This window comes from Lactuca saligna, chromosome 7, assembly GCF_052625555.1.
Source record: "Lactuca saligna cultivar CGN05327 chromosome 7, ASM5262555v1, whole genome shotgun sequence".
In the NCBI taxonomy this organism is placed as follows: domain Eukaryota; kingdom Viridiplantae; phylum Streptophyta; class Magnoliopsida; order Asterales; family Asteraceae; genus Lactuca; species Lactuca saligna.
This window is the reverse complement of record NC_136423.1, coordinates 2,836,298-2,980,476: the sequence shown is the minus strand read 5'-3', so window position 1 is coordinate 2,980,476 and position 144,179 is coordinate 2,836,298. Positions and strand designations below refer to the sequence as shown.

At 38.2% G+C, this 144,179-nt stretch overlaps 1 non-coding gene across 1 annotated transcript; it reads right to left on the bottom strand.

Annotated features, from left to right (window-relative positions):
• Positions 1–122,308: 122,308 nt before the first annotated feature.
• On the bottom strand, positions 122,309–122,415 carry LOC145007816 (small nucleolar RNA R71). Its single transcript, XR_013663180.1, has one exon. It is a non-coding gene; the product is annotated as a small nucleolar RNA R71 (small nucleolar RNA).
• Positions 122,416–144,179: the final 21,764 nt, after the last annotated feature.

The window sequence follows — 144,179 nt, the reverse complement described above, 5'->3', positions numbered from 1 at the left end:
ATAAGGCACTCTACTACACTTACACCATGTGACCAGGGCTTCCCGAAAGGAAAGCAACACTATATGTATAGATCTATATGGAACTGAAACTATTACATCCCGACTGTTATGTACAGTCCGAGCCGACTAGGCCCAGGGGTGGCACTACACTACTTCACTACGCATGACCGGGAGGTTCATCGGTACTCTACTACTTCACAGTTGGTCACATGAGAAGTTAAACTTACATCCAAATAAATACACCAAGACTTAAAGTATGAACTAAAATCCCGAAGTAATTAATGATCTATTACTAACTAAAGTTACAACACTATTACTATTAGCAAGCATAACTTTTCTTCAGCCGTATTACGTACATGAGATTTATTACTACACTTTTACAATGGAAGGTTTCAACAACATTACTTTTTCACACTAGAAAGATTGACTTACAAATGTACTTTCTGGAAAATATAGGATTTTCTAGGGATTTATACTACTCATAAATACAAATTTCTGTTTTTATACTATAAATTTGCAAACACTTTTATCCTACAATGACACTAAATTCTTATGAACTCACCAGCTTTATGCTGATTTCGTTTTCAAAATAACTTGTATCCTCAGGTCAAAGATAGACAGGTACAGGGCAGCTTTTGGAAGAAGATGGAGCATATACAAGACTCATCTTTTGTTTTGTTATACTTTTGGTGTCTATTAACTTTACAGAACACAATTGTAATTATTATCACTATATATATGCAATGGTTGTTGTTTCTTGTTTTTACTATTATGCAATTGTAATGATACGGTACATGACGTCCTCCACCCCAGAACGTATTCCGCCGTTCTCGATTTTGGGGTGTGACAACAAAAATATCTGACCTGACTTGGTTAGACGCATATCAAACAAGGCCTTAGCCATCAATCATAATAATTTATTCACCCAATATCATAAAATTGACTAAACGAAGATTTTTTTTTGAAAATTTTGACTGTATTACTTTTTTAACGGCTTAGACTGTTTAGATTGCATAGGCCCACCCGTGACCGACTCCGCCTAACTCGGCCGACTAGCATTAATCGTAGATCGTAAGAGGCCGCCTAGGCCGATTTTTACAATACTAATATATATATATATATATATATATATATATATATATATATATATATATATATATATATATATATATATATATATATATATATATATATAATGCTAGGTTATTTTGTTTCTTACATTTATTGTGTGCTAAAATGCATCAATAGGAATTTATTAAATTAAATAATTATTTAATTAAATAAATATAGATATTAAATTATTTCTATAATTATATGTATATTAAATTATATCCATAATTATAATTCTCTTTTTATGGAAAGTAATTAAATTCATCATTAATGTCAACAATAACATTCTTTTTAAATGAATTCAAATCTAGGTTTTTATATTTAATTCGTATTTTGTTTTAGGATTCACTCGTTTAAAATACAATAGATTTGCATGGAATATGAAGAACGAAAGTGTATTCTCATTCTTCTAGATATGAATTCATTCCCAAAGAATATTATTGTTGACATTAATAACGAATTTAATTAGTTTCCATAAAAATAAGTTGTAAGTATGGATAGCATTTAACATACATATAATTAATACTAAATTTCTGTTGGTGCATTCTAATACACAATAGATGTGAGAAACATTTGAACCTACCTCTCTCTCTCTCTCTCTCTCTCTCTATATATATATATATATATATATATATATATATATGTGTGTGTGTGTGTGTGTGTGTGTGTGTGTGTGCAGTATTATACACATGGTAGGTTCTGATCCAACAATATATAGAGTAAGCTGTAAATAAAGTTCAAATTTTTTTAAATTTGCACCAATAATCTAATGTATAATATTTTTTATGGATTTGATCTCTAACAAACTTGAACTGATAATTATATCTTTTACTTTATTTATTTTTATTTATTTTAATGTTTTGTTTAATTAAAAAAATATCCATCCCCACAATACATTACCCTCTCTCTCTCTCTCTCAAAATACTCTCCCCTTACAAGATGATATCATGTATCCCCACCAAGCACCACCACCTAGTCCATCTTCTCGGATCATTAATAACCTACTCACATGCAAACAAAAGCATATCCATTGGTAGACACTAAGATTCTCACATACAGACAAAGAAATGTACACAAATTTAACAACCTACAACTCAAACACATATATAATGAGAAAAAAACCTAAAAAAATACATTCACACATAATGAAAATTTTAACCTCAAAAACACACATGCACATAAAACCAGGATCAAGATCAAAGTTTTAATGCATAAACAACCAAAATCAAACTCTGATTAAAATAAAAAAATTCCTTAAAACATGTTTCAAATCAAATGATAAATTGAAAAAATCTGTTTAAAATCAAGTAGAAATAATAAGGGGCATGAAATTTAATTTACCTTTAAAACTGATTTACAAAATACGTTTAAATTCTTCAACTCAAAATAGAAGGAATTACACTTTAACAATGTAACATCCAGATCCCGTTGTACTTTATATTTTGCAAATTTTGCATTTTATAGGATCGCCACGACGTGGTGGGGAGGAACCACGATGTGGAAAGTCAAGGTCATCTCACGTAGTTTATTTAAGTCGCCACAACATGGTAGCTGGCAAATGAGAAATCCTTTTTCCGGGTTTTACGCCTTATTTAAAGGAATGAGGAGGCTAGGATTTTCTTACCCTCAACCTCCATCAAAACTGTGAAACCCGAAATCCCCCCCCCCCCCCCCCTTTCTCATTTTGAGCCTTTGTTGGTGATCTTGAAGCCTTGGAAGGAAGAAAGAAAGAATCAAAAGAAGAAGAAGAAGAAGAAGAAGAAGAAGAGAGATAAGACCCAACAAGCTATTCCTCATCCTTTGTCATAGCAATCTTCTGGACCTTCGTAAGTGTCCAAGACTCAATTTTTATCAAAATAGAATGCTAGATGTTATGTTTTGTCCCTTAATCTTCATGTTTTTTGAGTTAGAATGACGGGATCTCATAAATCTTGCAACTTTATGAAACTATGGGACTTTTGGGTATGATTATTGGTTCGGATTTGGTTTCTTGATGGGTTTTGAGCCATGAATGGGATTTCAATGGAAAAACCCTCTTTTTGGCTCATTATGGCTTCAGGACATGCATGTCTATAAAGCACCAACGTTTATGTTGGATTAGGTATTAGAATTTGTTCTAGAGTAAATGAGCTATGGAATTGCTGGAATAAGTGCTTAATGAGGAAAGTCATGTCATATTTAGCTCCTTTGAATCTAGGGTTTGAGGTTTTGACCTTGTGGATGGTCTTATCGGGTAAAGTTGGAAACTTTATCCTTCTAGACCTTGTTTTAGACCAGATCTGAAATTTGGAGCCTTTGGGATCGAAGAAAACAACTTAATATATTAAGTAACTAAAAACCCAGTGCCCAGAACGTCGTGGTGGGGAAAATCGCGAATGGCTATTACTAGAGGGCCACGACGTGGCCATAGGTGGCCACGATGTGGCGGTTGACTAAAGTCAACATCGACCGTTGACCTTGACCATTGACCTTTGACTTGATTTGACTTTTGGTCAAACACCTATTTTGGAGGAAGAGCTCAAAGTTTATTTGGTTTGACTAACTAGGTGGTGCATAGCAGCAGTACTCTGTCGTTGAGAGCAGTAGCAGTAGAGCATTTTCTATGAGGCGAGTCTTCTCACCACACTAGTGGGTCGAAGGCACCAATACCGATCCACTGATTCATATGTGTAGGATGTATGTGACTATGTGACTAATACTGATATGATTGTATGATATATGCATGGAGCCAAATTAGGCTCATAGTCATTATGGACTACGGGTTGATACAAACCCGGGGGTTGATACGGATGCGACACAAATACTTGCTATTACATGGGGTTAATATGAACCCGAGGGTTGATAAGGACCCGACAGAGCCACGTGTTGTTATATTTGTATGTATGTTTTATGTGGTATTATAGGGAAGTTCACTAAGCTTTGTGCTTACAATTATATTTATGGTTTCAGGTACTTCCGGCACGAAATGAAAGGGCCCGACATGATGACACGACATTCTCCCCCTCATGTTTCCGTAATTATGATTTCTTTTACTCTCATGTTTTGGATAGTTTGTATCTTCGATGTTTACGAGACATATGATGTATGAGATTGATAAATTTGAAACTGAAATTTTTATCACTATTTTTGGGACGTTAGAAACACCATAATCTGATTACCCCAAACCAAAAAAAATGATTATTCTTCAACATTGATGAATCATATTAAATATCTCCAGCAAAAATTTGAAACCCAAATCTTCGATTTTTTCCATTATTCTTCAACATTGATGAATCATTTTCTTATGATTGTAAAAGATATATATATATATATATATATATATATATATATATATATATATATATATATATATATAACCCTCTCCTTTTCTTAAAAAAATTCAATCCCCTTACACGATGATATCATGTATCCCCAGCAAGCATCACAACCTAGTTCATCTTCCTGGATCATTAACAACCTTCTCACATCTTCTCACATGCAGACATAAAGCTCCCAAGTGAGGCATTATTCAAATGAGTTGACCGGGTGTAGAAGCTCGTACATGGAGGACAGGCCAACACTTACCTGCCAATACCTATAAAGAGTTTTTTAGATGGAGGCATACACATAGACCGATCAAGGATTTTATAGATGGATGCATATGCTTATCAAGGAGTTTCTGGAGGAAAACAACAGTCCACCCTATCGAAAGATGGTGAACCTTGCTGGAAACCAGGATGAGGATTGTCGGAGAAGTTGAAGAGAGGTGAATGGTCATGGGGATATATATATATATATATATATATATATATATATATATATATATATATATATATATATATATATAGGAAAAGTGAATATACGCTTAAGGGTATATAAGCTTAGGTACCCAAACTGATCATACTCTGTCGTTTTGTATCATATAATACATTCTAATTGTCAAATTCTCTTATAATTTAACTTTTAACTTGATTTACTTCCAAGATTTTTATAAACTACACGATTATCTTCCTCTTACGTAATTTTCATTTTCAACTACAATATATATAGCCTAGTAGGTGTTTGGAAAAAAGATGTGATGTAAGAGAAAAGTAATAGTGAAATTTCGAAAATCTTGAAAGTAAATCAAGTTAGTAGTTGAAGTTTAAGAACATTATGATGAATATATCAAAAACACGACGTATTATGGTGTGTTTGGGTACTTAAGCTTATATACCCTTAAGGGTATATTCACTTTTCCCTATATATATATATATATATATATATATATATATATATATATATATATATATATATATATATATATATATATATATATATATATATATATATATATATATATATAAATGAATGTTTTTTTTTCTCACTTGTCGCACTTTAATTCAAATTTGCCAAATGTCATTTTGATATTATTTTGAATTAATTTTAATTCCTCATTTCATTTTATGAGTTTTTTATTTTATTGATTTCACGTAGTATTTAAATGCAACAATAAATGCATATTAATTTCCTTAATTAACTTTTCTTGTAATTTCAAAATTAGTAAAATAAAACTTCATTAATTTTCTTTATTTTATTTATATAAATTATTTGTTTAAATTTAGAGAAAAAATACTTTAATTTTTATAATTCAATATTTTTCTTATTTTTCGTATAAATTCAAACTTGTCAAATATTTTGAAATTTTATATTTAACTTTTTTTATAAATAAACTTATATAATACATGAATTTCATACGTAATATATATATATATATATATATATATATATATATATATATATATATATATATATAAACTTATGTAATACATGAATTTCATACGTAATATATATATATATATATATATATATATATATATATATATATATATATATATATATATATATAGATAGAGAGAGAGAGAGAGAGAGAGGCTTTGGTGGACATAATTTTTTTTTTAATAATAATAAAAGAAGTACTTTAAACTAAAAATTTTAAAAATATATTTAAAAGGTATATTCATAATTTCAGGTTTTGTGGAACAAATCATAAAAATATTAAATCATGTTTGATAGGGGCCAAAACAACAAAAAATTTATGTTGTAGATCAATAATACGAATTGAAAAGTTTTTAGATTTTATTCATAATTTTTAACAGACACATGCACCAATTTACATTTTACTCTATTATATATGAACTCATTTTATTTGTATGTTCAACCGATAATGAATCTGCTCATAGTTAACAGCGTTAGGCTTCAAACTTGCTGTGTTACATTTTTCAAATGATTTCACTTTCTATTCAGTTTATTGATATTACTAAATTTATTTGTATTTCTACCTTAAAATATATTATTGTTTTTTCAAAAAATATAAAAAGATTAAAACATTATTAACTAGAGAGTAAATTTTTGAACAAATACTAGGAAGTTAATTGAGTTTTGTTATTTTTATTTACACAAACAATCCAAATAATCTTGGTTCTTATAAATATCAACACTTATATATATATATATATATATATATATATATATATATATATATATATATATATATATATATATATATATATATATATATATATATATACACACACACACACACACACACGTTCGGTTTTTGCAAAACTAAAACCGCACTGTCAGTTTTTATTTTCGGTTTTGGATTTTCGGTTTCAGTTTATTGGTTTTTTTCGATTTGCGGTTCGGTTTTTGCTCTTTGTAATACAAAGATATGCTTTTTTTTCGTTCCCTGATGTGATTATAATCACGCTTACAGTAGTTGCTTTAATGAAACAACTAACCGAATTTGGCCATGAGGGTTGCATAACAACTAATGCTAGTATTAAAACAAATTAACACTCAACTCATGCACATGGTATGCCTACCTTGAATCTTTTTTATTTCCTATTTTTAGTGAAGCTACTTCTTTTAGTATAGATATAAACTCAATTTTTAATGGTAAACAGGAAAACGACTTCATGAAAGCTGCACCTTGGCCTAAATGTCGGAAGCAAAATGTTGTGATAGTTAAAAAGGTAAAGAATAGTAGTAAAAATTGTGGATGTAGGAATATTATTAAACCGTGGGTTGTATATTCAAGCAAAAGTTTACTAACAATGCCTTTTTATGATATTTGAAATCCACAAACAACGTTTTATTTTATATGTTTGCTATCGTTATATGATTCTGATTTGTACAATTAATACAGGTGATAAAAAAGAAATTCTTTTTGAACCATCTTAACGGAAAATTTGTCCATTTGAGAAGATTAATGCCTTTTAAAATTATAGAAATTGACATTTTATAACAATTAAACCATTTTCCATCAAAAAGACAGTGAAAAGAACTCATGACAACTAAAATTATATGAATATAAATATCTATCTTATCAGAAGATGACTATATATTTTTAAATATACATTCAGTGATGATAATATCATTTTTATGAATACATTACTTGATATTATCCTTATTGCATTTACCTGTAAAACAAATATTATATTTAATTCATATTATATTTAACCATTAGGGAGTAGGGATGTCAACGGGGGCAAACGAGGCGAGGATTGCATCCCACGCCCCCACCCCCGAAATTTTTCTGTTCCCCGCCCCCACCCCCCGAATCCTAGGATTATCCCCGCCCCCGTTTCCCCACCCCCGTTTGTGTAGACTTTTTTTTTCGGCGAACGAAGGTGTTGTTTAGGTTAAAAGAAATTATTTTTTGAGCTAAAAGAAATCATTTTGGATAAAAACAGTTATTTATGGCATAAGTTTATATATTTAAAATAAAAGTATTATAACATCTTAAAAACGTTATACTATAAACTTAAAAAGATGATATTTAATTGAATTTGGGAAATTCAAAATCATTGTTAATATTTATTATATTTTTATAATTAATATATATTAATATAAATAATATATTAACGGGGTCCCCATTGGGGGTACGGGACAAGACTACCCACCCCCGCTCCCGTCCCCAAAACTAAAACAGGGGTTAACATTGTTCCCGCTCCCGCCCCCGCCCCTGTCCCCGATTTTTTAAACAAATATTCCCCATTCGGGATCGGGACCCCGCGAGTTCGAGGTCCCACGGGACATTTTGACATCCCTATTAGGGAGGAGGGAGTTATTCCCTCCTAACCCATTGAACCCACTGTCACATTATTTTTTTTCTTCATCTTTTTGAACCCATAACACATGGAAACTCTATCTTTTTGAACCCACTCACTTAAAAAAATACAAAACAAGCAAATGTAAAATCTTAATTTGCAATAGAGTTATCGGCATTACCATTCACGCTTAAAGAGTGGGTTGATTGGTTTCAATAAGTCACATCATCATCTCTCTCTACTTTCTTTTTCTTATTTTCTTTTGTAGTATGTGTTTTAAAACTTGTATCTTAGTTGTTTTGTATTTTTCTTAATTGAGTGGGTTCGAAAAGATAGGGTTTCCGTGTGCTGTAGGTTCGGAAAGATGAAGAAAAATAAAAGAGAAAAAGTGATGTGGCAGTGGGTTCAATGGGTTGGAAGGGAATGACTCCCTCCTCCCTTAGAAGCATGTTGGATGAGTGGTTATGTCATTTGATTTCAAACCAAGAGGTGGTGATATCCGTTCAACTCCAAGGTATCATTTGAACTTTAATTTTGTCAATCTTATAAGAGTATCTTACATCGCCTTTGAGATAAAACATTCATCATTATCACCTTTTATATAAGAGAGTTAAGTCTATGACTTTTAACCTACATTTTTTAGGAGTCTCACGTTGCTCGGGATGAAACATCTGACCCTATCTCTATATAAAGTTTCTCAATAAATGATTAGCACTCTTGATCTGAATCAAAGTAACTTGTTGATTTACCTGAGTTTTGGTAAAAAGGCAAAACAAAACAAATGGCAAAAACCCGCAAAAAAAAGAACCATAAAAACCGAACGGTGTCGTTTCTAAACTTCAAAAAACCGAAGTTGTGGTTTTCTGTTCGGTTTTGGCTAAAAACCGCACCAAACCGCACCATGCTCACCCCTTGGGTTTGTAATGTAACAATTTTGTTATATTCAAGATTGTTACTAAAGTTTTATTATATTGTGTGAATCTACGATGATATATTCATTAACAACTTTTTGTTAATGTAACAAAAAATGTTACGAGAAACAGAATAACCGAGTTGGAACAATAAAACGTGTGGCGAAGAAGTCCAACTTTAAACAACCATATATTTTATCCAAAAGTGTAAGAAATGTTGTACTGAAAAATAGTATGTAGTTTTATCTTCTTATAAAACTAGTGAAGTGTAAGTTAGCCCGTAAACCGAGTAGTTTTGTTAATCCCTATGTGAGTTAGGTGTGCGTGGTGCGGTTTAGAGTCAAAACCGCAAACCGCACCGCATATGCGGTCTGAATATTTTAGAAACCATAAAACGCACCATATATGTTCAAAACCGCGTTATGCGGTGCGGTTTGATGCAGGCGGTTTATGCGGTTTGGTTGCAGTTTGTACGGTTTGATGAATTGTTCAACTTTAAATCTATCATAAAGCCAAAAAACTGACCAGGTTAAAAAAATTGATTGCTTTCATTTTATAAACAATTACAATTTTCAAGTTAAATTGTTTTTAATAAATTATGATTAATGCTACTATAGTTTTGTAAATATCATTGTTATTGTTTTATATTGCCGTTATAGTTGTTATATTCTTGTAAACGGTGAGATCTTGATCTAATAGTGATTTAATGTTACGTTATAGATATTTGGTTATTGTAAGAAATATATTTATATACATCGTTTCTAAATCATGATTTGAAGTTATAACAAAGTAAGAAAAAAATGTATATATAACATGCAATGCGGTGTGGTTTGAACCACGGTTTTATAAATACAAACTGCAAACCACACCGCATAGTGCTGTTTGATAAAATGATGAACCGCAAACCGCACCATGAAATTCTAAACTGCATTATGCGGTGCAGTTTGGTGTGGGTGGTTTGTGTGGTTTTTTACACACCCCAAATTATAACCATGGTAATATGAATGATATGCCTGAACGACGTTCTTCAGGCATCGGAGCCGATAGACATTTGTCATCCTTGACTTGTCGGTCTAACTATAGCTAACAACTGAGGTGTGGGGTTGTCAATCCCGTATAGATTTATACACAACTATCCCAATCTCCGTAAAGGAGACTCTGGTTATAATCCAGGACTTAAGGTGTACGCTAGGTAGGTACAGTGAAGAGAATGTCTCACAAGAGCATCAACTAATTTACGTGAACTATGAGTCATTTTTCTTGTAAAATGAACTAATTATACCTTTGAATAATAATATGGTTCTTCTGAAAAGAAAGTGTGGTTTTATGACTCCCAAACTATACCAATTATAGTTTGTCTTATATGTTTGTTGAGACTATTTATATAATCTTTTATATAAATATAAAGTTGTAATCTTACCTAGTGTCAAAATACATACTCAAAATATAATGTCCTTGGGTTGTAACCCACCAAAATAGTAGATAACTATATTGTAACCATTATTGCTAGAAAAGCTATCTTTTAGTAAAAGTTGTCAAAACCTTGTAATTTTTCCAAATCATGCTTTTCCTTATGATATTTGTAGCATATAATGAGTTATGTTCTTGTTAACTTTGAATACCAAAACTAATATATCACAAATATTGTATAAAAGTAGGGATAATTATACCTTATGCAAATAATATCTTATTTTTAACATCAAGATGCGAACATGTAAGTATTTGTGTGATAACAAAGTTTTACTTGTATCCCCCCCCCCCTCGCACAAAAAAAAATAATAAATAAATAAATAAATAAAACATGAAAAGGCTTGAAAATATGGGGGTATGAACTCAACTTGAGTGGTTTCGTGGGTTGCTTGAGGTGATGATGAGAAGATTTCCAAGCCTAAACTCTTGGATGAAGTTGATGAACTTCCTTGCAGGTGATATTATCCTAAGGGTTTAACACATTTTAATGTGTGTAAATAGGATGATATGGACATGAAAATGTATTAAATCACTAGTAGATCACATAATACTTACCAAAGTTTAAGAACTCACTTGAAGGATTTTGTATTTGGAAGCTTTGGCTTTCTTTTTGTGTGGGTTTGAAGTTGCAACAAAGAGTGATGAAATGGATGGGGATTTTGGGTTAGTGATTTCGTTCATTATAAGGAGGATATTTAATATGACCTTTGACTAGTTACCTGTTGGGTAATATGTTTATATGTGGTGTGTTTTGCTTGGGATACTACCGAGTTTGCATGGGAAATGGGGTGAGATATCACATCTTAAAGTCAAACCTTATCCTTTGTATCCCATTGGAATCACTCTAGGATGGATCACCTTTGAGTTTTCGGCCATAAAGAAGGTGATTTTGGTCTAGGCATGACCGAATCCCTTGGTACACACTCCTATTTGGTGTTTTCTGTCCTAAAGTGTTACAAACAAATGATTTTGGTCTTATATTGAAGAGTTTTCGATCTTAATGGGCCATAAACTAGATATTTTGGTCTTTTAGTGATCCCATGGATGTGTTTTCGGTCTTGAGTAAGGTGATGGCCTTAAAAATCAAGAATTCTAGGTCATGGCATAAATATATGTTTTTATGTTAAAACCATTTGATTCCTGTTTGATTTGCATTGACCTTTCAAGGTTTATTTCAACATGAATTTCCATGTGTATATTATCTTTAATCATACAAATGGTGCCTTCTTGGCTTTCAATAAACATTATTGCATCAAAGTCACATAGATATACATTTTGGGTACACTAATACACAAGACCCCTTAAACTTGGTTTGACCCAAAAATTTCTATTTGTCATATCATCCCCCCGTTAGAGGGAATCTCGTCCCAAAATTGGCATCTTGGATAGGCTCTTGCCACTAGAGAAAAGTTGTGGGTTCTTCTGTTTCATTTGATCTTCGTGTTCCCAAGTGAATTCGGGTCCCCATTTGGCATTCCAACGGACCTTTACTATGGGTATTCGGCTCTGCTTTGTCCTCTTGACTTCCCTATCCATTATTTCTACAGGCTCCTCGACGAAGTGGAGATTCTCGTTTACTTTAATCTCCTCAAGAAGGATGACAAGAGTTTCGCCAGACATGCATTTCTTCAAATTGGACACGTGGAAAGTAGGATGTATGTTGCTGAGTTCTTGTGGTAACCGAATTTTATAGGCCACTGGACCAATCCTGGCGAGGATCTCGAATGGTCTAATGTACCTTAGATTTAATTTTCCATGCTCCCTAAAGCGTATCATCCCTTTCCAGGGAAATACCTTTAACAACACGTTGTATTCCACTTGGAATTCCAATGGATTCCGTTGTTTATCCACGTAGCTCTTTTGTCGGTCTCTGGATGCCTTTAGTCGTTCCCGAATTTGGACAATCTTGTCGGTGGCCTCTTTGATGATTTCGGGACCGGTGATAATGTTGTCTGATACTTTCCCTCTTGCTAACTGTGTGTCACCCACCTCGGTCCAGCACAGAGGTGATCTGCATTTACATCTGTATAGAGCTTCAAATGGTGCAACCTTGATGCTAGTGTGATAGCTATTGTTGTATGAGAACTCAACGAGTGGCAAATGGGTATCCTATTCCTTGACAATGTCTATCACACAATCTCTTAGCATGTCTTCTAGTGTCTGAATGGTGCTATCACTTTGCCCGTCGGTTTGAGGATGGTAAATCGTACTCATATCAAGGTTGGTTCCCAGGGACTTTTGCAGCAACTGCCAAAACCGTGAGGTAAATCTACTATCTCTGTCGGAGATAATAGATATTGGCATGCCATGTAATCATATGATTTCCTTTATGTACGTCCTGGTTAGCTTCTCCATCTTGTTTGTCTCCTTTATAGGTAGGAAGTGGGGGGATTTGGTTAACCTATCAACAATCACCCAAATGGTGTCAAGTCCACCCGCAGTCTTGGGCAACTTGGTTATGAAGTCCATGGTTATTCGCTCCTACTTCCACTCGGGTATGTCTAATTATTGTAGCAAACCCAAGGGCTTCTGATACTCTACCTTGACTTTGGCACAAGTTAGACACTTGCCCACGTAGGTAGCGATCTCGGATTTCATATTCAGCCACCAATAAAGTTTCTTGAGGTCCAGGTATATCTTGTCTGAACCTGGATGGACGAAGTACCTTGTCTTGTGGGCTTCGTTCATGACAACGTCTCTATACCCACCGAAAATTCGATGTCCAGATTCGATCCATGAGGTAGTAGGCTCTGTCGTCTTTAAATATAAGGTTATTATCCATCCCTCGCAAGGCTTCGTTTATGACATTCTCAGGTTTCAAGGATTCCAGCTGCGCCTCTCTGCTCTGCGAAGACAGGTGGGAATGGATAGTTAAGGTTAGTGACTTTACTCGGTGACCCGAGTATTCTTTGCAGCTCAGGGAATCTGTTACTACATTAGCCTTGCCTAGATGGCACTGAATCTCACATTTGTAGTCATTCAGTAGCTTAACACATCCCCGCTGTCTCATGTTGAGCTCCTCCTGATTGAGAATGTGCTTGAGGCTCTTGTGATCCATGGAAATGGTGCACTTTGTACCATAAAGGTAGTGCTTCCATATCTTTAGAGAAAACACTACTGATCCTAGCTCGACGTCGTGTGTGGTGTAGTTGACCTCATGATTCTTTAGTTGTCTTGACGCATAGGCTATGACCTTTCCTTGTTGCATGACCACGTAGCCTAATCTTTGTGTAGACGCGTCAAAATAGACTACAAAATCTTTCGTCCCTTCTGGGAGGGACAAGATCGGAGCGCTGCATAGAGCTTGTTTCAAGGTTTGGAAGGTGGCCCCTTGCTTCTCTTCCCAGTTGAAGGTTACACCCTTCTGGGTTAGGGAGGTGAATGGCTTAGCGATCTTGGAGAAATTCTTTATGAAACTCCTGTAGTAACCAACGAGCCTAAGAATTATCAGATCTCCGTTAGGGTTCTTGGGGTTGCCCAACCTTCAATTGCCTTGATTTTGGAAGGGTCCACGTGTATCCATTCCTTGTTGACCACGTGACCTAGGAATTCCACCTTTCGGATCCAGAATTCGCATTTAGAGAACTTTGCATAAAAATTCTCTGCCCTTAATGTCTCCAGAACCTGTTGCAGGTGTTGACTGTGTTCTTCCTTACTTCGTGAGTAGACGACTATGTCATCGATGAATATAGTCATGAATTTTTTCTAAGTAAGTTCAACACACACAGTTCATTAGGTCCATGAATGTCGCAGGCGCATTTATTAGACCGAAGGGTATTACTACGAATTCATAGTGACCGTAGCGAGTTCAGAAGGCAGTCTTGGGGATATCTTCCTCGCGGACCCGCAGCTGGTGGTACCCAGATATTAGATCTATCTTCGAGAAGTAACTCGATCCTTGTACCTGGTCGAATAGGTCGTCTATTTGAGGAAGAGGGTATCAGTTTTTGACGGTGAGATTGTTTAGTTCTCGGTAATCGATGCACATGCGGAACGATCCATCCTTCTTCTTTACGAATAAGAACGGAGCCCCCGAAGGCAAGAAGCTTGGCCTGATGAACCCCTTATTTAGTAGTTCACTCAGTTGACTGGAAAGTTCTTGCATCTCCGCATGAGCTAAGCGGTATGGCGACTTGGCGATTGGTGTGGCTCCGGGTATCAAGTCGATTATGAATTCAACTTATCGTTTGGGGGGCACTCCTGGGAGATCTTCGGGAAATACATCGGAGAAGTTGCAAACCTCCAAGATGTCCTTAATGTTCCTTTCTCAATTCTACTTATCGAAAACGTGAGCTAAAAAGGTGTGGTTCTTCTTGTGTAAGCACTTCTGGGCCTTGATACACAAGATGATTCGGAGGTTCGTACTGGTTTTGTCACCATATATGAACAAGGTTTTGTTACTTGGTAGGTGAAGGCGAATAGCCTTCTCGTAACATATAATCTCGGCACGGTGAGGACTTAGCCAGTACATGCCGATAATAACATCAAAACTCCTTATGGTAACCGGCATTAAGTCAATTTGGAAGAAAGTTAGCGTGCATCCTATGTATACACCATTAGTTGTTTCAATTTTTCCGTTGGCCATTTCTAAGGTGTATGTTTTGTTTAGTGTTTGAGGGTTTTGTTTGAGTAGATGTTTAAACTTATGACTCACAAAGCTTCTCTCTACACCATTATCAAATAGTATGCATGCATATATGTTATTAAGAAGGAATGTACTGGTGACCACTGCAGGGTCCTTCATCGCCTCCTTGTGTCCTATTGCTAGGACTTTTCCTGTTCCTCCAGTATTTCCGTTGTTGGCCTTCGGACAGTTCCTCTTGTAGTGCCCCATTTCCCCACAACCATAGCACGCTTGGCTCATAGCAACATTTTTGGGTTGGGTGGCCTGTTGTGTGGATGTTCTGCAGTATCGGGCAGTGTTTCCTTTCTTTTTGCATTTTGTACAGTGCATTTCTCGGTAGGTGCCGTTGGAGTGAAAGTTGCACTTGTCACACTTTGGGAGGGTACTGGCATATGGCTTGGTAGGTGCTGGTGCGGCAGGGGCGGTGGCAACATGAAGCACCATGATCTGTTGTTCCTTTGTGGGCTCCTGGGTTGGTTAACCCTTCATCTTGTTTCCAAACTTCCTCTTATTATCACTCCCATTTTTATGTTTGGGGATGGGAGTCATTATGCCTTGTTGTACTCCATGATCAATGAGTTTTTGAGCGAAGCACTTGGCACTATCGAAAGTCATTGGGTTGGCATCAATTACATTCCCTTGAATTTGGGGAGATAACCCCAGATGAAACACTCCACTTTCTTGCTCTCCGGAGTGATCATTTCAGGGCATAGGATTGCCAGGTCGCTGAATATGGCGGTGTATGCTTTGATGTCAGAGTCGTTCATAGTGAGTTTCCAAGGCTCCTGTTCTAGCTTTTGTACCTCACCCCTTGGGCAGTACTCTTCGAGCATCATGATTTTGAGATCCTACCAGCTCATCGAGTTTGCTACTGGGAGTGTTAGGGCTTTGATGTGGCCATTCCACCATGAATGGGCCTTATCAGAAAAAGTGCAGGCTGCAAACTTGACTTTGCTCTCCTTTGGGCAGGCACAAATTTGAAATACTGATTCCGTCTTCTCGAACCACCGTGTCAGAGAAATGATGCCACTGCTTCCATTGAAGGGCTTGGGCTTGCAGTTTGCAAAGTCTTTATAAGTGCATTCCCTTGTGTTCCCTTGGTTTTCACTTTGATTGGAACTGTTTGTTCCATTTCCGCCTCTGTTGCTGCTACTGCTGATTTGGGCCATGACACTAGCCACAATAGCTGTCACTGCAGCTTTGAACATTGCAGTGTCCATTTGTGGAGGAGGTGGCGGTGGTGGGGCTGTTGATGTGTTGTTCTTTCGCCTGTTGGACTTCCCTGGTGGCATGTTACTGCCATACACTTTAAAGGTAGAATGACGATAAGTTTCCGAGAAAAGTTATCGATCGGGCATTATCATAATGAAATGCCTTGTGTATGTATGTTTATCAATTCTAGTTGTTCTTGAAATTTGCAAGCAATTCACAAGGAATTTTACTATGACAAGTAGACAATTGCATAACAAATAGTGACATCCAATGAAATAAAAAAATGCATAACTATTTTATTGATAATAGGGTTCTAGTACATAGTTTTTAGTGAAAATTGACTTTTAAAAAGGTCTACATGAAAGAGTAGCACTAACGCTTACTTATAAATAAGACAAGATAATGAGTAGTACATGCCCTACTCACGATGGGTAGTCTCTCGTGGGCTCTGAGATGAAGTCGAGGCGCCATGTGACTCTGCTATCTGACGCTCAACTATAATCACTCTCTCCTCGAGAGCCGAGTGCCTCTCCTGATACTCCCCCACCTCTGCCCAATCGGTGGTAAGGTCCTCAATGATTCTATCAATGGGATAGTAGTCTCTCTCCAGGTCTCGATTCCGTGCGTCCGTGACTTCCACAGCAGCTCCCAACTCCAGAACTCGGTTCGTCGTCGCCCTAGTCTGATCTCGGAGGTCCTTGATTCGCCGAATCATGACTGGGAGGGACTTGTCGGCCGGTACCCCATGGCTGAGGTTATATAAACCTCTCTCTATGCCGAATAGAGGGCGCTGGTGCTAGTGTCGACTCCACCTCTCTAGATCTTCCGCCCAACGGGGTGTAGGTCCCTGATAAACAAGTCGGTTCGCAGGAACCCTAGCCACACAAGGAGGGTTGATAACCTTCGAATCTGCATCTGACCCTTCTTCTGGCTCTTCTTCATCTTCTTCTTCCTCCGGCTCCTCTTCAAACTATTCCTCTTCGGGTTCTTCCTTGATTTCCTCGGGATCCTCTTCTGTAACGCCCGTAGATCCGGGCTAGTCAATTTAGAGATAATAGGGGTCGAAAATGACGTTTTGAAAAAAGATTATTTAGAATAAATAATCTTAACCAATTTGTAGAATACGTCTCAAGGGTTCCGTACATATAAATAACGTTGAAATCCGAGTTATAACGAAGAAGTTATGGCCCGTCAAAGTTTTACGGCAAAACCGGCACGACATTGGGAGAGTAAATAGTGAATTTACGATGGAGGACATTTTAGCCTCATAAATCTAAGAAAAAGTTGTAGTATACATTAAACCGAGAACATACAAAAAAAGAACGTCCAAATCTTACTTCGTATGAGAAAGTTATGAATTTTCTAAGATTTGGCTTAGTAATGCACAACCCGAAACTCGAATTTTAGATCAAGCGGTTTTTGGCCTACGCGACATAAATGAGAATTGAAGATCTCATTAATAGGAACTCAATGATAAAAAGACGGACAAAAACAAAGTCCGTATGTAGAAGTTATGAATTTTACGCGGATATTTAACAGTATAATCTCCTCGTACTGTTAAATTTAAGATCGGTCGAGAATTAGCCAACAGAGTCAAAATGAAAGTTGTAGATATTATTTTTACCTACGTGTGGATATAAAGAACGTCAAAAACGGAGGTCGTATGTCAAAGTTACAGATTTTAGAAGTTGGAAGTGTGTTGTGCGAAAATGGGTGATGTGGCACAATCTTGGCCATTGCTTTCTCCCCAAGTCTTGCCACTAGATGGTGACATGTGGCACCAAGTTCAGCCATTTTCACCCTATAAATAGAACCTCTCTCACCCTCATTTTCTTCACACCTTTCCCATTTTTTCTTCTCTTTACTCTCTCTCTCTCTAGAACCTCTCTCTAGCCCCGAAACCCCCCGAAAAGCCTAGGGAACCTACCTAGCACGAGGCGGAAGCCTCGGAGTGATAGAAGGCTCCAAAAAGAAGAGATTTTCGGCTTGGGAACTCTGCTCCAAGCAAAGCCCAATTTTCTATAAAACCCGCTGTAAGTGAGCTACGCCTACGCTATTTTTAATATATCTTTTATTTAATTATAGTAACGTTATTAGGAACTTATAATAAGTACTTGGGCTATTATTATGGGTTATATAAGTATTGGTTAATGCTTATATAATAGTAATAATAGCTAGACTATTAATTAGTCTCGACCAATAATAGACTAAACTCTAGTCGTAATAATACTAGGTTTTGTCGAATGAAATTATTTTTAAGAAGCGAAGCGCTATCTGAGTTCAGAATCCCCACCTTTTCAGTGAGTGCATGGTCCCTTTCATCTTACACATAGATATGAAGTATTTTATATAAATTACGTGCTATGTGTGCATATTATCTGTATACTTGCTATCTATGCTGGATAAACGATTTTACACAAGTTTTATATGATTTAAACTGTATATGTATTTATATCTACATAGTATGTTGGGTAAAACATGGGTAGATGAAATATGAGTTGGATGATGAGTTGAGAGGTGATATAAACCATGATTTAAGGGTGAGAGGTGGATGATGTGAGAAGCCTTGTTCCAAAATGTTGGCCTCGTCATCTAGCAGAGTATGGATGACAACCACGAACTATTCTAGACAGTCCAGTGGAACACTAGCAGGCTCGCAACCTGTAGGTGTTGTGAACGATGTGTTCACCGGTGTACTCTAAAATCCCATTGACATGTATTGCAAGTGGACTCTCGAAAACGATACTGTCAATAAACGAGATAACCCTAGCAGCTATGCTCGAAGGATAATACTGGCAGCTGCGCCTCATATAAAAAGTCACAATTCTGACAGTTGCGCCTAAGTGATAGAACTAGCAGATGTGCTTGACAGCTATGTCATTGACAATGATGGATTTCGTACCTATTCCTTAGGATAATCCTTAGGAATGAATGAACGAGAAATAGCTGATTCTTAGTGTAGATCCTGAAGATTAAAGAAGATAATGGGGATGGGTGATTGGGCTAACTGTTTGATGATTAAACATAATAATTATATTATTGTGGGTTGAAAACCCTATATACTCACCAGGTTTCCCAACCTGACCCACTTAGTTTATTTATATCACAGGTGTTGATATGAAGTCACATTACACTGAGAGATTAAGGAGATATAAATCACTAGCGATAATGAATGTAAGTTCTGTTTATGCTTATATTTATGTATTGACGATGACATCCCAAATGTTTTAAAATGAATAAAAATATTTTTCTTCAGAAATGCTTTGATAACGTATTTATCGTGTTTTACTGGGAACAAATTCCATAACATTTTTATTAAAATAGGTACTCTGATTTTTATAAAGCATAAACAAAATCGGTCTTTTCTGGCCAAGAAAATGAGGATGTCACATCTTCTATCTAACCTGCATTTCCCTGGTTGGGGAAGTAGGGGTCTCCAGGTTGGTGAAATCCTGCCATGATATCTATGCGAGAATGCAGATGTGAGACATGCATGAAGAGTTTAATCGCATGTGACCTAAAATACTCCTATAGTATTTTAATTTTATATGTTTTGTTCTATAGTTCTTGATTTTTTTGGTAAGTGTTAGACTCGTTGTTCACCACGACCATTCCCTAACATATGTTAGTCACACCTCGGATAAATATAATTGATCTTGCTATATTTATTCAAGGTCTAATTACATATCCCAAGGCCTACCCGTAGCTTTCAACTCATCATACTACTTTTATTCTGCTTTCGTTATGACACTGCCCCAACTTCTATGTATTTATACTTTACTGAAAACATTATTATATTTTTGTAAGTATAGTTGTAGTCAGAGTGTTCTAGCCCTATGGTATTTATGGTTGTATATTTTTGTATGATTTGATATACTAGTTCACTATAAACAATGCTCTGATACCAATCTGTCACACCCCCGAACCGGAACAACGGAAACGTCTGAGGGTGGATGACGTCATTTCACAGTATTATAAAAATTGGATATAAATGAATCATAGCAACCCAAAACATCATACACTAAGATTACATGTTTACATTGTTTACAAACGTTGTTTGATCAAAAGTCAAATACAAGTAACTGAAAAGTAGAATTCATGATGTTGCAACGCCTGCCCTCAAAATGGTTTGAATACCTGTTTACTGGTTTCCTAAGAATACAAGTGATTTTGAAAAGTGTCAAAAATTAAGTTGTTGAGTTCATATACATTTTGTATGAGAAGGATTTGTAACGGTTTCATGTAAAATGATTTTTGTATACTTCTAGAAAACCTGATACTTTCTTTAAAGACGAGTTGTAAGTTTTTTACTCAAGACTAGAATGTTTGTATTTCCTTTGTATCTCTTTCTTGAAAAATGATAGTGTATGTTTTCAGAAAATCCAATATTTTCTTAAATGTGAACTGTAGTGTTAAACCCTAATAACAAAAGTGTAAGAAATGTTGTACTGAAAAATAGTATGTAACTTTATCTTCTTATAAAACTAGTGAAGTGTAAGTTAGCCCGTAAACCGAGTAGTTTTGTTAATCCCAATGTGAGTTATTATAACCATGCTAATATGATTGATATGCTTGAACGACGTTCTTCAGGCTTCGGAGCCGGTAGACATTTGTCTCGCTAGACTTGCCGGTCTAACTATAGCTAATAACTGAGCCGTGGGTTGTAAATACCGTATAGATCTATACACAACTATCTCGCACACTTCAAGGAGACTCTAGTTATATTTCATGACTTAAGGTGTAGCTAGGTAGGTACGGTGAAGAGAATGTCTCACAAGAGCATCAACTGATTTACGTGAACTATTACTCCTTTTTCTTATAAAATGAAATAATTATACCTGTAAATAGTTATATGGTTCTTTCGAAATGAAAGTATGGTTTTAGGACTCCCAAACTATACCAATTATAGTTTGTCTTATATGTTTGTTGATACTATTTATATAATCTTTTATATAAATATAAAGTTGTAATCTTTCCAAGTGTCAAAATATGTAGTTTGAGGTGATGATGAAAAGATTTCCAAGCCTAAACTCTTGGATGGAGTTGATGAACTTCCTTGGAGGTGATGATGAGAAGATTTCGAAGCCTAAACTCTTGGATGGAGTTGATGAACTTCCTTGTAGGTGATATTATCTTAAGGGTTTAAAACATTTTAATGTGTGTAAATATGAGGCCATGGACATGAAAATGTATTAAATCACTAGAAATACTTACCAAAGTTTAAGAACCCACTTGAAGGATTTTGTATTTGGAAGCATTGGCTTTCTTTTGAGAGGGTTTGAAGTTCTAACAAAGAGTGATGGTATGGGGATTTTGGGTTGGTGATTTTGATCGTTATAAGGAGGATATTTGATATGACCTTTGCCTAGTTACCTGTTGGGTAATATGTTTATTTGTTGTATGTTTTGCTTGGGATAATGCTGAGTTTGCATGGGAAATGGGGTGAGATATCACATCTTAAAGTCAAACCTTATCCTTTGTATCCCACTGGAATCACTCTAGGATGGATCTCCTTTGAGTTTTCGGCCATAAAGAAGGTGATTTCGGTCTAGGCATGACCGAAATCCCTTGGTACACACTCTTATTTGGGTTTTTCAGTCCTAAAGTGTTACAAACAAATAATTTCGGTTTTATATTGAAGAGTTTTCGGCCTTAATGGGCCATACACTAGAGATTTCGGTCTTGTAGTGATCCCATGGGTGTATTTTTGGTCTTGAGTAATAGAGATCACAAAGGTGGTGGCCATAAAAATCAAGAATTCAAGGTCATTGTATAAATACATGTTTTTGTGTTAAAACCATTTGATTCTTGTTTGATTTACATTAACCTTTCAAGGTTTATTTCAACATGAATTTCCACGTGTAAATTATCTTTAATCATACACGTGGTGCCTTCTTGGCTTTCAATAAACATTATTGCGTCAAATTAACATAGGTATACATTGTGGATACACTTATACACAAGACCCCCTAGACTTGGTTTGACCCAAAATTTTCTAGTTGTCACAACTAATACAATAATAAGCTGGTAGATGACATCTACTTATAACACTAATACTCAAGGGGCGTTATTTTATCAAAGATGAATAATTCAAGAAAAAAGAGAGTGAATATTTCATTAGTTATCTAATCTTTTATTGTTGACTTCTTAAATCAAATCCCATAACTTATAACTTGTATTTAATTATTAAATATAATAAGCAAATGATTCTAGTTTGAAGAATAAGTCAGCTGTTTACTATATAGAACTGCTTCAAACACTTCCAAATTCTTTGTCGAAGTGAATAAAAAAGCAAATAATGCAAACATCCAACTAATAATACTCGGTTCTATTCAAAATTACTATCAAATTAGATGACAGAAGCAAATAAGAAGCAATTTAGAAACAATGTTCAAGCTAGAGTGGTCCGAAAATGAATAGAATTAACTCGCGGATTAGAAACTGTTGTTAGAGAGATGAGGCATCCGACACCTGGTGCTCCAACATTATTACAAGGAGCATTTTTGGTTTAAATTTGACATAAAAATAAAAAAATTCCAATCACGTTTAACCCAAACTCCAAAAACTGAACACGTTTAAGCTGAATACAGAAAAAAATCATAGGACAAATTACACAAATGGTCCCTATCGTTTGGTGTTTGTTACGCGCCTAGTCCCTAACTCCATTTTTTTAACTCTGGTAATCCTTAATAGTTTGGTTTAGTGCACGCCTGGTCCCTCATCTAACCTTCTGTTTGATTTTGGAGTTAAAACCCCCACATGCCTTGCACGTTGAGGGTTATTTCCGTCATTTTACTTATTCATCCTACTACCAGTTTAAGAAATACATGCGTTCAATTAAACGATCATAATCTACATTGTACAACACAATCATATACCAAAAAAACACATAGCTATGTGTAAAATCCTTACGTGAAAAACCTAGGAGTGACGGCTGCAAGAATGAAGAACTGCAATGGTTTCTTGGTGCATTCGTAGTGAAATGGATGAAATCGACGTTGATCAAAGTTATGGTATGTTTGATTGACTTTCATTTGAATGATATTGACTATTAAAGGTTTAATTTTGTTAGCTAAAAACGATTTTCTCTCCTCTACAGTTGGACATCTGATAATGTTTTCAATAAGAATGCACCATGGAGGTGAGTTTACAAGCTTTCCTGGAAGGAAGTATATTCGTGGGAAGCAAACATTTGTTAATTTACTGGACACTGATACCTTTTTCGTTCATGACATTGATGAGATGATGGAATACCTAGGGTGTGCTTCAGTAGGTAAACCACTTTACTATCACTTTCAAAGGCCTTTTGGCGATTTAGATTTTAGGTTATTCGCTTTAGCTAGTGCTAAATATGTTCGTTATTTGGGGAGTTTTGTGGCTAAGCATAAGTTAATTGAAGTATATAGAGCATGAAGAAACTACTTTTCACACCTATTTAATGTCCCCAACCCACAGTAAAGTTCGTATAACAGAGATTACTGAACCTCCATCTTGTTCAAAGAGACTGTTCCTGGAGTGGCATGGCGCACCTGCTGTTGACTTGGAGGATGGCATGGATCACATGGAGAAAGAATTGGGTAATGATCCTACACGCACTGGTCATATGGAGAAGGATTTGGGTAATGATGCTACTCTCACTGATCATATGGATAATGATTTGGGTAATGATGCTACTCTCACTAATCATATGGAGAATGACTTGGTTAATGATGATAATGACTTTGGTAAGTTTGGTGAGTTAGAGAGTGAGAATGATGAAAGTGATGATAGTGATTTTTTTGTGGACATTGACAATATATTGGATGATATTAATGTGGATATGCAAGACTTTGAAATGAATATCGACAAAGATGTGGAATGGGTTGGAGGGTCGTCTAACACTGTGGTTGATGAAGGCACACATGATGAAGCTTTAGAGGAGATTAACACTGACTTTTTAGCATCTGATTCATCATCAAATGAGGGGATTAATGGTCAAATAAAGAAGTCAATAAGAGCAATTCAAAGGGCACATGAGAATGATGAAGCACTTATTAGTGAACCCTTCTATATTTTTCAATAATCTTGTTCAACAAAGGAGTTTAAGGATAAGGTAAAAATCCATGCCATAGAGACTAGAAGGGAGTTGGCCCTTGAAAAAAATGACAAGAATAGAGTGAGATAGGTTTGTAAAGGAACAATACCAAAGCTTGGGCCTACTGTAAAAGTCAACGATGAAGAAGAAATATGTACTTGGGTCTTATTAGCTAGTAAATGGAAAAAAGATGTCAACTGGATAGTTAAAACGTACAAAAAAGTCCATGAATGTCTTCAAACTAGAACAGTGAAAGCATGTACGTATAAATTCCTCTCTTCTAACATTGTTGAACAGGTTGAAAGTAACCCTACTATTCCAATTAGGGCTTTTCAAGAACAGCTACGACAGAGGTTTAAGGTAGATCTTTCTAGGATGAAAACATTTAGGGAAAAATTTGAGGCTCTAAACCTTGTGCGAGGAGATTTTGTTACTCAGTATAGTTTACTCAGAGATTACCTTGTTGAGCTACAAACTCGTAACCCAGATACGACTGTTAGGGTTGATGTTGAAAGCGAAGGAAATCCACACAGTGAAACTAGGACATTCAGACACATTTACATATGCTTAGGAGCTTTAAAGAAAGGGTTCGCAGCTGGAAAGAGGAATTTTCTTGGCTTTGATGGTGCTTTCATGAAGGGTCCATTTCTAGGACAAATTCTTTCAGCCTTGGTAAGTTTTAATTTTTGTTCTTTTACTTATTGTTATACATAAAAATAAGTAGAAATCTATGTATGATTGTTATTTATCATAAAAATGCAAGGACTGGATGGTAATAACGACACATATCCATTGGCATATACGGTGGTTGAAACAGAGAACATCTATTCATGGACTTGGTTTTTGAGTTGTCTTGGGGAGGATCTTGGCTTGAATACTAATTCTAATTTTAGTTTTATAATAGAGAGAAAAAAGGTACTAAAATTAAAAATTTTTTACTTTATTTCTAAATTGTTTACTAACAAAATCTATGTATGATTGTTAGGGTATTCTAAATGCAATTGCAACCTTGTTTCCTTGTGCTGAAAATCGTTACCGTGTTCGTCACATTCGGGATAACATGAGGAAGCAACGGAGGGGTAAACCTTTTGAAGACCTCTTATGGACATGTGCAACTGCAACAGATGTACAACAGTTTAACAAAGGCATAGAAGAGCTAAATAAATTGAACAAGGATTGTTATGAGTGGCTTAATAAGATGCCACCTCAGCACTGGTCTAGGTCCCATTTCACTGGTATAACATTTCATTCTGGTAACATTCTTTATGCTTTCCTGATTTATGTAGTTTTTTAGTATTGACTTTAAGTGATGTGATTGGATAGGGAGAACACATTCTAATGTGATTCTTAATAAATTGTGTGAAACTTTCAATGGAAAACTGAATGAGGGCCGTGATAAACCAATTATTACTTGCATAGAGTTCATTAGGGAATATCTAATGAAGAAGATTGTGAATGTAGAAAAGGCCATTGGGAAATGTATTGGTCCTTTGACACCTACAACTATACAGACTTTGGAAAATATAAAAAAAGGCAGAATATTATAGATCTGTTTTTTTTTTGGTAGAAATGGTAAGTATCAGGTAAGTAGCCCTTGGATGGACCAGTGTGCGGTGGATGTGGTTCAACAAACATGCTCCTGCAGGAAATAGGAACTCACTTGGATGCCATGAAAACATGTTGTTACTACTATATAGGAGATGAGAAAGAATAGTAAGGATGTCGGAATACTAGAAACTTAGGTGCATGAGGTATATTGGCTAAAAACGTGGAAACAGACGTACTCATTCAAAATTGATCCCATTAATGGGAGAAGCATGTGGGAAAAGTCTATGTGTCCAACAATTTTGGTTCCTCCTAAACATCGTATCACAATAGGTAGACCAAAGAAGAAATGCAGAAAATCAGCTTATGAAATTGATGACATGGTGAAGGGTAATAGTTCATCAAGAGTCCTTCAGTCAGTCACTTGTTCAAAGTGCAACAACATTGGTCATAATGCAAGGAGTTGTATGGGACAAAAATCTAGTGCTCCTAGTGGTCTTGGTGGTTTTGGTAAGGGAAAAGGAAAAACTGGTTGAGGGAAAGGGACTTGATCCATTAGTGAAAGTATGTTTTGTGGGTTAATCAGTTCTTTTGGTTAAACTGTGTCCTTTTGGTAAAACTGTGTCCTTATGGTTAATACTTTTGGGTAAATTGTGTTTCTTTTGGTTAATCATTTTGTTGATGTATGAAACTATGTTATGGAAAGTATGGAAACTAAATTACCCTTTATTAAATCCCACTTGTGTTATTGGTTGTTTATGTCAGTTGTTAGCATATGTTATTGGTTGTTTTTGTTAATTGTTAGTGTTTACTTTTCCATATAAGTTCCAGAAACACTTAATCAAAATACATGGATCATAGAAGTCAAAATAAGTTCCAGAAACACTTAACCAAAATATTATCAAATTCCCAAACACTTAATCAAAATACATTCCAGAAACACTTCAAATTCACATACAACAACCAACTACATGGATCATAGAAGTCAAAATAAGTTCAAAAAAGACAAACATCCTACATAGCATACTAGTTGGATCTTCTTAAGCACTACAACTTGTAAATAATGATTCCTATGAATACCCAACTTAAAATAATGATTATCTTCAGCAACTTATTCTCAGCTTCAACTTTGTTCTTAGCCTTCAACAGCCTTGGAATTATCCTAGTACATCGTCCAACCCATCCAATAAACTTACATTTAGGTCCCTGCCAAGTTCAAATCCAACAGATTTACGGTCATTGTCACACAAAAGCTTGAGTTAGAATCAAAACGACCTTACCTTCTTCGAGCAACCATAAAACGTTCTTCCGTGGTTGTCGTCAGTCCATGATGGCAGTATAACACTTGGTTGCCTGCAACTACATTTCACCATTATTGATTTTTTGTCCGTTTAAGAAACGAGAGATGAAATGAGAGAACAAACGTAGAGGAAGAAAAGGGGGATGCACCGATCTAGGGTTTTTAATGGATGAATAAGTAAAATAACGGAAATAACCCTCAACGTGCAAGGCACGTGGGGGTTTTAACTCTAAAAACAAATGGAAGGTTAAATGAGGGACCAGGTGTGCACTAAACCAAACTATTAAGGATTGGCAGGGTTAAAAAATGGATTTAGGGACTAGGCGCGTAACAAATACCAAACCATAGGGACCATTTGTGTAATTTGTCCAAAATCATATTATATAAAACGGGGTAAAAAAATTTATGCTACCCCTAAACTTTTGTTCTTGCTTAACCACTACATATGACTTGAGTGACATGGATAATGGATCCGTTTACCTAACTTGGGCACAGTGTGATACGGTATAATTTTGTTTAGATTACATCACCTGAGTATTTATATACTAATTAGTTATTTCTAACCTTTTTTGTAGCTTTACATCCCAATCAACATTTGACTTCTTGATTGTTTGACTATTTTAGTTTGACCTTCTAGAACATTATAGGAAACTCATCATATACATTTATAGGCGGTAAGGATATACGGTATCTTGAATGAATTCAAAGTTCGGGATCATGTATTAAATAGGATAGGGAGAGCTGACTAGCTACCAAAATAGTGACTACGATTGTGATATGGATGATAGGAAAAGTATATATGGATATGTCTTTATGATAAGTGATGATGTCATGCCATTGTTGTCCAACAAACAACACTTGTAACATTAAGTGATGGTGTCGTGTCATGGTTGTCCAAAAAACAACCACTTGTAACATTAAATCCAACTAAAATGTTTTTCTTACATGTTGTGTAATTGAAGAAAGTTGGTTGAAAATAATCATTAAGAAGCTAGGTTACATAATGAAGAAGGGATCACAATCCATTATATATATATATATATATATATATATATATATATATATATATATATATATATATATATATATATATATATATAAAAGGTTTGGTTATTGTGTTCTAACTATCTATTGTGTGCATATAGGATTGATTTTGGACCAATCATTTTAGTTATTTTAAGAAATAATTAATGCATATTACATGTTAAAGATATAATGAACATTAATTAAAACTTTAGCATTTAATATGCATTAATTAATTTCTTAAAATAACTAAAATGATTGGTACAGAATCAATCTTACAAGCACACAATAGATAGTAGAAACATTTGAGCCAAACTCTCTTTCTCTCTCTCTCTCTCTCTTTCTTTCTTTCTCTCTCTCTCTCTCTCTCTCTCTCTCTCTCTCTCTCTCTTTTTATATATATATATATAACTAATTATTGATTAATGTGCGGATATTGTATGCCACGAGAATTACTAAAATAATAAGTTGTTTATCAATGCGAATACGTTCAACCTTACAAAAATATCGTCATTTTCATGCATTATCGCTAATTATTATTTATTTTTGTTCTCACAAATATTTTTTCACTCATTTTCATTCTGACAGAATACGACCCAATAAACATTCTGACAAACATTCTGAAAGAAATGAGAATAATAATAATAATAATAATAATAATAATAATAATAATAATAATAATAATAATAATAATAATAATAAGTGCATAATAACCTTATGGACGATTTAATTAGAGAGAATGTGTGTTAATAACAATAGTTATGTAAGATTGAACGTATTTGTATTGCTAAACAACTTTTATATATATATATATATATATATATATATATATATATATATATATATATATATATATATATAATCTAAAAGAGTTTACGAATAGTAAAATAGTAACTTTTGTGGCTTTAGCTTTTTTTCACAAATCATTGGTGAATTGGACACTTTTCATCATTGAAGTGAAAAGTTTTACATTTTTGCGTTTTGATTAAGTTTTTGCACATTTAGGTTTTTGCCACAGATCTTTAGCAACTAATCTTTAGCAACTCACACTTTTCGTCCTTGTAGTAGAAACTTTTACATTTTGGCATTTTTCCATAATTTTTTAGTGACTTTGACACTTTTCGTCCTTGCACTCAAAACTTTAACATTTTGACATAAAAACACAAAAAACCTCATTTAGAGTTTTGTCACCATATTTTTCCAAATTTGGCAACTTTCACACTATTACCACAACGTTTTTGGATTTTGACCACCAGTGTCCCTTCTTTTGGTTGTTGTACACTTTTAACATTTAATTTTAGGGGTTGTTGACTTTCTCCCCTATTTTTGGCGATTTACACTTTCAGCACATATCTTTTAAAGTTTGTCGATTTTTCTCATATTACCCCGATATCGGTGTAGCCGCGGGTTCTTTACTAGTTTTGATAATAGCTCGACCATTTAACTCTCTAAGCATCAAGTCATGTATGGTTATCATAGGCACATTTATGTACTATTTCACTTTCTCCGTGATATGATGCATAATGGAACAACCTATTTGATTTATTGTCATTCTATAGATCAGTTAGATGATATAATGGCTAAACCTTTAAAAACATTAAGCGTTTGAGAGTCTTAGAGGTTTACTGGGAGTTAGAAAGTTTGAAGAGGTAGCTAACTTGTCTTTAACAACTAGCTTATAGGAGAGAACTATAATTGTTTACCAAGTGTTCATGTATGATATGCAATAAACACCTATTCTTAATGGTTAATATATTTTAGGTTTAGAATATGTCAACTATTTTTACTGTTTTTCAGTGCTATTTATAACTAACTTCTCTTCAAATTTGGTTTGTTGTGAATGTAAGGACGTGTTTAACATATAACTTTTAGCTTTTAGTTTTTTAAGAAAAAAACTTGTAAAGAAAAGCTTCTTTTGGTGGCAAGAGCTTTTAGTTTATTTTTAACAAAAAACTATGAATCTAAAAGCTACTTCAAGTAGCTTTTGGTAGCTTTTAGTTTTTAAATAATTTTACATGTTTTTTTATTCATATACTTTCATTTATAAAATAAAGAAGAAAATTTTACATAGACGTAGCGGGTAAACGAGCAACAAACTATGTTGCAACCCCTGTTTGGATGGCAAAACTAATTCTTTTAAAAACATCTATAGATCTTGTAGTCATAACATTACTATGCATTACCAGTTGGACTCTATTGAGTAGCTTCACAACTTCTTGTGCAAGGAACCAAAAGTATCAAATGCAAAGGGTATAAACGTGTGCTAATTTCCCGTGCACACTTTCTCATGTTTTTCCACTTTGCTTGATGCAGCTTTTAAAGCGGCTACCCTACAGTGAAAACCACACTCCCCAAGCCCACAAGAGGGGAAACCCCTGTTAGATCCACACACGCATTCTTTTCTCCAGCCCATCCAAATACTAAAACATCAGTTGGTCTAAGTGTTGATCTTCCTTCCAATGGGTCGGTCAGAAAGTTCACATGTGCCTCTTTCTTGGTAGAAACCCCAGCGTACCTAAATGTGTTGAAAAGAACACCCCTAACCAGATCGTGTTAGTAATTGAAACTTGGTAGCTCTTTACAATGAATTGCATGCTTCCCATTGGAGTCTAAGCATGCCTTGTGACAAACATGGCAAGTCTCATCAACCGGAAATAAAGGGATCATAAGGCGACACTTGAGGATGGCATGATGCTCCACTGGCGACATATGCTAGCCAAGACCGTCAATAGGAATAGTCATAAGAAAATCATGTGCATGTGGGGCCCTTAGACACTCAAAAATTTCTTTTTGCCTAATCGACATGTCGAAGTGAACTTCCATGTCTTGGGTAATTTTACTAAAAAGGGCACTCGCCAATGAATGTTGGGCTTTTGGAGGGGCGGTATCCTTATTAGTGAAATCGCTGAAGTCAAAGCCTGAAATCGTGTCACGAAGACAGGCAAAAGCACAAACATAATCTGAATCCATACCACATATGCCACTATTTTCTAATATGTGGTCTTGTAACACCCACGATTGAGCTCGTAAGGCGACAAAAGAATAGGAGGAAGCCTCAATTGCTGAGTACAACCCTAAACCATCGAACCTAATTGGTAATGAAGCCAGTCGCCAAAGAATGAACCCCTGCAAACCACAATGTCCTTAATCAACCCACGTAACCCTTTATAAATACACAAAGCAGCCTCTTCCATGTGAACGGATTGACACGTTCTCAGACCAAAGAAAAGTTTGGCGATGCCCATGCAAGATCAAAGCAAAGTGAGCTCACTCTGGGGATCACGTAACTGTGGTAGAAGACGCATCAAATCAACAACCTTGGCAACCCTCTTCATGGATAACCCATTAATAAAACTCGCATCTCTACTAGCAGCTCCCCCAAGAAGCTTCACCACCATGGATGGTCGCCCAATGTCAGCATGGAATAAACCTGTACGAAGCTTCCTACCATCGCATGAAGGCCAAAAGAGCTCAGTTTTCTTGATATTTAACTCAAGCCCCAATCCTGGGTCTGCCACCCTAATGATGTTCAATACTCTGGCCACCTCCTCTGAATCTCCAATGACGATCCCATCATCAAGGTACCAAGTATGAAGAAGAAGCTTTCAATTATCTCTAACTTAATGTATAAGTTGGTGCAATACAAGAGCAAAAAGAAGTGGTCCCAAAAGCTAACAACTATTTTTTTCAAACACTGTTAGATAAATAAAACTATAACTTCGAGTTTCCAACTAATTTTACCAAACTCATCCTAAATCATTTTATGCATATTTTCTTAACAATGTTTACCTCTATTATATATAAGAAGAATCTACATGATAGATGGATAAGCCGCCACAAAACTATATTGTAATCATTGTATTATTTGACCAAGGGTTTCGATCAATAATGTTATATTTGACTCATAAATAACAAAGTAATAAAAATATAATTAACATTACTAAAAGCATCCACGATATGAATTTTTTCAAAAGCTTTTTAAGTTTTTAGTTCAATAAACTTTTAGAAAGCTTAGCTCTTATGGTAAGAGCTTTTTCATAATAAGTTTATTGGCAATACTTACATGCCCTTAGAGGATTTTTTTTTTTTTTTTTTTAATTAAATGATTGGTCCCATAAACAACAAAAAAGACGATTCTTGTAAAGAGAACAAACTAATAGAAAATCAAAATTGATATGTGACATACATAAGCTCGTGAAAACCCCATCTTAGATGTATTGGTGTTTTTGGGATGTTAAGATATAAAGCTCAACAAAAAAATCTAATTATTGTAGATTATCTAAGATCTAGAAGATGCCCTTTATTCCCATATTAAATTTTTTTGATCGTGATATTTAATCATCTCATTGACCGGTTTGCGGTGCTACCACTAAACATTAACACAAACAAAAGACAACAACAAGAGCAATGCCAAAATCATGTGACAACTACTTTTTAACCATTACTGCTTTTATCTTCACATACCACTACCTAGCAAATTATTTAATGCTTTTGCCACTACCCCTCTTATGATTGATAAACAACTATAGTCTACCTTTTGGATATCATTATTTTGAATACTTTTTATTATATTACAAAATCTAAGATAAAAACTTTTCAAATGTAAAAAAGTATTTACAATGATATTCAAAGTCAAAAGTCAGGGTGTGAGAATAATACGGAGTCTAATTGATATTACAGATCATAAACTGGTTTATCAATCTGAGGTGAATAAGAACATGATTATAATAGTTAATAGATAAATTGGCTTATCAATCTAAGGTGTAATAAGAACATGATTATAACACTTAAGTAGATAAATAAGTTAAAAACAAAAAAATCTTTATTTCCAATTCACAAAATAGTTAATAAAAAATGCTACTATATATACATTCTCACTCACATAAATAGTTAGTCACATACATAATCAAATCTTGAAGTATATACATATTATTACACTAAAAAAGGACGAAACAATTTAAAGATATGTATAGAAATACCTCTTAAATAGTCACTCACATAAATAATCAAATCTTGGAGTGTATATATATATATATATATATATATATATATATATATATATATATATATATATATATATATATATACATATACATATATAAAATACTAAAAAGGATGAAACAATTTAAAGATATGTATAGAATTACCCCTTAATAAATTCTTAGGAAAGTTATAGACATCTGTAAATTGTTAAACCATATAAATAAAGTGTTAGATTATTTTATAGTTTTTTTTTTTTTTTTTTTTTTTTCTTGCAATTATTAGTTTATGTGCGTGTGCATATTATCGATAAGGCTACTCATTCCTACAAGTAAAAGTCGGAGTGATGGAAACAGTTTTTCTTTGTAAATAATTAAAAAAATAAGGGATCTGCTCTTTACTAATACAAACCAAGACGGGTTTAAGTGATTAAGATTTAAGAGCAATAATGGCATATCCACATAGAGATCCACCTTTGTTTTGCATGTTTATAAGTCAAGTACATTATGGATAGAAAAAGTCGAATGTTAATTATATTTAAAAATATTCGAATAGATAGACTTATTTAAAATGTTTTTAAGTGTGGAGTTCAACTTGTATTACCGGGTAAAAATAAAATTTGATTAAATTGTAAAATTGGTTCATATGATATTTTAAAAAAGAAATTAAATATCTTCCTACTTTTATTTTTAGAAATCATCCTATCCAATTAAATGATTACACATGTCATTTTAGTATGCTAAAATACCATTAAATAAACATTAAATGTGACACATGTCATTATTTAATTGGATAGGAAGATTTTTAAAAAGAAAAAATAGAAATATATTTAAATGATGACACATGTCATCATTTAATTGAGTCCCTGTAAAATTAGTTCAAAATTGAATTTCGATATCCCTGAAAATTTTGGGACTGAACTTGAATTGACATTTTTACCCTTAATAATTTTTTTTTGTCAATTCTTTAACTACTTTTCATTTATAAATATATATATAAAATAATAATAATAATAATAATAATAATAATAATAATAATAATAACAACCCAACCCACACCACTCTCTTTATAACACAGCCACTCCAGTTCTCTCTCACACTTTTGCAGGAAAATCATCGGCCATCGTTGTTGTAAACTTTTTCAGATGACCCTACTAGCCTTTCTTCACTGTCTCGTCGGGCATCACACCAACTTTATCCATCTATTTCTTCATTTAATTGTTGAAAACCAACATCATTCTCATCAAGAATCATTGTCACCCTCAGAAACCATCAAAGTTGTCACCTACTCAAACCACCTTCACTGAAACCATTAAGGAGGAGCATCATCGGATCCGGATCATTGAAAAATTATTGACACCGCTGAAGAATGTTGGTGGATTCACCGCTGGAACGTTGACGAATTGTCGCCTTATTTGGGATGTTGAAAACCCAAAGTTCTAGCGTTATAAGTTGACGAACACGAGGATGCTGAAACTGCCAACCATCGGGAACCTAACATTATCCGCAACCGACTTCGCTGGAGAAGAAACATAAACCAGAACCCAAACTCTCTTGTAATCCTAGTGTTAGCGTGTTCGTAAGATCTAAAACCCTAGCTCATGTTTTCATATCTGAGAGTGAGAGAGAGAGAGAAGGGCGGTGTTCCGACGAGGAATTTGACGTTTTATCGAGGGTTTTCAAATCAACAAGAAAAGTATGGGATAATGATTTGATTTCAATTGGTGGTGGTGGTGTTGAAATTCATATTTTTTCGGCATGTGATGGTGGTCATTCATATTTTTTCGGTAGGCCGTGGTGATCCGACGAAAATGATGGTCCAACAACGGTGGTGGTCCGATGGCAATGTGTGTGTGTGTGTGAGAGAGAGAGAGAGAGAGAGAGATGTAGTCAATGTGTTTAAGAATGAGGGGTGCGTAGGTTAGAAAGTGATGTGGTAATGTTTTTTTTTTAAAAACATTATGTAATAAAAGAAGTAGAAAAGAAAATCTTAAGGGTAAATCAGTATTTTTAAGTGTATTCAACTTTTCGAAGAACCAAATACGTATGATATTTTAAATTTTGGACCTGATTGATATATATATATATATATATATATATATATATATATATATATATATATATATATATATACATATATTTTTTGGGAAAAATAACCATTTTATTCGGAATATCGTATTTCGAAGTAGCTACAATCATTTAGGAGTTAGGGTCATTCACATGTATCGAGTCCGACATCTGACAATCATACATTCCAAACTGACGAAATGTAATCCACACTATGGATGTCGGAATACTATATTCTGGAGTATTTATGTTCATTCCAGAGTTGGCTATGGTAGGTAGGATTTGGGTCTGGAATCTGACACATCGTACGTTCCGAACTGAAAAGTGCGTTCTGGGATGTACTCTGGAATGTACGTGCATTCTGGAGTATTATTCCGAGAAAGGTAAGATTATGGTATTTGTGTGTTCTTTTTTCCTTATATGTAGTATACTTTTCTGTATCTTAATCAGTGTTCTTTGATAATTTTTGTAATCTACAAGAATGAGTATGTATACCGATTTTTTTCAAGTGTCGGTCTCAAGTGGAGGGCAGAGGCAACGTATCGAGGGATCTATGTAGTATATTGCTCTAGACTACACATGCTTTAGTGTAGATATAATAAATTATATCAACTTGATTGGGTTAATTACTTTGGTTGCTTTTAAGTCCAGGTTGCACACTAGTCAAATACATATATCTTTTCAATGTCCTGGATCAAATATAGTAATGTAGATTCTTGATGATAGTGATGTTAGGTATTTTCTTAGATATGTTAGTAGTATGCCTCCTAACATCATACAATTGTTTGTTGTTAATAATGTTATAGAGAGTAATATTCGTCGATTTGTTGGGGAAAATCGTTCTGGTGCAAATGGGTCTTTTGGTGTTGGAAGTAATCAAATTTCTAATTTATTACATATGACAACCAACCATGTTCCTTCTTACAATGGCCCTAACGATGGGGGGGGGGGGGGTTGATGATAAGTATAAAGTTAACATTATTGAAGACCTTCTCCAGCAGTTGATGTTGATGAATCTGCAAATGATCAACAAAAACTAATGTTGTTGGTTGATGATGGTAATGTAATTTCACATGGAGAGCTAGTTGAACATTTTTAGAGTTACACTGAATTTGATGGGGATGATAGTAAAGATAAAGAGGAGGAAACTGAGGCCTTAAAACCCTGAAAACCACAAGAGGAAAAGTTTCCTTATTATTTTTCCGATTCTGTAGAAACATAAACCACCCATTGGGGTATGCTTAAACCTTTACCATTTCTCGAATTTGCTCAACAAAAATGTCAAGCTGTCACAACCGACAATTATACTTCCTATGTGAAGTTATTCCAACTCTTCAAATGCAAAGAGGAACTTAAGCTTAAATTAGAATTTAAATGTCTTACTAAAGGCTTCCATATAAAGTGAGAAAATCTACAAAAGATAGGTTTGAAGATATTTGCTTTATGGAAAATTGTGACTGGCGGATACGGTCAATAAAAGATAAAAAAATTGATACATTTTAAGTGGTTAAACTATCGGAGAGCCACACTTTCTCAAACACACAGCTACGTCCCCATCATTGACAAGCCAACAAAACAGTAGTAGGTCACTTCTTGAAGGGAATAATAGCTGATAGTACATGTAATATGTTGTGGGGGGAAATAGATACAACACACTTTAAATGACCATCTTAGTGTCCATATTTCATACTGGCAAACATGGAGTGCTAAAATGTATGATCTAAATCTGTCAACAGGGACCCCTAAAGAAAGTTTTCAAAGACTTCTTGTATATTGCTACAATCTTTAGAAGAAAAATCCAAGGACGGTTACTCATATAAAGAAAAGTTATGACAACAATTTTAAATATTTCTGCATGGCTATTGGTTGCGAGGTAATATGTATTATACAATGAGTTCTTTAAATTTATTATTGTTACACATGTGTTTGCTTTAATGAATAATATATTAATAATTATTTTGTAGGTTCGAACATTTCAAACATGTTTTCATTCTATTATTATCATTGATGGAGCACACCATAAAGGGAAAACCTTGGCATGATGTTCCTAGCAGGAAGCATGGATGGTAATAACCAAATCCTCCCTACTGCATTTGGTGTTGGGGAAACTAAAAATAGGGTGTCATATATATGGTTTTTATCAAGAATCAAAGAATGTATTGGGGACATGTGTAACATTCCGAAATTCAGGTAAATCTATTTAGCCCTTCTCTTTTGTCAAATTTTCAAGTTTGGCCCTTGAGTGAATTTTGTGGCAAATGAGTACGTGGGGCCTACTGGGGAGTACGCTACGCGTACTCATGCGCTTAATTTGGATGCAGACTCACCTGGGTACGCTGGGCGTACCCAGGATTACACTGGGCGTAGAAGGTCAAGATGCAAACCCTAATATTTGGCTTGTGCGCTATATAAGGGATGCTAAGGCTCATTTCGCAGCCACCATATCAGAGAGTGAAACCCTAAGAGAGCCTTCCTTCATCCCTAAGTGTATGTGTGAGTGTTTTGACCCAAAAGTGCCTTGGTGTGTTAGTGAAGAAGAAGGAGAAGAACTTGTGGAGGCTAGAGTTTGAAGTGCAAGTTTGGATCTGAGATCCTTAGAGGAAGGAGCTTCATCTAGAGGTATAAAGTTCAAAACTTTCCTCTTTATTTTGGTTTGATGTTGCATGGACCATTTCTAGGGTTAAAAGTCCCAAAGGTGGAGACTTTATGAGTGTAATGGACTCCATGGACCTAGATCTGTCCCATTTCAGTGATATTTGTGTTATAGATCCATAAAAATCCCAACTTGGTCGTTGTTATGAGGGCATGCTTGAGTTATGAGCTTTCTAGGGTTGGAAATGGAATGTTATGGGTGTTAGTGGCTTGTCCAGCCATGCAAAGGCTTAAAGTCACCAACTTTATGGATTAAGAGGCTTGGAAATGGTAAGATCTAGAAGTTGGACATGTGTCTTAACTGTTTAAGACCCCAAGAGCAAAGGAGTCTGAAACTGGGAGTTACGCGGGGCGTAATCCCAATACGCGTGGCGTAGGGAGGTCGCGTTCCCTGTTTCTGTGAGGTCTATGGGTACGCCCAGCGTACATGTTTGGTACGCGCAGCGTAACCCAGAGAGTTGACTTTTGTTGACTTTTAGGGTTTGGTCAACTTTAGGGTCTTTGAGCCATGAGACGGGTAAAATGGTCTTTTACCCTTCTGAGAGTATTGAGAGAGGGAATAGTCTAGCCTTGAGAGATGTATTGATTAAGAGTGTTTATTTCATATGATTAGGTGGAGGCTAGACCAGAGTTTTACCGAGTTCAAGATTACCGAGTTACCCGAGGTGAGTCTTCTCACTATACTTTACCTAGAGTGGTAATTAGAGTTATGTGACAGAGTATTTTCTATGCTTTTGCATGATGTGATTTCTATGTGATTTATGCTATGCATGTTACAGAGTTTACAAAGTTAGGACCAGAAGGTCCATAGAGTTAGGGCCAGAGGGTTCACAGAGTTATGGAACTGGAGGGTCCCACTAAGACACATTGACTAGAGGGTCAAACAGAGTTATAGCCTCGAGTGGCTAATACGTGTTGTGTTTGGTATTTTGGGGAACTCACTAAGCATTTATGCTTACGGGAAGGCACCGGCATGATCAGTTGACACATGAGGAGCTTTTACATATTGTGATCCTGGGATGTGTTGTTATGGATTGTTATGTGCTAAAATGACATTTTTATAACAATTATGAATGAAAGTGTGTTTTTAAAATGTGAAAATTTACTTGAAAATTTTGGGTGTTACAAGTTGGTATCAGAGCCTTGGTTTGAGGGATTCGGGTGCACCTTCGGGTGTATCTGAACTCAAACTGAGGATTTGAGAGATTTTTAAAATAAAATTCACAAAATTTTTCTCAAAGAGTAAAAAGTTTTTGAAAGAGCAGAGCAGAGCAGTGTGTACGATCAGCTAGCACCCGAACGGTGATTTCCCAAAATTGATGGGTTTTAACCATAAGATCTTTCCTATGTGCGCATGCAAAACCCTAATGCTCGGATCTAGGCTTTCTAATCAAACATGCTTTGAATACAAGACTTCTAATGACTATTTAGATGTAAAAACAATATTGAAACAGATCTAGAATCATACCTCTTGATTCCTTGTTGTTCTTGTTGTCATGGAGCTTCTAGAGTCACAATTGTCACTCCTCTAATGGCTTACAAACACCAATAGCAAAGAGGATGATATAGGAGAGAGGAGAGGGGAGGAATTCGACCAGAGTATCCTTACTTTAGATGGTGTGTCGAATTCCCTCACCCATGGGGTCTATTTATACTTGTAGACTCCTTAAGGGTTACAGTCTAAACCCTAATTGGATAATCTTCTCTTAAGGCTATCCAAATCCATTCCTAGATAACATCATGGACGATTTGAGCTATCCTTTAGCTCCTAGAATCCGTCCAATCCATATCTGTATGGATTTACAGTCTCAAGTTTAACTATCAAACAATTGACAGTTTATATCCTCTTATTCAATTAATCTCTTTAAGTCACCAAATTAATTCCAATTAATTCTATGAATTATATTAATCAAATAACAATATATTATTCTTTATATTATTCTCATAATATACTAATAATATTTACTCTCTCTTAATTAAATCATCCTATCAAGTTGCTATGGTGAAGGCAACCCAAAAGGACCATGCACAACCGGGTCAAATACTTGCCTAATATAGTTGCAACCTTAGACACTATTCCAACAAAAATACCTGTACATTATGAGTTAAGAGATATGTTATGATATGATATGCATGCTAGAGTAGGCTAGGTATTCTTATTAGGACTAAAATGGCCTGATTTTTGATGCCTTAGCCTAGGGGTTTTGCTGCTAGGAGATGCTTGAGAGTGAACATATATCAACGAGGAGCTTATGAGAGATCTGCTAGAGAGTAGACTACGCATAGAGAGAGTAGAGTACTTGGGACTTGGGATCCTAGGAGGAGAACTTGGGGTGAATATTGATGCGGTGTGGACGGTAGTATTGGTCCCGTACTACCAAAGGCACCAGATCAGTGAACGGCCCAAGTAAGAATCCTTAGGGTACCAGGGATCGAGTAGGAAAGGGATATCGAGTGTGTGTACACTCGAACGAGTCTCTAATATCTTGTGTTGTATCTCAGAGAGACATCATGGTTGGGACACGCTACACACCTGAGAGCAGTGGTGTTAGCGATGAGGAGATCCGCATATTGATTCACGAGGAGGTGGCTACTTCCATCCGAGCTGAGATACTAGAGATTTTTGGGCCTATCAAGACCACCCTGATTGAGACTTTTGACGAGAGTTACGCCGCTCCCACTGATGCTGTTGTTGCTGCGGCCACCGCAGCCATTGCGCTGCAAGGCCACAAGGGGGTGACTCGTTGCAATACCGAGAGTTCAGCAACATGAAGCCACCAGAGTTTGATAGGACGCAGGATCCGATTGCTGCAGTGAGATGGATTTCAGATATTGAAAGATGCTTCTATACGTGTTCTTGTCTGGAGCATCTGAGAGTTCGGTTCGCGCTTAACCAATTTCGCTTGGGGGTGAAGGACTGGTGGAAGTTTGTGACAACGCATTATTCTTCTGCAAAGCTTGCCGCGGTGACCTGGGGGAGGTTGACCGCTATGTTTCGTGATGAGTACGTTCCTCCGGTGGAAAGGGAACGTTTGGCCCATGAGTTATTGACCCTCAAGCGGGCTAAGCCCACCGATTCGAGACCAGGGAACCAAAAGGGCCGCACTTGTGGCAAGTGCGACAAGAGTCATGAGGGGGTGTGTAGGGTAGGATCTTGATACAAGTGTGGCAAGGAGGGGCACATAGCAAAGGATTGCCCCAAGGGGTTTGCAGTCTGTTTTCACTGCAACCAGACCGGACACCGGAACTCCAAGTGTCCGCAGTTACAAGGGTCAGCTCAGGGAGCTTCATACGGATCTTCCCCTGCTGCTGTACGAGCTACGGAGAGTCGGCTGGTGAAGGCCGAGGCGCCAAAGGCTCGCGGGAGAGCCTTCCAGTTGAAAGCGGAGGAGGTCAGCGTAGCGCCCGATGTTGTGGCTGGTATGTATTCTTTCATCTATTTATTTTGAGTTATGGTGTTGTGCTTATACTATGATATGTGTAGGTACATTTCTTGTGAGTTATGTACCTGCTTTGGTGATATTTGACTCGGGTGAGAGTCGGTCTTCTGTGTCGTTGGCCTTTAGTCAGCACATCAGTATCTGTCGGGAGGGGTTGAGTCGACCTTTGCGGGTTTCCATAGCTGATGAGAGCAGTGTATGTCACTGATGTGATTCGAGGATGTGCACTCGAGATCTTCGGTGTTGAGTTTCCGATTGATTTTATCCCGATTTCTATGGGAGATGTCTGTGTCATCGTGGGCATAGACTGGTTGAGTAGATTTGGAGCGATTATCGACTACGAGAGATAGCTAGTGACCATATGAGACCCTAGTGGGGGAGTTCTTACAGTTTATGGTGAGGGTACCCGTTCGGGGTCAACATTTTGTTCAGCTGCTAGAGCGAGGCAGAGTCTACAGCAGGGATGTAGTAGGTTTGTGGCTTATGTGGAGGATACGAGAGTAGGTGGAGAGAGACCGAGGTCGGTCGATGAGGTCTTGATAGTACGTGAGTTTCCAGATGTTTTCCCCAAGGAGTTTTTGGGTGTGCCTCCTGAGAGGCAGGTGGAGTTCCATATCGATTTGGTTCCGGGGGCAACGCCTATCGCCAAGGCGTCCTATCACCTTGCACCTCCAGAGATGCAGGAGTTATCCTTGCAGCTTCAGGAGCTGCTGGGAAAGGGGTTTATACGGCCGAGTAGCTCGCCGATCCTTTTTGTCAAGAAAAAGGATGGTTCACACCGGATGTGCATTGATTATCGGGAGTTAAACAAGCTGACGGTCAAGAACCGTTACCCCTTACCGAGGATCGACGATTTGTTCGATCAGTTGCAGGGAGTGTCTTGGTTCTCCAAGATTGATTTGAGGTCTGGATATCATTAGATGAGGTTGCGTGATGAGGATATCCAGAAGACAGCGGTCATGACTCGTTACGGGCATTACGAGTTCGTGGTGATGCCTTTCGGGCTCACCAATGCACCGGCAGCGTTCATGGATCTCATGAACAGGGTATGCAGGCTGATGTTGGATCGTTCGGTGATCGTGTTCATTGATAATATATTGGTGTATTCGAGATCCAGAGAGCAGCATGATGAGAATTTGAGGGAGATCCTCAGAGTTCTGAGATCGGAGAGGCTTTACGCCAAATTCTCCAAGTGCAATTTCTGGTTACGAGAGGTCTAGTTTCTAGGACACATCGTCAACCAGAATGGGATATTGATCGATCCGGCCAAGATTGAGGTGGTGATGAGTTGGGAGGTGTCGAGATCCCCTTCAGAGATCAGGAGTTTCCTAGGGTTGGCCGGTTATTATCGGAGATTCATTCAGGATTTCTCTAGGATTGGTGTTCCTCTCAATAGATTGACCCGAAAGGGCGTGGCTTTCAGTTGGGGCCCTGAGCAGCAGGCCTCATTCGAGACACTTTGCCAGAGATTGTGCGAAGCCCCAGTGTTGGCCCTCCCGGAGGGAATGGAGGACTTTGTGGTATATTGTGACGCGTCGATATCGGGACTGGGTGCGGTGTTGATGCCGAGAGGGCATGTGATAACATATGCATCGAGGCAGCTGAAGCCTCATGAGATGAGGTATCCTAATCATGATCTAGAGTTGGGGGTTGTGGTGTTCACCATCAAGATCTGGTGTCACTATTTGTATAAGGTTCGGTGTACCATATACATGGACCACAGGAGCTTGAAGTATCTGAAGGATCAGCCCAACCTAAACATGCACCAGAGGAGATGGTTGGACGTGGTAAAAGATCATGAGTGTGAGATGTTGTACCACCCGGGCAAGGATAACGTGTTAAACCGATGCCTTGAGTCGTAGGGCAGAGAGTGCCCCATTGCGAGTTGTTTGTTTGAGGTTGACAGTGATGACTCCGGTGTTGGACACCATTCGGGAGGCCCAGGTAGAGGCCAGGAGACCGGAGAACCGCAAGCAAGAGTAGGTGATCGGATAGATATCTGAGTTCATTGCCGATAGCCGAGGGCTTATGACCTTCCACGGCCAGATTTGGGTGCCATTTGAGGGCAGGGCACGTGCCATTTTGATGGAGGAGGCGCACAGGTCGAGGTTTTCAATCCATCCTGGGGCCACTAAGATGTATTTGGACCTGAAAAGAGACTATTGGTGGCCCTGTATGAAGAGGGATGCGGTGTGGTTTGTAGAGAGGTGCTTGACCTGTTGCAGGGTTAAGGTCAAGCACCAGTGTCCATATGGCAAGTTGCATCCACTTGAGGTTGCCCAGTGGAAGTGAGAATAGATTTCCATGGATTTATCATCAAATTGGCTAGGACTTCGAGAGGTGTCGATGCAATTTGGGTGATCGTTGACCGGATGACAAAGAGTGCTTATTTCCTTGCTATCAGTGAGAGTTCTTCCGCAGAGAGGCTGGTAGAGGTGTATGTGAGGGAGATGGTATCGCGGCATTGTGTACCGATCTCGATTGTGTCAGATCGAGATGTGCGTTTCACTTCCAGGTTTTGGAAGAAGTTCCATGAGGAGTTAGGTACTAGGTTGCATTTCAGTACAGCTTACCACCCACAAACGGACAGACAGAGTGAGCGGACGATTTAGAAGCTCGAGGACATGCTTCGGGCATGTGTATTGGATTTCAGAGGGAGTTGGGACACGTATTTTCCTTTGGCTGAGTTTTCCTATAACAACAACCACCATTCAAGCATTGGTATGCCTCCCTTTGAGTTGTTGTATGGGAGGAGGTGTCGGACTCCCATCTGTTGGGGAGAGGTAAGACAGCGAGTGATGGGTAGCACTGAGATAGTGCTTCAGACGACAGAGCAGATACAACAGGTTAGACAGAGATTGTTGACGGCCCAGAGTTGCCAGAAGAGTTATGCGTATAGGCGTCGATCCGAGCTCGAGTTTTAGGTTGGAGATTTTGTACTCCTGAAGGTGTTTGCTTGGAAAGGAGTGATCCGATTTAGGAAAAGGGGAAAGTTAGGGCCCGGGTACATTAGACCGTTTAGGGTGACCGCGAGGGTGGGAAGGGTAGCATATCGACTGGAGCTAACTGCGGAGTTGAGCCAGATTCATGATAACTTCCACGTGCCTCAACTGAGGAAGTGTATAGCCGACAAGTCGGTAGTGGTGCCGTTGGAGGATATCCAGGTGGACGCGAGTCTGAATTATGTTGAGAGACCGATCGCGATCTTGGTCCGGAAGGTCAAGGTTCTGAGAAACAAGTAGGTGCCTCTAGTTCAGGTCCAGTGGCAGCATCGGAGGGGGTCTGAGCTGACTTGGGAGCCAGAGTCAGAGATGCGGGAGTAGCATCAGTACACACATGAGAAGCTTTTACATATTGTTATCTTGGGATGTGTTGTTATGGATTGTTATGTGATACAATGACATTTTTATAATAATTATGAATGAAAATGTGTTTTTAAAATGTGAAAAATTTGGGTTTTACAACATGCCCTCTTTGGCTATCTTCTCCGATAAAGCCAATTCAATTGAACTGACCATTCAAGTTGTGTTTCTGAATGCATGTCAGGAACTATGTTGTTGCCATTTGTTGATGAATATAAGAACAAATATCATAAAACAAGAGAGAATCGAGATTTATTTTTAGGAGGCTGTAAAAGCTGACCGAGAGTTTGATTTTAAAGAAAGCTTGGGTAGACTACATCGTGCCCTAAATGAAGACTCTTTTACATAGATAGACATAATCGGTTATGAGAAATGGGCAAGGTCATGTTTCCATATGGCTTGGTATAATATTATGAAATCAAACAGTGCTGAGTCCTTTAATGCGTTATCAAGAGATGCATGAAAATTACCAATAACGATGTTGATTGATTTCTTTCGAGAAACTATGCAACAATGGTGGTGTCAATGGTGTCATGTTGGTGGCAATTATTTATATTATAATAATTCCATGATAATTGTACTATGCATGACAAGATATACGTAAATGTTTTTAATAGCTAAAAGCAAAATAGATATTACTAAGTATGTTGAAAAGGTTATAGACAGGAGGATCAACAATTACTTTGGTTTTCGGGTATACCAGATTGATCAAAGCAGATATGAAGTGAGTAACCAAATGAAAAATGGTATAATAAATTTGGAATCTCATTTTTGGGCATGTGGTAAATGACAATTGTTAGGTATACCTTATTATCATGCTATGTCAGTATTCAAGGAACTAAGATATCAACACTGCAGTATAGGGGTGTCATCGTACTTCACAATGGAACTGAGATATCAACACTGCAGTATAGGGGTGTCATCGTACTTCAAGGAACTGAGATATCAACACCGCAGTATAGCGGTGTCATTGTGCTTCACAAGGATCTGAGATATATAGAGGTTGTGTTTCATGTGCCAATTCCAGCTGAATACGAAGAACCATATGAAGTCATTGTTATATTACAACCATTGATGAAAAAATGACAATCCGAACAATTACTGAACCATAACCATATTCCTTCCCAAGGTGAAGGTCTGATTAAGAAAAAATGTAGCCGTTGCCAAAGGAACAGTCACATGCGCAGAAATTTTGTAGCTCGGTTTACCACAAATTCAACAAAATCTGCAACTTCAGTTAGGACCAAGTCAAGTGTCAAAAGTAATGTTAAGTCTAAGAGTAGATCTAATGTTAAAAGTACTCAATCGTATAATATTTTTGATCTGAAAAATCCACAACGATGTTTGTACGAAATTACAATATTATAAAAATTGTTTTTCGGTCTGATAAACTACTTTTTGCTACATGATGATAAGGAAATTGTTTAAACCATACACAAGAAAAAACCATTAATCAAATTTAGGGTAATCTGCAACATTTATCCATGGGCCACATTCAATCCATCACAAAGCAACACACTCAAGTTGAATAGGCTGCAACAATTCGTTGGGGGGACGCAGCATAAAACAATATACAAAGGTTAATGTTATGTTATTTTATCATAGAAAATTATAGAATGCTTTCCATTCAAAGCAAACCCTGTAAGATCAAACCTTATGATTTGATGAGTCAAACTAGTTTTACACGCCGTCCACCAGCGCCAGCAGCAACATCATTGCCAACGCCTGTATCATCAGAGCATCAGTGACAGTGTGTCCACCTTTGTATATTAGTCAGTTAACTATTGTAATTATAGAATAGATATATGATCCGTAATTTTAGTGATTAGGATCACACTATACATATATTATATTACATCCCTTAAATAAAGGGATTCATGTTTTTGTAATCATATATAATCTTGTATTAGGGTAAAACCCTAATTATGCTTTGTGCACAACTTTGTGCGATCGTTCTCTTGGTGAGAACTTTTCTTAGTTAAAAACCATCTTTGTGATTATCCTTTGTCTTCATTATAACTTGTTTGTATCCGATCAACGAACCTTCAAGTGGTGTCAAAGCAAGTTTTCTTATAGATTCAAGTTATCATGTCTTCTCCATAAAATTCTAAATCCGCTAAAGTAAACAAGATCCCCCTTTCATTGAAAACAATTTTTCCATGTGGAAATCTAAAGCAATAGTTTTTCTCGAAACCATGGACTATGACATGCTTAATATAATTGAAAACAGTCCACGTGCTCCCATGTATCAACTGATGGTTGAGGATGTGGCCATCGGTCCAAAGAAACAGAAACCAAAAGTCAATGGTTTTATGGCTAGTATAGATGAAGTCCTCTATGAGGAATACAATAAAATATTCAACATGTTTGACGCTGATCCTTATAAGTTGCAAGGGAATCAAAGATGAAAAATAGAAACCTCTCCTCCATGTGTAAGGGTCAGGAGCACATTTAGTATGTAGACAGTGGATACCTGAGACATATGAAATGTCTCAAGTTTCTCTTGAATAACTATGTGAAGAAAGATGGTCCTTAGGTTACATTTGGAGATATCCGTGAGGGAACTTCCAAAGGCCTTGGAACAATAAAGTGCAAAATGATTGAGGTGAAGGATGTGTCTTATGTCAAATGTCTTCAGATCAATCTCATTTCAATCAGCCAACTGTGTGACGTTGGTTACAAAGTCCATCTCGATTGTGATAAAGGAAAATTCATTGACTCAAAGAACTCAATCGTGGTCATTGTGTTCAGAAAAAATGACATTCACATGATTTCTTTACTTTGGCTCTTCGCTTTCTAGAACTACTAAACATAATTTTTATGATTTTTTTTCTCCTTTTAATAAAATAAAAACTGCTTTTTGCTTTAGAAAATAAGATTTATAACTTGTTCTCCAAAGGAGTATACATTGTATGCTTTTGTCTAATGTTTACTGTGTTTTTTCTCTCTTGACCTATAGCATCTATCTTTTCCTTGATGCTGATCATTATTTCTCATCGTCCGGAGAAAAGATTAGCTCGTCCAACCTTCCCTTCACGTTTGTGTAGGATCTTCTTATTGAAGTTGGCTCTACATCTTTTCTTCAACGTAAACATCCTTCTCCTTGAAGCTGATGATTAGGTTGTACGACACAGAGCATTTTACTGTCATTCTAGGGTTTTTATCTCTGCAGCCTCTATTCGCTAAGCTCTACATCTTCCTTAATTGGATCATTATTCTGAAACCCATTCTGAAGTAAAATGTAGATCTATTCGTCCACTCCTGGGCTATAACTTCTCCTTTTAGGGTAAACATAACCCATATAAATATACCCCTCATCAATGTTTTCCTACTGGTTGGAAATATTTGACATGATTCATTGGCAAGTGTCTTGGAAACAAGACTGGTAGCTTAAACCAGTTGAACTTGTTTGAATGATGCATTCTTTATGCCATGGATCGTAACAAGAATTTGGATTTTTCTTAACTTTTCTTTGATCAACTGGTTGAGTGCATAAACGGAAAAAAAAGGGCAACATATGTGCCATATCCTTGTTGACTGGAATTACTTTGGCTCACGTTGGTTTGGTTTACAACATCAATCATGGAGAATTTATACCATTCAGGGTTCTCTCATAAAAAACCATCAATGCTAGCCCCATTGAAGGAGATCGTCATTTGACTCAGTGTGGAATTGGATTCAGAATCCATATGAAATTGAAGAACCACAAGCTGCTCACATGGCAAACCCTGAAAGTGACAATGGGGATGAAGATGAAGAAGAATCCAATGATGAATCCTCTTATAGTGAGACTGACACGGACATTGTTAAAACTTTAGCTCAAGGACTGCTTAGCATATTGTAACACCGTAAAAATTAAAACAATTTTTCACATTTTCAAAACACATTTTCCAAACACATTCATTAATAAAATCTCATTGTATCGTATCATTGTTCACAAAACATTTACCAAGATCAAATCATAATAAACTCCGCGGGTGTGTGTACAGATCATGCCAGCGGCTTCCCGCGATCATCACTGGTACCTGAAACACATAACACATAACACTGTAAGCATAAAGCTTAGTGAGTTCCCCAAAATACCACACATAACACATACTAGCCACTCGAGGCTATAACTCTGTGGTCCCTTGGGCCCTAACTCTGTGGACCCTCTGGTCCTAGCTCTATGAACCTTCCGGTTCTAACTCTGATATACACACGACATAAATCACATAGAAATAATGCAGTGCAACACATCACATAAATATCATACAAGAACTCTGTCACATAACTCTAATTACCACTCAAGGTAAAGTATAGTGAGAAGACTCACCTAGGATGTTTCGGTAAATCCCTGATTCGGTAGCAGTATAGTTTAGCCTCCGCCTAATCACATAAAGTAAAATACGCTCATAAATATAACTCACGAGACTAGACCCAACCCTCTCTTAGCAGCCTCAAATGGGTAAAAGACCATTTTACCCCTATCTTGACTCAAAGACCCCATTGTTGACCAATCCATAAAAGTCAACAAAGTGAACGGTCAAACTTTGACCTGACTCGTCGAGTGCACTTGGGCGACTCGGTGAGTCTACACGTGTCCACTATCTCTCTAGCCTCTCATGACACGTCGAGCCTTCCCCCCTGCTCGACGGGTTACACCTGGCATGAATCACGGGGCCACCCTGACTCAACTCGTCAAGTTCAATTATGAACTCGGTGAGTTCCACCTGTAATCCTCTACCCCCTTCTGACTCACCGAGTCATTCCCCCAACTTGACAAGTTACTCACTGAGTGACTTATGGGAAACCCTAGCCCTACTCGCCGATTTTGTTCTTGGGACTCGGCGAGTTCATGCCATGCTTATACAGAAATGACCTTCTGATGTCAGATCTGTTCCTCTAACCCATAGATCTACCCACCTTGATCATAATAAACACGTAAAGTTTGGATCTTGATGCCCATGCAAAGACCCTATGAATCTATTTGAATAAATGGCCTCAATATGCCACCCTAAGCTCATATAACCCAATGACACCCCATAAAGATCAAGGGGCTTAGATCTCTGGACCTCTTTGGATCCAGATCAGCAGCCCCAACACAAGGAGGGACCAATTGCACTAACAATCCTACTCTAAATGGGCTAGAAACCCTAACTCTCAAGGATTAACACCTAACTGAAGTAAGATTGAATATATACCTCAAGATGAAGTCCTTAATCTCTGAAATCCATAGATTAGCTCCCACTTCAGTTTCCTCTTGCCTTGGTCACCTTCTTCTTGCAAAATCACCCACACAAAGATCAAATATGGCTTCCTTTCTCTCTCAAAACGCTCACACACTCTGGGGTCTCTCTATATCAACTGGTAGCCGCAAATGAAGGCCATAAGGGCCTTTAAATAGGTCTTAATCGCCGGAAATTAGGGTTTCATTAAACAGCGCAGACTCGCCGAGTCCACTAGTCGACTCGCTGAGTTCGGTCATTAACCCGAATGAAAATTCGTGACTCTACTCGGCGAGTCTAAGCATCAACTCGCCGAGTCTCTCTAAAAATCTCCAAAATAATAAATAAATAATGTACCTGGAAATACGAATGTTACACATATTACCTCCAAGATTATATAAGCACATTCGCTTTGCTTCGACCTCTCCATAATCATTAGTTCCTTCTGCCAAACCTATCACACAGTGTAGATCAACTCCTCTACTTCAAATTGAAACCAATGATCTGTTGATTCATGTTGTTGATGTTTTCAGTACAACATCTACCCCTCCAAAAGCTGGAACTACCCTTTTGCTGAAAACTCCCCTTCAAGACGTTGCTACCTTCCAGGGGGAGTCCAGTTCTGAATTTAAACTGTGGTGCTCTCTTACTATCCTCTATTGGTTCTACTGACACACTCTCTTGGAGAAAGATTTACCAAAGTTGAAAGTGACATGGCTCACATTAAGCCAATTGTTGACATGATAGAAGATGATGAAATAGTTGAAGTTTCTTCCCTTGACTCACTACACGACAATCAACCTTCTCCACCACCACTATATCTGCCTAATAATAATCCTCATCCACCACCTCCATTCCAATCTCCTCCTCCTTAAAACCCTCATACTCATACCCCCTCCCCTCCACTTGCCACTCTTCCTCGCACTGATGATGCCAAAAAGGGGAAGAATGTTCAAGACCTGGCACTAACAAACATTTCTTCTAGTTAGCCTGAGCCAAAAAATGATGATAAAAGTCAGTCTGAGACTGATAATGATGAATATGAAGGCTTCCTTAACATGAACTTCATGGCACAAGCAGCTATTCCTATGAATGTCATCTATCCTGATGCATTCTCTTAGGGGGAGATTCCTCATGACACACAAAGTGATGTTGAGTATGATGATTATCAGCTCATCAAAAGAAAATGAAAGGCTTCTTTCTTAGGGGGGGAGCTAATGATGCTTGAAGCTGGTAGTTCCTCAAGAAAAGCAAGTTGATAGTAAATCTAGAAGAGTTGGCTGAGGTATGTAGATTACAAATAGCGAAAGTCAGGGAAATCATGCTTAAGCATAATGCTTTAGCCTTCTCCACCACCACCACCACATCTGCCTGGTAATAATCCTCATCCACCACCTCCATTCCAATCTCCTTAAAACCACCCTCGTACCTCCACTTTCCACTCCTCCTCGCACTGATGATGCCAAAAGGGGGAAGAATGTTTAAGACCTAGCACTCATAGTTTTCTTCTAGTCAGCCTGAGCCGGAAAATGATGATAAATGTTAGTCTAAGATAGATAATGATGAATATGAAGGCGTCCTTGACATGGACTTCATGGCACAAGCTGCTATTCCTCTAAATGTCATCTATCTTGATGCAGTCTATGAGGGGGAGATTCCTCATGACACACATAGTGATGTTGAGTTTGATGATGATCAGCTCCTTAAAAGAAAAAGAAAGGCTTATTTCTTGGTGGGGGGGGGGGGGGGCTAGTAAGGATTATTTCTTAGGGGGAGATAATGATGTTTGAAGCTGGTAGTTGCTCAGGAAAAGCAAGTTGACAGTTAATCTGGAAGAGCTGGTTGAGGTATGTAGACTTCCAATAGCGGAAGTCAGGGAAATCATGCTTGAGCATAATGCTTTAGCCTTCTCCACCACCACCACATCTGCCTGGTAATAATCCTCATCCACCACCTTTATTCCAATCTCCTCTTCCTTAAAACCCTCATACTCGTACTTGCACTTGCCACTCCTTCTCGCACTGATGATGCCAAAAGGGGAAGAATGTTCCAGACCTGACACTAAGAGTCATTTCATCTAGTCAGCCTGAGCTGAAAAATGATGATAAATGTTAGTCTAAGACCGATAATGATGAATATGAAGGCTTCCTTGACATGGACTTCATGGCACAAGCTGCTAGTCCTCTGAATGTCATTTATCCTGATGCAGTCTCTGAAGGGGAGATTCCTCATGACACACATAGTGATGTTGAGTTTGATGATGATCAGCTCATCACAAGAAAAAGAAAGGCTTCTTTCTTAGGGGGAGCTAATGATGTTGAAGTTGGTAGTTCCTCAAAAAATCAAGTTGACATTTAATCTTGAAGAATTGGCTGAGGTATTTAGACTACCAATAAAGGAAGTCAAGAACAGGCTGAGATATTTAGACTACCAATAGAGAAAGTCAGGGAAATCATGCTTGAGCATAATGCTTCAGTACGAAAACAAAGATATGAGCATTGCTCCACTAAAATTTCTCAAATTTATGTCTCAGCTGATGGTCAAAATGTTCAACTAAAAAACATTTAGCACTTCAATAACATCATTGCCCAACGAAAACGAATTTTTGAGTTGTAGGATCGAATTGACAAAAAGAAGTGTGGATACATTCTTGCTTGAATGTATAAGCCTGATCCCATCATTAAGGTCAGGTGCTCCAAACCCAAGGATGAATTGTTGAAGGTTCATTTGGTCAGGAAGAAGACTTAGTATGAATATACCGAAATTGTATTTGCTCGTAAATTAGTCGGATATGGCCACAACGAGTGGATCCAAATTTAGGAAATAATTACCAAACATAATGGTATTCATGCTCAAGAAATGAAATTGGAACTGCAACAACTAATTACCAAAGCTAAGAAGTTGAATTTAGTGCCTTCAGCTGACCTCAAGCTTCCATTTTTGATAAAGCACGTAAGCCCAAAATGTCCAAAATTTACAAAGTTACTTCTTCCTTTTGGCATTGTCTACATTAACAACAAGTTGTTAGTGGGTGTTGAGCCAATTCAACATGTGTTCATTTGGGAGCCTAAACATGGTATCTTCTACCTCGACAATCAAAATCAAATGTGCTTTCAACGCATTGAAGATCTTCCTTTTGCTCCCACTAAGCAGTTGTTTCATCTTCATGTGGAGTGCATACGTCATAAGGAATTGGAATGATATTATCATGTGTTGATCTCTCTTGAACTCATCAAATGTTTAAAAGATCTCTAAATTAGAGACTTTAGGTGGATAAAGCCATAAATCTTAAAAGAGGTTGGCCAGTTTTCTGACAACACACCTGATGACACTCCTTTCGATTAGTTTTGATATCATGAAATATGAGGAGATTATAAGGTCACACCTGATTATCTAATGCATCAAACTACTTTTACATGTTGTCCACTAGCACCAATGACAACAGCAGCACCATCGCCAACACAATAAGAGCATCAACGACAACGTGTCTACCTTTGTATATTAGTTGGTTAACTATTGTAATTATAGAATATATATCTGATTCGTAATCTTAGTGATTAGGATCAGACTATACATAGATTATATTACATCCTTTAAAAAAAGGGATTTTCGTTATTGTGATCGTATATAATCTTGTATTAGGGTTAAACCCTATTTATGCTTTGTGCACCGCTTTGTGCGATCCTTCATTTGGTGAGAACGTTTCATAGTGAAAAATCATCTTTGTGATTATCCTTTGTTCTTCATTATAACTTGTTTGTATCCGATCAACGAACCTTCAAAATTGATAGTCGTGTACCAAAAATAGAAGCTCTTCTAGGTCAACCAGAGGTAAAGTAGTGTATTCCTTGCATATAAGATAGTGCCAGAGTAAAGGGTGGCATTCCACACCCATCAGCATGTGAACATAATCATGAAAATATTATGCCCTAAACATGGCCGCACAAACTATATGTGTTGTACGGACCATGATTTCCCATAGGAGGTATGCAGGTTGTAGTCACAACTACGGATGAGATTTAAAATTAGACAACCGGACTGGAAACGAAACCAGAACCGGTACAACCAAAATATATAGAACCAGTTTCTATGAAAAGTTCTGGGTAAACTTGGTTTAAGAATCGGGTACCGGGTATTCTGATTTGAAATGAATGAGATATGTATATTTTAAACTTTTCATAGAAATTGGTTCTGACCCCTAAAAGTGGTTCCATTTCCTAATACCGATTTCGGGTTTAAAGAATGATTTTATCCGGGTTCTGGCTAATTAGGGTTTAGGTGCATCAGTTCTGGGTAAACCGGGTTTAAGAACTGGGTAAACTTGGTTTAAGAATCGGGTACCGGGTATTCTGATTTGAAATGAATGAGATATGTATATTTTAAACTTTTCATAGAAATTGGTTCTGACCCCTAAAAGTGGTTCCATTTCCTAATACCGATTTCGGGTTTAAAGAATGATTTTATCCGGGTTCTGGCTAATTAGGGTTTAGGTGCATCAGTTGTGGGTAAACCGGGTTTAAGAACTGAAATTGGTATTAGGAACTATAACCACTTTTAGGGGCGAGAACCAATTTTTATGAAAACTTAAAAATATGCATATGTCATTCATTTCAAATCAGATTGACATGAGGTTTTTTCCAACGTGTAGTTTAGAGTTTGTATATGATTTTAGACTATTAATTTGTCATTTTTAGTTTTATATTCATTGAATTACAGTCCCCCAAAATCAAGATATCAAAGCTAGAAGTTTTTTAGTTTTTCATCTTTTTTGCATTATGTGAAAATTTTAAAACATGCATATCCAATTCGTTTGAAGTCGGATTGACATGCGGTTTTTTCTAACCCGTAGTTTAGAGTTTGTGCATGAGTTTAGACTATAACTTTGTCAGTTTTTTTAATATTCAATATATTACAGTCCCCCAAAGTCGGGATATTAAAAACTAAAAATTTTCAACTTTTCATCTATTTGTTTTTATACTTTGTATTCTGTGAAAAAGTTAAAACATGCATATCTCATTCCTTTAAAGTCGGATTGAAATATGGTTTTTTCCAGAGTGTATTTTAGAGTTTCTACATGATTTTAGACTATAATTTTGACAATTTTGGGTTTATATTCAATGACTTATGGTCCCCCAAACTTGAGATATCAAATATGGAAGTTTTTAGTTTTTCAACTTTTATGTATTCTGTGATAATTTTAAAACATGCATATATAATTCATTTGAAGTCGGATTGACATGCGTTTTTTCCCAACTTGTAGTTTAGAGTTTGTAAATGAGTTTAGACTATAATTTTGTCATTTTGGTTTAATATTCAATAATTTACAATCCCTCGAAGTCGGGATACCAAAACTAAAAGTTTTTAACTTTTCAGCTATTTGTTTTTGTACATTGTATTATGTGAAAATGTTAAAATATATGTATCTCATTCGTTTAAGGTCGGATTGCCATATGGTTTTTTACAGAGTGTAGTTTAGAAATTTTACATGATTTTAGACTATAATTATGTGAATTTTGAGTTCATATTCAATGACTTGCAGTCCCACGAAGTTGGGATATAAATATGAAAAATTTCAAAGTTCAACCCACTAAGTAGCAGGTAATTACCAAAAAATTCCGGTTTTTTCGATTCTAAACCCACTTTATCTGATTCCACCATACCAACTTTGATGTTTTCAGGTTTTCCATTTCTATACCCACTTTACCCAGAACCGAAACAGAACCGGTTCCTATATACCGGTCTGGTTTCCGATCCTACAAAGTCCTGTTAACCAGTTCCGGGTTTTCCGGGTGGTCCGGGTTCGTCCATGTCTGGTTTGGACTTACTTTCATCCCTAGTCACAACCACATCCTATGTTATGTCATGCTAAAATCAAAAGAATCATTATATAAGCATTTGTATGTATGTTCCGTAGGACATTCCGGAATATCATAATCCATATCAACACATTCTAGATCACAATTCCAAATAAAAACACTCTAGATCCACATTTTGGAATTGTTCTTCGTATTCTAGACATATTCTACTTATTCTGTGCGTGTTTACATATTCCAAATTCATTTTAGACAAGCCAAAATTAGGATATTTCTAAGATTTGTTAATCTAGCATACATATATAACCAAATGTAATCGTATAGTTGTCTTTAAACCACTAAAAATCACAGACCAACAAATATTACCTATATAAATGGATAAATTATATAAGTTTTAACTTATAAAATAAATTAAAGACATAATTATAAAGATACTAGAAACTTACATATAAAAAAGGATACTCTTCATCTCTAGAAGAAGATATTTCCAATTGAATTTTATAGTCCGGAATTACTGAATTCAAAATGGAATGTATTGAGTTATTTGAAAATTTGACATGAACTCCGATATGGTATTTATAGGGGCCACAATACCAGGTCAGACTTCCACAACCTTGAGAGGTCATCCTCCATGTCCATACACTTCCCCATCACACCTAGATGGTTTTCTGCGACCATGAGGAATCGTATCCTCTCACATACCCATCTAACTAGATCGTTGGAGCCTGCTCCCGGGGAAAGTCGTGGGGGGCGATTCTAACGGTCTTCTAATATGTTGCAACTAGGAATCCCTTAAGGAACCAGCTAATGACACTCATCTCCGATCCACGATCCAGATCCATCACTCAAGACCCGATGATCGGATTCCGATGTCGCATCATTAGCGTCCTCCCTTGTTACGAAAACCGACACAAAAGCTATAGACTTCATCAGAAACAATGGCGATAGAAGAAATAGCAATAAGGTCGTCTGAACCTGAAAGTCCGATATGACCCATGGATGCAACCACTAGCACCGATGAGCACCCAATCATTCCAAATCATAAGCTCACGTACCAGTGGAACATAAATGCAACACCCATTCCCCACATTCAGTCAAACATGAACACACAACTTTTACTAGTTTCCCTCATTCTCCTTAACAGTCCAACCATGATCACAAGTCAACAAACAGAACCGCGATGATCCAAATAACACCATTCGGAGGATACACACCAAAAACCCAATTACCGACCTCATCCCAACAGTTGGAAGCATGTTCATGCGGATGAACATAACCTAACAAACAACATAACACACTACAACTCATATCCCAACAACGGTGGTTCCCACCATGCACGATAATTTTCCTATGTACCGGTATACTATTCTGACAAACATACATGCCACATTCCAAAACAACAGTTTTTCCCTAACAATCCATATACAATTTTTCATAAGTATACACCCAAACGCCTTTAGCAACAACCAACACCTCACCTTTCATACTAGAACTACACAACTATGACATACCCTGTACAACAAGACTGTCGGACCTCAAAATATGCCATGACACAACTTGCCCTAATATCCATATAGACACTTACGAGGGTAACATGAAATCCATTACACTGGATGAACTATTTTAGTGCACACACTTCCCCACCACACTCGACGGAAACGCAAGGGCATGGTTCAGGATTCTTGCACCAAATACCATTAACAATTTTGCCCAGCTCAAAGAGCTATTTCTAAAAAAATTCATGCAACTTTGAAAATATCGAGCAGACATCCAAGAAATTTTAGGATGTAAGCGAAAAGAAGGTGAAAGCATTAGGGGCTACTTTAAAAGATCTGACGATACAAAACTAAACTTACCAGGCCAGGACGAAAATCTTGTTACAGAGGCATTCACATATGGTTTACTCCCAGGAAGAATGTCATGGAAATTCTTTGGGAATAAACCTACAACTAGACAAGAACTTAAAGGAAGTGTCGAGTGACACCTATGACAGGACAAAGGCACAACAACCAACAAAGCTTTCCTCTGCGCAACAAGGTCATTATACAGCCAGAGGGAATCGTGCGCATTCCCCAAAACACCCCTAAGGAACAACAATAACACACACATGTAAAAGATATAATTTCAGCCTTAGACACGTGACAACAAGACCTGACATCCTGGCATTTGACAAGCAACAACCCCATCGTCCCAACGCACACCAATTCCCAAACAAAAGAAAATAATGTGAATACCACAAAAAATAAGGACACCACCCGACAAATTGCGTCGTCCTGAAGAAATAGTTAGAAGAACGAATAACCAAGGGAAAACTCTCAGAGATTGACAGATGCATTCGACCAAATGTTGACACCACATCACTGTAGAAAGTAAAGATAGAATGACAAGGGAAAATTTTCGTAAATTTTGGCTATCTGAGCACCACACTTTTGACGCACAAAAGCAACACTCCATCGACCAATCACCCACAAGACGACCACAAACAAATTGTATTTCTACCAAGAAGACCCTAAACTGCTATGGGAGGGAGACAACCCATTGATAATCTATGCTCACATTGGTGGTATGCAAATACACATGGTATACATCGACAATGGCAACACAGCGAAAATAATGTTCAAACACTATTTTTAGCAACTACCACACAACTGGAAAGAAGGACTTAAACCCGCATCATAAAGATTGAAATGATTTGTAGGGCACAGTGTCTGGCCGCTCGGAATACTCCATTTAATGCACATTATACGGGACGATCACAACACCAAAAAGAAGACAACTATCATAGAAGTTATGGTTGTTAGTGCATCATCGAAACACAACATTATTTTTGGGCAAAGAGTAACATTACAATATATAAGAAATCGAATTAAAGTTCCTTGGTCAAATGAAATTCCAGACAGACGAATAAATTGCTACCATAGTCGCAAAAGTGTAGCGGTGGATAGAATGTAACCAAGTCCTTAAGCCGGAGGAAATCACTAGAGGACAGAAGCGTCTGTGAGAGCCTGAATCCAAAGGGAAAGAAGTATTCCATGGGAAATTTCCAAAAAAAATAGTATGAGTTGGAAAACCCTGTAATAGATGATAAGATTGAAGCTCATGGAATTGTTGAATAAATACAAGCACATCTTTACATTGTAACGAACATATATGGTAGGAGTTGATTTAGAGATAATTGAGCACGACCTCAACATCTCGCCCGACAATACCAAAGTAAAAGAAAAATAACAAGGGGAAGCATGGGAAGATAATAAGGCCATTAACCACGAAGTAGCAAAGCTTGTTCACGCTAGAATTATATAAGAAGCTATTTTCCCCTTGTGGATACTCAATCCCGTCATGGTGAAAAAACACGATTGTTCAAGGAGGATGTGCATTGATTACAAAGACATAAACAAAGAATGCCCAAAAGACTTCTACCTATTGCCAAAAATAGTCTAGAAAATAAAATCCCTAGAAAGCTTAAGGTGGAAATGTTTCCTAGACGCACATAAAGGCTAACACAAAATCTTAATGAACAAATAGGATGAGGAGAAACCGCATTCTACATAGACCATGGGACATTTTGCTATACATAAACGTATTTTGGGATCAAGAACATGGGGGCCACATACCAACACCTCGTATAATGTTTTCAAAAACCAGATAGGATGACATGTGGAAGTCTACATGGACGATATGTTAATGAAAAGCACAGATGATAACACGCTTTTATTAGATGTCGAAGAAACAGTCAAAACACTGGAAAAAACAAAGATGTAGTCAAACCCAACCAATTGCACCTTCGGAGTGGAATAAGGTCAGTTCTTGGGATGACACTAAACACAGAATCCAACCACTTTAGGAAAAAAATCCAAGATGTTGTGGAAAGAAAGACACTTGCTAACCTAAAGAAAATGTAAGGCCTCCATGGAAAACTAGTGGCTTTGGGGAGATTCATAGCAAACCCACCAAAAAGGTACTACTGCTCTTCAAAACACTGAAATGGTGCTTCGACTAGAATAACTTTAGTTGGACACCAAAGGCAGACAAAACACTACAAGAGTTGAGTAAGTATCTCCAAAAAATTCCAACCCTGACCTACCCTCTACCAGTGAAATGTTAACAATCTACTTGGTAGCGTCCGCAGAAGCAATTAGTGCAGTCATCGCACTAGAAAGAGCCACATGACAATGGCTTATCTACATCAATAGTAGAGCACTACAAGCACCCAAATTCAACTACCCTATCATGTAAAACTTATACTAACACTCATATAGGTTGCAAGACACCTCGGACCAACCGATCCAGAAGATACTTCAGTAGCCGAAGAAGTTACGACGTCATGCCAAATGGGAAATCGAGCTCGGAAAGCACAATATTGAGTACAGGCCACAAACACGCATCAAAGCACAAGCTCTGGAAGATTTCTTCGTAGAAATACCAAAAGAAAAACTCACAACAATAGAAAGGAACAAGTAAAGCCTTAGAAAAGATCCACTCCTGCAAGCATTGAGGACACTTCACACAATCGGGCTTCCAACAAAGAGGGATCTGGTATAGGTTTGATATTTAAAAGCCCGAAAGGTGAGGAAATCACATAGTCCCCATGATTTGATTTCAACATATACAATAATGAAGGTGAATACGAAGCATTGTTGGTGGGGATGAGACTAGAGAATGAAGTAGGCGCACGACATGTAACAACTTTAAGTGACTCCCTCCTAATCACAAATCAGATCAACAACATTTATGGATTCAAAGATGATCAAATGAAACAATATGTAGAAACAGTTCGCACGTTGGCAAACACCTCCAAAAACTTCAAAGTGTCTTTGATACCAAGATCAGAAAACAAACATGAAGATTTGCTCAGCAAACTCTCATCCACAACCTTCGACCACCTGACAAAAAAGGTTCTCGTCGAAGTTTTGCCATCATGAAGCATAAACACAATAAATAATAGAACTAAATGAGGAGCAGCCAAGCTAAATGACACCCTACTACGATTTTATACATCATAGAGTGTTACCAGAAGATCATTGTGAAGCCATAAAGATCTGGATCAAGGCACCACAGTTCACCATACTAAAAGATGCTCTCTAGAAGAAAAACTACATGACACCATGGCTAAAATACATAATGCTCCAGGTGGGTAAAAATCTTTTAAAAAAAGTCTACGCCGGAGAAGCATGTGCACATGAAGGTGCCACGACACCAACCCATAGGGAATGTACTACGTATAGATATATACTCGATAGACATACACCAGGACGCCACCGATACATCACACATGTGTGGTGAATGTCAAATATACGCGCCCGTACACCACCTACCCACGACAACATTAAGCAACATTACTTCCCCATAAAATTTTCATAAGCAGAGAATAGATATCATAGGACCTTTCCTAGAGACTCCCGAGCGAGTCGAATTCCTGGTGATCGAAGTGGATTAATTTATAAAGTGGATTGAAGTGGAAGCAATGGCTTCTATCACTGGAAGGAACATGATCAGATTTATGTGGAAGAATATCCTCACCAGCTTTGGAACACATAAAACTCTGATTAGCGACAACGGTATACAATTCACATGAAACCATTCAAATATTCGGTCAAAGAGTAGAACATCAAACAAAGTTTCATGTCTGTGGCCAACCCCCAAGCAAATGGACAAACATAAGTATTGAATCACACAATCGTGGCAGGATTGGAAAAACGATTAGGGAAAGCTAAAGGCTGCTGGGTCGAGGAAATACCCACAGTGTTATGGTCTTACCGCACCAACTTGCGGATAAGCACAAATGAGACACTTTTCAGCCTAACATATGAAACATGAACAATACTTCCCCTATAAGTCATGGTAGGGTCCCTAAGAACAACCAACTATGACATAAAAAAAATGCGGAAGACCTATGCCACAACATCGGCATGATTGATGAAAAAAGATAAATAGAAGCTCTACGTCACAAAGAAACCACAATGAAATACTAAAATCGACGCACCAATAGCGAGTATTCAAAGTATGGGACTCGATACTCAGGAAGAATGAATCTAGCAGGAAAGAACCAAGCAAAAAGTTGGGATAAACATGGGAAGGCCCATACTACATCGTGCAAGTCTTACGCAAAGGATCTTACATCCTGGAAACCTTAGAAAGACGACCAATTCCAAGAACATGTCACATCCAAAACTTACAATGATCTTACATCCTGGTTAGATCGTGTTGGATTAGTGTCTAAGCCCGTAACTATATTTGGTATGTACTTGACCCGGTTGTGCATGGTCCTTTTGAGTTTCCTTCACCAAAGCAACTTGATAAGGTAATTTAAGAGAGAGATAAGATATTATGATTTATTAATATATTATAAGAATAATATGTTAAAGGAGAAATCATATTATTTAATTAATATTAGTCATAAATTAATTAGGAATTAATTTGGTGACTAAAAGAGATTAACTGAATAAAGGGGTTTAAACTGTCAAATGTGTGATAGTTGGATTTAAGGTTGGGAAACCTTATGGATCAAAGGGGGAAAGAAATTATGATGGGGATCCATCATATTTTTGTCCATAGGCCCTATTCCAGAAGGTTCCAGGGGCTGCTTGGTGATTAAGTTGTCCATTAGGGTTTTACCTGAAACCCTAACAACCTACAGTATAAATAGAGACCATTGCTTGTAATTTTCGGCCACTTGATTCCAAGAGAAATCCTAGGGCTGATTTTAGCATCCTTCCTCCTCTCTCATAATTGTCTTCTTGCTTGTGTGGTGTTTGTAAGCCATTAGAGGAGTTACACTTGTGACTCTAAGCTCAAGAACGAGAAGAATTAAAGGATTTCAAGCCAATTGAAAGAGGTAATCACTTAGATATGTTCTTATAGTGTTAATTTCGAATTATACATGCTAGATCTAGGGTTACAAGTCTTGAATTAATTACATGTACAATAGAGAAGCCTAGATCCATGCTTTAGGGTTTTGCATGACCACATAAGATGTTTTTTTTATTAAAACCATCAGTGGTATCAGAGCCTTGATTGGTTTCTGTTGTATGTGATGTAATTGTCGAGTTTTTGCTGAAAATCATTTTTTTGGCCTCTGTCCGACTCAACTCGGAGAGTCAGTATCTGGACTCGGCGAGTCAGTCCAACTCGGCGAGTCCGGGAGTCAGACAGAGGTTATCTCCGGATTTTCTTGTTGTTTTGCTATAGGATAAATGCCAAAATCGTTTTTAATAATAAGATCCGAATTTTATTGTATTATGATGATTATCCTTACCAACACAAAAGATTTTTTCAAATCATTTGAATAATAATTTATTTATATGATAAATATTAATTGTTTAAATTATTTGGTAATTATCTTGTGAATAAAATTGGATTAGGTCAAATATAGATCATCACAAAATTAATTGTTTAATTTATATTATTTTTTGTTTGATCATTTGTGTTTTGAAAAGTTCAAAACTTGCCCTCAAGTTTTGAGATTTAACTTTTTTGATTAAAAGTTTAATTATGAATGATTTAAATTTCGAACCCTTAGAATTTTACAAGTTTAAAATTCAACCCTATACTATTATATTATTACAAGATTAATTAATATATATGTATAACTTAAAGTGCTAGTCTTACCGTTAGTAGGCCTCATTCACGAAGCCAATCTATAAGGGGGTATAAGGCTATGACCTATAAAATGGTCGTTTAATGGGTATCCACTCTTACCCACCACTTCCTTGATTGGTTGAGGGTCGTTAGCTGAACGGGTAGGATAGGGAAATCCTCTCCTCGTTAAAAGTATAATGAATGATACGAAGTAACTACAATGTTTTTACAAATTCCCAATCTTAGTTACTTTAGGGTTAAATGTGAAAATGATGCAACTCCATGGAATTACACTTTGTACCCTTGTCAAACGTTAGTGAAGCGTGTGTGGTTAACCGGCATACTAATTTGGGATTGACATTGGTAGCGAAGGGTGGTTGGATTTTTGTCATAGATCAATAGAGCGTGTGTGGTTTACCGGCACATTGATTAGGTGATGGAGACATTGGGTGCACCATGTTGATTCGCATGGTTATTCACACCTTGTTTGTGATCCTCGATATCCCAGTCACAAAATTGAAGGGCATATCGAGATTTAAACATGCTATTGAAAAGTTCAATGAATCTCAAAAGAATCTAGGAGTTTTAAAATACATTTAAAACCTAATTTCTTTCATTTTTCATGGTGGAAATTAGTGAATCGTCATTCACTTACCTTCAAATTATTTGAATTTAGATTACGACATCCCTTTTCTAAGTTGTAAATAATGTTGTTGGATCCTAGCCCTAATTTTTCATTTGGGTGTTTAATTGAGGATTCTTTCTAATCAAACTTGTCCATTTCTATTTTCAGATGTCGAACGCAAACCACAACGCTCCTGCAGCTACTGGTGAATTCTCACTCATGAATTTGTGTGGGAAAGTGATCTTTAATGGCAACAACTTCAACAAGTAGATCCAAAACATTCGAATGATCACTCGATATGAGGACAAAGAGTATGTCCTCGACGAGAAGCTTGAAAAGATCAATCCAGAAACTGCCACTGCTTAAGAAATCGATGCCTTTGAGGCTCATGAACGTGATGCTATGAAGGTTCATTGCATCATGCTCGCGACTATGAATGCAGAACTCCAGAAGTCCTATGAGGATATGTATCCATTCGAGATGCATCAAGAGTTAATGGATAGGTACCACCAAAGCGCGAGGTAAGAGCACTATGAGATCATCACTAACATAATCACCACTAAGATGGGGAGCGGAGAATCTCTAACCTCGTATCTGCAGAATATGCAGAGGTGTGTTGATCGTCTTCTAAAGTTGAATGTTAACTTTGATGAGGATTTGGCTATCGACATCATTCTCCACTCCCTGCCTCCATGCTACAACCAGTTCAGAATGACCTACCACATGAACAAAGAAGAGTTCACTTTGAGCAAACTTCAAGGGTTGTTGAGAACTGCTGAGTGCAACCTAAAGGATCAATCTATTGCATCAACTCCTACTGATTCGGCCCCTGTGTTGACAATTAGGTAAGGAAGGGGTAAGAATAGGAAGGCTCCTTCTAAGATCCACCAAAAGGGAATGTCCCAAGATGGTTCCTCTTCTAGTGGAACCAAAGCTGGTCCTACTAAACCCTCTTCTGACCCTAAGCAAGCAGAGTGTTTTTATTGCCATGAGAAGGGCCACTGGAAACGAAGTTGCCCCAAATATCTTCAGGACATTAGAGATGGGAAGATAAAGCCCACCTATGCAGGTATGTCTTTTATTGAATCTAATAACTCATCACTTGCTACTTCATGGGTTCTTGATACAGGATGTGGTTTCCACATTTGGTCTGATTTGCAGGGCCTAATAAGAAGTAGGGAGGTGGAACATGGGAAGATAAACTTGATTATGGAAAACATAAGATCGTCACCTGTGACCAGAGTTGGAGTTTATTCTTTAGTGTTGAGTAATGGATTAGGATTAGATTTAAATAATTGTTGCTATTCACCAGATATGGAAAGGAACATCATTTCTTTTCATGGATTATATAGACAAGGTTTCAGATATTCATTTGATAATAGTAATGGTTCTATTAATGTTTATTTGAAGGGTGTTTTTTTATTTCAATGCATTTCCTTGTAATGGAATATATGAATCTGTGTTGGTTTTAGACAATTTAGGAAACGATGTGTTGAATGCTGATTTGTCTAATAGTTTAGACAAAGCATGCTTGTGGCATTGTTGCCTTACCCATGTTAACAAGAAACGCATAGCCCAACTCCAAAAGGATGGAGTTTTGGAGTCATTTGACCTTAGGGACGATGACGTGTGTGAGTCTTGTTTCCTTGGGAAGATGACCAAGTCACCCTTTACTGGCACTTGTGATAGGGTTGAGGGTCTACTGGATCTCTTACACACCGATGTGTGTGGGCCCTTTAGATCCACCACAAGGGATGCTTGCCGCTTCTACGTAACTTTTACGGATGATTATAGCAGATATGGATATATCTACTTAATCAAGCATAAGTCATAAACCTTTGAAAAATTCAAAGAGTTTAAGAATGAAGTGGAAAATAAGTTAGGCAGGAAAATCAAGATGCTTAGGTCAGGCCAAAGAGGAGAGTACCTAAGTCTTGAGTTTCACAAATATCTTAAGGAATGCGGAATTGTTTCGCAGTTGACGCCTCCGAGAATGCCACAATTGAATGGTGTGGCTGAGAGACGTAATCGGACCTTGTTGGACATGGTTCGTTCCATGATGATTCGGGCTTCGTTACCAATAGCTTTATGGTGGTAAGCCTTAGAGACTGCCGCCCACATCCTTAATCTAGTTCCCACCAAGAAGGTTGTCAAAACACCTCACGAGATGTGGACAGGGAAAGCTCCCTCATTGGCACATATCAAGGTTTGGGGTTGCAAGGATTTAGTAGGACGAGAGACTCATGACAAGCTCGAACCTCGTAGTTGTAAGTGTTATTTCATCGGCTATCCACATAAGTATTTTGGCTATCTCTTCTACTGACCGAGTGACAATGTTGTATTCGTTGCGAGAAGAAGGGTTTTCTGAGAAAGAGAACTCATAAGCCAAGGAGACAGTGGGAGGCAAATCAATCTTGAAGAGCTTCAAGAGTCGAGCGATGAAGGAACCTCTAACACTGGAAATCAACCTAAGGAGGAAACTCCTATTGAACCTATTGACGAGTCCTTACCTCTTAGACGTTCTAGTAAAGCTAGTGTTCCACCCCAGTTGTATGGATTCAATATTACTACTGAAGGGGATACATTTATTAGTGATAGTACACTGGTAAATTTGGACGAACCTCGCAGCTACAAGGAAGCCATGGCAGGCCCGGAGTCTGCTAATGGAAGGAGGCAATGGACTGTGAGATTCAGTCCATGTACGACAACCAAGTTTGGAATTTGGTTGACAATGTACTGGGTCGTAAGACAGTCGGGTGCAAGTGGATCTTCAAGAAGAAGACATATATGGATGGGAATTTACACACTTATAAAGCATGATTGGTTGCGAAGGGCTTTACTCAAACTCCTGGAGTTGACTATGACGAGACCTTCTCGCCAGTTGCGAAGATAAAGTCTATTAGGGTGATGCTCGCAATAGCTGCATTTCATGACTATGAAATATGGCAGACGGACGTTAAAACTGCTTTCCTTAATGGGAAGTTGGCTGAGGAAGTTTACATGAATCAGCCAGAGGGTTTTGTCGATGCGAAACATCCAAGTGAGTGTGCATGCTTAAAAAATCCATTTATGGATTGAAGCAAGCGTCTCGCTGATGGAATCTTTGTTTCGATGAGAAGGTCAAACAGTTTGGTTTTCTGCGAAGCGAAGATGATTCATGTACATATGTCAAAGCCAGTGGGAGTATAGTAAGCTTCCTCATATTGTATGTCGATGCCGTACTACTCATAGAAAACGACATCCCAACACCGCAGAAAGTTAAATCCTGGCTTGGCAAGTGTTTCTCTATGAAGGACCTTGGAGAGGCTTCTTATATTCTGGGAATAAGGATAGTGAGAAACAGAAGTAAGAGGTTGATAGGACTCAATCAGGATACATACTTGGATAAAGTACTAAAGCGTTTTAGTATGGAAAATTCCAAGAAAGGGGAGTTACATATCCAAAGCAATACCAAGTTGACTGTTGGAATAGTGTCTAAGGCTATAACTATATTCGGTGGTGCATGGTCCTTTTGGGTTGCCTTCACCATAGCAACTTGAAGGATGATTTGTTAAGAGAGAGTAAATATTATAAGGAATAATATTTAGCTATTTGATTAATATAAGTCATAAATTAATTGGTATTAATTTGGTGACTTAAAGAGATTAATTAAATAAGAGGGTATAAACTGTCAATTGTTTGATAGTTAGACTTTAGACTATAAATCCATTAGGATATACCTTGGATGGATTCTAAGAGCTTTAGGATAGCTCAAATCGTCCATAGGGTTATCTATGGAATGGATTTGGATAGCCTTAAGAGAAGATTATCCAATTAGGGTTTAGGGTGAAATCCTTAAGGAGTCTAATAGTATAAGAGAAGATTATCCAATTAGGGTTTAGGGTGAACTTCCTTTGGATATCTCTTCTATAGACCAAAAGATAATGTTATCCTTTGGAACCTCTACCGCTGGCATTCAACCCGAGGAGGAAACTCCGGTTGAACCGATTGTCGAATCCTTACCTCTTAGACGTTCCGATAGAGTTAGAGTTCAACCCCAGTTTTATGGTTTTCATATTACCACCGAAGGGGACACGTATATTAGTGATGGTACACTAGTAAATCTTGATGAACCTAATAGATATAAGGAAGCCATGGCAGGCCCGGAGTCTGCGAAATGGAAAGAGGCGATGGATAGCGAGATCCAATCCATGTACGATAACCAAGTTTGGAATTTGGTTGATTACGTGCCCGAACGTAAAACCGTAGGGTGCAAGTGGATCTTCAAGAAGAAGACCGACGTGGATGGGAACGTACACACATATAAAGCGCGATTGGTTGCGAAGGGCTTTACTCAAACTCCCGGAGTTGACTATGATGAGACCTTCTCACCAGTTGCGAAGATTAAATCTATTAGAGTGATGCTAGCAATTGCCGCATTTCATGATTATGAGATTTGGCAAATGGATGTCAAGACCGCTTTCCTTAACGGAAAGTTGGCTGAGGATGTTTACATGGCTCAGCCAGAGGGGTTTGTGGATCCGAAGCATCCGAATAGAGTGTGTAAGCTTGAGAAGTCAATTTATGGACTTAAGCAAGCGTCTCGCAGATGGAATCTTTGCTTCGATGAGAAAGTCAAAGAGTTTGGATTTGTACGAAGCGAAGACGAATCTTGTGTATATGTCAAAGCCAGTGGGAGTATAGTAAGCTTCCTCGTTCTATATGTCGATGACATATTACTCATAGGAAACGACATCCCGACTCTGCAGAAGGTTAAGTCCTGGCTCGGGAAGTGCTTCGCTATGAAGGACCTCGGAGAGGCTTCTTACATTTTGGGAATAAGGATAGTAAGAGAAAGAAGTAAGAAACTAATTGGACTTAGTCAGAACACTTACTTGGAGAAGGTACTAAAACGTTTTAGTATGGAAAACTCAAAGAAGGGAGAACTACCGATACAAGGAAATGCCAAGTTGAGTAAGACTCAAAGTCCGAGTACCGAAGCTGAGATAGCAGAAATGAGCCGAGTACCATACGCTTCCGCAGTTGGCTCAATCATGTACGCTATGACTTGTACTCGCCCTGATGTAGCCTTGGCTTTGAGCATGGTTAGCAGATATCAAGGGAACCCTGGCAAAGCACATTGGATTGCGGTGAAGAACATCCTTAAGTACCTTCGGAGGACGAAAGAATGGTTCTTAGTCCTTGGAGGGAGTGATGACTTGAAGGTGCGAGGGTATAGTGACGCCAGCTTTCAGACCGACAGGGACAACTACCGTTCGCAGTCGGGCTGGGTCTTTACCCTAAATGGAGGAGCAGTGACATGGAAAAGTTCCAAGCAGGAAACCGTAGCTGATTCAACGTGCGAATCAGAGTACATCGCAGCGAGCGAAGCGTCGAAGGAGTCAATATGGCTGAAGAACTTCATCGGTGATCTTGGAGTTGTGCCGGCCATAAAGGAGCCCATGGAGATTTTCTGTGATAACGAAGGTGCGGTTGCCTTGACCAAGGAACCGAGGGATCATGGTAGATCTCGACATATCGACAGAAAATATCACTTCATTAGACATCGTGTAGAAGAAGGACAACTCGTAGTGAAGAGGATATCATCAGAAGATAACCCAGCAGATCCGCTTACGAAGGGACTGAGTAGGGTTAAGCACTTGCAGCATGCTAGGAGTATTGGGCTGAAGGATGATATTAGCATAGATTAGATAGTATTAGAAACGTATAATAGATAAATGTAATTAACATTTGATGATTAAATAAAGGAGTTTTATTTATGAGTAAAGTTACTGTCACATGTTAATTGTTTAACTATTGTTTCACTTTGCATGTTTTGACTTCCAGAATAATTGAGTTTATTAGGAATAATCGAATTATTCAAATGGTCCACAATCGTTCATATGTTGGGAGTAGATATGAATGAAGATTGTCATGAATTGGTGTGTAGAATGTCTAAATGGTGTTAGACATAGCAAGGGTTGCTGCAACGTTCATGAGTGCTTATGAACTGGTTTTGAGCATTGGAATAAACCCGCACTTGCTGGAATCACCTTATGGAATACGATATAAAAGGTGATCGCAAGACGATAATATCATATTGTCTTAAAACCTAGATATATGGTTTATTATTTGTTAATTGATTGTGCATTGATAATGCGAAAACGCATCAGTAACTTGATGTTATAAAACGCATTGTTGTGTATAGTTGGTTAATGAATAAGTAAATGCATATAAGTCGAAGTTTATCTGTAAATTTTATCCTAAGAGGGTAGAAGAGATATCTTGGCCACTCGATGATTTGATTTGACTTATGTGCCGGGCCCGGTCAAAACTGAATTGATGTGTTCGATTAAGTTCTATGTCAAATAAATCGGAGATCGAGAAATCTAAATGCTAGACTAACCATTCCATAGGATTGTCAGCATGATATCTAACAGAGGACTGTACGATCCCTTATCTAAAGGACAAGATTGATTATATCAGAGTTGACAGCGTCTTTGAGAGCTACGATTGCAAACCGTATTGTACTTGTATAGTTACTAGACTTATCCAAGTGGGAGACTGTTGGAATAGTGTCTAAGGCTATAACTATATTCGGTGGTGCATGGTCCTTTTTGGTTGCCTTCACCATAGCAACTTGAAGGATGATTTGTTAAGAGAGAGTAAATATTATAAGGAATAATATTTAGCTATTTGATTAATATAAGTCATAAATTAATTGGTATTAATTTGGTGACTTAAAGAGATTAATTAAATAAGAGGGTATAAACTGTCAATTGTTTGATAGTTAGACTTTAGACTATAAATCCATTACGATATACCTTGGACGGATTCTAAGAGCTTTAGGATAGCTCAAATCGTCCATAGGGTTATCTATGGAATGGATTTGGATAGCCTTAAGAGAAGATTATCCAATTAGGGTTTAGGGTGAAATCCTTAAGGAGTCTAATAGTATAAATAGACCCTATGGATGAGGGAACTCGACACACAACCTTAAGCAAGGAACCTCTGGTCGAATTCCTCCCCTCTCCTCTCTCCTAAATCATCTTGCTTGCTATTGGTGTTTGTAAGCCATTAGAGGAGTGACAATTGTGACTCTAGAAGCTCCAAGACAACCAAGATCAACAAGGAATTCAAAGGTATGATTCTAGATCTGTTTCAATATTGTTATTTAACCTAATTAGCCATTAGAAGTCTTGGATTCAAAAGCATGTTTATTAGAAAGCCTAGATCCAAGCAATAGGGTTTTGCATGCGCACATAGGAAAGTTCTTATGGATAAAACCCATCAGAGTAAGACTCAAGGCCCGAGTACAGAGGCAGAGATAGCTGATATGAGCTGAGTACCTTACACTTCCGCAGTTGGCTCGATTATGTACACTATGACTCGTACTCGCCCTGATGTGGCCTTCGCTTTGAGCATGGCCAACAGATATCAGGGAAACCCTGGTAGAGCCCATTTGACTGTAGTTAAGAATATTCTTAAGTACCTTCGGAGGACCACATAATGGTTTCTAGTCCTCGGTGGGAGTATTGACTTGAGGGTACGATGGTACAGTGACGCTAGTTTCCAGATGGATCGAGATAATTACCGTTCGCAGTCATGCTGGGTCTTTACCCTTAACGGAGGAGCAGTGACTTGGAAAAGTTTCAAGCACGACACTGTGGCTAATTCAACGTGTGAATCAGAGTACATTGTAGCAAGTTAAGCATCGAAAGAGGCAATATGGTTGAAGAACTTCATTGGAGACCTTGGAGTTGTGCCATCCATAAAGGATCTCATGGAGATGTTATGTGATAATGAAGGAACGATTGCCTTAACTAAGGAACCAAGGGATCACAGAAGATCAAGACATATTGATAGAAAATACCATTTCATTAGACATCAGGTAGAAGAGGGACTCCTTATAGTGAAGAGGGTATCGTTAGAAGATAACCCAGCAGATCCCTTACGAAGGGACTGAGCAGGGTTAAGCACTTGCAGCATGCTAGCAGCATTGGGTTGAAGGACGATATAAGTTTAGATTAGATAGGAAATGTGTAATGGATAAATTTGTACTTGACATTTGATGAATGACTAAAGGTGTGTTATTTATAAGTAAAGATACTATCTTGTTGTAACAACGTAAATTTAAAACAAAATTTTCACTTTTGCAAACTTCAAAAAAACATCGTTTAATATTCCAAATTCATACGTGAACAATGTTATCATAACAAAATACATCCCATGATCATAAAAACAGTTCCTCCGTCAGTGTGTACTATAACGTCGGCGCCTTCCCACGGTCCTCGCTAGTAACCGAAACACATAACACAACAACTGTAAGCATAAATGCTTAGTGAGTTCCCCAAAATACTACTTACGCACATACGCCTTTCCAGGCCCTGACCTTCCGGTCCATGTGTCTCAGGGGACTTCCGTCCCGACTCGGTAAACCTTCCGGTCCTACCTGCATCAACCTTACGGTTCACATCACAACACCTTCTGGCCCATAACATATACACCTTCCGGCCCATAACATAATGCCTTCCGGCCCATATCAAGCATATCATACATGGCACATATAAACGATTAACTTATCACATACAATGCATATAACTCATAACCTATCTGACCTTCCGGTCACACAATAAAAACCCTTCCAGGTACAGTATAGTGAGAAAACTCACCTCGTGGAAAGTCTAATATCTCGCGTACTCGCTATCTCCAAATCCCAACAACGACTCTACCTAATCATAAAAATATCATTTTAATAATCAAAGACTTCCACAACTAAACTTTACCCCTTATCATCATTCCTCAGAGGGTAAAAGACCATTTTAGCCTTCCTTAACACAAAGTCTTCATGTTGACCAAAACCCTAAAAGTCAACAAAAGTCAACCTTATGAGTACGCGGGGCGTACTGCTTGATGTACGCAGGGTGTACATCGCCAACCCATGGATCGGGGTCTCCACCCAGTACGCTGGGCGTACTGGGAGTTACGCCCAGCGTAACCATCTGACTTTAGCATACATCATTTCTGGTCTTAATCGGTTAAGCCATTACTCCAACTTCTAGATCTGGCTCTGTTTATGCGTCTATACCCATAAAGTCGAGACCTTTAAGCCTGGGCATGGCTGTAAAGGCTCCAACACTTCTTAGCATCATTCTATTCCAACTCAAAGACCTAGATCTCATGCATGGTGCAACATTCATGTCCAAGATATCATTTTTATGAGTCTACAACTCCAATAGACCAGAAATATGATGGATCTAAGCTTATGGAGACCATTTGCACAAAAAGTCTCCACCTTTGGGACTAAAACCCTAGAAAATGGTACTTAAAGCATATAACATGAACCATATGACAAGATCCGAACTTTTTACCTGATAATGAAGCTTCAACCTTTGCAAAGATCAGATCCACACTTGAACACCACTTCTAGCCTTCCCAATGAGATCTTCTTCTCCTTTGCTACCTTGGAATGGCACCACCAAGCTTAGAATACTCACAAAATGGCCTAAGAACGAATGCACACTCTCTTTAGGGTTTCTTTCTGAGGGATGGTGGCTGAGAAGTCCAACCACACATTTTTTTTATAGCCCTCCGAATGAATTAGGGTTTTTAGGTCTGGACCGGTTACGCCCAGCGTACCCGAGGGTGAACGCGTCCAAATGAAGCGCGCGAGTATGCGCAACGTACTCCTGGTACGCCCAGCATACTCGCCTAACATGTAAACCCTAAATGGCAACATATCAAAGATGCAGGGCTAAATAGAAGGATACCTGGATTTCAGGCTGTTACAATTCTCCCCCACAAGAACCAGACTTCGTCCCCGAAGTCTCATACTGAAAAGAACTCCAGATACTAATCTTGCATCTCAATCTCGGACTCCCATGTTAGCTCGGACCCCTTCCGATGTTGCCACTGCACTTGTACCAAGGGTACTTCCTTGTTCCTCAGAACCTTAACCTTTCGATCCCTGATCGCTACTGGTCTCTCCACATAGTTCAGGCCTCCATCCACCTGAATATCATCTAATGGCACCACTGCCGACTCGTCGGCAATAAATTTCCTATATTGTGATACATGAAAGGTGTTATGGATCTGTCCTAACTCAGCAGGTAGATCCAACCGGTAGGCTACCCTGCCTACCCTAGCAATTACCCTGAAAGGTCCAATATACCGGGGTCCTAACTTGCCCCTCTTCCTGAATCGTATCACTCCTTTTCAAGGAGAAACCTTTAGGAGCACAAGGTCACTAACCTGAAACTCGAGCTCGGATCGACGCCTGTCCGCATAACTCTTCTGGTGACTCTGCGCGGTCAACAATCTCTACCTGACCTGCTGTATCTGCTCGGTCGTCTGGAGTACAATCTCTGTGGTACCCATTACCCGCTGCCCCACCTCTCCCCAGCAGATGCGGGTACGACACCTCCTCCCATACAACAGCTCAAAGGGTGGCATACCAATGCTCGAATGATAGTTGTTGTTGTACGAAAACTTGGCTAAGGGTAGATAGGTGTCCCAACTCCCTCCAAAATCCAAAACACATGCTCGGAGCATATCCTCAAGCGTCTAAATCGTCCGCTCGCTCTGTCCGTCCGTCTACGGGTGGTATGCGGTACGGAAATGCAGCCTCGTACCCAACTCCTCATGAAACTTATTCCAAAACCTGGAAGTAAATTGTACATACCGATCTGAAACAATCGACATTGGAACCCCATGCCGCGATACCACCTCCCTCACATATAATTCCGCCAACTTCTCCGCAGAAGAGCTCTCACTGATGGCTAGAAAATGAGCGCTCTTCGTCAATCTATCCACAATCACCCAAATCGCATCGACCCCCCTCGCAGTCCTCGACAATTTGGTGATGAAATCCATGGTAATCTGTTCCCACTTCTATTCAGGAATCTCCAGCGGCTGCAATTTACCGTGCGGACGCTGGTGCTCGGCCTTAACCTGACGACAAGTCAGGTACCTCTCGACGAACCACGCAACATCCCTCTTCATACAGGGCCACCAATACTCCTTCTTTAGGTCCAAATACATCTTAGTAGCCCCGGGATGAATCGAGAATTTCGATCGATGCGATTCCTCCATCAAAATAGTACGAGTACCGCCCACAAACGGTACCCAAATCCCTCTTCATACAGGGCCACCAATACTCCTTCTTTAGGTCCAAATACATCTTAGTAGCCCCGTCCATTCGTAACGAATTCTGATACCTGACCGACAACCCGCTCCCTCTTCTGGTTTTCTGGTCTCGCAACCTCAGCCTGAGCTCCTCGGATGGTGTCCAAAATATGAGTCATCACCGTCAATGTCATACAAATGTCTCGGATCGGGGCGCTTTCCGCCCTACGGCTCAATGCATCGGCCACTACATTCGCCTTGCCCGGGTGGTACAGGATCTCACAATCATAATCCTTCACCACATCCAACCATCTCCTCTGTCGCATATTCAGATTTGGCTGATCCATCAAGTACTTCAGACTCTTGTGGTCCGTGTATATGGTACACCGAGCCCCATAAAGATAGTGCCGCCAGATCTTGAGGGCAAACACCACAGCCCCCAATTCCAAGTCGTGGGTGGGATATCTCGACTCATGAGGCTTCAACTGCCTCGAAGCATACGCTATAACGTGTCCCCTCTGCATAAGCACCGCCCCTAACCCCGATATCGATGCATCACAGTATACCACAAAATCCTCCATCCCTTCTGGGAGTGCAAGCACCGGGGCCTCGCACAATTTCTGACGAAGGGTCTCGAATGAGGACTGCTGCTCCGGTCCCCATGAAAATGCAACACCCTTCCGGGTCATCTTAGTAAGTGGCACGACGATCTTGGAGAAATCCGTGATAAACCTTCGATAATAGCCGGCCAATCCCAGAAAGCTCCTGATCTTAGTGGGCAATCTCGGCACTTCCCATCTCATCACCGCCTCGATCTTGGCCGGATCGACCAATATCCCTTTCTGGTTAACAAGGTGCCCTAGGAACTGGACCTCTTGTAACCAGAAATCACACTTGGAGAATTTGGCATACAGCCTCTCCGATCTCAATACTCCAAGAATTTCCCTCAAATGCTCCTCATGCTGCTCCCTAGACCTCGAATATACCAAAATATCATCAATGAATACGATCACCGACCGATCCAGCATCGACCTGCACACCCTGTTCATAAGATCCAACAACTCCTAAAGCTGCGAGGATAACTCCTGCATTTCTGGTGGAGCGAGGCGATAAGGTGCCTTGGCGATGGGCGCCGCTCCCGGAACCAGATCGATACGGAACTCCACTTGCCTTTCCGGAGGCACACCTGGTAATTCTTCGGGGAACACATCCAAAAAATCACATACTACTGGAACCTCGTCAACCGAATTTGGCCTCCCCGCGGCCACTCGAGTGTCCATCACATAGGCTATGAATCCACTGCAGCCCTGCTGCAAACTCTGTCTCGCCCTGGCAGCCGAACAAAACGCTGACCCACACCAGGTCCCCTCGCCATACACAGTAAGCACTCCCCACTAGGGTCTCGTATAGTCACCAGCTGTCTCTCGCAGTCAATGGCTGCCCCAAACTTACTCAACTAGTCCATACCTATGATGACGCAGACATCCCCCATCGCTATAGGAATCAAGTCTATAAGGAACTTGACACCAAAAATCTCGAGCACACATCCTCGAATCACGTCAGTGGCGTATACCGCTTTCTCATCCGCTATAGAAACCCGCAGGGGTCGACTCATCACCTCCCGATCAATACTGATGTGCTGGCTAAAAGCCAAAGATACAAAAGACTGACTCACACCCGAGTCAAATAATACCAAGGCAGGTACATAATTCACAAGAAAAGTACCTACGCATATTATAATATAAGCACAATATTTTAGCATAAAAGTAAATACACGAAAGAATACATACCAGCTACGACATCGGGCGCCGCGTGGACCTCCTCCGCAGTCAACTGAAAAGCTCTCCCACGAGCCTTTGGAGCCTCGGCTTTCACCGACCAAGTCTCGATAACCCTAGCAGTAGGCGCAGATCTCTGGTGAAGATGAGGGCACTCGGCCTTCCGATGGCCGGGCTGGTTACAGTAAAAGTAAACCATAAATCCCTTGGGGCAATCCCTAGCAATGTTCCCCTCCTTGCCACACTTGTAGCAAGCACCTGATCAACATGCCCCCTCATGACCCTTGCCGCACTTTCCGTAAGTGCGGCCCTTCTGACCTCCCGTCCTCGAATCGGTGGACTTGGTCCGCTTGGCTGCCGGCTGGGATTGAACCGGCCGCCGATCCACCCGCTGAGACTCGGCCTCCTCCCTGGCTTGAGTCTCCAACTCGATCTCTCTCTTCCTGGCATTTTCCTGGAGCTCAGCGAAGGTCTGGTATGACGAGTTCGATACGAACTCCCGAATATCCCTCCTCAGTACACCCAAATATCGGCTCATCAGAGCCTGCTCGGTGGACACCTGCTCAGGGCAAAACATCGCCCTCTCATGAAACCTCCGAGTGATCACCGTAACCGAATCATTACCCTGCTTGAGGGTCAAGAACTCTAGAACCAACCGTTCCCTCTCCACCGGGGGAACATACTCGTCTCTGAACATAGAGGTAAATCTCTTCCAAGTCACGGCTGAAACCTCCGCAAGAGTGAAGTTCGCCGTCACGAACTTCCACCAATCCTTTGCTCTCAGGCGGAGCTGGTTCAAAGCGAACCGTACCCTCAGATGCTCCGGACATGAACAAGTGTAGAAGCATCCCTCAATATCAGCAATCCATCTCATAGCAGCGATCACATCCTGTATCTTGTCAAACTCGGGTGGCTTCGTGTTGTTGAACTCCCGGAATAGCAACGAGTCACCTCCCTGTGGTCTGGCAGCGGCCACAGCTGCAGGGGCTGCAGCCTCAGTCACCATGGCGTACCGCTCATCAAAAGTCTCCATCAGTGTGGTCTTAATAGACCCAAACATCTCCGGAATCTCGGCCCGGATCGCCGCAGCCACCTCCTCGTGAATCATCTGACGAAGCTCCTCGTCACTCACACCGCTCGTACCAGGTCTGTGGCGTGGTGCAACCATAATGCCTCTTAAATACCACATAAAAATATCAGAGACTCCATCGAGCATAATCGCACTCGATAACGCAACCCTACTCAGTCTCCGATACCCAAGGATTCTTACTTGGGTTTCCCACTGACCCGGTGTCTCCAGTAGTACGTGCCCAATACTACCGACTACACCGCATTAGCATTCACCCCAAGTCCTCCTCCCCGAACCCCGGATCATGAGTACTCTATTCTTGCTATGCACTGGCTACCCACTCGCTCTCAAAGCATCTCATAGCAGCAGTTTCCCCTAGACTAAGGCATCACAAATCAGGCCACTCTAGTCCTAATATGAATACCTAGTCTACTAGCATGCATATCATATCATAACATATCTCATAATACATATTGTAAGAGTATTTTGGGGATTGTACCGTTCGGGCGCTGGCTGACCGTACAAACTGCTTCTCCTTTGGTTGTTTTGAAATCTCTTATCAAATTTTTATTGCTTTTATTAATTAAAATTTTTCCTCAAATCCCCGGTTTGAGTTCAGTTACGCCCGAAGGTGTATCCGAATCCCTCAAACCAAGGCTCTGATACCAACTTGTAACAACGTAAATTTAAAACAAAATTTTCATTTTTGCAAACTTCAAAAAAACATCGTTTAATATTCCAAATTCATACGTGAACAATGTTATCATAACAAAATACATCCCATGATCATAAAAACAGTTCCTCTGTCAGTGTGTACTATCACGCCGGCGCCTTCCCACGGTCCTCGCTAGTACCTGAAACACATAACACAACAACTGTAAGCATAAATGCTTAGTGAGTTCCCCAAAATACTACTTACGCACATACGCCTTTCCAGGCCCTGACCTTCCGGTCCATGTGTCTTAGGGGACTTCCATCCCGACTCAGTAAACCTTCCGGTCCTACCTGCGAAAACCTTACGGTTCACATCACAACGCCTTCCGATCCATAACATATACGCCTTCCGGCCCATAACATAATGCCTTCCGTCCCATATCAAGCATATCATACATGACACATATAAACGATTAACTTATCACATACAATGCATATAACTCATAACCTATCCGACCTTCCGGTCACACAATAAAAACCCTTCCGGGTACAGTATAGTGAGAAAACTCACCTCGTGGAAAGTCTAAGATCTCGCGTACTCGCTATCTCCAAATCCCAACGATGACTCTACCTCGCCTAATCATAAAAATATCATTTTAATAATCAAAGACTTCCACAACTAAACTTTACCCCTTATCATCATTCCTCAGAGGGTAAAAGACCATTTTACCCTTCCTTGACCCAAAGTCTTCATGTTGACCAAAACCCTAAAAGTCAAAAAAAAGTCAACCTTATGAGTACGAGGGGCGTACTGTTAGATGTACACAAGGCGTACATCACCAACCCATGGATCGGGGTCTCCACCCAGTACGCTGCGCGTACTGGGAGTTACGCCCAGCGTAACCATCAGACTTTAGCATACATCATTTTTGGTCTTAATCGGTTAATCCATTACTCCAACTTCTAGATCCGGTTATGTTTATGTGTCTATACTCGTAAAGTCGAGACCTTTAAGCCTTGGAATGGCTGTAAAGGCTCCAACACTTCTTAACATCATTCTATTCCAACTCAAAGACCTAGATCTCATGCATGGTGCAACATTCACGTCCAAGATATCATTTTTATGAGTGTACAACTCCAATAGACCAGAAATATGATGGATCTAATCTTATGGAGACCATTTGCACAAAAAGTCTCCACCTTTGGGACTAAAACCCTAGAAAATGGTACTTGAAGCATATAACATGAACCATATGACAAGATCCGAACTTTGTACCTGATAATGAAGCTTCAACCTTTGCAAAGCTCAGATCCACACTTGAACACCACTTCTAGCCTTCCCAATGAGCTCTTCTTCTCCTTTGCTATCTTGGAATGGCACCACCAAGCTTAGAATACTCACAAAATGGCCTAAGAACAAATGCACACTCTCTTTAGGGTTTCTTTCTGAGGGATGGTGGCTGAGAAGTCTAGCCACACATTCCTTTTATAGCCCTCCAAATGAATTAGGGTTTTTAGGTCTGGACCGGTTACGCCCAGCGTACCCGAGGGTGAACATGTCCAAATGAAGCGCGTGAGTACGCACAACGTACTCCTGGTACGCCCAACGTACTCGCCTAACATGCAAACCCTAAATGGCAACATATCAAAAATGCTGGGCTAAATAGAAGGATACCTGGATTTCGGGCTGTTACACTTGTGTTGATTATTTATCTATTGTTTCAATTTTGCATGTTTTGACTTCCTGAATAATAATATTATTCAAACAGTCCACAGTCGCTCATATGTTGGAAGTAGATATGAAACAAGACTATCATGAATTTGTTTTTAGATTGTCTAAAAAGTTTTAGGCATGGAAAAGGTTTGCTGTGAAGTTCATGAGTGCTTATGAATGATGATTTGAGCATTGGAATTAACCCGCGCTTGCTTGTATCACTTCATGGAATTTATCATGAGTGATCGCAATACGATAATATCATATAATCTTTAAACCTAGAGATATGGTTATTGTTTATTGTTTAGTTGTGCATTGATAATGCGTAAAAGCATTAGTAATTTGATGTTATAAAACACATTGTTGTGTAGGATTTAGCTAGTGAAAAATAAAATCATATAAGTCGAAGTTTATATGTTCCTTTTATTCTAAGAGGATAAAAGCGATGCCTGGCCACTTGATGATTTGGTTTGACTTATGTGCCAGGCCCGGTTAGGATGAAGTTGATGTGTTCAACTAAGTTCTATGTCAAACAAATCAGAGATCGAGGAACAATATGCTGAACAATAAGTATGACTATGTTCCATATGATTGTCAGCATGATATCTAGAACAAAGGATTAAATGATCCCTTATCTAAAGGACAAGATATTGATCAAAGTTAATAGCAGCGTATAAGAGCTACGATTGCTAAACCGGATACTGAAGTCATATGTGAGATATAGTTACTAGACTTATCCAAGTGGGAGACTGTTGGATTAGTGTCTGAGTCTGTGACTATATTTGGTATGTATTTGACCCGATTGTGCATAGTCCTTTTGGGTTGCCTTCACCAAAGCAACTTGACAATGTAATTTAAGAGAGAGAGAGAGAGAGAGAGAGAGAGAGAGAGTGAGAGTGAGAGTGAGAGGGAAGATATTATGATTTATTAATATGTTATAAGAATAATATGTTAAAGGGTAAATCATATTATTTAATTAATATTAGTCATAAATTAATTAGGAATTAATTTGGTGACTAAAAGAGATTAATTGAATAAAGGGGTTTAAACTGTCAAATGTGTGATAGTTGGATTTAGGGTTGGGAAACCTTATGGATCAAAGGGGGAATGAAATTATGATGGGGATCCATCATATTTTCGTCCATAGGCCCTATTCCAGAAGGTTCCATGGGCTGCTTGGTGATTAAGTTGTCCATTAGGGTTTTACCTGAAACCCTAGCAGCCTAAAATATAAATAGAGACCCTTGCTTGCAATTTTCGGCCACTTGATTCCAAGAGAAACCCTATGGTCGATTTTCCCTTAACAGTAACGTAAAACTCAAGCATTTTCCCATGAAGTCACTAGGAAGTACTCATACCCGTTCCAACCAAAACATACTCAGGAAATTCATTAGCAATATTTTCGAAACTCCGCAACACTTTAGCAAAAATCTCTTTCTCAGGAAACAACTCAATAGCAATATCAGATGAAGACTTGAAATGCCGGAACATGCGCCCAACTCTCTCGCTATAACCCAAAGCTAGTTGTTTTAACAGTTCTTCGGTAAACCTTTCTAATCGGTCACAAGGAACTGACTATACTGCTTAACGTATAAAGTATAGTTATTGTCAGTAAAAGAAGAAGAAAAATGGAAGAAGTGACAGAACACCTAAAGGTCAGGAACAATCCCGTTGCACCAACGCAACATCTCAAAAGCAATGATTTTTTTCTCACCATTAGGAACAATCTGATCAGTATTGATCTTGTGATGATCTAAAAGCTGTAATAGAAAATTAGATGATTACAAATGGTAACCAACATCAGAATGCTTAATCTAGATCCCAACTTTACCAGGTGCAAGAGCAGTGATGACGGAACCTTCCACTAGAATCATAACCCCATATTTAAGTTGAAATCCATAACATTTGTAAAGATCAACCCATTTTTTAGGGGTGGGAAAAATACCGGATGTAGACTCCATAGATGTTTCAAGCAAGAAACTAGTGAGAGGAGAAAGAGTAGATGGAGAAAGGATACAAAAGAAATAAAAACAAAGAATGAGTAATAAGCGAATAAATAGGATTTGAATAGTGGGTGGGAAAACCCTAAAATGATGATTATAACCGACGTCACCCTAAAAAGCTGTCACGTCAGGAAAACCGTTTGCCGAGCACTCAAACGCCTAATGATAGTTGTGATGACTAGTCCATCCATCATGACTAGGTGTTAAAATGATGTCATGGATGTCTTAAACGAATAAAAAATCACTTTGGTTGCACTATTGGGTAGCATAGGGAAGCAGGTCAAATCATCTGGGACACAACCTAAAAGTCAAGGCCTCTTTGCGTAAGGTAAATACTAATCAAGTGTAAAAAATAATAAGGGGAGGGGGGGTTTGAACTAGTGACTTTAAGATGCACACTATCTAATATGGTACTAAAAACTACTAACAAGCTCTAGTGAATTTTCTTTTACCTAATTCATTAACCAAAACAAGTTCTTCAGTTTACCCTAACTTTTTACTAACCTAATTAAAGAAGCTCTTAATCAGGTAAGAAAAGCAACATTATGAATAGTATAACATTCCCAACAATATTTAATACTTCTCACAAGCTCAGAAGCATAAAAATATGAAATTTCAGTTTATAACAGAGTAAAATCCCAAACGAGGAACCAATTTGTTATTCGTTACTTGTTACCAGTTTATCAAAACAACTACAAATTTCAATAGCTGATTAACTAGATTGATTTAATTCTAAATTAGGCGAACAAGCTAAAAAGAATCAGAAATCAAACATTCATTAAGTACAAAATTGAAATAACTAGATAGAATCACAAATCAAAAACCAAAGTTGTTTTTAATAGTCTGTGTGTTCATATGTATCGTTTAGCATCTGTCGAATAATGTGGAAAAATATGACCATCAACCACGTCTTTGTGTTCCCTTTGTTAAGAATAATGTGTAATGGATTCTAATGTAGCTAAAGGTAATATCTATGGTCACGTGAATTATTTGTATGACCAGATGTATTATTTAGAGACATATAATAAACGTAACAAACCATGTGACTGTATTCATATTATGGTGGCATTTTTTAATAGTTTGTATGTACATATGTATCGTTTAGCCTCAGTCGAATAATGTGGTCAAATATAACCATATGCCACATCTTTGTGTTTTCTTTATTGGAAATAATATGTAATGGATTTTAACGTAGCTAAAGGTAATACCTTTGGTCACATAAATGGTTTGTATGACCATATGTATTGATTAGCCATAGTTTAAACGTAACTAATCAAGTGACTGTAAGTAAATGATGGTCATGCTATATTATATTATATGTGGTTAATAATTAGTATTTTTCATGATAAAATGATAAATTATATGACAGTAAGTATTTTATGGTTGCATTTTTATTAATTGCTCGTGTGTCCATGTGTATCGTTTAGCCACTTACTAAAAATAACAAAACAAGTGATTGTAATAATTTATGGTCATGTTAGATTATATTATATGTGGTTAATAGTTAGTATTTGTCAAGATAAAAGGATAAAAGATGTGATGGTAAGTATTTTATGGTGGTGTTTTTATTAACCGTTTCTACGTCTATAAGTATCGTATAGCCGTTACTTACTAAACATAACAAGACAAGTGACTTTAAGGAAATTATGGTCGCGTTTTTTTTTTTTAATTATTTGTATGTCCATATGTATCCTTTAGCCATAGTCAAATAATTTTGGTTATGATCGATGGAGAATAAGGGTATGTTTGGTACAAGGAAATAGAATTGCAAGAAATGCACTGAAAAAAACTAAGAAGGTGAAAGAGAATTGATTCACTATTTGGTACAATAGATTCACAGAATAAATATTTCTAGATAAATGTTTCTGACAAACCTTTCTCTTGTTTGGCTATACTAAGAATTGAATTGGAATTGAATTTTTTTACTATGTTTATTTCATTTCAAACAACAAATTTTCATGTAATAATGTCGTTATGATGTACATCTTAGTTTGTCAAATTATGTAGTTGTACTTTTTAGACGTGTCTTTGTATTTAAAATCATATTTAGACCATACAACTACAAAACATATGTTTAACCACAACTACGAGAAGCTACTCACCAATTTGATTTGGTTATTATTAAGTCACAACCAACAAGTGTATTTATTTCAAATTTGAGTTCCACTAAACAACGAACTCCGAAGGCTATTTAGGAATGTGTAGATATTTATTTAGACCATGACTAATACGAACTAAATATTGGCATAATAAGTGAATCAAATAAAACAAAAGAAGTCAACACTTAAGATTGTAAGGAAGTTCTCATTGCCTATACAAGGTAGAAAACAAATGGAATAATTTTTAACCAGTTCAAAAAGAAAAAACTATCCACAATCCTTAAAAAATGCATAATAATACACCAAAAAGAATATTGTAAATAAGGAGAAAAACTTCCCCTTTGCTAATACACATACTTTTGACACTGCCATCAAAATTATAACAAACTATTGCATAAAGCATAGTACACAAAATCCATAACAATGAACACTCTTTTTTATTATGCATAGAGACCAAAAAAGATACTTGATCGCTAATCTACTATAAATGATTCCCTGTATTAAACAATATTTTACAGGGGCAACTCAGCAAAAGTAAAGTTGGCCAAGTTTGGAAAAACATTTAGCTTCAAATGGGTGCAACAGATTAATACATCAGACAGTGATCAAGATCATAGTTGTTGAGTTAGAAACATCCACACCAAAAATTCCATATCAAACCAAGAAACTTCTTTGTTCAGGTAACCCAACAACCACCATGAAGATGATTATAAACACAGACAGAAACACTCAAACACATAGTAAATAAATTATAACACTCATGTTTCTTATGAACCGAACCTATACCCCATGATCGAGTTTCTAATATACTAACCCCATTCATCATATTTTCCAAGGGAATAGCTTCATAATAATACACTAGATCTAAGACACCATGTAGCAATCTGGAGGCAGCAAACAGAGGTCTGACACAAGAAGCTTAAAAGAGAAAATCAAAATTTGAGCTAAGCAATCCCCCTTGTATTAAATTTCTTCTCTTTAAACCTGCACATCCAAAATAAAAAACTATAACTCTAAGACATAATCACAAAAAAAAAAAAAAAAAAAAAAAAAAAAAAAAAAAAAAAAAAAAAACAGAAGTAAAATACCAATATATTATTTTTACAGTTACAATATGATCTGTTGTGGAAACTTTATACAATAAAATAGTTCTACAAAACTATGGTATTTTAGTCTCTAAAATACAGGTCAACTTATTAGTAACATATACAATCTATGTATGAGACTGTTAGGAACTTATACATCGTAGAAACCAACATATCAGCCATCCTTATAATATATGATTGCTTTGGAAAATTTCGACAGGAAATCATTTAATACTTCTTTCATGTCGTAGTCGTTTTATAGTCAGATCTTCAAGCATGTATTCTGGTTGCAGGTCAATCAGTTTATATAGATAAAACATAGAGCATAGATAGTAATTATTATTATCATTCACTCCCATCTCAAATGGCACCATAGTGGAGTTGAATAAAACTCCAACAGTGTCGATATCTCATTGGCAAGAAATTAACAATAATGTTAGAAACAATAGTGAAATGCAAGTTTTGATTTACTGATTTAACACAGAAAATAATCTTTAAATAAATCAAAGTCGAACAATCTTAAATTCAATTTAGGTCTCGAAATTACAAAAAAAAAATGAAATCAAAATGAAGCTTACATGGGAAGACTCATATTTCATGAAGAAGGAAAATCGAGGGGGAAGATGAGGACTCGACATCAAGGACAACAGGCTCTGAGATGTGAGACGACGTGGATCGATAGAGCGGCAACACCCCACATGGGATGTAGAGTGTAAGAGGTTTCACAGGGGGAAGGTACGAGTCACTGATGATGATCATGCAATTCCGTCACTAGTGAGGTAATGCAAGTCTTCGAGACGTTAAGGGCAAAGAAACTGTATGTGAAATTCTTGAAATGTGAATTCTGGATTTGAAGGGTGGACTTTTTAGGACACGTGGTCAATGAGGAAGTGATACATGTGGATCCTTCCAAAGTCAAGGTAATTGAAAATTGGGCAAAACCAAGAACACCTACGGAGATACACTAGTTTCTGGGTCTTGGTGGCTACTACCTAAGGTTCATATAGAATTTTTCCAAAATCACAAAGCCGCTCACTACCTTGACTCAGAAGAGAGTGACTTTCAGATGGGAGGATAATCAAGAGACTGCCTTCCAAACACTAAAACAAGCCCTATGTAGTGCCCTTATCTTTTCCATCCCAGAAGGGACCAAAGACTTTGTGGTCTACTACGATGCCTCCAGGAAGGGCCTAGGATGTATGCTCATGCAACGAGGAAATGTCATTGCCTATGCCTAAAGACAACTCAAGAATCACGAGGTCAGCTAAACCACGCATGACCTCGAATTAGGAGCAGTGGTATTTTCCCTAAAGATCTGGAGACACTACCTTTACAGCACAAAGTGCACAATCTTCAGTGATCTTAAGAGTCTCCAGCACATCCTCAACCAAAAAGAAGTCAACATGAGATAACAACGATGGGTAGAGCTACTAAATGACTACGAATGCGAAATTCATTATCATCCAGACAAGGCCAATGTAGTAGCGGATGCCCTAAGTCGAAAAGAATACTCAGGGCGCCGGTTGAAATCGTTAACCATGACCATCCATTAACACCTGTCCACACAGATCAAGGAGGCGCAAATTGAAGCCTTGAAACCCGATAACATAGCAAGTGATGCCTTGTGGGGAATGGATAAGAACCTAGAGGTCAAGGATGATGGGACACATTATCTCATGAACCGAATTCCGACACCAAAATTTGGTCGGTACAGAGATGTTGTCATGAATGAGGCTCACAAGACCAAATACTCCAATCATCCCGGTTCAAACAATATGTATATGGACGTTAAGAAACATTATTGGTGGCCAAATATTAAGGCATAAATCGCTACCTATGTGGGTACGTGCCTGACTTGCGATAAGGTTAAGATGTAATACCAAAAGCCCTCAGGTTTGCTTTAGCAACCGGATATACCCGAGCGGAAGTGGGAGCGGATAACCATGGACTTCATAACCAAGTTACCCAATACGATGGGTAGGATGGACACCATCTGGGTGATCGTCGATAGATTAACCAAATCCATACACTTCCTGCCAATAAAGGAGACATATAAGATAGATAAAATAACAAGGACGTACATCAAAGAGATTGTACGATTACATGGCTTGCCAATATCCATTATCTCTGACAGAGATAGTAGATTTACCTCACGGTTTTGGCAATCACTACAAGAGTCCTTGGGAACCAGACTCGACATGAGTACAACTTATCACCCTCAAACCGATGAACAAAGCAAGAGAACCATTCAAACGCTAGAAGACATGTTGAGAGCTTATGTGATAGAATTTGGTAAAGCCTAGGATACCCACTTACCGCTCGTCGAATTCACATACAATAATAGTTATCACACTAGAATTAAGGTCACTCCATTCGAAGCCCTCTATGGGCACAAGTGCAGATCACCTCTGTGTTGGGCTGAGGTGGGTGACACATAGCTAGCAAGGGGACAAGTGCCTACTAGCACACTTACCGGCCTTGAGATCATACGAGAGACTATGGAGAAGATTGTTCTGATCCGTGAACGATTAAATGCATCATGGGATCGACAAAAAAGTTATGCAGATAAGCGATACAAACCATTGGAATTCTAGGTTGGTGACCATGTTCAGTTGAAGGTCTCACCCTTGAAGGGAATGATACATTTTGTAAAACATGGGAAACTGAACCCAAGGTATATCGGACCATTCAAAACCCTTTCCAGGATCGCCCTGGTAGCTTACAAACTTCGACTACCACAGGAACTCAGTAACGTACACCCGACCTTCCATGTGTTGAACTTGAAGAAGTGTATGTCTGATGAAACTCTTGTAATCCCACTTGATGAAATCGAGGTAAACGAGAGTCTAAACTTCGTAGAAGAACTTGTGGAAATCATGGACATGGAGGTCAAAAGGACGAAACAAAGCCGCATACCCATAGTGAAGGTCCACTGGAACGCCAAGCGAGGGCCAAAATTTATGTGGGAGCGTCAGGATGAAAATGAAAGATAAGAACCCACATCTGTTCCCTAGCTCATGATTACCCACTCCAGTATGAATTTCGGGACGAAATTCCTTTCAACGGGGGAATTATGTGACAACTGTCAATTTTGGAACCAACGAAAGTTAGAAAGTCAACAAAAGTCAACTTAACCCGTATTAGAATTTTAGATAAACCTTGATGTTTCCTAATGTACAGCCTACAAATATTAATACGAAATACCTCTTCTTTCCCCAATTATTGAATAAAATTTTTATGTAAGATTATCAATGCGAAATTCGATAATTGAAGTATATATTATTTTGGAAAAAATAATATTCATAACACAATGTGCTAATATCTTTGATGATATTGAGATTTCTATAAAAATTCAAATTTTTATGATTTAAAAACTTAGTAATTCTACATTATTATACTAGACTTTGTATAAAATATCACTCCTTTTATAAAAATTGCCACACTTTTATAAATGATCTAAATTTTAATAAAAATGCGGATGCATTGACTTTGAGATAAGATGGCTACACCTTTTCCCAACACAACATTTAATCCAAGTTTTATCCAACAAGCAACCATCACCTCACCCCACCCACCCCCCTCTCTTTTAATTCTGCTGAGAGCCTCCCCAAACCCCCACCATCTCCATTTTTTCTTCAACCGACTCCATATCCTATCAAGAACAAAGCTCCTCCTTCTTAGGCTAATTATTCCAAGTTGTTCTTGACATTTTGGTAAGTGTTTTCTTTCAAATCTAGTGATTTTACACACATGCATGCTAGTTTTTGTGACTTTTACACATATTAACATGTGTTAAAATCCATAGGATAATACCATCTTCAAGTATTCTAAACTTGAGGATCTTCATCTTCACCTATTTAACCAACCACAAACACACTCAATGTGAGTTCATAGCCCGATATTTTCGAGTTTTCATGTTTTAGAGAGGGGGGGGGGGGGATATAAGAAAAGATCTATATATAACACAAATGTTTCAATGGTTCAATTATATGTTGTGTATAAAGCATCATTCTTCATGAAATGTGGTTATTACTTGTTTGTAGAATATTTATTTGTGGTATGTTAGTTAGTGATGCAAAACTAAGAAAAACAAACATAAACTATGTTATATGTTCGTTAGAAAAGGTTAAAACTACAAAGCTACAAGGATTAAGATTTTTACGGGCAAAATATGACTTTTCTAGCATAAATGGTTAGATTCTAGTTATTTCACCATTTTTGTGGGATATAACCCAAAATATGTAGTTTTGTACATGTTTTTTGAAACTTGTCAAAAATACCAATGAGTTAGCTTTACAAAAAGAACACTAAAAAATCTATCATTTTATGTAAAAATGGATTTTTAAACAAAAGTTATCATAACAAGTTTATGACATCATTTTGTGGGTTTTAACTAAAAATATATGGGTTTAAAACATATAAAGTTAACTTGAGTTAAAAACCCCCAAAAAGGGGGAAAAACAAGTTTTACATAGTTATATTTTTCTAGTTACCCGGCTAATATTGTTAAAAATGGGTAAAAACTAAAAATTGATTTTTTTTATACCAAATGTCCTCATACTTGTGTTAGATGTAAGTTTATATGATATAATTTTTTAAAACATCTAGACATGATAATTTATATATATATATATATATATATATATATATATATATATATATATATATATATATATATATATATATATATATATATATAAACGGACTCAACAAAACATTTGTAATAAACTATAATTTGTATAGTTTGGGAGTCACAAACACTACTTTATCATTTTGCACGAATCATATAATTATTGAAAGGTATAATTATTTTGAGTAAATTACTGAAATCGTCCCTATGGTTTGGTCAAAATTGCATGTTGGTCCCTAACTTCTGTTTTTTGCACTCGGATCGTCCATGTTTTTTTTTTTTTTTTTTTTTTTTTTTTTTTTTTGCGTTTTTCGTCCCTTACATGCATAAAGGTAGGGACCAAACGTGTAATTTTGACCAAACCATAGGGACAAAAAATGCAACAGAATCAAACCATAGGGACGATCCGAATGCAAAAAAAAAAGTTAGGGACCAAACATGCAATTTTGGCCAAACCATAGGGACAATTTCAGTAATTTACTCAATTATTTTTACACTACGTAACCACTATGGAAGAGTAATACTTTCATTTGCAAAAAGAGTTTTTATTACACTAGACATGAAACTGTTAATACAATTTTGTGAGACATAGTCTTTACCGTACTTGCTTAAGTACATACTAAAGTTACTGAATTATAACAAGAGTCTTGGTAAGAGAGCGTGACACTTGTGTATAGATTTATACGGGACTGACAATCTCGCATCTAAGTTGTTAGCTACAGTTAGACCGGTTGGTCTAGAGTGACAAATGTCTAACATTCTGACGCCTGAAGAATGTAGTAGCATGCCAACTAGTCGTTAGTAAGGATGAGATTTAGAACCGGAAAATGGGACCGAAACTGGAATCAGACCGGGACCGGAACCGTTAGAACCGGTTTCGGTTCCGGGTTTAAAAATATGCTTTATCCAGGTTCTGGGTAATCCAGGTTAGGTTCCATCGGGTCCGGTTAACCGGGTCTAAAAATCGGAACCCGTGTTTGAAACCAGAACCACTTTTAGGGCCGGAACCGGTTTTTGTGAAACGTTTAAAAGATGCATATCTCATTCATTTCAACTCCGATTGACATGCGGTTTTTTCCAACATGTAGTTTAGAGTTTGTATATGATTTTAGACTATAAATTTGCCTTTTTTAGTTTTATATTCATTGATTTACAGTCTCCCAAATTCGAGATATCAAAGCTGGAAGTTTCTAGTTTTTCAGTTTTTTGTATTCGGTGAAAGTTTTAAAACATGAATATCTAATTCGTTTGAAGTCGGATTGACATATGGTTTTTTCCAACTTATAGTTTACAGTTTGTACATGAGTTTAGCCTATAATTTTTTCATTTTTTGTTTAACATTCAATGATCTACAGTCCTCCGAAGTCAGGATATCAAAACCAAAAATTTTCAAATTTTCAGCTATTTGTTTTTGTACTTTGTATTATGTGAAAATGTTAACACATGCATATCTCATTTGTTTAAAATCGGATTGACATGTTATTTTTTCCAGAGTGTATTTTAGATTTTGTACATGATTTTAGACTATACATTTGTTAATTTTGGTTTCATATTCAATAAGTTACAGTCCCCTAAAGTCGGGATATCAATATGAAAATTTTCAAAGTTCAACCCACTAAGTAGTAATTAATTACCAAAAATTCATGTTTTTTTGGGTTTTCTGGTTCTAAACCCACTTTATCTGGTTCCAACCTACCCACTTTGATGTTTCCGGTTTTTCGGTTCTAGACCCACTTTACCTGGAACCGTACCCGGAACCAAACCGGAACTGGTTCCTATATCCCGGTCCGGTTTCTGATTCTACATAATCCTATTAACTGGTTCCGGGTTTTTCGGGTTCGGGTCCATCCAGTCCAGGTTTGGACCCACTTTCATCCCTAGTTATTAGCACGGTTATAATAACTCACATGAGGTATTAACAATACATTTGGTTTACGGGGCTAACATACATTCAATTAGTTGTATATAATGATAAAACTATATGATACTATTTTCCAGTACAACACTACATACATTTTTAGTCTTTGGGTTTTAATACTTACAGTTCATTTTTAAAGAAAAAATATTAGATTTTCTGAAGGCATACTCTTTCATTTTACACTAAAAAATTGCAGATGTTTCTCATACAAAAATTTTATGAACTCACCAACTTAATTGTTGACACTTTTTCAAAACCACTTGTATTCTCAGGAAATCAGTAAACATATAATCAAAAAGGTTTTGAGGATGGGGCGTCGCAACGTCACATTATTTACTTTTGTCATATGTATGTGGTATCAAGTAAACAATGATTTGGATGCAATGTAAACTTCTTAACAATTAATATGATGGTTGTATGGCTTTGATCACTATTATTCGTTATATTATGATATTGTACATGAAGTTATCCAACCTCAGACGTTTCCGATGTACTGGTTTGGGGGTGTGACAACAAATAACATGCACACATAACACATAATTTATATTAAATACTTCATATCTATATGTAATATGAAAGTAACTACGCACTCACTTGTTAAAGTGATGATTCCCAACTCGGGCAGCGCTTCACTTTTAGTAATTTATTTCCCTTCGACAGAACCTAGTATTATTATCACTAGATTTTAGTCTAATATTTATCGCGACTATTTACGAGTGTTATTATTTTATAAGTGTTAAGCAACACTTTTCAATCATTATGTACATATACGGGTAGACATGAAAACCGGAGGGCATGACCATTTTTTTCCATACACAACAATTAATGCTTTAAAATGTTGTATTGTACAACTATATAATGCATAAATTGTTGTGTATGACAAAAAACTGTTGTGTACAAATCACTTCCCTTATATAATACTTAGTACATATATTGTTTATAGGTTTATAATAATGACTTATGACTATAAATATCAGTTACACTGAAAACATAATAGTCTAGCTTAACTTATCGGGATTTTAACGAAAACTGGGAAATTATGCAGGCAGGACTCCGACTCTAAAAACTTCTTTTGTCGGCTTTTTGACAACTCGGAGTTTCTGTGTCACACCCTAAATCTAAGAGAAATTGAACAAGAAAGAAAGAAGGATTCTAGAGAGATTTTAGAGGAATGGTGTAAGAAATATGAAGAATTCCTCCTTTATTTATATGGGTTTGATCATAGAGTATGCCATAAGTTTCGTCTGTATCTTCCACGTACGAGCTCCATTTTCTACGTTCTTTATATCCACACATTGATATTTACAAGTACTACAACTTTTATTTAGACCCCGTCGGCTAATTTTCATTATATCTCATATTTACAAAATTGTATTGAATTTGTTGCGCTTGAAAAGTACAGACTAAGTTTCGTCCATATCTTTCGCATACGAGCTCCATCTTCAATGTTCTTTTTATCGTTAAGATTCTATTAATGAGATCTTTAATTCTCGTTTAGATTGTTTTTTGTTAAAAATTGACCGATCTAAAATTTGATTTCCGGGTTGTGCACTATTATGCTAAATCATAGAAAAATCATAACTCCCTCATACAAAGTCAGATTTTGACGTTCTTTTTATGCATGCTCTTGGTTTAACATATACTACGACTTTCGTTTGGATCGTTAAGGCTAAAAATTATTTTATCGTAAATTGATTTTTTACGATTCCCGGTATCGTATCGGTTTTGCTACAAAACTTTAACATGTCATAACTTGTTCGTTATAAGTCGGATTTTAGCGTTCCTTCTATCCTCGAAATCCTTGGTACGACTACTTCAACTTTACTCATAGATATTGGGTCTATCTATTAATTTATTTTTGATGTTTATTTTTATTACTATTTTATTACGTCGTTATAAATAAGTATAATGCACATAAAATCACATAAATCACATAATACTCAAATAATTCTTCTTTATTACTTCAAAATATGTTACAATTGTTGACCTAACTATTAAATCATCATACTAATGTTTAGCCAGAAACACAGATGTTACACTGCTCATCTCATTGATTAACTAAAGAAATTCATGACCTTTATGCTCTGAATGTTCGATTTGGAACAAAAAAAAGAGTGTCAAAATTGAAAGAAAAAACTAAACTTAGTGTCAAATAGAAAAAAACTGAAAACTTAGTGTTTTTATAGGGAAAAAATTCAATTTTGACACCTCAGTATATCATGTCAGTATGTCACGTCATCATAACTAACACGTCATCACGCCACGTCAGCAGGTAACCGGGTTGACCGGTCAAGTGGTCAGAATTGTAAAAAATTCAAAAACACAGTGGCAAATTTGAGACAAAAAAACACAGTATCAAATTAGAATTTTAGTTTAAACTTAGTGTCTTTTGTTCTATTTACCCATAATTATATCAATTGTTCAATCTAGATCAAGAAATAGTAGAGAATGTTGATCGAATCTACTTGCTATGCTCAATATAAGTCATCACTTATATATAGAGAAACATATTAGACTTATTTATATTCAACACAAATTGGTTTGCTATTGAATTGTGTATATAACTCGTACTCTTTTAGAGTATACTCTTTTAAAGCAAGTATCATGTGATGCATTGCTAGACCCAATCATATGCTTGTGGTGTCGATGTACTATTACGTGTTAGTGTATACGTGTATAACATGATGAGGTTGATTCCACCGGTAGAGGAACCTGTTAGGTCGCAAAATTAGGGTGAGTAAAGAATATATTGATTTAAAAACTAATATGAAGTCTTACAAATGTTGTGAAAAGAGCAATTGTAAAAAACTACAATACTACATCGAAAGGACCAAGTCAGACTAAGCATGAGTTTTCTCTCATTATACGAACATAATGGCATAGTCTTAAATCAAACTAGAACAAGCCTATCTAATAACCCTAATGTTCAACCATTTTAAGTGTGGTTTTGCCTCAACTTTTCTACACTTGTGCATGCAAATTTCAAAGCATTAAAGGGTTTATAAGGAACTCAAATTCATATTTTGAGTTTGATTGTTTTTTTAGCTAGCACCCAATCGTTGCAACCAATATTCCTCACAAGTAGAGATGTTTATATGAATGGATATGCTTGATGTTATTGTTGGATAAGGTGTCTAAGTCCATAACTATTTCTGGTATGTACTTGACCCGACCCGGCATGGTCCATTTGGGTTGCATGGCACCATGCAATTGGATAAACTAAATGAGAGAAATAACGCTTGGAGATTATTAATATATTATAAGTTCTAATATATTAATAATATTATTTGATTAGTTTGATCAAGAATTAATTTAGAATTAATTAAGTGATCAAAAGATAACTAATTAAATATATGGGTTGATTAAGTAAATCATCCATATCTTGTATAGTGGGCTAAAAGGCTCCATGGATCATCAAGTTGGGTTCCACCCATAGGATGCTCCATGGATGCTCCATGGGAGTTACAAACCCATGGGTCATGGAAATGAAGAGTCATGACACATTAGGGTTTAACCCTAGATGTGTCAACACTATATAAGGAATATGATCTCCTCTCAAATCGGTTACACTAAGAAATAAGGGGGCTTGGCCGATTTTTGAAGAGTGTGTATTCTCTCATAAGTTCTTCCAAGAGCATTTGGTGTTGTGGAAGCATTTGAGGCATCACCACTTGAGGTGCTAGGCTCACAAGGTTTCAAGGAACACAAGCAACAACAAGGTAAGTTATTCTATCTATACTTTATGTTAAAATTGTTCCCCATGTATGCTAGATAGGAATATAACCTTGGAATTCAACTTTGCATGACAAATTAGACAAACATAGATCCAAGGTTATTAGGGTTGCATGTACACTTAGGAAGTGTTAGAATGCTCAAAACCCATCAGTGGTATCAGAGCCTAGGCTTGTTTGTTCTTATTTGTTCTTAAAAGTTGAAAACAGAATCGAAAATTTGCTGTCTGCGATCGGACTCGCCGAGTCCATAGGGGGGACTCGCCGAGTCCATGTGTATCTTCAACCAACTCGGCGAGTCATGTTCATGCACTCGGCGAGTAGGGTCGAATGAGTGCAGAATTTCGATTCAGTTGCTGGAAAATGAATTAGAAACATTACCCTAAACTGTTTTGGTAATTGTAAACTTGTTTTTTGGTGGTGTAATGTTTTGCTAATTCATTTACAACAACTAGTTATCAAAATTACAAAGTTTTATGTAATTTTTGATTATGTTCATATTCATGTTCTTGTTCTTATGAAGTTTTAGATGATCATAGGAATTATTTGTAACCTATTTGGTAGTTTAATTCTTGATCATAATGTGTTTTAATGGAGTCCATAACTTATCCTTAAGTTATGGAAAACCAAGAGTCACTTGAGTTAAAAACCATTAAGAAAACACAAGAGTTATAAAAATGAAGAGTCTTCATTTTATGACTCTATTAAACTCATAAGTTACAAGAAATGAAAAGTTTTGAAAGTTACAAAACTTGCCCTCAAGTTTTGGAACAAGTAAAGTTAAGATAAAACTTTAGTTCCAACCCCTAGAATTTTAAAAGTTAAAATTCAACCCTTATACTTATATTATGATAATTTAATAATTATATATATATGTATAAGAACAAGTCGTCTTACCGCTAGTACGCCTCATTCACGAAGCCGGTCTATAAGGTGGGTATAAGGTTGTTGCCTATAAAATGGTGACTTAATGGGTGTATATTCTCACCCACCGCTTGCTTGACTGGTGGAGGGTCGTTAGCCGAACGGGTAAGACAAGGACTTATAAATTCTCATTCAAAGTATGATGAATATATAAAGTAACTAAACGTTTTATTAAATTCCCAATCTTAGTTACTTTAGGAAAAATGTGAATAAAGTGCTAATCCATGAAATTACACTTTACACTTTGTCTGAGTCGTTGGTGGAGCGTGTGTGGTTAACCGGCACACTAACTTGGACTTAACAAGGTAGGTAAAGGGTGACTTAAGGTTTATTATAGTATCGGTGGAGCGTGTGTGGTTTACCGGCACATCGATTGAGTGATAAACTTTAAGGGTACCAAGTGATTTGCATGGTTACTTCACACCTCGTTTTGTGATCCTCGGCATCCCAGTCACAAAACCTGGAGGGCACTCCCGAGATTGAAACATGCCTTTGAAAAGTTCATTGGATCTCAAAGAATCTAGGAATTTCTAAAACCAATAAAAACTAAATATTTATTATTTCGGTTTTCGTGGTGGAAATTGGTGAATCGTCATTCACCTACCTTTCAAATATGGTATAGCTTAGATTACGGCATACCTCTTCTAAGTTATATTATATTGTGATTGGGTCCTAGCCTTAATATTACATTTGGGTGTTTTATTAAGGACTCTCCTAAATCTAAAACTAAACTTGTTCTTCTCTTTCAGATGTCTTCAAATAATGCTTCTGGCTCGAATCCTAATGGCTCCTTTACTCTTATGAGTCTATGTGGGAAAGTCACCTTTGATGGATCCAACTTCAATAAGTGGATCAGAAACATCAGGATGATTACCCGCTACGAGGACAAAGAATATGTCCTTGACAAGGAGCTTAAGGAAATTGACGAGTCCACTGCAACTCCCCAGGAGATCGCTGACTTTCATACTCATGAAAGAGATGCAACCAAGGTGGCTTGCATCATGTTAGCCACCATGACAGCTGAACTCCAAAAGTCTTATGAAGACTTCTACCCTTATGAAATGCACCAAGATTTGATGGAAAGATACCATCAAAGTGCACGACAAGAGAGGTACGAAGTCATCTGCTCCATGATAACAACCATGATGAAGGACGGAGAGTCCGTCACGAGCCACATGCAGAAAATGCAAAGGTATGTGGATCGGTTGCTGAAGCTCAATGTGAACTTCCCTGAGGAGCTTGCAATAGATATCATTTTGCACTCCTTACCATCGTGCTATGATCAATTCCGCATGACATATCACATGAACAAGGAAGAGGTCACCCTCAGCAAACTTCAGGGACTTCTCAAGACCGCAGAAACAGGTCTTAAGGGGAAGTCGGTTGCTATCACTCCTACTCCAGAAACAACTCCGGTCTTGGCAATCGGGCAAAGTCGAGGGAGGAAGAGAAAGAGATCTTCAAAGGGTACCAAGGCTCGGACCCTTGATGGCTCTTCTTCAAGTGGAACCAAGAAAGGTTTCATTACTCCTTCTTCTGACCCAAAAGAGGCTGAATGCTTCTATTGCCACGAAAAAGCTCATTGGAAGCGGAACTGCCCAAAGTACCAGCAAGATGTAAAGGATGGGAAAGTCAAACCCAACCATGCAGGTATTTACACTATCATTTCTAATAACTCACCCCATTCGAAATCTTGGGTCCTTGATACAGGTTGCGGAATTCATATTTGTTGTGACTTGCAGGGACTAGGAAGAAGTGAGAATGTGGAGCAAGGAAGAATAAACTTAATCATGGGGAATAGGAAAGTTACACCTGTCACCAAGATTGGAGTTTATACTTTATCGCTAAGTAGTGGGTTAAATTTAGATTTGAATAAATGTTGTTATTCGCCAGAAATGGCAAGAAATATTATTTCCTTTCATGCATTGTACAAACAAGGTTTCACCTTTTCGTTTGATAATGAAGTTGGTTCGATTAATGCTTTCTTTAATAATGTACTTTATTTTAAAGCATTACCTTGTGATGGTGTGTATGAAGCTGTATCTATTGTAGATAACTTAGGAAATAATGTTTTGTGTATTGAATCTACTAATAATAATAACTTGGATAAAGCATCATTATGGCATTGTCGTCTTGGACATATAAGCAAGAAACGCATAGGCCAACTCCAAAAAGATGGAGTCTTGGAGTCGTTTGACCTAAAGTCAAATGATAGTTGCGAATCATGCTTACTTGGAAAAATGACAAAGTCACCCTTCACAGGCTCGTGTAAAAGGGGTGAAGGTTTGTTGGACCTTATACACACGGATGTGTGTGGACCATTCAAACATGCCACAAGAGATGCTAATCGTTATTATTTGACTTTTACCGATGATTACAGTAGATATGGATATGTCTACTTAATCAAGCATAAGTCAGAGACTTTCGAGAAGTTTAAGGAATTTAAACAGGAAGTCGAGAATCAATTGGGCAGGAACATTAAGATGCTTCGATCCGATCGAGGTGGTGAGTATCTTAGTTCAGAGTTCCTCGACTATCTAAAGGAATGTGGGATTGTCTCACAATTGACACCTCCCAGGACACCGCAGTTGAATGGTGTGGCTGAGAGGCGTAATCGAACCTTGTTGGACATGGTTCGTTCCATGATGAGTCGAGCTTCCCTACCAATCTCATTCTGGGGGTATGCCTTAGAGACTGCCGCCCATATCCTTAATCTAGTCCCTACAAAGAAAGTTGCCAAAACTCCTCACGAGATGTGGACTGGTAAAGTACCTAAACTAGACCACATCACGATTTGGGGCTGCGAGGCTTTCGTGAGACGCGAGACTCATGATAAGCTTGAACCCCGAAGCGAGAGGTGTATTTTCATCGGCTACCCACAGCATTCCTTTGGTTACCTCTTCTACAGACCTAGTGACAACGTGGTCTTTGTAGCAAGAAGAGGAGTCTTTCGAGAGAGAGAGTTTATAAGCCAAGGAGACAGTGGGAGGCAAGTTGATCTTGAAGAAATTCAAGAGTCAAGTGGTGAAGGAACTTCAAACTCTAGCCCTCAACTTGAGGAGGAAACTCCTGTTGAGCCAATTGACGAATCTGTACCTCTGAGGCGTTCCACGAGAGTTAGGAGTGCACCTGAGCATTACTATGGATTCCATATTACTGCAGAAGGTGAGACACTTATTAGTGATGAGACACTAGTAAGTCAAGATGACCCTAACAGCTACGAGGAAGCCATGGCAGGCCCCGAGTCTGCTAAATGGAAAGAGGCTATGGATAGCGAGATACAATCCATGTATGACAATCAAGTTTGGAACTTGGTTGAGAATGTACCAGGTCGAAAGACTGTAGGGTGCAAATGGGTCTTCAAGAAGAAGACCGACATGGATGGTAAAGTACACACTTATAAGGCTAGACTGGTTGCAAAGGGCTTCTCTCAAATTCCTGGAGTGGATTATGATGAGACCTTTTCTCCGGTAGCCAAGATTAAGTCTATTCGGGTTCTGTTAGCCATAGCCGCATTTCATGACTATGAAATTTGGCAAATGGATGTCAAAACCGCTTTCCTTAATGGAAAGTTGGCTGAAGATGTTTACATGAGTCAGCCAGAGGGTTTTGTCAGTAACGAGTACCCTAATAGAGTGTGTAAGCTTGAGAAATCCATTTATGGATTAAAGCAAGCACCTCGCAGATGGAATCTTTGCTTTGATGAAAAGGTCAAGGAATTTGGCTTTTCTAGGAGTGAAGATGAATCTTGTGTATATGTCAAGGCTAGTGGGAGTATAGTTAGCTTTTTGGTATTGTATGTGGATGACATACTACTCATAGGAAACGACATTCCAACCTTGCAGGAAGTAAAGTCCTGGCTTGGAAAGTGTTTCGCTATGAAGGACCTTGGTGAAGCTGCCTATATTCTGGGGATAAGGATTTTGAGAGATCGGAGTAAAAGACTAATTGGACTTAGTCAAAGTACCTACTTGGAGAAGATTCTGAAGAGATTCAGAATGCAAAACTCCAAGAAAGGAGAGTTGCCCATCCAGAGTAGCGCTAAGCTGAGTAAGACACAAAGCCCTAGCACTGAGGCTGAGATAGCAGAAATGAGTCGAATACCTTATGCTTCGGCTGTAGGTTCGATCATGTATGCTATGACGTGTACTCGACCTGATGTAGCCTTTGCCTTGAGCATGGTAAGCAGGTTTCAGGGGAACCCTGGCAAGGCACACTGGATTGCGGTAAAGAATATTCTCAAGTACCTACGAAGGACTAAGGACTGGGTCCTTACCCTCGGTGGGAGTGATGACTTGAGAGTTGTAGGGTATAGTGATGCTAGCTTCCAGACTGATAGGGATAACTTCCGCTCTCAGTCGGGCTGGGTCTTTACCCTAAACGGAGGAGCAATTTCTTGGAAGAGTTCCAAGCAAGAGACAGTGGCAGATTCTACTTGTGAATCAGAGTATATTGCAGCTAGCAAAGCAGCAAAGGATGCGTTATGGCTGAGGAACTTCATTGGAGACCTTGGAGTTGTACCAGCTATTAAAGAGCCGATGGAAATTTTCTGTGATAGTGAAAGTGGTGTTGCCTTAGCCAAGGAACCAAGGGATCACGGGAGATCCAGACACATCGACAGAAAATACCATTTCATCAGACATCGGATCGAAGAAGGACTCCTCGTGGCAAAGAGGGTATCATCGGATGAGAACCCAGTAGATCCCCTCACGAAGGGACTGACTCGGGTTAAGCATCTCCAGCATGCTCGGAGCATAGGGCTGAAGGATGATATTAGATTTAGTAGTTAGATAATATCGAAATTTGTAAAGTGTAATTGACATTTGATGATGAATAAAAGTGTTTTATTTATGAGTAAAGTGTTACTATCTCTTGTCGATCGTTTACTATATTTCTTTTGCATGTTTTGACTTCCAGAATAATTTTGTTTGGTATAACATATTATTCAAACCTCCACAGTCGGTCATATGTTGGAAGTAGGTATGAATCAAGACTGTCATGATTGGTTGTAGAGGTCTGGGACAAGGCTACAACAATCATGAGTGCTCATAAGTTCTGAGCATTAGACTCAACCCACGCTCACTGGAATCACTTCATGGAATTCTATCTCGAGTGATCGTGAGACGGTAATATCATATAAGTCTTTAAACCAAGAGATATGATTTGTTACTTACAAGTTGGTTATGCATTGATTGTACGAAAAACGCATTGGTAACTCGATGTTATAAAATCGTGCTCTTATGTGTAATTCAATGAGTAGTAGAACAAACATATGAGTCGAAGTTTATCTGTTCCTTCTTGGATTAGAAGCTGATATCTGGGCCCCTCGATGATTTTGTTTTGACCTATGTACCGGGCCCGGTCAGAACTAGATTGATGTGTTCAATAAAGTTCTTTGTCAAACAAATCGGAAATCGGGAAACAAATGTTGGACAATAAGTAAGACATTGTTCCATGTATTTGTCCGACTGATATCTAGAACAGAGGATTATATGATCACTTATCTTAAATGGCGTACCATCATCTTCTCAAGTTTCGAGAAACCTTGTAAAGAGCTACGATTGCCGATCGGTTCCTGAAGTCATACTTGCAGTAATAGTTATTAGACTTATCCAAGTGGGAGACTGTTGGATAAGGTGTCTAAGTCCATAACTATTTCTGGTATGTACTTGACCCGACCCGGCATGGTCCATTTGGGTTGCATGGCACCATGCAATTGGATAAACTAAATGAGAGAAATAACGCTTGGAGATTATTAATATATTATAAGTTCTAATATATTAATAATATTATTTGATTAGTTTGATCAAGAATTAATTTAGAATTAATTAAGTGATCAAAAGATAACTAATTAAATATATGGGTTGATTAAGTAAATCATCCATATCTTGTATAGTGGGCTAAAAGGCTCCATGGATCATCAAGTTGGGTTCCACCCATAGGATGCTCCATGGATGCTCCATGGGAGTTACAAACCCATGGGTCATGGAAATGAAGAGTCATGACACATTAGGGTTTAACCCTAGATGTGTCAACACTGTATAAGGAATATGATCTCCTCTCAAATCGGTTACACTAAGAAATAAGGGGGCTTGACCGATTTTTGAAGAGTGTGTATTCTCTCATAAGTTCTTCCAAGAGCATTTGGTGTTGTGTGAAGCATTTGAGGCATCACCACTTGAGGTGCTAGGCTCACAAGGTTTCAAGGAACACAAGCAACAACAAGGTAAGTTATTCTATCTATACTTTATGTTAAAATTGTTCCCCATGTATGCTAGATAGGAATATAACCTTGGAATTCAACTTTGCATGACAAATTAGACAAACATAGATCCAAGGTTATTAGGGTTGCATGTACACTTAGGAAGTGTTAGAATGCTCAAAACCCATCAGTTATATCATCAAGTAATCCACATTGATTTTAGTTTTCAAAATAAACATCTAAAATAGTCGGAACTAAATTTGCAGATAATGATCAACCAAATTATAATTTGGTTAGATCAGCTTTTATGATTGATATTTTAATTGTGGAGACTTTCGAAAATACATAGAGTTATAAAATTAACAAACTTTGGTCGTCAAATGTAAATATGAAGTTGTTTGAATATTTGTCATCCTATGGAGCTTTGATAAAAGAAATAAATCAAACTCTTTAGTTTTGAACTAAGATTTAAATTAAATATATAACCAAAGACTAATATTGTAAATGTAATAGGTTAAAAAATAATTGTTATTTGTTTCTTATTTTAGTAATCATAATTAATCTGAAATATAAAATAGTAATTTGGTGTTGCTCCAAATCAATCCAAAAATTCTAATATAAAATGTATAGCTTGATACAAAATTTTCAATAGGACAAACTGATTTCAACATAAAAAATCTTACTCTGCAAGTATATGTAATATCGTTAGAAAGAAGTTACACTAAAAACATCCACAATAGAAGTTTTTGAAGGCTTTTCAAAAACTTTTTCAAGAAAAAACTTTCAGAATTTTAAAAACTATAATGGACACTTTCTCAAAAGCAAATTTTTTTCATAGAGCTTATTAATTAACAAGCTCTATGGTTAGAGTTATTTATTTTTATTAAATGCCTTTATGTTATTGATATTGTGGGACCATGAGAAAAAACTCTCCTACGGTGAGTGTTTGCAAAGTTTTTTGGTTTGGTGTTGTAGCAACGACATTGGCATCAAATTTTTTTTATAAACAAACTTTCTTATTGTGGATGCTTTAACTCCTTCTGATACATGAGCATTCAACCATGTATAAACCATGGTCAGTATGTAAAATTCATGTGTAATGTCATTTATAGAATCGTTTTCTTTATTTCTCCCTGGAGATAGGATTGTATGCATATCATATCGCATACCCCTACTCGACAACTGTAAGATATGAATTTTATTATTGTTGTTGTTGGTTATTAATTTTTTTGTAAATATAATCTAAATAAAAAATTAAATGGAAAAATGTCCCAATGAAGAAAAGTCCTCCAAAATATATTTTATTTGGTTTCTTCTGGATAATCCAACTTGTTTTAGTGACTTTGCGAATTCCGCACCTCTTGTCAACATTTTTCTAGAAGATAAACAGAAAAATACCAAAAGGAAAATGATGCAATAACTAATATTATTAGAAAGAGGAAAAAAAAATTATAGAAACAAAGTGATGGGATACTTGGAACTTGGAAGTAAAGTTACTAGTAAGATTCTTTTATATAAAAAAAGGATCTTTATAACTCAATCACGAGTGACAAATAATAATATTTTATGATTTTAAATATAAAAATGTCAGAATGATAAAGAATTGTAAAAGAAAATACATAAGTAAGTTACTTAATTTTATCTTACATTCAGTAAAAATAAAATAATAAATTGCACGTAAAAAAAAAAAAAGACTACATTTAGTTGATATGATTAAAAAAAGAAAAAAAAATTCTTATGAAATTTCTCTTTTAAAAGTTTGTTATTAATTTATAATTAAATATAAAAACTATATTGTTGGCTACACAACCCTAATTTAGCTATGTTTATTTTATCATATGTTTCTATTTCTAGTATCACATCAGTTCTTTATAAATTTTATCCTTACAAAAAAAAATTAATTTACTTGCAGTTTTTCCAAAATAAAAATCTTAGAAAATATATTAAAAATTGTGAAGGGGGATGTCAGTTATGTCATATGTGTAAACAATAAAGTACAGTTCAACCACTCGGTTGCTCTTTTAGCTATTTTGAAGAAAGTAGATTGCCAACTACTAAACCTTGTATAAAAATTTGTAAAAGAAATAGTCGTGAACCATTTATATATTTTAAATCGCATCATCCTGTGACAATTAAAAATAGAAGGAATTAGATAAATGGTACTTGTGGTTTTCAAAATAGACAACATATGGTCCCTATGGGAATTTTCTTACACCGGTGGTCCACGAGATTCGAAAACCGTGCATCTTAAGTCCTTATGGCTCACTTGGTTAAAAGGTAAGCTTAAATACACATGAGATTATCAATATACAGTTCTCAACTTTTTCATTCTTTTTAAATATCTATAATTAAAAAAAGAAAACACAAATCTCTCTCTCTCTCATGAAAAGAGGGTAAAGAGATATCAAAGGCTTTCTACTATGTAGATCAAACCACGAGGAATCGAAGGTTGAATGATAAGATATGAGTCTGATGGTGTCATGTTATTCTCTCTACTCTCGAGCTCTTGGTGTTCGTATACACTTTGTTTGTTAACAATGGATCAACCAGTAGTTTTCAATGAAATTTTGAAAAACTATTGATATGGCCCTTGATATTGACATGTTAAGTGGGCCTCCTGGTTATAACACGCCTCAACATGTCTCGGTATCCATTTTGTTGGGTTTTGTTCAATCTAAGAACCCCATTTCTATCATGCTTTCATTTTAAGATAACATTAACTTTGTTTTCTTTAAGAACCCCATTTGCATACTACTTTATTACTAATATTAATATGATGTTTTTGTTTAAATTTAAGAACTCTATTTACAACCTATGTGCATCTACTTAAGAATCATAGTAGGTGCAACGTTGTGATTTTTACCCCAACTCTTTCTTTTTTTAAAACAATTTTTAACATAATATGTTAGCTAGAAAACTTAATTATTTATTTTAAAACATTTTCAAAACCACAACATTACTTCAAACCAAAACCATAATTTCAAACTATTTAAAAGATAATGGAAGAAAATGTACTGAAAAGTAAAAATCAAAATGTGTTCAATTTGGTATTATCTAAATAAGCGTATCTATCCAAAAGTAACCCCTATCACAATGAACAATCTCCTAAGTTGCCCGCACCAATAGTAAGACACAAAGGGGAAAAGAAACAAGTGTCATCCCCTTCTAATTGAGTTTGATAAGGTTGCATGAAGAAACATACAATGATATACAATTAACACATAACATGTATCATCAAATTCACCGATCATACATAAGCATTAGTTATCATCTAATTTCACCAAATTAAATAATTCACACATCATCAATAGTTCATCTAATAGAGGCAAGGTTCTCTCATAGCATCCTAACCCAAGAAAATTACGATGTTGTGACAACTGTCAAAAGTTTGTCAACGATTGTCGATCGCAAGTGTGACAAACATCAAAATAATAGACCTAACATATATTGTTTGATTAATTTGATATCATATATAATTATAAAAAATGCTATAATTATACAACGCAAACATTGGTCTGATAACATGAACGTATAAAGTTAGGGCTACAACTTTTACAACATTTTAATCAAACGTTATGGTATCGTGAGGCACATTCGTCGCCTAAGTGGTAAAGCTTAGCAAAGATCCCTAGCTTATAACCGTTAATTTTAAGTGAGCGTGAGAGTTATGTATATATATCTATATAGATTTACACCCAAACATGTTGTAACACTCGAGTTTGTTAATTTTCGTATTTAACACTTGTTAATAAAAAACTTTGCATTTTTGGTCCTTAAGCTAGTATGCGGGGCTCATCATTTGCAAGCTTTTTGATATAAAAATCTCACATCTTGATGATCCATGATGCTAGATCTAGTTATGTTTTTATTTTACGCTTTTTGAGTCCTTGGAGTGATTGATGAGCTTCTTGACGCACTCCATAAGTTTTGGTGTTAGATCTAGGCTTCGTTTGGTCCCTTTATTCATAAAAGACAAGTTTTATGGTGTATCTTAGACCATGCATGTGTTAAGACCTTTGTTAAGCTCTTTTTGAGCTCTTGAGCCCCATTAAGCCATGCATTTGTGTATGAAAAGCATATGAGCTGAGTACGCCCCGCGTACTCAACAAGTGGGCTTCACGAAACATCTCAAAAATCATGACCAAAAATTTCATTTTTAAACTATTAATAAACCGTAGTTATTAAAATCATTTCCTCAAAAACATAAGTCATAATATTCCAAACATCAATCGAGTATCATATCAAAGCATCAGAGTAAACATCCCAGGCTAAACATAATGGGGTGTGCGATGCAATCATCCCGAGCTCTTCACTTTGCAACTTGAAGTACCTGAAACCAAAACTGTAAACCATAAGCACGAAGCTTAGTGAGTTCCCCACACTACCACATACCATACACATAATCACATATATTGGGCCCCCGCCCGGCATCGGACAGTGTCCGACATCAGACCCCACCTTGCATCGAGCCCTGCTCGGTATACAGTTCTATTTCTCCCAGGCCCTGTCTATCACTGGGCCCTGCCCGCTATACACATACAAACAATATCATATAATCATGCTAACACCTAAAGAATCATAGACAATACTACATATTCCAACCCTAAGGCCTCGCCTATCATGGGCCCCGCCCCTACTCTGCTAATGCTGAGATACGGGAATCCTTCCACACTCAGCTAGTGATGAGATACGGGGCACCGCCCACACTCACATCCCTACTGTAACGCCCCAAAAATACGAGCCAAAAATTTCATCTTTGAAAGCATATACTTAGCAAGACATTCGAATTAAAACGTTTACTGATCATAACATTTTATAAAGATATCACATGTCTGGAAAACATTTCATAAAACATAATAATGTCAGAGTACAAATCCCCAGGAAGATCTCATGATGCGGAATATGAAACATGTGTGTGATGGGCCGCTACCGCGCCAGCTCCTTCCCCTTCGAAGAAGAGGTACCTGAAACCAAAACTGAAAACTGTAAGCACGAAGCTTAGTGAGTTCCCCCATCATACCGCATACCATACAATCACATATCACACATATTGCCAGACATTTCTGGGGTGCCCGACCTACCCGGTACGGCCATTCTGGGGTGCTGAACTACCCGTGTCAAGCCATTCTGGGGTGCTGACTACCCATGTCAAGCCATTCTGGGGTGTTGACTACCCTTCGGTCCTGACGATCGAACCTCGGGGACTATTTCACCCCCTACTGCTACTATCACATATATCATAACATAACATATTATCAGACATATCTGGGGTGCCTGAACTATCCTTCGGTCCTAGCAACCGAACTCGGGGATTGGTCCCCTCCTACTACCTCTATCGCATATAACATAACAAGCCAGCATTCAAACATATAATCACATACTGTCAGACGTATCTGGGGTGTCTGACTACCCTTTGGTCCTAACAACCGAACTCTACTACTATCACATATAACATATCATGCTAGCATATAACATATCAGGTAGTAGCGAACCTAGATGATATCACAAAGACAATCATCTATCATACATCTCCTACTGGTGGGCCAACATTGTGGCCTTAGACCCACCGCTACTGGAAGATAACTCACCTCGTAGCTGCTGATCTGTGTGGGAATAGTCTGTCTGCTGCTGCTGCTTCTCCAGAAATCCTCTGGCTGTAATTCCCACCAAACACTTAGTCAAATACTGCTAACCGCCCTCAGGGTAAATTGCCCATTTACCCTTAACAAGTCATGAGTTAAGTCATAGTCAACTGCCAGTTGACCAGACTCGCCGAGTTGGCTTGCCGACTCGCTGAGTCCCTTTCTCTATACCCAAGTCTTAATAGTCCTGCATCCTACTCACCGAGTTGTATGAACAACTCGCCGAGTTCGCCTTCATCCGAAGAACACTCTACGCTGTGACTCGCCGAGTTGTATGAACAACACTACTCGCCATAACAAAAAGGGGGAAAACTCGGGGAATCTCGTCTCGACTCACCGAGTCCAATGAACGACTCGCCGAGTCATTACCATGCAATTACTATATGGTCGATTCTGCTTGAATCCAGCTCATGCCATACATATATCCGTGATCCTGGGGCTTGATTTACACGTAAAGTTTCCAACTTTACGTGTAAATAGGCAACTATGAGAGTTTTAGGGTCCAAAATGCACCAAAAGGGTAGATCTAGGGCTTTTATGTAATATGGTTCCAAAAAGATAGTAGATCTGAGCTCCTGGAGCTCAACCATGCCTAGATCTAAAGGTTAATCAGCTTATTACGAACCCTCAAACCTACCCAAGCTTGGAAATGGTTCAAGAAGGACTTTAATGGAGGTATAAGGGACAATACGCATGAAAACAAAGGGGAAAACGAGTTATACCTTAGGGAACACACTGAGATAGCTCAAAGATGCTTGACCTCCTCTTCTTCTTCTTGATTTACTCTTCTTCCCACTCCAAAACTTCAAGAGGACACACCAAATGCTTCAAACTCACAAGGAAACAAAGCTTGGACGAGATATAGGGCTCTAAGGGTGAATGGGGGCGAGCTTGGGTCGCACAAGCTAGCTTAAATAGGGGGAAAACCCTTGGAATTAGGGTTTCATCAAACAGCGATGACTCGCCGAGTCCAGGATATGGACTCGCCAAGTCGCCAACTTAAGCGTGCCCCCGGACCACGTCCTTACTCGGCGAGTCGAACCTACAACTCGTCGAGTCCAAGGCTAAAATGACAATTACTTAGATAAAATTTTACGTACCAGGAACCAGGTGCTACAAATCTTCCCCACTTATTTTAGACTTCGTCCTTGAAGTCTGCTGCTCGATCCTGAAACAGCTCGGTGTAATGCTCCATCATTTCTTCCACCGGCTCCCAAGTCCACTCGGACCCCTTTCGGTGCTGTCACTGCACCTTCACTAACTCCACCCTTTTGTTCCTTAGATCCTTCGACTTTCGGTCGAGGATTGCGATTGGGCGCTCAATGTAACTCAGGTTGTCATCAACCTGTATATCCTCTAATGGTACCACCGCTGAGTCATCCACAAGACACTTCCGCAGCTGGGAGACATGGAAGGTGCTATGGATCTGGCTGAGCTCGACTGGTAGATCCAGCCTATATGCCACCTTGCCCACCCGGGCTACAACCCTGAACGGACCAATGAATTGCGGGCCCAACTTGCCCCGCTTCCTGAATCGAATGACGCCTTTCCAAGGCGACACCTTCAGGAGAACCATATCCTCGATCTGGAACTCCAGGTCAGATCGACGCTTGTCGACGTAACTTTTCTGCCGACTCTGCGCAGACTGCAGCCTGCTCCGAACCTGTTGAATCCTCTCGGTAGTCTTGAGCACCACTTCGGTGCTCCCCATAACTCTCTGACCAACCTCTCCCCAGCATATCAGGGTTCTGCACCTCCGTCCGTACAACATCTCGAATGGAGGGCGGTTGATACTTGTGTGGTAGCTGTTGTTGTACGAGAACTCAGCCAAGGGAAGATAAGTATCCCAGCTACCACCAAAGTCTAGCACGCACACCCGTAACATATCCTCCAGAGTCTGGATGGTCCGCTCTCTCTGACCATCTGTCTACGGGTGAAAAGCGGTGCTAAAATGCAAACGAGTACCCAGCTCGTCGTGAAACCTCTTCCAAAACCTGGGAGTAAAACACACATCCCTGTCCGAGATAACAGATACTGGCACCCCATGCCACACCACAATCTCCCTAATATAGATGTCGGTCAATTTCTCGTCTGAATTGCTCTCCTGAATCGGAATAAAATGAGCACTCTTGGTCAATCGATCTACGATGACCCAAATCGAATCTACTCCATGCACGGTCCTGGGAAGCTTCGTGATAAAATCCATCGTGATATCTTCCCATTTCCACAACGGGATGTCCAATGGCTGCATCTTTCCATGCGGTCTCTGATGTTCGGCCTTAACCTTCCTGCAGGTCAAGCACCGCTCGACGTACCATGCCACATCCCGCTTCATGCAGGGCCACCAATAGTCTAGGCGAAGATCCTAATACATCTTCGTCGCCCCTGGGTGAATAGAGAATCGAGATTTGTGTGCCTCCTCCATCAAGATCTGGCACACGCCTCCATGATACGACACCTACACCCTACGGTGTAGTGTCAATAACCCCCGGATATCATAATCAAAAGAGGTGACTTGACCCACTATTCGCTCACTCTTTCGATGCTCCTCCTTCATAGCCTCCTGTTGGGCCCCTCTAATCTGCTCCAACAGAGGAGTCACCACGGTCATCCTCATGCAAACATCCCTGATCGGTGCCGCCTTGCGGCTAAGCGCATCGGCCACCACATTGGCCTTCCCCAGGTGGTAAAGGATCTCGCAATCATAATCCTTTACCATGTCCAACCAGCGACGCTGCCTCATGTTCAGATTCGGCTAATCCATGAGGTACCTCAAACTCTTGTGGTCCGTGTAAATGGTACAACGAACCCCGTAAAGGTAATGCCGCCATATCTTGAGGGCGAAGACCACCGCCCCCAACTCCAAATCGTGTGTCGGGTAGTTCGCCTCGTGAGGCTTCAGCTGCCTTGAGGCACAAGCGATGACATGCCCCCTCTGCATCAACACTGCGCCTAAGACTGAGATCGACGCATCGCAATATACCACAAAATCCTCCACGCCCTTGGGCAGGGCTAAGATCGGCACCTTGCACAATCTCTGCCTCAGTGACTCGAATGCTGCCTGCTGCTCATGCCCCCGTCGAAAGACCACGGCTTTCCTAGTCAAACGTGTCAGGGGTATGGCTATCTTGGAGAAATCCTGAATGAATCTCCGATAGTAGCCTGCTAATCCTAGGAAACTCCGAATCTCGGATGGAGACTTCGGAACCTCCCATCTCATCACGGCCTCCACCTTGGCCGGGTCTACTGAAATCCCGTTATGGTTGATGAGGTGTCCAAGAAACTGCACCTCACGCAACCAAAACTCACATTTGGAGAACTTGGCATACAAGCCCTCCCTCCTCAGGGTCTCCAAAACCTCCCTTATATGCTCATCATGCTCCTCCTGAGTCTTGGAATAAACCAAGATGTCATCAATGAAACTATCACAGATCGATCCAACATCAGTCTACATACGCGGTTCATGAGGTCCATGAACACGGCAGGAGCATTGGTGAGCCCAAACGGCATCACCACAAACTCATAATGGCCATAACGCATCCGAAATGCAGTCTTTTGTATATCCTCCTCTCTAACCCTCATCTGATGATAGCCTGAACGCAAATTAATCTTGGAGAACCAAGATGCTCCCTGTAACTGATCAAAGAGTTCATCAATCATCGGGAGTGGGTAACGGTTCTTCACCGTCACCTTATTCAGCTCCCGGTAATCTATACACATCCGGTGCGACCCATCCATCTTCTTTACAAACAGGATCGGGGCTCCCCAGGGTGAGCTGCTCGGACGAATAAATCCCTTGTCTAGCAACTCCTGTAGCTGCGTAGACAACTCCTGCATCTCGGGAGGAGCCAACCGATAGGGTGCCTTGGCTATCGGAGCCGCACCAGGAACTAGGTCGATCCTGAACTCTACTTGATGCTCCGGAGGTATTCCAGGAAGCTCCTCCGGGAACACATCAGCGTAGTCTCGCACAACTGGAACCTCGCTCACTTTTGCCTTACCCGACTCCCGGGTATCCATAACGTACGCGACATACCCCGCGCATCCCTGCTGAAGGTAGCGCCTAGCTCTCGCTGCTGAAAGTACTATAGGTCCATGTTGTGGCTTCTTGCCGTGGATCACCAACTCTCCCCCACTTGGGGTATTGACCCGCACTAGTTGCTATGCGCAATCTATCACCGCCCCATTAGGGCTCAACCAATCCATGCCTATAATCACCTTGTTCCCCCGCAACGGTATGGGAACCAAATCCACCAGATAACGCTCCTCAAATAACCTCAAAACACAATCCTTGAACACTGTTGATGCTCGCACCAATCGATCATCGGCAATCTCTACCTCTAAAGTGCAATCCAACATGCCCGAGGACTCAGTAAACCTCTTGCTAAGCGCAAGGGAAAAAAATAACCGGGTGGCACCCGAGTCGAACAACACCTAAACCGGAATACTGTTCACATGGAACGATCCTAATGCATATACACAGAGCACATATCAATAACATAACATCATAAAATAGAGTAAAGGGAAAGAATCATACCCATCACCACATCGGGTGCGGCGCGTGCCTCTTCTGCAGTCAGCTGAAACGCCCAGCTCCTCACCACTGGAGCCTCTGCCTTGCCTGCCGGCCATCTGTAATCTGCAGGGTAGCTGGAGCTGGTGCCTTAACCGGCGCTGGTGATGTCAAATGGGGGCAATTGGCCTTGTTGTGGCCCCTCTGGTTGCAGTGGAAACACAACAACTCCGATGTCTGAATCACAGGTGCAGGGGTGGTACAATCCCTGCTGAAGTGCCCCGCCTTGCCGCACTTATAGCAGCCCGACGATCCCAATCTACATGCCCCCTCATGAGGCCTGCCGCATTTCCTGCAACGGCTCAGTCCTGACTGGCCTTTCGGCCTACCATCCGATCCCTTGGGCTTCTTCCCCGAATCCCCTCCTGTTTGTCCCTCCTCAGTCTTCCTCTTCTGGACGTGCTCCAGATCTATCTCTCTCTCTCTCTCCCTTGCCCTGGCAATTATAGAGTCCAAGGTAGGGCAAGTTGAAAAACTGGCATGCTCTCGAATATCAGCTTGGAGCATGTCATAGTAGCGGGTCCTCCTCATGTCCTCATCACCCGCATACTGGGGCACTAACAATGCCCTCTCCCGGAACTTGGCGGTAATCTCCGCCACAGTCTCCGTTGTCTGTCTCATGTCCAAAAACTCTCTGGCCAGCTGCTGAAGCTCAACAGCCGGTGCGAACTCCACCCTGAACCTGGACGCAAAGTCCGACCATGACATAGCCTTGACAGCCGAGGCTCCCAACGAGTCACTCACGGACTCCCACCAATCCCTATCTCGATCACGTAAACACCCTGCCGCAAACCTCACCTTCAACCCCTCAGGGCAGAAGCTAATCATCTGTGCAGACTTAATGTCGGCAATCCATCGCCTGGAAGCTATGGGGTCCTTCGCCCCATGAAAATACGGCGCACCACTGCCCCGAAAGTCCTTAAAGGATAGTGTGCGACATCCTGACTGGCCAGATGCCATGTCACTTCTGAATGCCCAGAGGCGATCCTCCATCATCTCCAATATCCCCTCCTTGATCGACCCGAAGATATTGGGGGTCGACTCAAGGATACCTCTGGTGATCTCAGACGCGTTGAACTCGCACAGCCTCTCATCTACTGGCTCGAAACCTGATCCCGAACCCGATCCCTCTCCTGTACTGCCAACTGTTGGCCTCGGGTGTAGTACCACCATTCTGAAATACAAAGAAATAACAACTATTAGCGATACTGATACCCCTAGAGGGATCACACCCACTACAGGTTCCCTGGTCTTATCTTAGCCTTCCTCGGTTTGCGTACGGATCCTCTGCTTTCAGTAGTACGGGCCCATACTACCTTCCACATCTATCCGTACCTTCCCCAAAGACCGCCTTGACTCAACCAGGTCCCCTCCACTACCGCTGATCACTGCTACTCTTTATACTAGGCTTACCCTAGGAAACCTCTGACTCCACCCAGCCCAGTCCTCAGCTGCTGAAGGCCTCTTGGTGATGCCAATTAACTATTACCTGAATACAATCACATGTGATGAGGCTCGGATAATCCTTTGAGTAAGGGACTCATCTCTACAACGGTTAGGACTCAAACAAGAGCTACGCAATAGAGTCAAATCCAACACTCTGTGATTATTCAACCCTGATCACATGTGACTTTAACGTATTCACCTAACAGTTAACTCCCATCACTTCAAAGCCTACATAACACAAAGCAAACAACATTTGGACATAAGGAAAACAATCTCAAGCAACTCTATCCTCGTAGAGAGAACTGAACTAGCATACAATGCTAAACTCATACTATCAGGAATAACCTAAACAGGCTACCCTACTGCTGTCTACTCAACTCTAGCATGCAACTCTTTCATATACTGAAGCACATAAAGCAGGCACATAAGGCATCACTTCTAGATCCCTAGTCCTATTCTAGCATGTTGTTCTACAGAAACTGATAAACATAAATAAACTTGTATGGGTACATTGGGGAATACTTACTTAAGCTCGGCCGGTTGCGCACATCACACACTTTGTTCTTTCTTAAAACCCTTTACTTAGCCTTTTAGAAAACATTTTCTCTTTCCAAAATCTTTTAATCCCTCGATTTGAGTTCAAACACCCCTGAAGGTGTGTCCGAATCCCTCAAACCAGGGCTCTAATACCAACTTGTAACGCCCCAAAAATACGAGCCAAAAATTTCATTTTTGAAAACATATACTTAGCAAGACATTCGAATTAAAACGTTTACTGATCATAGCATTTTATAAAGATATCACATGTCTGGAAAACATTTCATAAAACATAATAATGTCAGAGTGCAAATCCCGAGGAATATATCATGATGCGGAATACGAAACATCTGTGTGATGGGCCACTACCGTGCCAGCTCCTTCCTCTTCGAAGAAGAGGTACCTGAAACCAAAACTGAAAACTGTAAGCACGAAGCTTAGTGAGTTCCCCCATCATACCGCATACTATACAATCACATATCATACATATTGCCAGGCATTTCTGGGGTGCCCGACCTACCCGGTACGACTATTCTGGGGTGCCGACCTACCCGTGTCAAGCCATTTTGGGGTGCTGACTACCCATGTCAAGCCATTCTGGGGTGTTGACTACCCTTCGGTCCTGACGACCGAACCTCGGGGACTATTTCACCCCTACTGCTACTATCACATATATCATAACATAACATATTATCAGACATATCTGGGGTGCCTGAACTACCCTTTTGTCCTAGCAACCAAACTCGGGAATTGGTCCCCTCCTACTACCTCTATCGCATATAACATAACAAGCCAGCATTCAAACATATAATCACATACTGTCAGACGTATCTGGGGTGTCTGACTACCCTTTGGTCCTAACAACCGAACTCTACTACTATCACATATAACATATCATGCTAGCATATAACATATCAGGTAGTAGCAAACCTAGATGATATCACAAAGACAATCATCTATCATACATCTCCTACTGGTGGGCCAACATTGTGGCCTTAGACCCACCGCTACTGGAAGATAACTCACCTCGTAGCTGCTGATCTGTGTGGGAATAGTCTATCTGCTGCTGCTGCTGCTCCGGAAATCCTCCGGCTGTAATTCCCACCAAACACTTAGTCAAATACTGCTAACCGCCCTCAGGGTAAATTGCCCATTTACCCTTAACAAGTCATGAGTTAAGTCATAGTCAACTGCCAGTTGACCATACTCGCCGAGTTGGCTTGCAGACTCGCAGAGTCCCTTTCTCTATACCCAAGTCTTAATAGTCTTGCATCCTACTCGCCGAGTTGTATGAACAACTCGCCAAGTTCGCCTTCATCCGAAGAACACTCTATGCTGTGACTCGCCAAGTTGTATGAATAACTCGTCGAGTCTGTTCTTGATCTAAGAAGATTATCTTGAACTCGCCGAGTCAAGGCATTGACTCGCCGAGTTTCTTCATGGATGAGTTTAACTTCCAACTCACCGAGTCCACCCCAGACTCACTACACCACTCGCCATAAGGAAAAGGGGGAAAACTCGGGGACTCGCCTCTCGACTCGCCGAGTCCGATGAACGACTCGCCGAGTCGTTACCATGCAATTACTATATGGTCGATTCTACTCGAATCCAGCTCATGCTATACATAGATCCGTGATCCCGGGGCTTGATTTACACGTAAAGTTTCCAACTTTACGTGTAAATAGGCAACCATGAGAGTTTTAGGGTCCAAAATGCACCAAAAGGGTAGATCTAGGGCTTTCATGTAATATGGTTCCAAAAAGACAGTAAATCTGAGCTCCTAGAGCTCAACCATGCCTAGATCTAAAGGTTAATTAGCTTATTACGAACCCTCAAACCTACCCAAGCTTGGAAATGGTTCAAAAAGGACTTTAATGGAGGTATAAGGGATAATAAGCGTGAAAACAAGGTGGGAAACGAGTTATACCTTAGGGAACACACTGAGATAGCTCAAAGATGCTTGACCTCCTCTTCTTCTTCTTGATCTACTCTTCTTCCCACTCCAAAACTTCATGAGGACACACCAAATGCTTCAAACTCACAAGGAAACAAAGCTTGGATGAGATATAGGGCTCTGAGGGTGAATGGGGGCGAGCTTGGGTCGCACAAGCTAGCTTAAATAGGGGGCAAACCCTTGGAATTAGGGTTTCATCAAACAACGATGACTCGCCGAGTCCAGGATATGGACTCGCCGAGTCGCCAACTTAAGCGTGCCCCCAGACCGCATCCCTACTCGGCGAGTCGGACCTACAACTCGCCGAGTGCAAGGCTAAAATGACAATTACTTAGATAAATTTTTACGTACCAAGAACCAGGTGTTACACCTACCAGGCACATACAAGTATCACGAAGACAACTAGTATAACTAAACATGCATACATTCATCGGGTACCACCCGACATCGAATCGTAGTCCAAAAACATAGATATAAACATTCCTCGGGCCCCACTTAACATTGGACGGTAATCTGGAAAGATACAATACATACACATGCAAGAATCACGAAGACATCAAGCATACCAACATTCCTCGGGCACCGCTCGACATCGGATCGTAATCCGGAAAAACATAACATAAATACGGATCGGCATTGGTGTCTTCGACCCGTTCAAATAGGAGGAAACTCACCTCGCAAAGCTAAATGCAGAATCCCACGGATAAACCTTTGGCTAGTAGCTGAAGAACGAATTTGGTGTAGTTCTAGGTCTAAAAGCTCTGTCTTCTCCAATAAGTCTTGAAGAACGAATACCTTCTTCAAAAGCACCAAAATACTCCTCTAATGGCCTTCCAAGCTAAAAAATCAATCAAGTATGGATTAGGGTTGCGAAGTAGCTCTTTTAGGTGAAATGGAGGCTGGCTTTGAAGCATAATGTGTTGGATTAGGTGTCTAAGCCTGTAACTATAATTGATATGTACTTGACCTGATAATAGCATGGTGCATTTGGGTTGCATTCACCAGAGCAATTTGATAGGAAGGATATTTAAGAATGAGGTTATTTGTGATTTTTTTAATATATTATAAGAATAATATATTAATTAAGAAATCATATTATTTAATTGGTATTGGTCAAGAATTAATTGGGAATTAATTTAGTGATCAAAAGAGACTGATTAAATAAATCAGTAATACATATAGTTTGGGCTAATGATCCATGTTAATTAGGATGGACTAATTTTATGTGGGAGTCCATGAAGAGTAATTCCAAAGGGCTTATCATATGGATTATTGCACTAAAAGCTCAAGTAAGGGAATTAGGGTTTACAAGTGAAACCCTAGGAATTCCATACTATAAATGTAACCCCTAACATCACCAAAAAGGCCTCTAACAGTTCCAAGAAGAACCCTAGCCGTTTTGGTGCCTCCTAGCCTCACTCTCATTATCCTCCATTTGTTCTCGGTGTGTTGTGAAATATTTGAGGCATCACATTTGAGGTGCTAAGCTCTTGTAAGGTCAAGTTCTACAAGGTACAACCAAGAGGTAATCATCTAACTCATTTTTATGTTTCAAATATCAATGTTGTATGCTAGTTAGGCTTCATGCTTTGGAAAATGAAAAATAGCATGTATAATAAGAGAAAAATTAGATCTAAAGCATTATGGTTGTATGTACACCATAGGGATTTCATAGTGCTCAAAATACATCAGTGGTATCAGAGCCTAGGGTGTTTTCTGTTATATTGATGCAATTGTTTGATTTTCAAAGATGAAAAAATGTCATTTTTGGCCACTGACGGTTGGACTCGTCAAGTCCCATATGGGAAATCGAGAAGTTGGATCATATGTGATGAACTCGTCGAGTCTATCCCATGAACTCGACGAGTAGGATCATTTGTTTGCAGATTTTCGAATTTTTTGGCCTGTTTTAGATTAGGATCATTACCACAAACTGTTTTGATTGTTAAAATTTGATTTTTATTATAAGTTAATGATTATTCTCATCCAATTAAAGGATAATTGTCATATTTTGAGATAATTAATTGTTTATGTGATAAATTGATTATTTGTGGAATTTGATGTGAATTACCTTGCTATATGAAATTAGATTAGGTCAATTTTGTGATATAGTTGATTATATGATTAATTTAATTGTTATCAAATTGATCCAAGAGAGTTTTGAAAGGTTTCAAAACCTTCCCTCAAGTTTTGGAATTTGATAAGTCTTATTTTTGGAACTTTAAATTCTAAGTTATGGAATTCAAGTAGTTTTGAAGAGTTTCAAAACTTGCTCTCAAGTTTTGGAACTTGAAAAGTCTCATTTATGAAACAATAAATTCCAAAATCCCTAGTAATTTGAATAGGTTCAAAAATTGCACCTCTTGGTTTTGTAACTTAAAATTTAATTAAATGGCCTTAATTTTGAAATCTTAAATTTAGAACCTTGATATTTTAAATAGTTCAAATTACACCCTTATGGTTTTATTAATTTAATTAAGTGTTTAATTAAAAGAGACAATTAATAAATCCATACTGACATGGTTTAAGTTTAATTAAATTAAAAGTCTAGTTTATTATTAGATTAAACCACTTAATATTTTAAATATTTAAAATACACTCTTATACTATATAAAAGGAAAAGTCTAGTATATTATATATGTATAAGTTAAAAGTCAGTCTTACCGTTAGTAGGCCTCATTCACGAAGTTGGTCTATAAGGGGTGTTTAAGAAAGCGGCCTGTAAAATGACTGCCATTGGGTATACACTCTTACCCACCACACTCTTGACTAGTGAAGGGTCATTAGCCGAACGGGCAGGATAGGAAATTTTCATTAAAAGTATAATAAATGATATGTGCATATTTAGTGTGTATTAAGTGTAGTTTATTATTCATTTATTAGCTAAATTGTTGCATATTATGGACCAAAGGTACTTAAAATTGTTAAATTGTGTTTTTCAGTCCAAAGATGAAGCTCGGAAGCAAAAGGAAGCAAGAGAAGCGGTTGAGAGCTCAAGAGTGGAAAGAAGAAAGAAAACAATCAAAATAAAGCTTCGACTCGTCGAGTCGACTCTTAACTCGACGAGTCCGGTCGCGGATTCAGAAGATAAGCATACGGAAGTCAAAACAGTTATCCGGTTGCGATGAATGTGAGAGGGACTCGACGAGTCGCCATATGACTCGACGAGTCGGTGTTCATATATAAAGATAACTCTTTATTGCGAAAAGGGGAGAATTCTGGAGAGTTTCAGAGGTGCTAAGCTGCGACTAAGAAGCCAGAAGAACCCTAGAAGTCGACTAAAGAAGCTAGAATCCAATTCCGGGAGTAATTAAGGCGTAATTTCATCATTCTACTTAATTCTTTTGTTTTGTCAACATGATTAAGCAATTTGAACTTATTTGTTTGCTGTTATTCACCTTAGCTATGAACTAATTTCTTTATACTTCTGTTTGGGGATACAAAGTTAACAATATGGTTTGATTGATTGGTAGGATTAATTCTAAGTTGGTGATTAATTGTTATTTTAGCTTGCTAAAGAACCTTGTGTATGAATGATAATTTATTTGCTGTTAATAGGAAGATAGTTAATTAGCATGAACATCTATTAATTATCAACCTCATATGATAAGTGACCACTAAATCATATGTCTAGAATTAATGAATATGAAACTAGGATTAATAAGTAATCGAGTAAATTCATGTGCAAGCTTGTAAGATGACTATTGAACAAGAGGTTAATTAAAGATAACAATTTAATTAGCTATTGCAAGTCTAACTTAACCCGAATAATTAATCTAGTAAATATAATTAAGTTAAGCAATTGGCCACTGTTTGAATTAGTGTATTTGCTAAGGATTAGGGTAGTGAACACAACTTAATCACTTGAATCGGTAACCAACAAAAGAATTAATCCATTGCACTATTACCTTAAAAGCAACCATAAAGTTAACCGAGTTGAACTAAACAGAAGTCTCTTTCCCATTATTGAATCTAGTTGATTTGTTCTTTTCTAGCCTTGCATTAGTTTGTTTAATAAGTTTCTAGTCTTGTAAAACTAGAGAAAAACTCTTATTTGCTTAAATAATTTAGATAGAATTAGTTTTTAATTTAATTTGCCGTTCCCTGTGTTCGATACCCTGCTTATTTAGCTATACCACAATTGATAGGTTCACTGCCTTTTGTGTGTTATTTGGTAATTAAAGTAGGATTAAAACTAGTTGGTTTTACACACATCAAGTTTTTGGCGCCGTTGCCGGGGAACGGTTCTAAAATTAGCATTAAATTCTAATTCAATCGATCCTTTGTGTAAGAGTCATCTTACGCAAAGTTAATTTCTGTTTCAAGTATTTTTGTTTAAGTTTAAAAAAAAAAAAAAAAAAAAAAAAAAAAAAAAAAAAAAAAAAAAAAAGTCTGATTTGAACGTGAACTCGCCGAGTGCATTCGCCCCGACTCGGCGAGTCTGACGCTGAATCAGTTTGTTTTTTTTTTTTTTTTTATTCTTTTTACGCGTTCTGTTTTGTGTTAAGTTGCAGTTAGTTCATGACCCGAGGATCTTCTACACCTCTAATTCCTCCTCTTGAAGATCCGGAAACCGCGTTAAGAAGAAACAAAGGCAAAACCGTTGGAGAAACCACCTCTTCAAAGAACTCACCACTCAAAAATTTCAAATCCGTGTTTGGCAAGAAGAGGAGCAGCAAAGCAGGAGCATCCAGTGCGGCGTTGTCAACCGAAGATCCGATCCCGAAAGACACCGAATACGAGACCGAAGAAGAAAGCGAGCACACATCCGATTTTGAAGAAGACTTAGCCACCGCAATGGCTAATATTGACGAGATTCCCATGGGGGAGTGGAAGAAAAGGATGCGTGATGACACCGGCCCGGGACTTGTGCAACCCGCAATCCCCGCTACCGCTACGTTCGAACTGAAGGGCCATATTCTCGCTCAACTCAAGGAGATACCATTTCACGGGAGAGATCATGAAGACGCCTACAAGCACTTAGATGAAGTAAATGACGTGGCGGATTACTTCAATGTACCTAATGTGCCCCGTGAGGTCCAGCTACTACGCATGCTCCCTGTCACGTTCAAAGGAGCTGCAAAGGATTGGTTGAAGTCACTCCCTCCCGGATCAGTTACTACATGGGCAAGAATGAAAGAAGAATTCATAGACCACTTCTGCCCACCTTCCAAGATAGCCAAGCTAAAGAAAGCCATTGCCAACTTCGAGCAACAACCCGGCGAATCCCTATATGAAGCTTGGGAGAGATACAAGAGCTTACTTCGAAATTGCCCTCACCACGATCTCAATAGCCAACAAGAGGTCTCTATCTTTTATGATGGAGTGAATGTCACCACGAGGCAACTGCTCGATTCACAAGGCCCACTCACTCGAAAGACACCTCGAGAAATAAAGGAGTTAATTGAAGAATTCTCTAGGCACTCTAGAGAATACCACAACCCGAGGAACGAAGTGAGCCGCGGAGCAGTAAATTCAGTAAACGATGGTATGGCGGCGGTGATAGCGAAGCTCGATAGCCTAGACCGCAGAATGACGAAAATGGATCAAACGATCCATGCTATTAGAGTCGGGTGTGAAAATTGTGGCGGCCCCCATCTTACCAAGGAATGTGATCGAGACGAGAATGGTAATAAAAAGGCTCAAGTATGCTACTCCAGCGGCGATAGATATGACGAAGACTGGAGGAAACCGAAGAAGGAGTGGCTACCATACGAAGAGTACAGGAAGGCGAAAGAAGAAAAATACAAGCAGAGGGAGAGGGGTTATTACCAAAAGGAAGAACCGGTGACGGACAAGAAGATGAACTTAGAAGACATACTTACAAAATTCATAAGCGCGTCCGAGAAAAGGCATAATGATCATGATGTGGCAATGCAGGAAACCAGGAACATGTTGAAGAATCAGCAAGCTTCGATTCTTAACATAGAGAAACAGCTGGGCCAACTTGCACATCAAGTAAACAAAAGAAGACCGGGCCAACTTCCGAGCGACACCCAACCCAATCCAAGGAACGAGAACGTGAACGTTGTGACCTCCAGCGGTGAAAAAGAATTGGCAGAAGCACAAAGGGGTTCCAAAGGGAAGACGGAAAAGGAAGAAGAACCAGAATTGACAAAACTCGACCCGACTCGCCGAGTCGGCAAAATGGACTCGACGAGTCCAGTCGGGAAGGGCGTAGATGCAAGTTTTCTGAAGACTTACAACCCTCCTTTGCCATACCCATCCAGAGCCATCCCTTCTGAAAAAGTTCAAGCCTACAGAAGCTTCATGGAGCATGTTAAAGCCTTGCAAGTCAATATGCCATTCGTGGACACAATGCTCCAAACTCCCAAATACTTTAACTTGCTTAAGGGTTTGTTTGCTGCCAGGAAAGATCTTGCTGAAGTCGCGGAGGTATTGATGAGTGAGCTACCTGAGAAGAAGGGTGATCCGGGCATTATAGTAATTCCGTGCCAATTTGGCAATAATGTTTCTACACGAGCTTTGGCTGATTCAGGGGCAAGCATTAATTTGATGCCCTATTCATTCTTTAAGAAGCTAAATTTACCAGAGCCAAAGCCGGTAAACATGAGAATCCATTTGGCAAATAAAACAATTATTCATCCACAAGGCATATGTGAAAACCTCCTTATCAAAGTAGACAAGTTTATCTTCCCGGTAGACTTCGTGGTGGTGGAGATGAAAGAAGACCCCGAAATACCAATTATTTTGGGCAGAACATTCTTAAACACCGCATGTGCCATAATTGACATATCCGAGTCTACTTTGACATTAAGAGTGGGTGATGAGTCGGTGATGTTTAAAGCTAATCCAGTGATCAAGCAAGAAGGAGAATCGCGAGAAGAACTCTCATCTATCCAATTGGATGATGAGATATTACAAAAAGAGCTTGATATTTTACTTAAAGAAGACCCAAGTAAGTTCACGCTACAATCAGAAGAAGTTTTTGATGCTGACAAAGACTTGGAGGAGCTAGAGAAGCTACTGGAAGGAGCCGACCCAGACAGAGATGCAGAATGGCTGAAACCCGACCCGACTCGCCGAGTCGACATAATGGACTCGACGAGTCCAGTCGACTTGGAGAAAAATCTAACTCAAGCTGATTTATTTGTTGACAGTTCTTCGCATACCCCGGATTCAGCTACTGTAAGTGACTCTATGGAAGAACGATCTGCAGAAACAATAAAAGAAATGGAGGCCAAACACGCCAACGTGGCATACCTTGATACGATGCCATTTGGAAAAGAGCCGAGCACAAAAGAGAATGAAGCCATCAATGGAAGCGGAGAGGAAGCTGATCCCCAATTCACCACTAAACCTAGAGCACGAACCCATATGAAGCATGAAGTTATCAAATTTAAAGAAAAGGAGGTTCAAAACTTGGTGAAGAAGCATGGGATGAAAAAGAAAAAGAAGAAAAGAGAGGCCCAACCAGCTGAGGATGATACAGCGAAAAAGAGAAGAGACGAATTGAAAAGGGCCTACAAAAAGAAGATTCACGCCTACAAGACTAAATATAAACCGCAAAAAGTACGGCGCACATTCCCGATGCTGGAAGGCGACAAAACGTAAATGGGAAGGAGTCTAGCTAATGACTCCTCAAAAAGAAGCGCTTGGCGGGAGGCAACCCGTCGTTAGAGTTTGCTTTCTTTTACTCTTAGTTTTTTTTCATTTTTTGTTTTTGTTTTGTGTTTTAATGCTAATCTTCCAAATCATCGAACTTGTCTGCTTAAGGGAGCACCTAGCTTAAGAGTGGGGTGAGAATATTTTGAATAATTAACAAAATTTCAAAAATTCGAAATGTTTTATAAACGACTCGCCGAGTCTGACCATGACTCGACGAGTTCATACTGATCTCAGAAAAAGTTTGAACTGCTCGCTCGGACTCGCCGAGTCTGACCCTGACTCGACGAGTCGAGCTTATTTACAGAAAAAAAAAAATAAACATTTTCGAAATTACTTTTACATATAAAGGGTTTTAACCCTAAAAGGTCAGTTTTCACTCTCCACTCGCCGGGTGCATCTCTCTCAAGCATTCAAAGCTTCTCCAAACTCTCTTCCAAATCTTCAAGAATCAAACTCTAAAGGTAACAACTTTCTGCTTGTTTTCTACATAGAAAGTGATACTAAGGCCATATACACTTGCAATTTCATGAAAAGAACCCGTTTTGAAATAGTGATTAAATTCTAGGTTTTTGATTTTTTCATGGATCTTGTTGTTTTGACTGTTTATTATGGCCTTGGTACTTAGTAGGAAGTCCCTGAACAAAACCCTTGCAAGAATTGAAAGATTACATGGTTCAATTTTGAGTAACCCGTCGACTGACTCGCACAGGTCCCGCGACTCGCCGAGTCGGGCATGGACTCGACGAGTCCAGTCGAGATGCAGAAACAATCTGTTTTTTTTTTTTAACATTCTGTGTTTTCTGGGTATGTTTATATGTTTTGCAGGAACCATGTTTAGAAGAGGGCAATCTTCGAGGGGTAGTCAAGAGGATTTTCCGTGGTTAAACTTTCCACAAATCGAGTCCGCTTCAACAATGCGGAGGTGGAAAAAGAAACTTGCTGATATTAGAAAGAAGGAGGTTTATGTCCCAAACCGAATAGATTGGGAATGGTTGCAATTGGTGCGATATGAAGAGGAATTGGCTCCTTACCTTTTAAGGGAGTTTCAACACGGCGGAGAGTCAATGATATGCGATGGATGGAGCCGGGTCTTCCGTATGCAAGAGCCGGTGTACTTGGAGCTTTGCTTGGAGTTCTTTTCCACGGTATCTTTTACCGGTGGAGTGGATTTATATCATCCGGCAAGCTTCACATTTTGTCTAGGAGGCGAGTATCATCAATGCTCGGTGGTGGATCTTGCTTGCCGGTTAGGGATCTATGATCAACCGTTGGTTTCTACGGACCTCTTTCGGGCTTTCTTGGCAAACACTCACATGGTGTTTCCCGACGGGGTTACTAGCACGGGTTGGTGGAACACTATCGGGAATAAAGTTTATATCCCGAAGTCCGCGCAGGAAGGGAGCATCCGATCCCCGACCCACCGCCTCATTCACCGCCTTATTTCCTCCACCATCAACCAGAGGAAGGACGATGACAAGGTGTCCAACCTTGATGTTTTCTACCTTTGGAGTATTATCACACCGGGCATCTTCTGCAACATCCCGTGGTGCATTGCCTCATACCTCTCGGCGGGTGCGGTCAAAGATCGCAAAACATCGCGCATCAATGGAGGCATGTTTGTCACCCGTTTGGCTAATTCATTCGGGTTGAGGAACCGTGGTGCCTGGAACCTCATGACGTTGATCCCGCAACCCCCATTTAATCCTATTCTTTTCCGCAGGGCCCGAATTATTGAAGATTATGGTGGTGGCCATTATGCCATCCCAAATGACGACCCGGTGGTAGGTCCCGAAGCACCGGGAAGGAGGGTGCGTTCGCGAAGAGAAAGGGATGTGGAGGATGAGCCGCCGGTGATTCCGGTAGAGAATGAAGATGTACCAATGGATTGGTACAACATCGAGATGAGGCGGATGCAAGATCAAATGGCGCGGGGATTAAATTTTAGCAATCAATCCCACATACGGCTTTTTGACCACTTCAATATTCCACATATTGACGGTGGGAATTATCCGTATATTCCATCGTGGGACGAGAGGTTTAGTGCGCGCAATAGCGGAGCGGGAGGAAGTGGCGCCAATGACGATGATGAGGAGGATGACGATTAATATATTTTTGTGTTTTTGTGTTTAAACAATTTACATTTTTATTTTGGTGTGCATGCTTTAAGTTTTTATTTTGTTTAATAGTTGTTTGATTTAAGTATTTTCAGGATTGCGTTTTGATTGCTTAGGATGAGGTAAAGCATGATTGTTTTTACGTGTGCGAGCGAGTCAAGGAAGCGAGTTTTTAACGTCAAAGTGTCAAGTCCGGTCTTAGGAGCGTGAGCGATTGAGTTTGCATGAGAGGGAGCGTTAATGAAGTTGTTATGGACTCAAACAGTTACCACATACCTGAATTTTTCATTCAGGTGCCAACTCGTCGAGTGCACTAAGCTGACTCGACGAGTCGCCTTGTATTTCCAGACATTTTCAGCATACGCGCTACTACTCGGCGAGTCCATCCACAGACTCGACGAGTCGATCATTTTTTGAGCTGAATGACTGCTGATTTGATGCTACTACTTATACCACTTGCATCCTTCCATTTTCATATCCATTCTTGAAGATCTTATGCCGATTTTCGCATGTTTAGAGCGACCCACACGATACATGGATGAGATTGTTTCCCATGTATGAAGTTTATTGAAGATGGAGCTAAAATGAGAGTGATCAACCTATCCACTGCTATCCCAGGGGAGTTTGTTCCAATTCCTTCTTTATTTTTATGTTTCTATGCATAGTATGCAATGAGGGCATTGCATCACATAAGTGTGGGGTAGGGGGTTGGTTACATAATAGTCAATTTTAAAAAAAATTTTGCATGTTAAAAGGATTATTTAGGGTCTAATTTAGAAAATTTTGGTAAGAAAATAGGAGTCCATGTTAGAATTGTGTTAATAATTGCATGACAACCCAAATGTTTAGTTGAGCCTATATACGTTCTAGTGCATTTGTGGCTTCCTTATTTCAGTGAAATCATGAGACAAAAACACGACCTTGCTCAGCCTGAGGGATGCAATATGTTTAGCAGCCTAAACTTGAAATGTATCCAGGAAGATTTTTATCATTAGCCAATAAAGGTTGAAGTTGAGCGCCCCTGCTTAAGCATGTAGGGTTTTGAGTGAAAAAAAAAGTGAGGAATACAAAAAAAAAAAAAAAAAAAGAGAGAATTACAAGAAAAAGTGTAAGAATTTTGGAGCAAATGAAGTGAAAATCTGAAGATCAAAGTTCCAAGAAATCCGAAAAGTTGAAGATACCAAAAATCAAATGAAGGTGGTGAATTCAAAGTTATCCAAGATCAAATTATCAAGCAAGTGAAGAATTCCAAAGAGCTCCAATGTGGTATCATTAATTGTAATTGTCTAGATTATGTATGCTTGGGTTGCTCAACCAAAAATACCTTGAGGGTAAAGAGGTTTTCTGAGGATGGATTCGGAGGGTTGCATAAAATGAGCATAGTTCGGGGTGAGTGGGCGAATGTTTATGAGGATTGTGAGTATTTGAAGTATGGGGGGTTTTTAGGAATTTTAGACACAAATGCATGCGTTGCGGTCTTGGCATAATGGCTGGGTTGGATTGGAATTATTAATGTGTTTCTAATGTGTTTAAATTCAGTTTTGCTTGAGGGCAAGCAAAAGACAAGTGTGGGGTATTTTGATATGTGCATATTTAGTGTGTATTAAGTGTAGTTTATTATTCATTTATTAGCTAAATTGTTGCATATTATGGACCAAAGGTACTTAAAATTGTTAAATTGTGTTTTTCAGTCCAAAGATGAAGCTCGGAAGCAAAAGGAAGCAAGAGAAGCGGTTGAGAGCTCAAGAGTGGAAAGAAGAAAGAAAACAATCAAAATAAAGCTTCGACTCGTCGAGTCGACTCTTAACTCGACGAGTCCGGTCGCGGATTCAGAAGATAAGCATACGGAAGTCAAAACAGTTATCCGGTTGCGATGAATGTGAGAGGGACTCGACGAGTCGCCATATGACTCGACGAGTCGGTGTTCATATATAAAGATAACTCTTTATTGCGAAAAGGGGAGAATTCTGGAGAGTTTCAGAGGTGCTAAGCTGCGACTAAGAAGCCAGAAGAACCCTAGAAGTCGACTAAAGAAGCTAGAATCCAATTCCGGGAGTAATTAAGGCGTAATTTCATCATTCTACTTAATTCTTTTGTTTTGTCAACATGATTAAGCAATTTGAACTTATTTGTTTGCTGTTATTCACCTTAGCTATGAACTAATTTCTTTATACTTCTGTTTGGGGATACAAAGTTAACAATATGGTTTGATTGATTGGTAGGATTAATTCTAAGTTGGTGATTAATTGTTATTTTAGCTTGCTAAAGAACCTTGTGTATGAATGATAATTTATTTGCTGTTAATAGGAAGATAGTTAATTAGCATGAACATCTATTAATTATCAACCTCATATGATAAGTGACCACTAAATCATATGTCTAGAATTAATGAATATGAAACTAGGATTAATAAGTAATCGAGTAAATTCATGTGCAAGCTTGTAAGATGACTATTGAACAAGAGGTTAATTAAAGATAACAATTTAATTAGCTATTGCAAGTCTAACTTAACCCGAATAATTAATCTAGTAAATATAATTAAGTTAAGCAATTGGCCACTGTTTGAATTAGTGTATTTGCTAAGGATTAGGGTAGTGAACACAACTTAATCACTTGAATCGGTAACCAACAAAAGAATTAATCCATTGCACTATTACCTTAAAAGCAACCATAAAGTTAACCGAGTTGAACTAAACAGAAGTCTCTTTCCCATTATTGAATCTAGTTGATTTGTTCTTTTCTAGCCTTGCATTAGTTTGTTTAATAAGTTTCTAGTCTTGTAAAACTAGAGAAAAACTCTTATTTGCTTAAATAATTTAGATAGAATTAGTTTTTAATTTAATTTGCCGTTCCCTGTGTTCGATACCCTGCTTATTTAGCTATACCACAATTGATAGGTTCACTGCCTTTTGTGTGTTATTTGGTAATTAAAGTAGGATTAAAACTAGTTGGTTTTACACACATCAATAAACGTATAAAGTAACTAAACCTTTTATAAATTCCCAATCTAAGTTACTTTAGGAAAAATGTGATTTTGATGCTAACCCATGAAATTGCATATTGTACCTTATTGGTCGTTAGTGGAGCGTGTGTGGTTAACCGACACACTAATAAAGGACTAATGAAGGATGGATATGGGTAACTTGTAGTTTGCCATAGATCAATGGAGCTTGTGTGGTTAACCGGCACATTGATTGGGTGATAAATGACTTCAAGAGTACCAACCAAAGTTGCATGGTTATTTACACCTTGTTTGAGATCCTCGATATCCCAGTCACAAACTTGAAGGGCATAATCGATATTAAACATGCCATTGAAACGTTCAATGAATCTCAAAAGATCTAGGATTTTTATTTAAAACTCTAATTCGTTTTCGTGGTGGAATTGGTAAATCGTCATTTACCTACTGACAAATAATTTACAATTGGATTACGTAATCCCACTTCCGAATTGTGAATTATTGCGTTGGGTCCTAGCCTTAATATTTCATTTGGGTGTTATATTAAGGATTGAATCAAATAACTTGAATTTCTTCCCTTTTAGAGATGTCTAGTTTTGACAACTATGGTCTTCCCGAATCTTTTGGAAAAAGCTTTTGTCATAAAGATGATGTTCCACGAAATCATACTTCACTTTCTCCACTTCCTCCAATTATTCTCCGTGACCCACGTGTTCGTCGACTTGAAAAGTTCAAGGTCACTCAAGCCCTATTGGCAAGCAAACATGAAGATGGAAAATTTGTATGTTCTCACATCTTGAAGATGAAGTTGCATATTGACAGGCTGGGAATGTTGGGTGTCGATGTCTCGAGGGAGCTGGCTGTTGAATTGGTTCTTCAATCACTTCCTACGTCATATAGCGAGTTCATTAAAAATTACTATATGACAGATCACAACGTGACCCTTATCGATCTTACATATTTTCTAATTGCTGCTAAATCAACAATGATTTAGTGCATTGGTCAAGCTAATTTGATTAGAAGATCAATCTCCCAAACTTCCATGGACATTGACAATGACAACATTGGAAGTCCAGAAAAGTTTTCTCTTCCCAATGCAAAGGGATCGGCCAAAGGTCAGACCTTTTGACCAAATGGTAAAGAGAAAGGCTAAGTCTGAGATTGTCCCATGTACCATTCCAAAAGAGTCTATTTGTTTCTATTGCCAAGAGAAGGAGCATTGGATGCGAAACTGTTGTATCTACCTGAAAGATCGCAATGATGGTAAAGTCAAAATGTATGACTCTACTCCAAGCAGTCCACTATCTAACTCTATTAAGTTCCTATTTATAGATTCTTAATACATGATGTGATAAGATTGCATTTTGATGTTTTGTAGGATCATAGAAAAGAAAGGAAGCTTAAAGGTAGAGTGAGTTGAGTCTGGTCGCGAAGAGATGGATTTCGATCGCATGGTTCGATGATCATATTTTTGAGCTGTTGTTTAGGAGTTATGATAGATTTCTTAAGAATATTTAGAAACATGACACAAAATTTATGACAAATGAATTTATGACACAAAACTCAAGATCTTTGGTCTCTACCCGGACCCGATGAAAAAAATGGGATCACTCCTTATGGACCTCCTAGGGATAAGAGACATAGGGCTAAAGAGAGAGCCAAAAAAGGATCTTTCGATTGTAAGGACAAGTTTTCCGCATATTATAAATAAATAAAGTTTTGATTTTATCTTATTTATGTTTCCATGTAATGACATTTTTGAAAAATGTTGTTTGTATGTTTCTATTAATAGCAATGTTGAAAAACGGTTTGATTCTTAGTTATATCGATTGTGGTAGTGTCGTAATTTTCTAAGTAAGGAAAGATTCTCATCGCTCAAGTTTCAATTGGACAGAAACTTGGAATCATGTGATTTGAATTATATGTTGTATGAAAATCTTGATACAAGGGAAAATTGGGACTAATTCCTTGTTCGCATATGTATGTGAGTCAAATGAAAGACTAAAGGATCTACTACACATTGATGTGAACTGGTCAAATCCACCACAAGAGTGATAAAGACTATTCGTCATGATTTACTAATGGTTCAGTAAATACGATTATGCTTACAAGATTAAGTATAATTCTAATACATTGAAAAGATTCAAAGTATAGGAGAACAAATAAGAAGAATCAATTAGGCAGAAAGATAAAAGGTTTCTCCAATCTGAAAGGAAAGGAGAGTACTTTAGCATCGTGTTTTATGATCATCCTAATGATTATGGAACCATGTCACAATTGATCCTCTAAGGACATCTTAGTGCATTTGTATAGCTAAGAAGAGGAATTGTGAATTGTTGAAATGGTTAAAGCAAGAAGGTGAGTCATACTTCGTTCCAAAATCAAGTCTTAGAGTTATACTCCAAGATTGAGTCTTGAGTGACATATCCTAAGTAGGTTTATAACACATCATGAAATGTGGAGTATAACATCTCATAGTATCATAACAAAACATTAGAGTAAACATCTCAGCCTAAACATAATGGGGTGTGCAATGTAGTCATCCCGAGCTCTTCTTTTTGTAACTGTAAGTACCTGAAACCAAAACTGTAAACCGTAAGCACGAAGCATAGTGAGTTCCCCATACTACCACATACAATACACATAATCACATATATTGGGCCCCCGACCCTTCATCAGGCCCCGACCGACATCAGATAATGTCCGGCATCAGGCCCCGCCTGGCATCGAGCCTTGCTCGGTATAAAAATTTGTTTCTCCCAGGTCCCGTCTGTCACTGGGCCCCGCCCGCTATACACATACAAACAATATTATATAATCATGCTAGCACCTAAAGAATCATAAACAATACTACATATTCCAGTCCTACGGCCTCGCCTATCATAGGCCCTGCCCCTACTCTGCTAACGATGAGATATGGAACTCCATCCACACTCAGCTAGTGATGAGATACGGGACGCCGCCCATACTCAACTCCCTACCAGGCATATACAAGTATCACGAAGATAACTAGTATAACAAAACATTCATACATTCATTGGGTACCACCCGACATCGAATTGTAGTCCAGAATCATAGATATTAACATTCCTTGGCCCCCACCCGACATCAGACCGTAATCCAAAAACATACAATATGTTGGGATTAAAACCCTAATTAAGATTTGATGAACAAGATGCAGAAAATAAGAACAAACACAAATATGAAGATTATGTCGAACGATCAATCGATTTATTGAATTGTGAGGAACAAATTACACTTAAGAAAATAAGAATCTAACTCTACAAGAAACCTCACAACGTGGCGGCTACATTTTGCCTCACTCTTAACCCTAATTGTGAATAATACATGACTATTTATAGGGAAAAGACAAGTCTTGGGCTTTTAACCTAGAATTCATCAAAGGGGCCCATTGCCATCATCCATGGAGTGCTTTGAAACCTACAATCTCCCCCTCAAAGTATGGAATGGATGACAATGCTTTAACTTCCAAAACAAGCATCTAGCAAATAAAAAGATCTGCAACGAGGAATATATGAAGCAATCCACGAATCTTGATTCTTTAATAGTCTTCAATCACGGGCTCTAGGATATATATAAATCAAGCACTGAAGTAATGTCTTTAAACTTCATTTTCGAATGTAATCCCAAAGAATCTTCATGAAAACCAAACCCGCCATAAAAACCCATTTCATAACAAAGAAACTGAATCACTTCTTGTCTTTGAAGAGCTCCCCCTCCAAGTCACAATGATCTTCAAATAAGCTAATGATATAAGCCACCAAAAAATATCATGTAACAACCCAAACTTTAAAATTCGTAACGCCACTTGATCAAGAAAATACAAGAAGTCGGAGATATAACAAGTCCTTAGAAGAGCTCGATAAAGAACTTCCGCTGTAAAGGATACTTATCTATAAAAGCTTTAGCAGAGCTCGATGAAGAACTTCCGCTGTAAAAGCTACCTTCATAATTCTACCACAAGCTTTATCAAAATCTTCAGATTTGGAAAGTCACAAATCCAATTTTGAATGGCCATACCGAATTCTCCCCCAATTTATAATCAAGAACATGATTATAAAGCCTTCAAATGGTCATGAGAATGATCTTGAATGGATAAAAATTTACTAAGCTCCCCCGCGACAAAATGATATACACAAAGAAGTATAAAATCCGAAAAAGTCGTGAAAATTTTGACGTTATCACGAAAAATGACTTTCCGAACCGCCAAGACTTGACAGAATCATTATTTTGCTGTTCACGAAAAACTATTAGCGTTGAAAAATCCAAAATTGTTCACCGGCCCTCAATGTCGTAAACTTTTCTGAATATTGGGCCGAAACTGTCACTTTCCAGAAACTCAGGGGCTGGAATGGTAATACAGCATCAATATACCCCTTTATATGTAACGAAATCTGGAAATAGTCCAAAACTGCCAATGCATGAAAAGTATAGGGACCAGATCGTCATATTCTTGAAGTGGCAGGGACCAAGAATGAAACATTAAGTCATCTTCCCCATTTACATTCAAATGAATGAACACTGCGATTGGAACATGATTTCAAGCCAAACCACAAATATGATTCCATTCAATTCCATCATTTCCAAGCATAAAAACGCGAATCTGAGTCACTTTTGTTTTAAGCACAAGCAACCGAACCTAGGTTCGCTCCAGGTTCATTGAACCGAAACCATGTTCGGTCCGAGCACAAGTTCGCTTTCGGTTCATCCTCCGTTCGCTCCAACCATTAACAAGCGAACCCAAGTTTGTTGTTCCAGGTTCGGTCCAAGATCATCAGCATTTACCCCAAGGCGAATCCACTCACAGGTTCGCTTATTGTTCTCACTCTACATTCGCTTCAAGCCCTTTCGTTCCAAGTGCAACACATGAACCCAATCACACTTCCAATTGCGAGTCAACAACAACTCTGATTCCGAATCAAGCCATTTCACTTCACAATTCCGAATCAAGCTAGTTCTGAACAAATGGTCCAATTGATTTAAGTTCCGATCGCGAGACTCGCTTGACAATAAGGTTCCATATACAAAACCAATTCCGATCAGAAAACTGAGTTCCGATTCCTAACAGTCCACATAACACTACTGAATTCTGTTCTAGTTCTGAACCCATCCAAAAGAAATACCGATACCGATTTCACAGATTCTAACTTGACATAAATTCCGAATATTGTTCAAGAATCGAACACATCCATATCGATTCCATCATCCAGATTTCAAATGGTTTTGATTTTGACTTTTTTTTTCTGGTTTGACTATCCAAATCGAGATACAATCTAGTTCAACCGATCGGCATTTATTCATCATAAAACTTCAAAGATTGCATTCAACAAAAACCCAATCGATTCTCCAAATATCGATTTCTTTTACAATTCATCAGTAATTTTCAAAGATCAATACATATTGTAAAATCAAAATGACTGTAAGAATAGGAATGAGAAAACCGATAAAAGTGTGATCTTGGATTAGAACAACCCAAAAATCGATTCATGAGAAATAACAATGATACAAGCACCGATTGTTAATCTTTGATAGACCAGAAGAGATCAAACGGATGAACTGAGTAATAGCAATCGATACATAAAGCAAATGATGCACACACGAACTCGAGTATAATATTAGGGACAAAGAAAAACTGGATGTGGATTATCACCAGATACTCGATTTATGAACAGTGATGGACTGAACATTTGGGCCAAAGCAAAACTAAATACGATCGGATTCAAAGGCTTAAACAAAGGAATTAATTGATTTGGGATTAAGCAAATAATTTAATCCCAAACGAACATAAAAATCAATCAGATTTAAAAAAAATACCAGATGAACAATAGATGAACAACATAAATCTCCATGAACAGTAACTTGAACAGAATTTTGATTCCATGCCGCCAAAACACCAATAATCTTCGATATATGTGGAGAAAATCACCAAATCAAGAACCGACACTTCAAAAATCAATAGATCTTCAAAGACCCGCTCTGATACCACTTGTTGGGATTAAAACCCTAATTAAGATTTGATGAACAAGATGCGGAAAATAAGAACAAACACAAATATGAAGATTATGTCGAATGATCAATCGATTTATTGAATTGTGAGGGACAAATTACACTTAAGAAAATAAGAATCTAACTCTACAAGAAACCTCACAACGTGGTGGCTACATTTTGCCTCACTCTTAACCCTAATTGTGAATAATACATGACTATTTATAGGGAAAAGACAAGTCTTGGGCTTTTAACCTAGAATTCATCAAAGGGGCCCATTGCCATCATCCATGGAGTGCTTTGAAACCTACACAATAAATACACATGCAAGAATTATGAAGACATCAAGCATACCAACATTCCTCGGGCACCGCGCTGCATCGGATCGTAATCCGGAAACACATAATATAAATACAGGGCAGCATTGGTGTCTTCGACCCATTCAAAAAGGAGGAAACTCACCTCGAAAAACTGAATGCAGAATCCCACGGATAAACCTTTGGCTACTAGCTGACAGATCCCTAAACTGCTAATCTCTCTACTCCCCGAGCTACTGATCATCATACAAATTCGATAAGTCTAGGATTCTTATAACATAACCATTATTCCTCACTGTGGTAAAAGACCATTCTACCCCTCACATACTCTTGTCCCAAAATGAACTCTACCCAAACCTTGGCCCGAGAGATAAACACTTCTACAAGGCCCAATATATGGCCCAATTTCCAATTGGGCCTAATCCCTTCACATGGGCCTCAACCTAAAGCCCAATAATGCTTCTCTAGTCCAAAACACCAATTCAGATGGCCCACTAAATCCCAAGATACCAACCCATGGAAAATGGCCCAAACCGATGCCCAAACAATGCAAAGCCCAAATCTGATGAGTACGCGAGGCGTACTTCTTTGTATGATAAGCGTACAGGCTGTATGGCTTGTACGCTACGCGTAGTGCTCTGTTAAGACACTTCTACCATTAAGCACTTAATACTTTATTCCAAAGGCTAAAATCACAGATCCAAGTCCTCTTCGATGTCTTAATCCATAAAGTCACGGACTTGGTGACTTTATATGACCCACATGAGCCCAAACTCAAAGTAAAGCAATCTACTTCCATGAAAATGGGCATAACTCTTGCATGAACCCATTAAGACCTTTAAGATGGCAACTTTTTGGTTCTAGAACTCAAATAACACTAAGAATGGCAACTTTAGGTTCCAAAAACAAGTTGGACACAAAGGACTTCATCCATGGGACCAAATGTCACACCCGCAAACCAGAACAGCGAAATCGTTTGAGGGCGGATTACTTCATGTAGTATCGTAACAGTTGAATAAATAGTAAAGAAAGCAAACACAACCATCATATATATAATTTAAAAAGTTACATTGTTGATTGTAATACATGTTTCAAAAGAAATTACATTATGATGATATAATAAGTTTGAAATTTGACGCCTTAGCGTTCCTTCCCCAAAAGTTGTTGTTATACCTGTATTGCTGAATCCCTGAGAAATACACGTAGTTTTGAAAAAGTGTCAACAATTAAGTTGGTGAGTTCATAAGTGTTTTTGTATAAGAATTGTATGCCTTTTTGTATAAAGTAATTGAGTTTGTTTCTAGAAAAATCCAATATCTTCCATAAATGAATAGTAGTTCTTAAAAGTTTCAAAAACTGGAATGCATAAGTATTTTCCACACCGAAAATAGTATAAGTAGATTTATATATGTATATATAATCACTAAGGCGTTTGATAGTCCCGTAAATCAAATGTTTTGATACTTCATGTGAGTTTTATAACCGTACTATTGACCCAACCTGCCTGTCACAACGTTCTTCAAGCGTTGGAATGATATGACGTTTGTCACCCCAGACCTGCCGGTCCAACTGTAGCTAACAGTTTAGGTGCGGGATTGTCAATCCCGTATAAATCTATACACAAGTATCACGCTCTCCCTACAGGTGATTATGGTTTACAACACAGGACTTGAAATGCGTACTTGAAAGTACGTGAAGTTAAATGTCTCACAAAAGTTTGTATCAAATAGATATACGCATGAAAAGTCCATTTTTCTTGTAAATGTAAGTGTTTCCTTCCTATAGTGTTCATAGAGTGTAAAATATCATGAATATCTCGTAAACTATACATTTGTAAAAACGTTATTTTACGTACTTAGCATTTATACACAAAATGTAGATAAAGCATTTGAAACTGTATGTAATGATTTGCATTTTAACATAAGTTTTTATTGCATTTCACTTGTATTTCTCCCCCTAAAATATAGTAAAACGTGAGAATATAGGGGTATGAATTCACTTGGTAGAAGTGGTGGTTTGATGAAAACGAGACTAAACTCGGGCAGCACTTCGACTGGAGAAAGTCGATTTCTCGAAAATCTCGGACCTTCTTCGGAGCTTGGATATGGAACCAGGTCATCGAGGTAACTTTGAAAAGCTTGAAAGTGAGAAAATAGGAGAGAAATGGTGTAAATTACCAAAAGAAGCCGGAACCCTCGCATCTTATTTATAAGGCTGGGATGAACCTCGAATGCAGGGGGTTCCTACGAAGAACGCAAGGCGTTCCCAGAGCGTAGGGTCGCTCCCTCGGATGCAGCTCATTCAGAGCCTTTGTGCATCATTGCATACGAACTTCAGACTCGATGGGTGATGGGGCTGACTCTGGTCGAAGAACGCAGGGCGTTCCCTCTTGGACCAACATCAGATTTTGTGCCCCGATCTTGTAAAATCCGTAACTTTCGCGTACGAGCTCTGTTTTTGACGTTATTTATATCCACGTGTAGATGAGAATATAATCTGCAACTTTCATTTAGAATTCGTTGGCAAATTTTGACTTTATTTTTAATTATATATTTTTAATAGGTCGGGACAGGAAAAGACCGTTAAAAATTCATAACTTCTTTATCCGATGTCCGCTTTCGTCTGTCTTTTTACCGTTGTATTACTATTTTCGAGATCTTCAATTCCCTTTTAGGTCGTGTCGGCTAAGTATCGCTCGATCTCTATTTCAAGTTTTTAGTTGTCTACCGCTACTCTGAAAGTTAGAAAAATCATAACTTCCTCACATGAAGTTAGATTTGGACGTTCTTTTTATGTACATTCACAGTTTAATGATATCTACGACATTCGTTTAGATATCTAAGGCTAAAAGGTATTTTATTGAAATTTCGCGTTTTACGCTTAACAGTGTTTTACCGATTTTGTTGTGGATTTTCGATTTGTCATAACTGCTTCGTAATAACTCAGATTTTTGTGTTCTTTATATTTCTGAAAACCTTGTTACGATATCTATCATTTCGTGTATCCCAATTGAGACTCTTGAATATTTCATTTCTAACATTATTTATTTATTAGTTCAAAAATATATTATAATACTTGACTTAGGTCCTTACATTGACTTGAAATATCGGGTTGTCACACCAAAAGAGTCCATAAACTCATCCTAAAAAAGATTTAAGAGAATAACCATAATGTTCAGAAGTTTATACCTCAAACGAGAGACAAAACTTGGTGTAGTTCTAGATCTAAAAGCTCTATATTCTCCAATAAGTCTTCAAGAATGAACACCTTCTTCAAAAGCACCAAAATACTCTTCTAATGGCCTTCCAAGCTACAAAATCACTCAAGTACGGATTAGGGTTTCGTAGTAGCTCTTTCAGGGTGAAATGGAGGCTTGTCTTGAGGCATAATGTTCCTTATATAGTGTCATACCCTAAAATCTAGGGTTTTAGTCTGAAGGGAGTACGCCCCGCATACCTCTTAGTACGCCCGGTGTACTCACAAACCACCCACGACCATTTTACTTTATACATTAGGTGTAACTCAGCTTACGTTGGGCGTTCCCAGCCGGACACGTGCATGCATCCCTTGCATGAATGGGACTTATTTGAAAAACATTTCCATTAGCGGCTAAATCTGCCAAAACCTTCAAAGTGCTATAACTTCTTTGGTCTAAGCCAGTTTACGATGAACTTTATATCCGCAAAAAGGTGACGAGAATCCCTACACTGCTAACAACTCCTCATTACCTAAAAACTTCCTGAACAAGAACCCAAAATCCGTAGAAGACCAAGATGTTAAATTAAGAGTATGTCATTGGCCTCCGAAGACACAATCAATCACTTGGATCACATATACCCTAATACCCACATCCTAAATGGGCCAAATCCTTCCTTTCCTGATGCCCTAATCCTATGACCAATTGGGTCGCAACCCCTAGCAACGAAGCGCTTTCAGAACCAAGTGTTACATTTCGGATTTTGGGTTTCTCAATTTTAGGCCCATGTTTGGACCTTAGGAGATTAGGGTCTTGTTGGGTCATCATATTTCTATTTTTGGGTTGATTCCATTATGTTGGGTTCTTTTGGTTGAAGGCCCATAAAGTGATTTGAGCCTAATTTGGAAGATTGGGCCATAATTGTGCTTTGGGTGACCATTTTTAGAATTGAGCCTTTTTAAGTAATTGGTTTGGGCCTTGGCCTTGGGCCAAGTTAGGTAAAGGGTAAAATGGTCTTTTACCCTATTTTAGGCTCTTAGTTATGGTTCGGGATCCAATTATTAATTGGTTGTCATTTTTTGTTGATAGAGCGGAGATTTTAGGACCAGCAGCTAGAGATTTATCTGTGAGACTCAGCAGCTTGAGGTGATTTCCTCAGTGTGTTTAGTGGGTCAAAGGCACCGATGACGGCCCATGGTTTATTATGTTAGGATGACTAGATGTCTGTGTGACTCTTGCATATGTATGCGTTGGTATGTATACCGAGTGGGGGTCAATGTTGGGCGTGGCCCGATGAGTGTATTGTATGCAATTATCTTTGTGATTATCTCATGTGTGTAGTATGGTTATATGTTTATAGGTTTATATGTGTATCGGACGGGGTCCAATGTCAGGTGGGGCGTGATGATTGATAAATATGTAAACCGAGTGGGAATCAATGTCGGGTAGGGCTCGAGCCCGGGTGGGACTCGATGTCGGACAGGGGCCCAATACGTGTTTTTTAAAATACAAATCAAAATTTTATTTTATTCATAAAAGCAACGGAAAACATGTCCTTACAATGCGAAATCAACTGAAAAACTATGTAATTAAATACTCCTAACAACTCTATCATAACTTCCTAAGCTCAAAATCTGATTTTTGAATCCATGCGATCGTGATCCATTTCTTCGTGATCAGACTCATCTTGCTCTTCCATCAAACTTCCTCTTTTTTCTCTGATCCTGCAAAATATTCAAATGCAATATTATCACATTATGTATTAAGAATCAATGAATAGGAACTTAAAGGAGTTAGATAGTGGATTTTTACCTGAAGTAGAGCCAAACGTCTTGACTCTCCCATCTCCTAGATCTCTCAGGTAGACTGGGCAGCTTCGTCTCCAGTCCCCCTTCTCTTGGCAATAAAAACAAATTGACTCTTTTGGAACAGCACACAGAACTACTTCAGACTTTGTATTTCTCTTATGATCAAACTTTTCGACCACGGCATGCCTTCCGTTTCCATTGCCTATATCCATAGAGGTCTAGAAGGCAGACCACCAATCAACTTTGCTTTTCCAGTGTCACACCCCCGAACCAAACGACGGAAACGCCTGAGGGCTCGCGTGACTTAAATTGCAATATCATCACAATGAATATACATGAAACATAACATAAACATCACCATGCATTAATATATTACAACTGACATTGTTCACATCAAGTACATTGTCTAAGTATTACATTTCCATAGCATAAATTGTTTGAGAGTTTTCAAAACATAACATCCTAAAACACTTGGTATTGTTCTTCAGTTTATCTGTTACCTGAGAATACAAGTTATTTTGAAAACGTCAACATAAAGAATGTTGGTGAGTTCATAAGCAGGTTTGATATGAAAATGTTTTGTGTAGTTTATAAAACCCATAAAATCCGATATTTTCTGAACCGAAAATTGTTTATACAAAAAGTGTGAAGATCCATAGGTATATGCATGAATGATTTCAAAACGTGTATAAATGAGAAGTTTTGAATTATAGTTATTGAAAATAAAAGTGAATAATATTGATTTCCCCCGCAAAACCCAATGTTTTCCGATAAATAGTATGATCGTTTTGTATTATTATATTGTCACAACGAATAAATATGATTTCTCCTGATTACTTAGATGGTATTGGATTTTTATGTGTCGTTATAACTATGCATGATAATGACTAGTTCGTCTGTCTTGACATTCTAGTGAACGTCGGAATTGATCTTAAGACTTTTTCACCCTAGACTGGCTGAGTCTAACTGTAGCGAACAGCTTAGGTGTGGGGGAATCACCCCCGTATAGATCTATACACAAACTCTCGCTCTCCCTCCAGGAGACTTTGATTATAACTACAGACTACGACCGACACTTAATGGCGTCGCCCGTTATTACTGACTTATCCAAATGAATTTGATTACCCTTGATTAACGACCTGATTTTTGGTTTACTTAAATAGAAGGTAAGCCTAACATACGATGAGAAGAGGACCACGGGGTCCCATTAATCATGTATGTTATCTAAGGCTGTCGAGTATACGAAGGGCGCGCTCGCCTACTTCGCATGTGATTTATTTGGACCTTACTAGCAATACTAGTGGGCCACTGAGGCCCAACATTATGTAAATGTCATTGAGGGTCCCTTAAGCATGTAATTGGGTCACAGGAGGCCTAATAAACATGTATTATTATTGTTAGGCCCATAAGTCATGTTAATGGGTCACGAATGCCCAATAAGCATGATTGAAATCTTTTAAGCCCAACAATTTAATATTTACTTGTTTTAGGTATACTATAATTGTCGGAAGGTCTGATTGAACAATTGTTAAATCTCAAAGGCACGAAGTTTGTCGATTGTTTTATAACGATATTTAAATTTATGAAAATATATGTATATTTTTCATTCTAAATTCATAAGTTATAATTTGGTATTTTTGACCCAATATCTTAATAATAAAATAATTGACTCAAAAATATTGGTTTGGCCTATTCATCCCTTCCTTAAGAAAAATGACAATTTTAGTCCCTTTTTATAAAAAATAACATTTTAGGTCCTTAAACTATTTTCTTGACAGTTTGGTGCAAGACTTATTTAAATAATGTTTTCAGCCCAATGTTTAATTTTTAGTAGTTTTAGCCCCTTTAGTAAAAAGCTTTTCATTTATAATCCAAACTTTTCGCAACTTTTACAAATTTGACCCAAAATCCAAAAACTTTACATTTTTAATCCTTTTTGGCAAAAAGGGTCATTTTAACCCCTAAAATAGATTTATTTACTTTTCTACCCACTGTTTTGAGAAACTTACCATTTCAGCCCCTTAAAACCTATATTTTTCGCAAATTTGGGCCTATGGGCCGAAAAGCCCAAAATTTTAGCCCAATAGGCTACCATTTACATTTTTAGTCCTTTGAAAAACATAATGTTCATAAAAACTTTTATTTTAACTGTTTTGACCCTTTTGATCCTTGTAAAAACCGTAAATGACAACTTTTTCCCAACTTTTGTTTATTTGACAAAAATAGTCCAAAAATGAGTTTTATGTTGTAACATGCTTATTATAACCTTAGATGATAATTTTTCTTAACTTGTTAAGTGTAATACATCCTAGATCACATATTTTTCCTCCTTGAACTATAGATCTCGAAATATCTTTCATTTTTGGCACATATTTACCACATAAACACAAGAAACCACACATAACATATAAATACACATAGATATACACATTTTACTTGTATTCTCCCCCATAAAACATGTGTAAACTAAAAATAGAGGGGTATGAACTCACCTTTGCTTGTTGTTTTCGGTTTTGAAGAAAGAATGGAAGAGTTTGATGTTATTTTCGGCCCTAGAAAGCTTCTTGAGAAGACTTTGGCTTAGATAGGTTCTAAGAAGCATGATCATGAACTTTCATGAGTTAGAAGGAGATTTATAAAAGAATCAAGAAACTAAACCATGGATCTAAATACGACTTACCAAGGATGAGGATTTCTTATGGAAGAACTTCCTTGAAATGCCCTAGATCTCGAAATTTTGATGGAGGAATGAAAGTGTTCTTGAGGGAATTTGGAAAGAGTTGGAAGTGAATTATGTGTGTGTGTGTCTACCTTCGACTGAGAATAGGAGATAAGAGAGGATAGATAAATAGATGAAGTGATAGTGCATGGATAGGAAAGGATGGTGCATGGATACCTAAAATGTAAAGATTAGGTTAACCCTCAATAATTCACTTCTCTCCCTTTTTTTTTCTTTTTTTTATTAATATCATGGGTGTGGGCCGATAAGTGGGCTAAGGAAAAGGAGTTGAGTATTTTGGGCC